We start from the raw sequence: 118814 nt of genomic DNA, 5'->3' as shown, positions 1-118814 counted from the left end.
GCTCTGCCTCCCGAGTGCTGGGATTAAAGGCGTGCACCATCACTGTCCAGCCAATAATTTTTATTCATCAAATATTTATTAACTGCCCATCATGTACTAGCATTATGGTACGATGGTGGGCAAAGTGGCATTATTATATCTAATGTACAGAGCTGAGCATGGAAGGCAGACAAGCAGCTGCAATACAGTGGGGTGGAACTAAGATTCATGAATTATAGAAACATACAGACGGCAAGGTAGCTTAAACTGGTGAGCATGTAAGGAGTTGTATGGCTGCAAGGAGTTGGGGTTGGGCAATAGATGAAAGGCTGAAATGCGGGTGGAGGGCACCGTGTGTCCCAGTGACCTGGAGGTTAGAGAGCAAGCTCCAGGCCTTTGGGAGACTGAAAGTAGTTCAGCCTAGCAGGAAAGGAAAGGGCAAGGCTGAAGGGACGGAGGCAGACAGTCCAGGCTGCAAGAGTTCTTGCAGAAGGGGTCTTGTAGAAAGGTGGCCACCGGAAACTCAGAAACAGACAAGTCATTGAAGTTGGCATTTCAGAAGAGGAATTTTGGCCATGGGGACTGGGGTCTGGAGATAAAAGTCTTGGGTGAAGGAGGATCAGTTCAGGGCTTTTGTAGTCGTTCATTTGGTAGGGGATGTCGGCATGCCTAGAGTGATAGCACTAGAATTGGAAAGTTGTGAAATTCCAGAGATAGAATGAGCAGGACTTGGAATTGACAGGAGGCAAGTGGGAATTGGAGAAGAGGAAGCTGTTAAATTGGACTCTTAGGTTTCTGGTTTGGGCAACGACTGGCTGGGGGTGCTCTTTGCTGTTAAAGGAAACATGAAAGCTATTCCTATAGTGCCAGGTACATAGTTAAGTATGGGGTGAAAGCTAGTCATGAAGACTATGAGTTTAGTTTTAGGTGGGCAGTGCTAAGCAGATAGCCTGTAGGGAATGAGATATATGGGTCTGAAGACAACCATAAGACAAGTCGGTAGAATGCTCATCAGCATTTGGCAGAAATCCCTGAACACAGAAGCCTCAGTAGATAGGAGTCCCCTCCTACTGTGAAGTCTCAGGAACAGAAAGCGTCACCAGGACCCACATGTACCCATATATTACTGATGCCTTTCAGAGAAAAGCTTTTGTTAGGGTTAGTATCTGAAGGGAGGAGGTAAGTGGTCTTTCTGTTTCCCCTGAAATATATTTTCTTGGAAACAGGGGTATTGTCTACATGTATGTGTTTTCATCACAAGCATGCCTAGAGCAGGCTGAAGCCAAAAGAGGGTGTTGGATTCCTGGAACTGGAATTCCAGACGTTTGTGAGCCACCATGTGATTGAACCTGGGTCCTCTGGAACAGCAAATGCTCTTAACCACTGAGCCATCTCTCCAGCCCCTGGCTTTGAGCTCTTGATTGTCCTGCCTGAGCCTCCAGAGCGATGATAACCCAATTTTTGATATTGCACTTTTGTTAGGAAATCTCAAGAGACAATTTGCACAAGGTGATATAGTTCATAATGATCTATGGGTGCCTAGAACTGAGGATTTCCTTATACAGAATCAAAGTCCAGGACCCTTCACCTGTACTACCATAGGTTCTAATTTATATAGTACTTATTGTGTGCCATGCGCAGAACCAGGCTGTTTATTGGCCTTAATTTCTAGCACACAGAAATTATTGCTATTTTACAGAGAACTAGAAATAGATGATGGATCAGGTGTTAACTGACTTGCTCCAAACACTCAAACATTAAGGGCCAAGCTAGTAGCGTCCTAGCTGCTCAATATCTAGAATTTTGCCAACACCACGGGGGGACACTCGCTGCTGACAGTGTTGGTTCATAAACATTCTCTTTGCTGAGTAAACTAAGGGATGCGGGGGGTGGAGGGGGTGGAGTGGAAATGGTGATGAAGGTTGTACGCGCCTGCGCAATAACCATAAGTTTGAGGAGGTCAACGTGAGGGTAAGAGGGCGGAGGTGACAGAAAGGCGTGTCTTTCCGCCAAACACTAACTATCGGTATGGTGCATGTCTGTCTAGCGATTGGCCCATCTAAAGTGATGGACAGAATCCGTGAACCAATCACCGCAAGATTACGTTTGTTGTCAGGGTGAAGCAGGGTCCGCCTTTTCGGGTTTACAGCTGGGAGGAATCGGAAGTGACGCTACAGAGGATGATACGCTCTGGGAATGTTGATATTTTCCAGTGAGTGTGAGTGAGTTCCGGATGGACTCCTTGAGAACACGAGTTGTATTGATCGGGAGGCCGACTACTCTGGTTATTCATAGTACCGATACCTGTGGGTTAGAACCTCGGGGAAAGTAAAGAACAGAACGCGACCGAAGAAAAAAGCTAGGATCACCGCTGCAGACTTTGAAATTTGAGACTGAGGACACGAGAGAGCAAGCGCTCGCCCCTGATTGGCTCGTGGGTGTTGTCAAGGCTTTACGCAGCTTCTTCAATTGGCTGGTGTCTGCAGTTGTGACCGCCGCGACAATTTTGCCCACGTACTTCCGAACAAGAGGCAGGGTTGTGTCCTGCTGCGCGTGCGCACAGCCCGGGAGGCCCCACCCGGTAGTTCAAGAACCTGTGAAGGGGCGGGGCGAAGAGGTGCTTGTTTTGGTTGTGTTTCCTTTGAAGCCGATCCCGGAACAAGGTAGCAATAAGCTTGGCTGGACTTGGAGGGAGAAAAGACTACGACAGACAGATTCGTCTTTGAACCATCCTATTGGACCTCACATCCGGGATCTCCTCCGGGCGTGACCTGCGTACTGCCTACAGTTCTCGAACCGGTGTCCCGAGCTCTTTATCCAGGCCTCGCTGTTCCCATCGTGCTTCGCGCACAACAGTAGCCCCCTCATCCGGGTTCTCTCCCGGCGTTCTCAGCGTCTGGTTTGCTGTGGGGTACTTGGCGGTGCGGCCATGACTATTCTCCCCAAAAAGAAGCCGCCACCTCCCGACGCCGACCCGGCCAACGAACCGCCGCCGCCCGGGCCGCTGCCCCCAGCGCCTCGGCGCGGCGGGGGTGTGGGCGTGGGCGGCGGCGGCACGGGCGTGGGTGGAGGAGAGCGCGACCGTGACTCCGGCGTCGTGGGGGCTCGTCCCCGGGCTTCACCACCACCCCAGGGCCCGCTACCGGGGCCGCCCGGTGCTCTTCATCGTTGGGCACTAGCCGTGCCTCCTGGCGCAGTGGCGGGCCCTCGGCCACAGCAGGCTTCTCCACCTCCTTGTGGGGGCCCTGGTGGCCCCGGCGGCGGTCCTGGCGACACTCTTGGTGCGGCAACTGCGGGGGTGGGCGCGGCAGGGGTGGTGGTGGGCGTGGGTGGTGCCGTGGGCGTGGGCGGCTGCTGCTCGGGGCCGGGGCACAGCAAGCGGCGGCGTCAAGCTCCCGGCGTTGGCGCAGTTGGCGGGGGCAGTCCGGAACGTGAAGAGGTCGGAGCAGGCTACAACAGTGAAGACGAATACGAAGCGGCTGCGGCACGCATCGAGGCCATGGATCCTGCCACTGTCGAGCAGGTAAGGGCTGCAAGGTGAGGGGCTGGCGGATAACAAACAGCACGTGAGTCCACCAGACTGAGAAGGGACCCAAGGAAATGTTGTTTCGGATTGGTCCAAGAGTCCTAGGTCTTGTTGCTGGGCCTGACATGCTTCTCTGGTGGTGACGGCCTGATGAAACCTCATTTCCCCGCAAGGGCTTGATATTAGGGGCCCCAAGTATGCTAAGATACTTCAAGGTGAGGTCTGGGAGCTCTTTTCAGCCCGTACTTGTCAGTCCTGGTCCTGGGGTCTCATCTGCATGATTGATGGTGGGAAGCCCCCAGGAGTGACAGGTAGGTTGGATCCCTTCCTCAGAGGAAGATCTCAGGTCTCGCTGCTAAGGGACTTTGGTTTAGTGACTTAAGATCTCTTTTCTTTAGGAGGAGTCTGAGATTTCCTCTTTAAAGAGCTTAGATAAAGTCGTGTCCTCAGATAGGATCTAAGCATACCCAAGAAACGTAAACCTTTAAAGAATCCGACATTCTTCATGTAGGACGGCCCCTCTTCTCCTTTGCAGAGTTTACAGGTCTGTTCACCAGCCATGCCTGTGACCTCGTCGGGAGTCTTGAGCGTCTATCAAGGACCTAGACCTCCTTGTAGAATTGAGGGTTTAAGAGTAAACGCACACACTTTTAGATAGTGAGTTCCAAAGCATCCCTCCAGCGATGTGAAACTTCTTTCTGGGAGATGAAGTTCTCTAATTCTTGGAGACAAAGGCCACAATCAATGCCTAGGACCAGGGACACATCCTGTCTCATCCTTGCTGAGTGACACTGGTTTGAGTTTTCTATCCGTGGGCTGAGACCTGCATCCTTCTAGTCCAGGATCCTAGGTTTCTTCTCAGAGATGGGCTCTTTGCCTTCACCCTACCATTCAGCCAGGGACCTGAGTCTTTCTTCAAATGAATGAGACTTAGAACTTTGGATCACAGGTGATGTTGATGTAAAGACCTCTTTGCTTATGGACTGGGGTTTTACAGACTAGGCTTGTGGCCTCTTCAGGAGTATGACAGTTACAGATGTTTCAGGCAAGAAGAGTTCTTCCAGATATATTTTCATTCACAGACTGGTGTCTGTGCTCTTGGGTGGTTATATATTCTCCTAAGGATATATGTCTTACTGATTGAAATTCACTTCTGGGATTCAACATCCCATTTTTCCCCTTCTAAAGAATTCTCTGATTCTCCAGGGGCTGAGCTCTTAGTCTCACAGGACAAAAAAAACTTTCAAGTCACTAAAGACAGATTAAGTTTCTAGGAAAAAACCTGAGGCTTCCCTCAGGAAGTGCTCTAGAGCTCCATCTGTCCTGGAGAACTTTCACCTATTGACTTTGCAGATGAGGTCCCAGAATCTAGCATGGAAACTACGGGCCCTGTCCAATCCCTGCCTTGGAAACTCCAGCCTTAGGACATGGACTGTATGGAGACCCAGAGGTGATGTCAAAGGTCTCCTCCTAACCTTGCCTTCCAGGGCCTGAGGCTCTCTTTTCTGGGACATAAGGTATTCTTTAGGAACAGGAGCCCTATGCATGCTCCTGAAGACTGTGTGTAGAGGTAATGTCTGAAGTTCCTCCTCATGGAACTTGGAGTGCTCTCCAGAGACAGGATGCTGTTTCCCACCAGGACTGAGTGCTGTTACTTTTCTTTGGGGGCATGATTATGAGGTCCCTGAGGAACATGGTCTTAATCTCTTTCCAAGGGCTTTCAACATCACATCAGTTGTTTAAGGGATTGCTCTACACCTTAGGATCTGAGACCTGAATCTTTTGGGGCTGTCACCTAAGACAACATAAGTATGCTCTTTATAGGAGTCTTTTATGAACATAAGATTCTTTTTAGGGGGGACTTGAGGCTCAGGGACATGGGCAGGGTATAATTCTGAGGAAAACAGTTTGGGCCTCTTTCATCTGAAACATTTCCTTTAGGGGCAGGAGACTCTTTGCCTTGGGGACTGAGGTCTGAATCCTTGCTTAGGCACGTAGCTCTCCTCCCAAGACACCAGGTGATTCTCTGTCACCAGGGAGAGGACATGAAGTCATCTTCAGTATGGCCAGAGGCTTCTTCCTTTGGACAGAAGACCTGGGTGTTCTTGTCTTAACAGTTCCTTGTCCTCAGGTCAGAGCCAAAAAGGTGGCCAGATCCTGGGAGCAGAAGCCTGAGGTGTCCGTCAAACTGGTAGATTCTGATCCTATTTCAGTTGTTGTTTCCCACTTCCAGGGTCTTGAAAATTGCTCTCACATCCCATTTCCTTTTGTCTCATTTGTTTTCTATTTTACAGGGGGGCAGAGTGTGGTCTCACATCTACTGTTCTTGTTCCTTTCCTATCATTTCTGACAGAACAAATCATCTGGATTCACAGATGTCAGGTCCAGGAGTTACATGAATCCCTGGTTCTTGTAAAGTCTCTTTGCCTCTTACAGAGCTATACATTCCTTGTTCCAGGGACAGAGAGGGTATGTTGTTCATGAAGGTACAAAAGGCCACATTCTTAGACCCCCTTGCAGTTCTGCCCTTACATTCCTCCTCATAAGAACTTGGAAGTAAGATCTGATAAACTCATAAAACCTGCTCTTCCCTATGACAGGGGAGAGGCTTTCTGTTCTGCTGTGGGGACAAAGGGAAGACAGAGCCGTTCCTTTTCTCCCTGCCTCCCCTGGCTCAACTTTGAGCCTTTGGGAGATGAGAAGAAGGGAGATTGGTTCTGCTACCCTGATCTTGGTCCACAGCTGTTGCTGAAGATGTTTGTAACCTAGAGCTGGTTTGACACTGGCAGAAGGGGATGATGATTAGTCTCATGGTGAATCTGGTTTCAGCTCTATGACTTTGTACTTGATTCCTTTAGGATTCTCCAGGTATCTGGGATCAAGGTGCTGAGGAGGGAGATAGATGATATCAGAGAGTTTCTTTTCCAGGCATGGTCACCTGGCTGAGAGCCTGTCGACTGAAAACAGTGACTTACAAGCATCCTGAGCCAGGAGACCTCCCAGAGATCTTGGAGAAAGGGCATCCATGCTGAGATAGCGGAGGATGCTAGGCTTCCGTGTGTCTGCAGCGCAGTCCGTGTGTCTGGGGTCCATGTCTATGTCTGTCGAGTTTTGCAGGACTCTGTCGAGTTTTGCAGGACTAACTACTAGAGCTGCTGCGGCTGCGCTCTGCACTTTCCTTACTCTCTTGCGCACGTGCTGAGGAGTTGTCGGTTAGCTCTGGGGTTTTAGGGTCTCAAAGCCCCTGTACCTGAAGTTGACAGTGAATAGTGGGTGTCTTTTGAAGAGGAGCTGGGCTCCTTCTCTTTCCTCCTTGCTTCCCAGCCATAGAGGTGTGATGGGCAGGCTTTGGTATGAGGCTTAAGGATGATGCGTGGCAGTGTTGTGGCCAGCTATCAAGTTCCACAGTTGTATGTGGAAAGAATTTGGAGTTTGGAGCTGGGCAGGCTTGAGTTCAAACTCTAGTGTTAATTGTTGAACTGGTTTTATGATTATTGTAGAACTCTCATTTTAGGGCAAAAATTCATGAGGGTTATTAGAGTGTAGATATCTAGCCTTGCCCACCTTGGCTGGTTCTTTTTGCTCAGGATGAATAATTTACCCCAGAACCATCTTGTTTTTTTTTTCCCCAAGAGGGCTTATCCATCCATAGTACACATCTCCTTGCATTTAGAAGCTTGCCCATCTGGAATTGGGTGGTTGGCTGGTAGGAAGCAGCATATGGTCCCTGACCTGGCAACATGGATTGTAGTCCTTTTTATTTTTCTTTTTGGTTTCTCTGTGTAGTTTTGGTGGCTGTCCTGGAACTCACTTGGTAGCCCAGTCTGGCCTTGAACTCACAGAGATTCACCTGGCTCTGCCTCCTGAGTGCTGGGATTTAAGGCGGCCGCCGCCGCCGCCGCCTGGCTAGTCCTTTTTCTTTTTCTTTTTTTTTTTTTTTTGTTTTTCGAGACAGGGTTTCTCTGTGTAGCTTTGCGCCTTTCCTGGAACTCACTTGGTAGACCAGGCTGGCCTCGAACAACTCACAGAGATCCACCTGCCTCTGCCTCCCGAGTGCTGGGATTAAAGGCGTGCGCCGACGCCCACGCTGACGCCGACGCCACCACTACCGCCCGGCTTTTTTTCCCGTTTTTTGAGACAGGGTTTCTCTGTGTAGTTTTGGTGCCTGTCCTATAACTCTTTCTGTAGATTAGACTAGACTGGTCTGGAACTCACAGAGATCCGCCTGGCTCTGCCTCCCGAGTGCTGGGATTAAAGATGTGCACCACCACCGCCCGGCTAGTTCTTTTTCCATACTAAACTTTTGTGTAGTCTTTGGGCAGTTCCCTTTTCAGTATCAGTTGCATTCTCTCTCCCTCTCCCTCTCCTCCCTCTCCCTCTCCCTCTCCTCCCTCCTCCCTCCTCCCTCCTCCCTCCTCCCTCCTCCCTCTCCCTCTCCCTCTCCCTCTCCTCCCTCCTCCCTCCTCCCTCTCCCTCTCCCTCAACCTCTCCCTCTCCCTCTCCTCAACCTCTCCCTCTCCCTCTCCCTCAACCTCTCTCCCTCCCTCCCTCTCCCTCTCCCTCTCCCTCTCCCTCTCCCTCCTCCTCTCCCTCTCCTTCTCTCCTAGACAGAGTTTCTCTGTGTAGCCCCGACTGTCCTGGAACTTGGTCTGTAGACCAGGCTGGCCTCAAACTCAGAGCTCTGCCTGCCTCTGCCTCCCAAATACTAGCATTAAAGACTACCACCACACCTGGCTTGGATCTTGATTTCTCTACCTATTAAATAGGTAGTGATGAGGAGGATGCTTGGACTCATTTCTCTGAAGAAAGTTGTATGTAACCTTGTCTTTAATTTCCTGTTTTACACTCTTCTGCCCTTCGTGAATTTTATGTAGGCCCCTTGGCTCTGCGGATGTTACTTTTTAGAAGATGTGCTATGATGTTTCAGCCAGTGTTGGGCTTCTTTCTTCCTGGTACATGCTATAGGTTCTTTGGTGGTTTTGTGTTTGTTTAACAGTTTTGTTGTAATGAACTTATGTGCACAGCTTTTTTTTTAAAGATTTATTTATTTATTATGTACACAGAAGAGGGAGCCAAGATCTCATCACAGATGGTTGTGAGCCACCATGTGGGTGCTAGGAATTGAACTCAGGACCTCTGGAAGAACAGTCGGTGCTCTTAACCTCTGAGCCATCTCTCCAGCCCTGTGTGCCACAGTTTTTGAATGTGATGGCTTACACCTATAATCCCATCACTTCGGAAGCTGAGGCAGGAGGATTGCCAAGAGTTTGACACCAGCCTGAGCTAGTGTTGAGATACTAAGATAAGCCGGGCGGTGGTGGCGCACGCCTTTAATCCCAGCACTCGGGAGGCAGAAGCAGGTGGATCTTTGTGAGTTCGAGGCCAGACTGGGCTACAGAGTGAGTTCCAGGAAAGGCGCAAAGCTACACAGAGAAACCCCGTCTCAAAAAAAAAAAAAAAAAAAAAGAAACAAAAAAAAAGAGTGAGATGCTAAGATAACCAAAATAAAAGTATAATTCAGTAGCTTTCAAGATATCCACAGAATTGTACTTCTGTCATCAATCAATTTTAGAATGTTTTTAACATCATTTTTTATACCTTTTAACCCCCACCCCCATCATTTTTTTAAATACCTTTTAACCCAACCCCCCAAGTCCTTTATCTCTTTCCAGCCCCTGGCAACCCACTAATTTGTCTGGACTGATCAGCTATTCTGAAACAAGTAGATTCATATAATAATGTAGGTCCTTTGTAACTTTGCTTCTTTTGGTTAGCATGTGTTCAGAGCACATCCATGGGGTAGCATATATCAGTAGTTTATTTGTTTTTATCGCCAAATAATAGGATCTTGGGGCTTTGTAATTCCTCGGTGGCCCAGAAACAGGTTGGGGGAGTCCTCCTCTTTCTTCTATTCTGGTGGGCTTGTATGGGTCTTTAGAGAAGCAGTATGTTCGTGTTTCTCATTGGAGAGATGGCCTGTGTTTATTACTCCTGGAGCAGAGCCAGTGTTCCTGGGTGTTTTGGGTGAGGGGGTGGTGTTGGCTCCAAGCTTGCTGGGACAAAGCCGGGAGGCCTAGAATACTAAACACCTCTTGGCCATGGGCTCTGAGAAGACATCTGTCCAATGCTGTTGCCATCCTTCCCTGCACCCTTCCCCCTTTATTGGCAGCTCTTTTACCCACAGGCTCGGTCAGCAACTTCCCAGGCTGAAAGGGAGGATTCCAGGCCCCTACTGCTTTTTCATTTTAACCCCCTCCTTAGGGAGGTGGATCGTACAGAAGGGGAGCCATGCTGTGTTGTCTCACAGCCACAAAGCTCTGGAGCTCACATACCAAAGGAGTACTACGAGGAGGATGTATTAATTTCCTGTGGCTGCTGTGACAAATAACCATGGACTGTGGGGCTAGAACAACAGATATATTCTGTTGCACTTTCGATGGTCAGAAGTCCCAAATGGGTTTCAGTAGGCCCAAATCAAGGTGTTGGTACTTACTGAGCATCATCGGCGGCGGGGGGGGGGGGGGGGGGGGGGGGGGGGGGGGCCTAGGAGAGACTCTAGACCTTTTCGGCTTCTGGTAGCTGTATCACTCCAATCTCTGCCTCTGTCTTCACACTGCTTTCTCTGTGCGTATGTGTGTGGTTTCCCTTTCCGTATTAAATCTTCTCCTCTCTCTGTAAAGACAGTTGTATTAGTTACTTTTCTTATGACAAAAGCATCTGAAGGCGGGAATGGTTTATTGTTACTTACGGTTTGAGGTGATGTAGTCTCTCACGGTGGGTAAGCCTGATGGTGGCAGGAGTGTGAGGCAGAGGTCCCATTGTGTCTGCAGTCAGAGAGCAGAGATGAATGCTGGTGGTATTCACTTCTTTCTCCTTTTCCCCCTTCCCCCTTTTATTCAGCACAGGACCCCAAGCCCATGGAATGATGCTATGTTTAGGGTGGGTCTTCACTCATCGATCAGTTAATGCTCTTGAAAATCCCTCACAGGTACACCAAGATGTGTGTTTCCTAGGTAATTTCAAACCCATTGGAGTTGACAGGATTAACTATCACAAGTCTACTGATTCTCAACTTAGCACCCAAACCTGTTACTTTTCAATGTTAATGTTTTACTCCTTGTCCTCAATGTCACATAGCCATCTCAGGATAGGTAACACATTTAGTTCATTTGTATGAGTATCCAAATTCTTAATAGTTCTAGTGTTGTTCAAAAATCTTAAGTTCAAGGCCAGGTAAGGTGGTATACAACATTAATCCAAGCACTTGAGAGGTAGAGGCAGGTTGATCTCTGAGTTCTAGGCCAACCCCAGTTGAATAGTGAGACCCTGCCTCAAAAAATTTGTTTTCAAAGTCTGTTCTGAGACTCAAAGTAATCTCTTCATTGTGAGTCCCTGTGAAATTAAAAAGCAAAACAAGTTGCATTATCTATTTAATTTTATTTATTTATTTATTTATTGGTTTTTTTCAAGACAGGGTTTGAAAGCTTTGGGGCCTTTTCTGGAACTCACTCTGTAGCCCAGGCTGGCCTCGAACTCACAGCAATCTGCCTGGCTCTGCCTCCCATGTGCTGGGATTAAAAGTTGTATTATCTAATACACAGCAGCACTGAGCAAACACTCTCCCACTCCAGAAGAGAGGAATAGGTACATTGCCAAGGGAAGATTAGATGAAAACGAGACTGAAACTCAGCAGGGAAAACACTACACCCTGAGTTCATGCATTTGATGGCATCCTGTGTCCAACAAGCTCTGTTGCTTTGGCTATATGTAGCCTCTGTCTTGAGTCAATTTTATTCAGTGCCCAAAGCTTTCCTTGGCAGATGTTTCTGGCATATCCAATATCCTTGAGGGCACCATTGCAAGTAGGCATCACCTCCATAGCTTCATAAAATGACCTCTTAGGGTCTTACTGCAGGAAATATGACCCTGCCTCACACTTCCTGGTTTCATTGGCTTTCTGAAACCTTGGTGCAAGGCTGTATGATTATCTCATTGCTGAATTCTGTGCATCTGAAAAAGCAACATGATGTGGAGGATGTTAAGTTAGGCTCCAGCTCCAGATGTAGTCTAGCCGCCTTGGACCACAGGTGCTGTGGCCTCTGTGTGCCGCCTTGACTGAACAGGAAAGTACTTCTCTAGAGTGTTTGCTGCATTTTACTCTAGAGCAGCAGTTCTTAACCTGTGGGTCCCGACCCCTTTAGGGGTCACCTGTCAAATATCCTGCATATCAGATAGTTACATTACGATTCATAATCATAGCAAAATCACACTTAGGAAGTAGCAATGAAAATAATTTTATGGTTGGGGTCACCATAACATGGGGTACAGTATTCAAGGATCGCAGCATCAGGAAGGGTGAGAACCACCAGTCTAGAGACTGCTTTTTAGGCATTGGCCATTCAAGTGAATGTTTTTCAACTGAGTTTTTAGTTTTATATCCTGGAGCCTTTCCTGGTAGGGTCTTGCTCTCAAGGCAATATATATACCATACAGGGTTTAAGGTTTTCCTTAATTGCACAGATTTCATTACACTTCTAGCCAGTTTGTCCAAACCTAACTGTCTTCAACTTTAAGGCAGCCATGTTCTTTTTCTTGTCAAACTGCATATTTACGTCCATAACTTTTTTTAAGGCAGGATCTCATTCATGTAGCCCATTCTGGCCTCGAACTAGCTATGTTGCTGAGGCTGACTTTGCCCTCCTGAGCCTCTTGGCTCTACCTCCCAAGTGTTAGGATTATAAGGATGATACCCAGTTAAAACTTCAACCTAGTTGATGCTCTTTTCTTCACCAAACTGTACATTTTCTATATCTTGTGTGTGTTTTGTGCTTTCTCAATGGATTGATGCAATAATAACCACAGTAAGTTATAACGATACTACAGCCTAGAAGTTATGCTGACTTCAGATTTCCTCCAAGCAACTTAGTCCATTTCTTTTAAATTCAGCATCACTCAAATGATCAGGTGGGCAGAAATGAGCCAGATTATTTTGCCAGAATATAAAACAAACGGCCTCTAGTCCTTGTACTTCGCTGAGATCTCTTTAACCAGGATTGTATTGTTCACATTTCTGTCTGTATTCTGTTACTGCACATTCCCACCAGAATATACTGTAAAGCTCTACTCCCGCACTCGAGGTCTTATCTAGCCAACAGGACCAAAGCCTTCCAAATTCTTCCTGCAAAGCACCTCAAAATGCCTACAGGTTTGTGTGATGAGATAGCATGCAATGACCCCACTTCTGGGTACCACCTTTCTTACTTTTCTCTTGTTGCTGTAACAGAATACCTGCCATGAGGTTTGTGTTGGGGATATAGTCCATCACAGCGGGCAAGGCATGACAGTGGGAATGTGAGGCAGCTGGTCATGAAGCGAAGAACACTGATGCCCAGCTTGCTTTTTCCTTTTGACCTGTGTATTCAGCCTGAGACCCCTGCCTGTATGACGGCGTTACCTACCCATGTTCAGGTGGTGAGGTAAACCTTTCTGGAAACTCCCTGAAGGGAGAGCATTGTCCAGTCCTTTTACAAAGGCTTAGAGATAGGGAGGGGCTTTGCTCCAGGCTTGGTCTTAAACTTGTAAAGTTCAGGGTTGAGACTTGATCTTTTCAGGTCAGGACATCACTACTGACTAAACCTACTGATAGTAAACTATTCTCTAGCACTCCAGCACTTCCTAAACATTTTCTTCCCAAAGTGGGAGAGGGAGGGAAAGAGAGCTCTAGGTTTTTCAACTGGATGCCAAGGCCAGTGGCTGCTTAGTGATTCATCCCCTAGATTCAGGCCTAGGTGCCATTCAGTTACCTTAAGATCCACACCCCACTTACGCAAAAGGTCTGTCTATTCAGGCTTCTTTATTTCTAGGGACAAGCCAGAATTTCCCCAGGACTTGCTGCCAGTCATGTGCCACTGCTCATGGCACATCATGTGTTGCTGCTGTACTACTAGGCTTCGCTAGACCCAAACTGCAGCTCCTTTCTGCCTTTGTACAATGTGGATAATGCTTCCTGCCACTTGGGTTGTGGTAAGGACAATTGAATGAGGTCACCTTTGTATCTGGCACCTGGCATGGGGCAAAGCACTCAGCTAATGTGAGTTCATCTTTCCTGCTTTTCCCTGCCTAGCTGCCCAATCTTGCTCCATCCTTGCTCCACTGTCCACATTGCCAGGCTCTGAGCATCTCTGGTGCTGAGGGGCAGCAATGACTTTCTCATCCACTTAGCAAGCATTTCTGGAGGTCTTGGGGTCTTAATGCTTTGCCCAAGTGCCAGCCTTAGTTGTCAAGGTAAGGTCTCTTTCTGTTTTACAAAGGCCAGGGAGTGTTCATCTGTTTTGCAGTCCCACTCATACTGTGTATGGTCGTGACCTATTTCTCTACCCCTCCCCTAATTTATCACGATAGAGACAAGTCTGATTCATTTCTCTGTCCTCATTGTTCAGCGTAGGGTGACTCATATTTTGGGAGATGATTAACTAGGAGCCCCTTTTCTCTTCTTGCCCTTTCTTCTGTCTTCCTCCCATACCTGGGAGGATGCTCTTTCCCTCTGCACTCTCCCTTTTATCAGTGTGGGGTTATAGTTAAACTTTTCTCTTCTGGACACCCTTGGACAGACTAGGCCTCATGGTTCTGGGAGATGGCTGTCAGTGTGAGCAAGGTTGACCTAGCTAGTGTACTAGTGCACAGCCTCCAGGGTGGGAGGAGCGCCTGGGCTGCTGGAAGGTTGTACACCAACAGGGAAGCACATTAAAGGCTTCCGGTGCCTTTGTCATCTCTGCAAATGAAGTCACACCTTCCCGGTGTGGGGGCCCCGAGGGTGGGGCTGCCCACGTCTTCCCTTGTCCCTCTTCATCTTCTGCCTAGCCACTCACCTAGGGCTTTTTGACGTATCTCCATTGTACATCATCTCTTTATGCTGGCCTCTTCCCCTCTTAGGTTTAGTGGTCACCTCACCATATATGTTATTCCAGAGCCTCTTTAGGTCCTGCCAAAAGTCCTGAGTTCTTGACAGATGTGTCAAGTACACCAAATGCTTCCCATTTTTATAACTGGTATGACAAGTTTAGGCAGCTTCCTACAACCAGGAACCAGTGCAGTAATGGAGCTGGCTGGGTTGAAAACCGGGGCTTTTCTACAGATGGAGGTCCAGGACAGCCAGGACTACACAGAGAAACCCTATCTCCAACAACCAAAACCACAACAAAAAGAAAACCAGGGCTTTAGCCCTCCAGACACTCTGCCCACTCTGCCAGTGATCTCTCTGTGTTTTTAGGGAATGGAGCATACCCATTGCCTGTAGTGGGCTACAAAAATGGCCTTTTGTAGTCATCTTTAGCAGAGATCCTCTAAGTCCCTAGGTAGGGTCATGTCCCCTAGGAATAGACTTCATATTCTGTAGTACAGCCCTGTTGCTGGGTCAAGTTATCTGCTACTGGCAGCCAGCAGAGGGCGTGAGGAGCCTGAGAAAGATCTGCTTCTGCTTCATTTTGAAATGGAAATGTCTTAGGCTGTCAAGGTCATTATTATTTTAATTTGGAAGTATGGGTTTGTATAGGTTCAGTTAACCAACCCTTTGGGATCCAATGTAATTTGGAATTGTGAAAATATGCAGACTTTGGAAAAGTCTCCTGGTGTTTAGACTTTGTGTTATAGAACACTTTAGCAGAGGCTGGAGAAGTACCTTATGGTCAAGTGCCTGAATGTTTCTGCATGAAAATATTTGAATCTTCACCCTCAAGTAGGGTGTCTGGGTATATGTCGGTTCTGTTCAGGTTATGATGGGACATGAATTAGATTAAGACTTTGGGTTTTCTGTATTTTTTCAAGTCTCTTGATGTTCAGAGCATCTAGGAATTTGGAATTTTGGATGAAGAATTGTATATCTTTATTGGGAAAGGGGGTTAAGAAAAATCACCTATAGCACGAATACTTAGAATTATATTTATTGTCTACTTTTTTTCTGTTTTGTACTATATATATGTTTGTATACATATGTATGCAAGAGACTGTGTACCTGTATATATAAATATATTTGGACACACTTGAAATCATACTTGGTTCTCTTTCTGCCTTACACAGTATTTCTTAGAATTTCCCAGATGTTTATAGGCTCAAGATCTCCATTTTAGCTAGTTATTCTCTTCAGCATCTCCCCTGGGTCAAACTTCTTGATAGAGAACCACATTCTGCATCTAGGCACTTACGGAGTGTATGCCTCTGACTGCCTGGGCCAGGTCTTGTAATATCTAGAGCAGGGATCTGAAAGCAGATGAAATTTCCAGGGGATCTGGGGCCTCTCTGGGATTAAGTCTTGATCTTGTCCAGTGACTGAATCTCTTGCTTTGTAGTCAGAGTAGTCAAGAAGGACTGTGAATTTCCCAGTATCCTTTTTGCCAATCATCTGGTCCTCTCAGGAATTGAGGGCAGGACCCTGGGGAGGGGGTACAGCCTTTCCTGGGTAACAGGTTTCCCTGTTGCTGACCTCCGGCTCTTTCCTCTAGCAGGAACACTGGTTTGAAAAGGCCTTACGGGACAAGAAAGGCTTCATCATCAAGCAAATGAAGGAGGATGGTGCCTGTCTATTCCGGGCTGTAGGTGAGTATCTGCCTTGGTCATGCAGGCTGGGGGACTTAAGGATATCTCTGAGCTGTGTCCCAGTTGTCAGTAGTAGCCCCTGAGACAGGATTGAGGCATAGTTAACTAGTTGGTATTTTAGGATATCCAGGCATGAATCCATTGTTAGTGTTTGGCCTCTGGTCTTGGATTGTGTTGAGTGAATAAAATTATAGCAATAGTAATGATAAAGTGACATCACTTAGAGACTGACACTACTACTAACACTACAGGAAACCTGTCTGTCTGTCTATCTTTTTTTGTTTGTTTTTCGAGACAGGGTTTCTCTGTGAGGTCCTGACGGCCTTGTAGATCAGGCTGGCCTTGAACTCAGAGATCTGCCTGCTTCTGCCTCCCAAGTGCTGGGGTTAAAGGGCTGAGCCACCACCACCTGGCATGGAAACCCTTTTATTATCCCACAATTTAGGTGAACGTGGGGACTGATGTTGCACTTCTACTTGTCAGATGAGAAAAGTGTCTCAGAAATGGGGAGTGACTTGCCCAGGGTTACACAAGAAGTATGATAGTCAGGACTTTATATCTGAGTTAGCCACATCACATTGTTGTCACTTTGGTCACCCAGAGTTTTCTGTGCTGTGGTCTGTTGGGGAAGGTCTCTATCTGTGCTTGTGCCTGTGTGTGTGAATTTGGGTGTGGTGAAGCACACCTTTAATCCCAGATTGCCGGAGGCAGAAGCAGGGGGATCTCTGAGTTCAAGGCCAGCCTGGTCTACAGAGCAGGTTCCATGCCAGCCAAGGAAGGATATATTTGTCTTATGACACACCCCCAAAAATCTAGATCTTTAAAAATTTCTGTATTGGGTTTTTTTTTCTTTTAGCTTGCACAAATGTAGAGAAAATAGTGAACCCTTTCAGATGCAATCATCTAGCTTCAAAAGTCATTAACACAGCTGAGTGGTAGTTGTGCAAATTCATTGTTTGTGTTTGTCCTTTTAAGGGGCCTGCCACCCAGCTGCCAAATAAATCACTCACACAGGCTTCTTCTTTATTATGAATGCCCAGCCTTAGCTTGGCTTGTTGCTAGCCTTAAGCTAACTTAAATTATCCTGGTTACCTTTTGCTTCTGGGCCTTTTCCTTTTCTTACTTCTTTATATCTTACTTTTACTCCATGAGTTGCTGTATAGCTGGGTGGCTGTCCCCTGATGTCCTCCTTCTCTGACTGCTGATTCTCCTCCTCCCAGATTTCTCCTTCTCTTTATCTTCTCTGCCTGCCAGCCTGGCCTATCTCTCTTGCTTCACTATTGGCCATTTAGCTCTTTATTAGCCCATCAGGTGTTTTACACAGGCACAGTAAAACAGCTTCACAGAGTTAAACAAATGCAACATAAACAAAAGTAATACACCTTAAAATAATATTCCACAAGCCGGGTGGTGGTAGCACACACCTTTAACCGCAGCACTCAGGAGGCAGAGCCACGCGGATTCCCGAGGCCAGCCTGGGCTACAGAGTGAGTTCCAGGAAAGGCGCAAAACTACACAGAGAAACCCTGTCTCAAAAATAAAAACAAAAACCTTTCCAACACAATCTTTAATCTAGGAGGCAGACGCAGGCTGGTATCTGTGAGTTCAAGGCCAGCATGGTCTACAGAGAGAGTTCTAGGACAGCCAGGACTGCTATACAGAGGAACACTATTTTGAAAAAAACTACACACACACACACACACACACACACACACACACACACACACACACACACACACACACACACACAAGTCATTTAACACATAGATAGCCTTACTTTATAACTACCCTGCCCACTCTTTCTCTCTCCCCTGAAACAGTATTTTTACAGTATAACTTTTGACACAGGATCGTTTTATTCATAAATATTTCTGTATGTTTCATTAACCGATATATCTGTATTGGTTTCTGTCTTTTTAACACAAGCAAAGTACTGCTGTCACAACTAGCAAAATTAAATTTTTTTCCTTTTTTGAGACAGTGTCTCATTCTCTAGCCCAAGCTAGCCTGAAACTTGGAATAATCCTGCTCCAGCCTCCTAACAGCTAAGATTATAAGGGTGATCCACTATGCACAGCTAAGAATTAGTATTTTTTTAAAAAATTCATTTATTTATTATATACAGTGTTCTTCCTGCATGTATGCTTGCAGGCCAGAAGAGGGCACCAGATCCCATTATAGATGGTTGTGAGCCACCATGTGGTTACTGGGAAATTGAACTCAATCTCTCGAAGAGCAGTCAGTGCTCTTAACCTATGAGCCATCTTGTCAGCCCAGAATTAGTTATTTTTTTGAGAGTGTCTGTCTCTGTTAGTCTTGGCTGTTCTAAAACTGTCTATGTAGACCAGGTTGGACTCAAACTTTGAGATCCTCAGTAGCACACATCTTTAATCCTCTGCTGGGATTAAAGTTGTGTGCTAATGTGCCAGGCTGGAATTAGTAACTTCTTTTCTTCTTCTTTTTTTGTTTTTGTTTTGTTTTGTTTTTCTTTTTTCGAGACAGGGTTTTAGTGCCTGTCCTGGATCTGGCTCTGTAGACCAGTCTGGCTTCGAACTCACAGAGATCCGCCTGGCTCTGCCTCCCCGAGTGCTGGGATTAAAGGCATGTGCCACCACCGCCTGGCTAGTCATTTCTTTTTTTTCCCCCCAAGACAGGGTTTCTCTGTGTAGCTTTGCGCCTTTCCTGGAACCCCGCTTTGGAGAACAGGCTGGCCTCGAACTCACAGAGATCCGCCTGGCTCTGCCTCCCCGAGTGCTGGGACTAAAGGCGTGCGCCAACACCGCCCGGCTTAGTAATTTCTTAATACTACTGTCTACTAAGCCTGAGCTAGATCTTTGAGTCCCTTGTGGCTATGAATCTTTGACCAAACAAGTAGTTGTGAAATCCCGTACCACTCAAAGGGAAATAAGAGTGTAGCCTGTTCTCTTCCCACACCAGTGGTTCTGTCTTCCAGGGAAAATGGCTGGGAATCAAAGCTCTGCCTTTTAGTTCTAGCTGCAGTTTATAACTGCTGTGTGGGTCTTAGGCTGTTTCCTCATCTGTGAAATGGTGGTGCTCTCCAGGGCTCCTTGACTTCTTTCTAGGTCTGTTGTTAGTTTCTGGGTGACCCCCATGTCTGGTATAAGCTAAACTGGATCAGATACCACTGCCGGGCAACTGGCTACTCTTCTTTCTGGACCCTCTTTCATTAGCTGAAGAATGGCTTAAAGGATTCTACTTTTGTTTTTTTTTTTTTTTTGTTTTTTTTTTTTGTTTTTTTTTTTGGTTTTTTCAGACAGGGTTTCTCTGTGTAGCTTTGCTCCTTTCCTGGAACTTTGTAGACCAGGCTGGCCTTGAACTCACAGAGATCCGCCTGCCTCTGCCTCCCAGGTGCTGGGATAAAAGGCGTGCACCACCACCGCCCGGCAGGATTCTATTTTTGCTATGGATTGATTTACTTTGATAAGTGTCTCAATGCTTGATACACAGTAGGTCATCCTGGACTAGTACCACTGGTAAAGCCTGGCTGCTGTTCTCAGTTGTGTCTCAGAGCCAGAACTATTTGTGGAATGGCTGGGACAAATGGTTGCTTACCTTCTACCAAGCAGAAACTATTCAGGTAATGGTTTCCGTTGGTTTGGAGAAAAATCCCAACTTTCCTACCTCTCTGGCTGGAAGTCATCTTCTCTCTGGGATATTTACTAGAGAAGGACCTCGGTTTGAAGGTATCTTTGGAATAAAAGGAAGGCAGAAAATGAAAAGGTGAGGACCTGTTAGTTTCTAGGCCCTGTATTAACCTCGGGCTGCATGTCGGATAAGCAAGATTACTGTTGGGCATCTGGCCTCAGATGTTCACTGAGGCAGCTGGGGGCTGTTGACCTGGTATGAATAGTAACCCACATCAAGAGCAATTTTTTTTTTGTATGTGTGTCTATCTAGCTCCCCCCTCCATTGGGGCCTTCCAGTAAGGGGCCCAAAGCATACAGGAAGAGCTGACCACAGCAGGTTGAAGGCCTTTCCTTATCAGCACTATGGCTACACATTTCCCCTGACTGGGCTGCCCTCAGCTTTTCTCTGTAAAACCTCAGGAGTCCTATGGCCTCTCCCCTGAAGTACGCGGCCCCCGGTCTCTAGGCCTCCTAGAGGTTTCCCTGGTGCAATGTACACAATACATGTGCCGGGCAAGGGGACTTTGCCCCCAGGCTTTCCGTTGTCCCCCGGTTTCTAGCCTAGCGTATACAGGGACAGATGGCCATCATCTTCAGCTTTCTGCAAAGGCCTGCAGGCTTTAACTTCCTACCGTGTCGTAAATAGTCGAGGGAACACGAAATGGAGAGTTAGAATTGAGTGGGCTGCACATCTGGTACCTTGTTGTTGTTGCCCGACCCTCCTGTGTGCTGCACACTCTTTCTTCTGTGTGCTCCAGGCCCTCCTGAAAGGGTTCAGTCAGTAGCCCATGGAGTAGATGGCTGGAAGCTCTGAAGAGAAGGCAGGAGGTGGAGCTCAGTAGTGGAGGAGCACTTGCCTAGCATTCAGGAGGCCCTGGATTTGATGGCCAGCACCACCAGGGATGGAGAGGGAAGTGACAGTGGTAGAGTTGGGTGGGAACCTTCAGATGCCCAAAGGATGGCCCTAGCTTGGTGCTTCTCAACCTGTGGGGCATGACCCCAGCGTGAGAAATGACTGTTTCATAGGAGTCACCTAAGACCATCAGAAAACCGATATTTATTTACATTATGGTTCATAACAGTAGCAAAATTTCAGTTAGGGAGCAGCAATGAAAAGAATTGTATGGCTGTGGGTCAACGCGACCTGAGGAACTGTATTAAAGGGTCGCAGCATCAGGAAGGGTGAGAACCACTACTTCCAGCTTCTCAGTTTGTCTGTTCTTTGACCTCTCTGGACCTCCCTTCTTCCGGCTAGAAGAATTTATTCTTCCATTGGTGAGAATTTTGAGCAGGTGCTTTTCTGTCCTTTGTTTGGCCACTGACATCTGAACAGCACTTTTGAACCAGTATCCATTGCTTGTACCCATTTCTCCCTGGCACCTCCTCTAGAGAGTCGTGAGCATCCGTGAAGTCTTGGGTGGAGGTGGGTTCCTGTGGTCCACCTGCCCTGCTGTGCTCAGCTAACCTCCCTCCTAGAAACATGAGCCTCGCTCCTTTTCCTCCATCTGCCTTTGACTCAGCAGAAACATCTAACCCTGGCCATGGCAGGGATGCTGACCTTTGGGCCAAGTAGAAGCTACATAGATGTGTCTGCATGGGCTTCAGGACAGAGTAGCTGGCACTTGGTGCTATGGCCCAGAAATATTAGCCAGATCCACTTCTTTTGTTGTTTTGGTCTTGGACCATGGATCATCAACACTGGGAAGGATGGCTCTTAGATAATTTGTAAGATTTTTTATTATTGTTTGTTTTTTGAGGCAGAGACTTACTCTAGCCCTGTCTAACCTAGAACTTTCTTGGAGACCAGGTAGCCTTGGCCCTTGAACTTGTGACACGCTTCCTGTCTCAGACATATTGCCATCATGCCTTGTTGTTTAGTTTTGACAACTTTTTGGGTTTGTTTTTGTTTCTTGAGACAGGGTTTTTTTTTGTGTGTAGCATAGGCTGTCCAGGAACTCACTCTGTAGACCAGGCTAGCCTTGAACTCAGAGATACGCCTACCTCTAGCCTCCCAAATTCTGGGATTAAAGGCATATGCCAACTCTTTGGCCTTAGATTTGACAGCTTTATAAAATGAGAAACTGAGGCCTCACAAGAAGGCCAGGACCCTGTCTTTATCTAGGTCACTCAGCCAATGTCAGAACAGCCGTGTTTGAGATTGTATCAAGACACAGGAGATTTCTCTGTGCTATTTCCTGTACAACTTTCTCCATTGACCTCTCTGTGCTCAGCATCTTTGTGTTTTCCAGTTTCCCATGGGAATCCTCAAGCAGAAAAGTATAGACCTCAGATTGGGTCTGAGGTCATGTGTCTTGCCCATAGTTTGTACCCAGTGGAACAGTTGGGTGTACATACCATAGTTCTTGTTATGGGGGTGGGGGGGATATTTTCCTGGCTCTTTTCCTTAGTGCGGCCAAGGTTCCCACAGGAGCAGGACAGTAGAGAGCAGACTAGGTTACTGTTGCCCCTTGCTGCTGTGTGTACCCACATTTGTGTGCTTTGTTTTTAGGTTCTTCACAAAAGCTAAGCTTCCTTTATTAAACATAGCATGTGTGTGTGTGTGTGTGTGTGTGTGTGTGTGTGTGTGTGTGTGTGTGTGTGTGTGTATGTACATGTACAGCATAGTATGTTTATATGGAGGTCAGAGAAAAACTTGCGGGAGTCTGTTATCTTCTTCCTTCCTCCAGGTGGGTTCTAGGATCGAACTCTGGTTGTCAGGCTTGGCAGCAGGTGCCTTTACCTCTTGAGCCATCTGCATAGCCTCCAAACTTCCTTTTTGCTCTTTAGCAGAACTTAATGGTAGGGAAGCAATCAGACAACAACCTGAGGAGTACGTGGTTCCCAGGTCCCTCCAACGCAAGGGAGGACCATGTATTTACTGCCCTTTAGAAAGAATCTGAGCCAGGAGGTGGTGGCACACACCTTTAATCCCAGCACTCAGAGGCAGAGGCAGGCGGATCTCTGTGAGTTCGAGGCCAGCCTGGTCTGTAGAGTGAGATCCGGGACAGCCAGGGCTACACAGAGAAACCCTGTCTCAAAACAAACAAACAAATCTGGACTTGAACTGGTAAAGTGAAATGGTTCCGTCAGTAAAGGTGCTTGTTGCTGAGCCTGGCAACTGGAGTTCAATCCATAGGAGTCATGTGATGAGAGGAGAGGACAGACTCCCACAGGTTGTCCTCTAATCTATACATGTGCTTGGGCATGCAAATGTGCAAAATAGATAGTAAATGTAATGATAAAGTCATAAAAGAAAAGTAGGGACGGGGCTCAGTAGTTAAGAGCACTTGCCACTCTTGCAAGTGGGAACCCAGAGTGGCTCGCAACTCTCCTTAACTCTCTAGTTCCAAAGGATCCAGTGCCCTCCTCTCCTGTTTGTGGGCATCAGGTATGCATGTGGCACACATGTAGATGCAGGCAAAACTTATCAACGTACAGTAAGATAATATTTGTTGCAGGTGTGGGGCAGAAGACTCGCTCTCTGTCTTGCTTCTTTCTCCTTGTAAGTGGGGGCAAATGCAGGTTACATTTTAGGGCAGCAGAGAGAAGATGAAAGAAGTTTGTTAGAGGTGTTGGTCATTCCTCTCCTACCTCTCCCTAGCAAAGGCTGGGAAGGAAGTGGCACGGGTTCCTGAATACGCGCAGCCTCACAACTTGTCTAATCTTCAGTCTTTCCTGATTGGTGACAAGGGCAAGGACTCGCTGTATGCCGTGGTTCTGTGTTGTGGAATTGGTCATGTGGGTATTTAGTCTCAAAGGGTTCAGTCTTTTGGAGGCTCTGCAGGCTGCATGTGGGTCCATATGTGCACTTGTATGTGAGTATCTTTGTACGTTCAGAGAAAGCAAAGTCATGTGGTGCCTGGGGAGGAAAGTTGGTGTTGGATCTGGAGAAGTGTGCACTCCCTGGTACTTGTTATCCTCCCCTTATTCCAACTGATTCCTTGTGCTAGCGGGGAGCCTGGAGTAGACAGGATCAAGGCTAGCCCTTGGCGAAGTAAGGTGGCTGCTGGCCATGAGGTGTGTGTGGGGGTGTCACCAGATGTTGGTGCCTTCCCGGGAACCTTGGACAGCACATAGGTGACGACTGTGTGATCCTGAACTCACGGTGCTCTTTCTGTGTCAGCGCTCCTCCGTCCTGGCTGACCTTGCCTTTGGCTTTGGGTGAGGTGCAGAGGAGTTGTCTCAAAGTCTGGAGTAGAACTAATGATAGAGTACTATGCTGCGAATGTGTGGGCCCTGCTTAGAAAGGGACCAGAGGTGGAATAGAGTGGGGGAATCCCCTTCCAGCTGGACCCTGGAAGAGGAAACCAGGTGCATATGGCCAAGTGCAGTGTTAGCAAGAGGAGGACTTTCAGTTTCTGTCAAAACAGTTTCTCTGAATTCCCCCTGCATTTATGGGTCCAGTGGGCCATTCTTTCTCCCACCTTGGGCCCCCCACAGGGAAGTCCATCCTGGCCCCCATATGCTAATCTGGGAGGAGGAGGAGTTTTCCTAAGGACAGAAGTGGTAAGGCTAGGAAAATTAGAAAAGCTAATTCATCTTATGATGTGCTTTGCCTATAACATTGAAGGTTTTTTCCTCTCGATAGGGAGGTACTGTGTGTGTTTCCTTGGTCTAGAAATGCATGTTTTATTCCATGTTAATAATTACAAAATTAAGGTATATGCTGGGTATGGTGTTATATACTTAGAATCCTAGCACTTGGAGGCCAGAGAAGGTGGATTGTTGTGAGGTTGAGGCCAGCCTGGGCTACATAGAGTACTATTCCAGCCAAGTGTCTAAAACTAAAAAAAAAAAAATGAAGGACCATCTTACAGTCAGTGTGAGGTCAGTGTGAGGTTGTGCCTTACAAAAGCTGGGATGAGTCTCTGTACAAGAACTGTGACTTGCCTGGACCTAAGGACCCTCACAGGAAGCCAGCATTACTGTTGGACTGGACTTTGGTTGTCAGAGTTTTGACCAAAGACTGGATTCTGTAGAGAGCTAGCAGTGCTTGTAATTGAAGGGATACCCCTCCTTTCTGCATTGGGGCTTTCCTCTGGCAGAGGAAGTGCAAGAGAAATGAGGAAGGCCTTAATAAGCAGTTCTCGGAGCATTCGGGCTGACTGGTGGGTAGCTTGCAGTGTGATAGGAGTTGCTGTCCTCATGACAAATGGAATGAATGCCTGTGTTTTGTTTGGTTGGTTTGGGTTTTGTTTGGTTGTTTGGTTTGATTTTTTGAGACAGGGTTTCTACATAGCTCTAGTTGTCCTGGAACTCATTTTGTAGCCCAGGCTGGCCTTGAACTCAGAGAGCCTCTTGCCTCTGCCTCCTGAGTGCAGGGATTAAAGGCGTGCATCGCACCCCTGGCCTGAAGTGCCTGTTTCTGATCACTGCTTATGTATGCTTCAGGTACTTGACAAACCTCCCCCTGTAATGCCATCCTCATACTGGAGATGGAACCTAGCTAGCACCCCATGTTCTTTCTCCCAGATACATTCCCAGCCCTCTATAGTCCTTATAATGCCATTTTCAGTGGAAGAAGAGTTACTGTCCCCACTTTATGAATGAAGACATTTCAACCCAGAGATGAAAGGCTAAGAGGTGGCATGAACTTTCTGCCAGAAAAAGGCAAGATAAAGAAAAGAGACCCTGTCACCCCCCCTTCCCCAAATCTAGCCTCTAGCTCTGTACCTTCTGTAGGAGATCCATACTCCCCATTATCTCAGCCCAGCTCACTGAGCCCGGTAGGCCACCCCTATTTAACCCTTTCACCCCTCTCTTAGTTCCTGTTTATGGCAGCTGCAGAGTGCGCTGCCTCCAAGCTTAGCCTACAGAAATAGCTCCTCCAGCAGCCCGGGCAGCCACAGCAGCCTCTGTGGTCCTGGCTTCTAAGAAAGGCAGCAGCGGCCCCCACCCCCCACCCCTAGCTAGTATGCAGGACATGTGACTTGCTGGAAGTGCTTGAAGGGGGAGTGTGGCCACAGAAGCCACATCCTTGTTTACATCAGTGAAGGGGCTACCCCTTCCTGCCTTCACAGCCCCTTCTCCTCCACTCCTCAGATAGCTGCACCTCTGGGATGACTTGAGGCTGTTGTAGCTGCCCACTTTGTAGCTGCGAGCAGCCTTTGTTTCCATACCGTGCAGAACCCTTGTGGAGGGGTCAGAAGGCAGTGAAGACCTCTGGCAGGTCTGCAGAGAAGGACCGGCAGGCCTGGCTGATGGGCATGTTCCCATTCCTAGCATCCCTTTCCCTGTGCGCCAAGGGGAGCCCATCAGAGCCGTGAATCTCCCTCTGGGGAAACACGGGGAAATTCCCTTTTCAAGGCAGCCAGTGAAGTCAGGCTTGCCTAATCTTCAGACCCACATTATGGCAGAAGAGACTCCTGCTTCCATGCCTCAGCCTACATGGCTGCTTAGCAAACTAGACCCAATTTCTTTTGCTATATATATATATATATATATATATCAGGTTCTGAGCTGGCGGTGGGCTTTACACTTCCTGTCCACAAGAGGTCTACAAGGCCATACCTATCTGGTAGCCAGAGAGTCACTTGTCTCTGCTTACCTCACTGGTTACTGTCTGGCAGAACTTAAGTGTTTTTCTTCCTTTTCTTCTGTTTAAAGTTCTAATCATAGCTAGGTGGTTTGAAAAAGCAAAAAAAAAAATTCTCATAATGGTGGGGGCATAGTGGCTTTTTTTATTTTGGTGGTGGTGGTGGTGGTGGTGGTGGTGGTAGGCATTGAATGTAGAGGTTTGGTTTGGTTTGGTATAGAGTCTCGCTATGTGATCTAGGCTGTCTTTGACCTTAGCACTTGTTTTGACTCTCAGTCTTGATTATAGGTGTGTGATACCCTCCTTTTTCACTTTTTTTTTTTTTTGTTTTTTTGAGACAGGGATTCTCTGTGTAGCTTTGTGCCTTTCCTGGAACTCACTTGGTAGCCCAGGCTGGCCTTGAAATCACAGAGATCCGCCTGCCTCTGCCTCCCAAGTTCTGGGATTAAAGGCACCACCACCCGACTTCTTTTTTTACTTTGAATTTACAGAGGCCCTCCTTACTTGTTGAGGAGACATCCAGTTTGACATTGTCACCATAGTTACCTTTAATAAGCCAGACTTGCCCCTTAACTTCAGTGTCCTCAGGTAAACATTGAGAAGGAAGTATGGAATAGGTGGTTCCTGGGGCTGCTTACAGGACTTAGGTTGTTGGTTTGTCTAAGGGACAAATTCATTTGCCAGAAATACCTCTGATGTGGCTGGACTATTCCTTTTAGAGCTTTCTGTTATTACATTTTTATTTATTGGTAGGTGTGGAGATTGTGGTGGCATGCCACAGGGCACAATGTAGAGGTCAGAGGACAACTTGGGGAGTTGGTTCTCTCCTTCAAACATGGGAGTCTCGGGCATCAGGCTTGGAGGAAGAGCCTTCATCCACTGAGCCATCTTGCTGGCCCTTGACTGTACAGAACTTACCTGTACACCTTATATTCCCTCATTCTTCAACATTGTCTGACCTTGTTCCTTTTTTTTTTTTTTTTTGGCGACAGGGTCTCATGTAGCCTAGGTTGGCCTTGAACTTACTTTGTGGCTGCAGATAGATGACTAGAATCTTCTGGACATTCCACTTGCACATCCTTAGGGCTGGGATGAGAGGCATGCACCAGCACACCGGGCTTGTGTGTGCATGTTGAGCACATCTTCAGCCCTTGCTTGCCATTTGTCACACAAAAATGAAAGAACGGTCTGGGGCTTGGTGTAGCAAAGGGAGTTTCCCTAGTTCCTCAGCCCATCCTTCCCTTAGTAAGTGATGCTCTGTGACTCCGACTCTTGTGCTGACAGCTCTGACCCCATCCTCTCCTTTCTTTTGTCCCCGCAACCCTAGCTGACCAGGTGTATGGAGACCAGGACATGCATGAAGTTGTGCGAAAGCATTGTATGGACTATCTGGTGAGATCCTGGGGAGGCCTTGGCACAGGAGGGTAGGAAGAGCTCCTTTGCACACAGTCCTTAATCTTTCAATCTGTTCCACAGATGAAGAATGCTGACTACTTCTCCAACTATGTCACAGAAGACTTCACCACCTATATCAATCGGAAGAGGAAAAACAACTGCCATGGGAACCACATTGAGATGCAGGCTATGGCAGAGATGTACAACCGTCCTGTGGAGGTGTATCAATATAGCACAGGTACTTCTGTAGTGGGTAGGTGAGGGGCTAATGGTGCCTCATCAGAGCCAACCATACTGGGTCCCCTGTGGATGCTCCCTCCTTCTCTTTCTCTGCAGAACCTATCAACACATTCCATGGGATCCATCAAAATGAAGATGAACCCATCCGTGTCAGCTACCACCGGAATATCCACTATAATTCAGTAGTGAATCCTAACAAGGCCACTATTGGTGTGGGGCTGGGCCTACCATCCTTTAAACCAGGGGTAAGTGGGTCCCTGTCCCATGGGTATTTGCTAGATACAGAGTGTTGGTTCTGCCCTTAGCCCACAAAGCGTCCTCTCTCCTCTTTGAGTCTCCCCTGAACTCTGAGCTGTATAAAAATTAGTGAGTTACTGTTGATCAGAAGTCATTCTATGCCAGGCGGTGGTGGCGCACGCCTTTAATGCTCTTCCTCCTGAGTGCTGGCATTAAAGGCGTCCATAAAAGCATCTTATGCTTGTTGAGAGTGGCCTTTTAGGATACCTTGGACTGGATATCCAGGCTTTCACCTGGATCTTCTCCAAGTGCATAGCAGTTAGAGACAGTTGAGGGCACAGACTTGGAATGGCCCTGACCCACACACAGCTTAGTGGAATGGACCCTAGGGGCGGCTTGGATAGATAGGTTGGGCCAATACTGCACAGGCATGGGACCTAGTAAGTATCAAAAGATGGCATTTCATTTTCCCAGCATCTACTGGCAGATAATCATTCATTCTCATAGTTTCTCTCCTCTCATCTTCCCTATTCTTTCCTCCTTCCTTTCATCTTGTCCCCTGACCTTCCCTTTCCCCCTCCTCCTAAGCTGCTTTTCTATTCCTCACCCTCCTCTCCACCCCCTCTCCTCCCGCTTCTCTGTCTTCCCTCTACCCCTCCTGGGGATTTTGAAATCCTCTATTCAGGTTTCACTTCCTACAAACAGAAGGTGGTCCTGCCTCATCTTAAGAAACACTCTAGCATTAACATACCCTCCAACCCTGGGAGGGGTGGGGGGAGGGGGTTGTTTTGCTCTTCAATAAATTTTAGAAAAGGTTTAGATTTACAGAATGATTGTGAGAATATTAGCGTTTCCATATGCCACATTATGATTAGCATTAATAGAGTACATTTGCCATCATAACAAATCAGTATTGATACATTAAGTAAAGACCACATTTTATTCACATTTTCTCAGTTTCTTCCTGATGAACCTTTTCTGTTCCAGGATCCTATCCAGGATGCTATCTCATATTTAATTGTCCCCTTTGACTTTTTGTGGCTTGAACAAATTTTAAAGAATTTCACTGTTTTTGTTCTGATTTGTTGACCCACTCTGTAGTTTTATCTTTTCTAGAATGTCATATATTGGGAATTATGCAATATGTATGTAGCTTTACCAGAATGGCTCCCACACACACACCATTTAATACTATTTAAGTAAGATTCATCACCGGGCAGTGGTGGCACACACCTTTAATCCCAGCACTCGGGAGTCAGAGACGAACAGATCTCTGTGAGTTCGAGGCCAGCCTGGTCTACAGAGCGAGATCCAGGACAGGCACCAAAACTACACGGACAAACCCTGCCTCGAAAAAACAAACAAAAGAGATTCATCTATAACTTTTCCTGACTTGACTGTTTATTTCCTTTTTTTTAAAAATCTAAATGTTTAAAAGTTTCTCTAATTAATAGACTTAATTGTTGAAAAATTTGTTTTACATTTATCTATTTCGGGTAGGGTCTGTGGAGGTCAAAGAACAACTTGTAAGAGTCACTTCTGTCTATAGGCTTTAAACTCAGGTCATCAGGCTTGGCACAAGCACCCTTATTACCTGACCTATCTTGCCAACCTTCAGAATAGTTTTCTGTGTCCAGAGTTTCCATCTAGTCCTTTCCTCCCAAGGCGCAGAGACTCTGGTACATTTGTTAGTGTTTGACCCAGTGTTAATACATTCCTATTAACCTGCCTCATCCTTCCTCTTGTTTTGATGATCTTGGGAAGTTTAAGGAGTACTGTTCAAAAGTATTACAGGGGAATTCTCTTTCTGAATGTCGTTCTCATTATTTAAGCCCAGATGAAGGACTGTTCTCGGCACATATTAGGGATATGTGTATCCAGAGCACATGTTAGGAATAAGATCATGACTGTGGATATTGTCTTTGGTCATCTGGCAGAAGTAGTGTTAAGTTTCCCACCTTTTGAATACTGTACTGTTGAGGAAGGAAATCACACCTAAGGAATGAGGATTATAGCTGTCTCCCTGAAATTATGTTAACCTAAACACAGAGAGTTATTGCTGATGTCTCTAGTTAAGATCCCCCCCACCACATTCCTCATTCTTGCCTCCTTTCCCTTTTCCTGAGTAAATTCCCACTTTAAAGTTGAAAAACTTTCCCCACCACCCACCAGTCATTTACATGACTGTTATTTACGAATTCGTGTATAAGCTGGGGCAGACTCATTAACTGGACCCCCTGGAGTCCAGTGATAAGCACAGTTCTTTTTATGTTTAGTGTTACTGATTCTATTCATTTCCTAAGTGCCCGAGGCCACCACCTGCTTGTCCTTGAATACATTTGTAAGATGGTTTTGTCACTTGGAGCCTCACTTCTTAACCGATCTTTAAAAAGCGATTAGCATACATTAAGGATTAGTCTTTGTTTTGTAAAGTTCCTTGGATTTTGACCGAGGCATAACAACAAAGTGCATCTATCTTGGGCACCTAATCATTCAAACAGTTTTAGCCCCTGAAGGTTCCCCTCTCTTTCTTTCCTCTCCAGCCAACTGATCCTTTATTGACTCTGTTTTTGCCTATTTCAGAAAGTCACGTAATTGGAATCATAGTGAGTAGCCTTTTCAAAATGCTGCTTTCAGGTAGCAGTATGCATTAAGGTTCATCCATGTTTTTTCACGGCTTGTTAGCTATTTTCTTATCACTTACTGGTCCATTTGTGGAGGCACACTGTTTGTTTAATCATTCACCTATTGAAAGATACCCTTGGTTGCTTCCAGGTTTTGATGATTATTAATAAAGCTTCTGTAAACTGCTGAAAGCTTCTGTAAACTGCTGTGTGCAGGTTTTTGTGGGAAGTTAAATTTTATGATTAGTTGTATTGCTATCTGGAAGCAAGATTTCGGGATTACAAAACTATACTGTGATTTGTAAGCAACTGCCAGACTTTGTATGAAGCGGGCTAATGTGTGTGTGTGTGTGTATTCATCACAATAAATGAAAGTTCACTTTCCCAGGAATTGGTCTTCCTACTTTTTTGTATTTTAGCCATTCTTGGGATTTTTAGGTTTACTTGAATTGATAACAATGTGTTGAGCATTGTTTTAGTACTCTACCCCTGAGCTATATCCCCAGCCTGAGGATCTTTGACATATGTCCATTTGCTATCTCTGTATCTTTCTCTGTAGTTAGATTGCTTACCTACTTTCATTTTTGTTATTTTGTAGTGCTGGAAATTAAATTAGGTTTTTGTATATGCACTCTTTATCACTGAGCTGGACCATATCTGCCTAGTTTTAAATTGGCTCAATCTAACATTTTCATACATACATTTCCCCCAGTATGCTTCATGATAGAAAACTATGTTGTACATCATTACTTAGCACACGTGCACTTATGTATGTTTTGTGTGTGTGTGTGTGTGTGTGTGTGTGAAAATGATGTTAATTTGCTGGGGGCATGGTAACACATGCCTGTAATCCTTGTATTCCAGAAGCAGAGAAAGGAGAATTGTGAATTCAAAGCTAACCTGAACTGCATCCCGAGCCATTGTTTTTTGGGGAAACAACATTAACGAAAACTTTATGAAGCAGTGTTTACACTTAATCCCTGAAATATACTTTGATGTTCTCTATTATTTCATTAGTGTCTTATCGCTGGATGTGGTGGCTCACGCCTGTAATCCCAGCACTTGGGAGGCTGAAGCAGGAGGATTGCCATGAATTCCAGGCCAGCTTGGCCTACATAGTGAGTTCAAGATCAGACTGGGCCATGTAGTGAGACCCTGTCTCAAAAAACAAACAAACAAATAATGCTGTAGTATCTTAAAACTTGGCATGAAGTTCTCTCTCATACAGTGTCCTGGCACCCACACCATGACGATACTGACCCTTCATCCCCTCACATAGCCACACCCAGCCTCATATATGCTTGACTCCTGCCTCCACTCCATGTCTGTACAGTCCACTTCTCTGCTCATCTTTTTCCTCTGCCCTGTCTGTGAATATATGAGAAAGGTTGCAGCATTGTGAAATAGAGCCGTTACTAGGGAGGCTTCTTTAAATTAAGGCCTAGAGTGAAGAGCCCTTCTCGTCCCCAGACTTAGTGCTTCGCTCGAGACGTCTTGGGGTTGGGCCAGCATTTCTGACCGTAGGAATTCAGAATGCCAGATCTCAGAATCTAGGCCTGCTTTGCTCCAGTTCCCGATCTATGCAGTCTGCTGAGGAGTACTTTGTAAAAATAACTTTTCCTGTGTTGTCTTTGTTAAGGCCTATAAGCCTACCTTCCTGAGCCCATTCAGGCTCTTGCCCAGGTTCAGAGCATCACCCCTACATCCCTGTTCCTCTCCTCCTGGCAGTTTGCAGAACAGTCCCTGATGAAGAATGCCATAAAGACATCAGAGGAATCATGGATCGAACAACAAATGTTGGAAGACAAGAAACGAGCCACAGACTGGGAGGCCACAAATGAGGCCATAGAGGAGCAAGTGGCTCGAGAATCCTACCTGCAGTGGCTGAGGGATCAGGAGAAACAGGCCCGCCAGGTCCGGGGACCCAGCCAGGTGGGTCATGGACTCTGTCACTGGCCTGACCAAGACCTGTTACTTCTCTTTTGGTCCCTAATGAACAGGGATAAAATGTGGGAGAGAGACGCTCCCAGCCCCATCAGTAACTCTTCTCGTCTTTAGTCTTGGCATCGTACCTTGGAACAGTCAACACTTGCTTTTAAGAAGTAAAGGAGAGCGCCACCACTGCTGGTAGTGCAAAGGAACAATGGGTAGCTACAAAGAGGCCAGCTGGTTTGGAAACCCTTTGCATGTTCCGTTCTGTACCGAGGATGTAAAACCTTTTCCTTCACTGCCTTCAATGATCCTGGCTGTGGAGGGGGACAAGGCACTGGTGGGGCCTGTGGCCCTGGCTGTGGAAGACTAGTAGGGGGGAGGTTTCAATCAGTTGCCTTTTTAGGGTGGGGAGGGGGAAGGCAGGCATCTGAGGAGTCACAAAGGAGTTTGGAATGATTAGATGTTTGCAAGAGCTGAATAATCTGTTCAGCAAATATTTATTGTAGGCCTGTGCCAGGAGCATGAGGTCCTATTCCTAGTGTAGTGGGATACATTTGTGAGCCTATCAGGCCAAGGTCTCTGCCCTAAGGCTACACACAGTTTCTCAAAGTGAAATACAATAATCATAATGAATAAATTAGTTGGAGGTGTGGTAGAGGAAAAAAGGACAGTTGGTCCAGGGCAAGAATGAGACTTCAAACCAAATGGATGGTTGGAAGTCATAGTGTTAAACAGTCATCACGGTAGGTTTCAGCAGATGAGATGAGGAAAGGCTCCCAGAAAGGAAGGAGTCTGTTAGCTGAGTATGTGGACAGAGCAAGGCCTGGGGTGAGTGCGGCATACTTGATAGAACCCAGGCATAGCCTGTAGCTGAACAGAATGTAGTGGGCGAAATCAGGGTGGTGGGACTAGGTTGGATCTAGGGTTGTGAACTCTGGGGGAGGACTTTGGTTTTGCTCTGAATGAGGCAGAAACAATGAGAGGGCTGTGAAGAGATAAAGGATTGGGATGTGAGTCAGGACCTAACAGGATGATCACCCTGACTGCTGAGTAAAACAGTCTAAGCTAGAACGCAAAGGTAGAAGAAGTAGGAGACCAATGAGAAGGTAGTACATGGTGGTACAGGAACTGTGGTCGTGCTGTGGAGTCAGGATCTCTTGAAAGAAGAATAGGACTTTCTCTCAGTAAACTCCCAAGACACGGGAGTGGTTAAAGAGTCTGCCTGTGTTCCATTGTGATACATTAAAGCTGTACTGTAGCCTGGATTCTGGAAAGGGTATAAGCACTCTGGCACAAGAGGATCAAAGCTGGTGTAGGTCCTTATCACTTTTTCCTTCCCTACTGCAGCCCCGGAAAGCCAGTGCCACATGCAGTTCAGCCACAGCAGCCGCCTCCAGTGGCCTGGAGGAATGGACTAGCCGGTCTCCACGGCAACGAAGTTCAGCCTCGTCACCTGAGCACCCCGAACTGCATGCCGAACTAGGCATTAAGCCCCCTTCCCCAGGCACTGTGTTAGCTCTTGCCAAACCTCCTTCACCCTGTGCACCAGGTCAGTGAGTTGCTTTCAGGGTGCCTGCTTGGGCTGAGAGGCGCTGCTTGGTGGGCCCTACCTCTGACTGTTCATCTGCCTCAGGTACAAGCAGTCAGTTCTCGGCAGGGGCTGACCGGGCCACCTCTCCTCTTGTGTCCCTCTACCCTGCTCTGGAGTGCCGGGCCCTCATCCAGCAGATGTCCCCCTCTGCCTTTGGTAAGCTTCCGTAGGGGATGGGCCAGCTGGAAGTTGGGAAAGCCTGGAGGATTTTTGAAACCCCTGGGCATCTTCCCAAATCAGAGGCAAGAGGGAAAATTTCAGGCCTAAAGGCTTTTCTCCACAGAGGTCGAGTAGGGTTTCACAGAGTCGAGGGATCCAGTGAGTGATTGGGACCTGGATGGATTTTTCCAGGAATGAGGGAAATGGGGGGGCTGAGGACCCCCATCACCATTTTCCTCTTCTCTCTCCTGCCCAGCAGGTCTGAATGATTGGGATGATGATGAGATCCTAGCATCGGTGCTGGCAGTGTCCCAACAGGAATACCTAGACAGTATGAAGAAAAACAAAGTGCACAGAGAGCCACCCCCAGACAAGAGTTGATGGAGACCCAGGGACTGGACACCATCCCTCAAGCCCCACTCCTGCCCTTTGATGCCACCCAACCTTCTTTGGCTTTCTTCCCTCTTGGCTTCCTTCCTTGGTTTCCTCTTTTCCACTTCCCTCTGGCTGGCCCACCCGTGCGCTCCGTCCATCTCATCCCTGCCACCACCACACTGGGCTCTGCCAGCTGATGTGCCCTATTGCCCCTTGCACAGCACCATCTCAGCATTCCACCAGGGACTCTGGAAAGGGTGCCGAAGGTAGGCGAGAGGCACACAGAGACAGACCATCTGGCAGCCAGGCAGCCCCAGAAGAGAGAGACACTCACACAAAGGAAGTCTTCTGTTCGCCCTTCCTTACACATCAGATAAACTTGTTACCCCTCCCCAAAAAGAATGGCAGGAAAGGCGCGAGTGGGAAATTCTCCTTCCTAGTACCCCAAGAATCTGAGCCTTCAATCTTAAATTTTTCTTTATTAAAATGTACTTTTATCTTACAAACATCATGAAATGAAAAGCGATGCCCATGGCAACACTGGTTCTGAGGGTGGCATCTCCGGTTTGGAGTCGGGCAAAGCTGGTCGTGGGGCATGGTGGGCAGGCAAAGCGATGGATTTCTGCTGTCTTCTGGCCTCCAGCTCCTCGGAGGGGCCGAAGATGGAGCCAGAGGAAGGCGGCGGGGTTGCAGGTGGCAGACTGGCTTTGGACAATGAGACCCTGACCTTGCTGCATTCCTATTGCTTCCACACCCACTAGTTTGTTTGCAATCTTGAGGTGGGGGTCTCTCTGGAGACCATGGCCACTACCCAAGGTTGGAGTCTAGGGAGTGGAGCAGCCTCTGCACATGGGGCACCCGTGCCCTGCAGGTGTGACAAGATCCACCATCTGTAACGTCCTTGGCACAATAAAACCAAATGTCAGTTTCCCTGAGCAACTCTGTTCTGTGTGGGCCAGGGGTGGATGGGCCTCTGGGAAGGACAGAGTTTGGTTTGACCTGAGGTCGACTTGTTCTCCAGTAGGTGCTGTCTGTAGCTGGGGTTCATCTTTGATCTGTTTATTACGTTAACTTCTTGCCAGGTGCAGTCAGTGTAGGTAGAGCCCAGGCAGTTGAAACTAACCTGGGCCACATAACCAAGATTCTGGTTCTTAACAGAACCAGCAACAACCAAACTCTTGTAGAACCGGATCACACCTTTGATCCCAGCGCTGGGGAGGCAGAGGCAGGTGGATCTGTGAATTTCGGGCCGGCCTGCTCTACAGAGTAGAGTTGCAGGCTTGCTGGGCTGCACAGTGAGACACTTTTCTCAGGAATTAGAAACTTCTTCAGTATCAAGTCTACTTTGTCTGAAGCCCCTACTCCCACGTACCATAGTTCCAAATGGGAGCCTAGGGCTAATTAAGGACTGTTTGAACTAAAGGCCATGACTGAATTATGTCTGCATTTCCACTCTCAACCTTCATATTCATTCTTATGATAATCTGATGGAGAAATAAACAGTTAGCTACGTGAGTTTAGTCAAAGTGACCAGAGGTGACCCCTGCCTGACTGGGTTTTAAGAAGCTGGAGAATGAAATGGCTAAATCCGTTTTTGTTGTTGTTTCCAAATTCTTTTGACACCTCTGTCCATCCCTCCTAAGGTTTGTAAAGCCCAGGTTGAGAAGGCTGGCTGACCCTCAGATTTTCTCAAAACAGTATTCCCCCCCCCCATGCCTCAGTGGGGTCCCTGCAGGAGGCTGTGTGTGGTGGCCCCACAGGTGAGGGTGTGGTTTGCCCAGTGGGTGGCTGCAGGGAATCTGAGGTACATGGTCAAGCATGAGCATGCCAAGAGGGTTGATTGCAAATCTATCTGCACTTTCTAGCTGTGTGGCTTTGGACTGTCTTTGAGTTTAAAGTGCCCCATCTGCAACTACAGGGGTGATTAATGTCTGCTACCTCATGCTCTCTGATTTGTGAGTATTGACAGAGAATGTGTATGGTCAATAATGTACTACTGGGAACAGTACCGGGTACATTTGTAGAGCACAAATGTTGGGGTTATTACCGTATTTTGTAAGTTTGTACCATTTGGCCTCAGCCTGCCTCTTGCTACTTCTTGGCTTTTACTTGCACTTTGCCCGTACCCTGTCTTCAGCTACCATCCTTATTTGTCTTTTAAGACAAAGGGGTCACCTGAGAAAACCCCGTGTGATCTCATTCACGTTCTCACTTCTGTCTACAACTATCCCCAATAACTGTACTAGAAATAAACTTCTGGGCTGGGGCTGTGATGCTTACTTATCTTGTTTGTTCGTCTCTTAAGATCTACCCCTGCACTAAAGCCTGTCAGGCTCAGTAAGACACCTAGTACCGCTGCATGAATGAAGGGCAATTAAATGGAACTGTTAGGCTTTGTGTGTGTATCTGTGCCTGTGACCACAGTGAATCCACCAGGTTCTCTGCATTTCAGTGTCTGGCTGAGTGTGTCTGTGTCTGTGTCCGTGTCCGACGAGGGCTTGTTTCCAGGTGTGTCAGATGGTGAGTGAGTGTGGGCCTCTGCCCATGACAGTTTGTGTCTGGTATCTGAGAGAAGTGCATGTCTGCGTGGGCCCGTCAGTAACAGTGCATCTGTAGTTTGTCTGGATACTTTCAGTGAGAAGGCTGCGTGTCTGATAGTGTGTATGTGATTGGATCTATTTTTGTGACATTGCTTATCTATGTGGTGCTTAGATCACTATATGCCTGCTTTGGTGTGTGTGTGTGTGTGTGTGTGTGTGTGTGTGTGTAAAACTATGTTCTTGTAACGACAGAATCTGGGTCCCTCATTTCTGGGGCAGTACAAATCTTGATGTAAATGTGGGTATCTGGTGGTGGTGCTGCTGTGCTTGTAACAAGTTTGTCAGTTTCTGGTGGGACATACGATGTTAATTGACCCCATGGGACAGTATGAGTAAAGTCATATCACTGAGTGTTTCTGGGATATTGTTTTCTGGGGGTATCTTGGTGTGCATCTAGGTCTAGGACGAGTCTGCCTGAATATATCTGACTGTATCTTTGATGATCCTTCCTCCTTCTGTGTATGTCTGTGTGTTAGTCTGTGACTTCCACAGGCGATTGGAGGTCAAAAAAACAACTTGTGGGGATTGGATACGGGTTGGCAGACTTGGTAGCAAATACCCTTTTCCTGTGAGCCATCTCATCTGCAGTTCTTTTGGTTTTAAGTTACATTCTCATGATGTTGCCCAGTCTGGCCACCGATACATGATGGTCCTCCTGACTCAGCATACAGAGTACGCGGATTTCACGTGTACTCTACAATGCCTAGCTTTCCATGTATATTTAGGGTTGTGGGGCTGTCTTCCTGCACATGGGGCCCTCTGGATATTTCCACAGACGTGGCTGGGGCAGTTGTACCACTTCTTCAGCCTTTCAGTTCCCAACTCTTTTACAAGGAAGTTGTAGTTCACACAAGAACCAAGCCCTTGCCATTACATATTCTAGACCCACTGACTGGGTCCAGGGCTAAGTATAACCAGGTTTGTGTAGGATAATGGCAATTTTAAAAAAAAACCACCCTACAGGTGCCAGACTGCCATTGACCACCTTGCTCCCCTTCCTTGTCATGGTGATGATAAATAAATAAGCTATCCGTCCCTGAAGAATGGACCAGCTCTTCTATAAGGGCCTGGTTACAGTTTTGAGACAAAAGCTGACTGAACTTGGGTGAGAAACACCCTTGCTTGATAGGATCCTGCCTAGCTCCAGGTTCTGGATCTTTTTTTTTCCCCTCTCGAGACAAGGTTTCTCATATAATAATAGTCCTGGCTGTCCTGGGACTCACTTGGTAGCCCAGGCTGGCCTCGAACTCACAGACATCCCCCTGCCTCTGCCTCCTCAGTGCTGGGATTAAAAGCGTGCGCCACCACTCCCCCCCCCCCCCCCCCCCCGTGCCAGCCCAGGTTCTGATTTTTAAAAGCTTGCTTGGCGTAGTATCCGATCCCAAGGCTGGAAGACGGCGGTAACAAACCTGCGCCCTAGGAAAGGAGGCTGCACTTTTTTTAAAAGTGTGTATACACACCCCACCGCACCAACAACCAAAACAAACGGGGTTGTTGCAAAGGGATTCCCAGAACCTGTTCGAGCGTGCGTGAGTGCGTGTGCGCGCGCGCGCGCCTGTCTGTGCGTGTGTGTTTGCGCGCGCGCGACCGCCCCCGCCCCCACATTTGCATACAGTCCCCGCCTCCGCGGAGGAACCTGGCGTGTATTTGCATAAGGGGCGCTTGAAACGTTGATGGTGGCATGCAAATAAGGACTGGCTCCGATTGGCCGGGGTACAGCAGGTGCCGCGTCCGGATTGATCAAAGCCAGGTGGGCGGGGCTGTCGCGCAGGGCGACTCTCCGGGAGGCGCGTGCCCCGGCTCAGTAGCATTGGGGCTGGCGCGCGCGACGAATCTTAACGCTGCGCCGTCTGCGGGCGCTTCCGGGCCACCAGATTCCCTGCCTTCCACCCTGGCGCCCCCCAGCCCTGGCTCTCCGGCCGCTCTGCCCCGGGCATCCACGCCCTGCGGGCTCAGCGGATTCAGCGGCCTCAATCTACGCAGCGCCTCCTCCATGTTGACCAAACCTCTGCAGGGGCTTCCTTCGCCCCCTGTGACCCCCACGCAGCCTCCAGGTGAGCGCAGCCTCCCGTAACACAAGCAGGTTGGGTGGACTGGAATGGTGGGTGCCGGTGTGGGGGCGAGAGTCACGGCTGGGATCAGAGTACACCGCCACCCTGACTTCCTCGCCTCCGCTTGCGTAGGTGGCAAGAATCGGGCAGCTTTCGAGGCCGAATACCGACTTGGCCCCCTCCTGGGTAAGGGAGGCTTTGGCACCGTCTTCGCGGGACACCGCGTCACGGATAGACGTCAGGTATCCCCCTACAGGGGTTCTGGGAGGGTCAGGTGTTTGGGCGAAGGATGGTGGTGGGGTGGCGGGGACGGAGATGCCAGTTGCTCCAGTGGGGAGCCTGCAAATGTGTAGTAGAGTCATAAGGAGCAGGGTTGCTATGTGTGTGAGTGCTCGCGCCTGTCTGCAGTTCAGGTGGGTATGAGGGTGGGCAGAAATTTTGGAAGACGGGGTATTCCTGCTGGGAAGGGGGCATATCTTCAGGACTCGACCCCAAGATCCACGGAATTTACGTGCGTGCGTGCGTGTGTGTCTGTGTCTGTGTTTGTGCGTGTGTGTGTCTGGGAAAGTGGATTTTTTTTTAAGTAGGTGTTAAGTGTGGAGTCGTGAGAACAAGAATCCAGATACAGAGTTGTTGTGTTCAGGAGATGGGTAGGATGATGGAGGAGGGCTTGCGATGTCAAAAAACTTAGAATTTGAATGTGGGGATATGGGTCAATGGTGGATCTTTTTGTCCACCATTCACAAGCACTGAGTTCAATACCAACATCACGGGGTGTGGGGGTGTGGGGAGACAGTGGGAAAGAGAGAAACCAAAAGATAAAAAAAACTCCGTTCTGGATTTCAGGGGGTCTTCATGCTTTCCTGACAAGAGCTCAGGAGTAAAGATGTTAGATGGCTGGAGTGAACTTGCTTCTGGGGACTTCAGAGTGCTGGACAGGCATTCGAGCTCCAGTGGGTGTGATATGTATGAGAACTGGAAATGCCAGCGTGCAGAGATTGGAATTAGGCAGAGGGTCTAGATTGAGTAGAGTCTGGGATCACCGGCTGGCCCCCTTATCGCAGCAATTTTTTCTAGGTGGCCATCAAAGTAATCTCCCGGAACCGTGTGCTAGGCTGGTCCACCGTGGTGAGTGTCTTTGGTGTACGTCATGACCCGTGGACTCCATCACCGAACTCACCTCCTGATTTTTTTCTAGGGGATATGTGATTCCCTGGGCCCTGAAACCGTGAGAACCTTACCAGCCTGTGTTTACTGCCTTTATGTGATAGTACTGATTTCACCTCAATTTCCCCAGAGCTCTGGATTCTCCTCTCAAACTCTCCTTTCGCATCCTTTTTCCAAACACGGCTTCTGGGGCTGTTCACAGGACATGCTGGTGGGGAAGGAGGGGCTTAGGTCACTGGTTGTCATGGTGATGCTGGCTGCTTCTCTCCTGCCACCCGGAGAACGCTAACGGACATCAGGGCGGGTCTGGGCAAATTGTAGGTAAGAGAGCTCCCCCTGGCGTGCATTTCAGACAGTCTATGCCGGCCCTGGGTCGGAGAGGGAGGGTGAGCCTGCGCAGTAACTGAATTTGCGTCTCCGTGAGAAAACCTGTCTGCGACTGTGCAAGTTAGTGGGCCTGTGAAGGGCCTAACCTGAGACAGCAAGACCCTTCGCACTGCCTGTTCACGTTGGGGGTGATGGTGGTGGCGTTATTGAGCTGTGCTAGTTGATTAGTAAGACTGACAAAACATCTTATTCATTAAATGTTTGCTTTGTGCCAGGTCTTTTTGCAATTAATCACTGTGGGCTGTTTTGAACAAATGAAAGCCAGGATTGGCAGTGCACACCTGTAGTCCCAACATTCAAGCAGCTAGGATTTCGGGGAATTTGAGGCCAGCTTGGGCTACATGGCAAGATCCTGTCTCAAAAATGAGACAAAATTTAAAAGCCAGAGAACAGCCATACATACAGTAGCATAATTATAGGCACTTTGCAAAGTACGACATTTATTAGAATTCAATATGTACTCGATCTCTTGTACTAACTGCTCTTCTCTGTCTAGCGTACTGAGTCTTACTCTGTTACTGAGTCTTACTCTGTTACTGGGCACTGCTGGCCCCTCAACACTTATACAATAGTATATTTAACTATTTTTTCAGTGCAGCCCCTCTTTGCTGTAAAGTACTTCCATTTACAAACATTTCTGGAGTGTCTAGTGTGCCTAAAACTTTCCCTGATCTGGATGTTGGCTAACAAGACAGGCAGATATATTTCATGATTGATGGTGCTTATGCGGGGGGACTTAAATTAGAAAACACTTTGCAAGCTGGGCGGTGGTGGTGCACACTTTAATCCCAGCACTCTGGAGGTTAGAGGCAGGTGGATCTCTGTGAGTTCCAGGCCAGCTTGGTCTATGTACAGATCCTGTCTCAAATTCCCTCCCCCCTAAAAAGAAAACACTTCCACTTATTCAAATATTTACTGAGCTGCTACATGCCAGATGTATATGGTCTCTGCTTATTCACTCCAATGGGTTTGAGCCTTTGAGAGGACACGGAGGTCTAGGAGGGGCCAAAATCAGTGCTCTGAAAATAAACTTTGATATATTGGCAACAGGGCTACCGACTTAACATCTGCCTTCTTCTTCTTTTTTTTTTTTTTCTTCTCTTCATTTCCCACCGCAGTCAGACTCAGTCACTTGCCCACTTGAGGTAGCGCTGCTGTGGAAGGTGGGCGAAGGCAATGGGCATCCAGGTGTGATCCGCCTGCTTGACTGGTTTGAGACACCAGAGGGCTTCATGCTGGTCCTTGAGCGGCCCATGCCCGCCCAGGATCTTTTTGACTACATCACAGAGAAGGGCCCACTGGGTGAAAGCCGTAGCCGCAGCTTCTTTACCCAGGTAGTGGCAGCTGTCCAGCACTGCCATGCCCGTGGAGTTGTCCATCGTGATATCAAGGATGAGAACATCCTGATAGACCTGTGCCGTGGTTGTATTAAGCTCATTGATTTTGGTTCTGGTGCCCTGCTGCATGATGAACCGTACACGGACTTTGATGGTAAGGCTTTTCTTCCCTACAATTTATAGTGGGAGGGCTGTTTTTCATCCTTAATTCTGCTGGCCTTTGAGCTTTAGTGTTGGGTTGTCCTTGCAACCTTTGACCTATATCGTCCCCTTTAAGGTTCTTGGTCCTCAAGCCTAGATCTCTGATAAAGTTCATCTTACAGTTCCTTCACCTTCTGGGCTCTTACGTTTTAGTGTGGGGATCTTGTTGGTGTTGGTTTTTGTTTGGGTTTGCTTTTGGTGAGGTGATCGGTTAACCCTTTATATGCTGTTTTGCTGCTGTCAGGACTCTCTGCTATTACATTTGAATCGTGACTGCTCCAGCCAGCAGATGCTCTCCTTTAACTTACAGTTCACACTTGGAGGGGGGACACGGGTTGAGGAGGGGCATCTTTCAGAGAAAGATCTAATCCTTGGCTTGTGTGCAGGGACCAGGGTGTACAGCCCTCCAGAGTGGATCTCTCGACACCAGTACCATGCTCTCCCGGCTACTGTCTGGTCACTAGGTGTTCTCCTCTATGACATGGTCTGTGGGGACATTCCCTTCGAGAGGGACCAGGAGATTCTAGAGGCTGAGCTCCACTTCCCGGCTCATGTCTCCCCAGGTGAGGCCCGCCGCACTGACCCCAGCCCGACAGGCTTCGTTCCCCCCACGACTGGGGACCGTTTGCTGACTGCTAATCTTCCTCTGTGCTTCTCATCCCACAGACTGCTGTGCCCTCATCCGCCGGTGCCTGGCCCCTAAACCCTGTTCCCGACCCTCACTGGAGGAGATTCTGCTGGACCCTTGGATGAAAACACCAGCCGAAGAAGCACCCATCAATCCCTCCAAAGGAAGCCCCAACCCCTTACCCTGGTCCCTGCTTCCCTAGGCCCAGCCAGGCTCTCTGGTTGGAATCCCATGGTCATGCTACAGGGATAGATGGACATCTGTTGACCTGGTTATACAGGTTGTTAAAAATCCAGTATTACTAAGGTCAGGGAATAAGGATCAGGGGTCAGAAGATAGCCAAGTCTGCCCAGTTCCTATCCCAATCCTGTGAAGGAGCTCTCCTCCCTGAACCTGTGGTCCCTTATTTAGGAGGGGGAGTTACTTGTTTCTTGTTCTGTTCAGGATGTTTATTTGGTTGGATTCCTTCCCTTCTGGGCCCTAAGATTCTTGTTCTGACACTGTAGTCCCTACACTGGCATCTCCTGTACTACTACACAACCTTAGACACTTAGTTCAGATGCTCTCACTCGGGCAAGGGTGCTTTCCTTAAAATACCCCAGCAGCTCGTTAGCGAAAGGGCCCTTACCCTGGGATCTCATTCAGCTGCTGCTTGCCTGCCTTAGACCAGAAGATAATTATTCTGGGGAAGGTAATGCCCTATTAAGCCCTATTGATTAGTATCCCAGTGCTTTTTTTTTCCTTTGCTTTTTTTTTTGCTTTTTTTTTTTTTTTTTTTTTTTGGTGAGGGGGCCCTACTGTTATCCCAAGTGCTCTTATTCTGGTGAGAAGAACCTTACTTCCATAATTTGGGAAGGAATGGGAGATGGACATCATCGGACACCACCAGAGACTAGGATGGGATGGATGGTTTTGGGGGGATGGAATGGAGGAAATAAGTCTTACTGTTTGTTCTCCTGGGGTCCCCCCTCTCCAACTTTTGCTGCCTCCTCCTGAGCCAGGATTGTCCAGTGGCAAACTGTAAATATGTGCTGGAGGTAGGAGAGCTGCAGGTGTGCCCTCCTGTCCCTTCTCCCCCCTGCCTGGATTATTTAAAAAGCCATGTGTGGAAACCTATTTAATTAATAAATAATGAAGTCACAAGTGGAGCATATACTGAATGCTGAGTTTAGGAGACGGCTGGAGAAGAATCTCGAAGAAAAGCCCAGTCAGAGAGCTGGGCCAGTTTGACGGTGTTTGTTTTGTTTTTAGATGGGATCTTTTAAAACCTAAGCTAGCCACAAACTTGGAGTGCTGGGATTTGCTTGCACAAAAATAAATCCCAGGCTCCAACTGGAATCTTTCTAGCACTTTCTGAGTAGCTCTTTAAATCTTAATTTTGTCTTTTCTTTCACGCTCCTCCTTTGCATCCTCCTCAGCTCACCTCCCTAGGTCTCTCTAATCCTGGCGTCAATCGTCCTGAACCCTGCTCCTCATTTTCCTCTATTACGGTGACTAGCCCTCCTACTCTAGTTCAACAGTGAATCGAGCCGCAGGCTTGTGGCTCGCTTGTCCCGCCTTCTCGAAAGTCCGGTTCCTCCCAGTTGGCCTACGGCTCTTAGAGGGCGGGACCTGGCTGGGAGATGGGAATAAAACGGAGTTTCTGATGGGAGAAGGGTGGTGCCATCTGAGGGTTCCAATAAAAAGCCGAGATGGCGGAGCAACGGAACCAATGAGAGCACGGGGCGGTTTGGGCAGGTGGTGGGGACAGTCGGGGTCAGCAAGGCGGGCAAACGCGAGGTGTGGGCCGGGTCTGGTGTCGCGAGCGGGCCAATAGAGAGATGTGTAAAAGCTGCGGGAGATGGGGTCGGCGGCACCCTGGCTCTCCAGTTTTGACGAAATTTGGGAAGCCCGAAACCACCATTTTAGAATTAGGCTTGGAACGGGCTAAGTACACCACCTTCCAGCCCCAGCTAATGCCCCGCCCTCCACTCCGGAGGTCCGGAAGCGGACGTGATGGATACGGAAGTAGCCTGCTGTTGCCGAGGGGACGGGACGGGCAGATGCCAACATGGCAGCGGTTGGGGTTGGCGGATCCACCACGGCGGCGGGGCCAGGGGCCGTGTCCGCGGGCGCGCTGGAACCTGGGTCCGCTACAGCGGGTGAGATGACCTGAGGCAGAGCAGTTGGCCGGGCGGAGGTCGGGATCCTTAGGGGTGGAGTGATGCTTGATTGAAGTGACAGCGGCATCTCGTGTGAACGGATCTACGTGTATGTGTGTGTGTGTGTGAGTGTGTGTGTGTGAGAGAGAGAGAGAGAGAATGTTGTGGGATGAAGGGAGGAGAGAACGGACCATTGTAGGTTGCGGGTAGGAATCGGTCGTTTTGTGGGTGTATGTGGCGGGGTCACTGGACTTGGAAATAAAGACTGTTATCAATGTGTAGGGAATTTCCTTTGAGGAGGCTAAGACCACTGAGAATGTTCTGGGGGTGTGCACAATCCTTAGCTGCAGAAGGGAGAGACGATTCTGGGGTGGGAGTTTTTCCTTATAGAAGGGAGAGACGATTCTTAGGGTGGTGGCTTCTTCCTTATAAAGGGACCTTATAAATTGTCAGGGTGGGGCACATCCTTGTATGACTAGTGGATCCATTTTGAGCATGAGACTGTCCTTCATTACATGGAGAGAATGTTCTGGGGATGTCCCATCCAAATGGAGATAGTTCTATTTATGTTGAGTGGGAGGGTTTCTTCCTTATAGGTCAGGGAAAGAACATTGTAAGGGTGCCAAGTCCTATATAGCAGAGAGAGCTCATTGTGAGTGTGGGTAGAACAAAGAATTATTCTTTGGCTGGGAGGAGGGTGTACAGAGAGAGGATGGGCTATATGCAGTAGGGAAGGATTTCCTTATGTGATTGAGGTAATCAGACTATTGGGTAACCATTATATGAAATGGGAAAATAGGACACTCCTTAGGAGGTAGACATCTTAAACAGTTGTCCCCTTCATTATATTGGGATATTATTTCGTTTATGGGACAGTCCTTCAAGTAGAAACAGCACTTCATATAAATCCTCAATTTACTCATCCACAAAATGGGATGTTTCAAAGTACCTTCAGAGACCAAATGATGGGAATCCATGTAAATCCCTTAGTGCAGTGATAGGCATTCAATAAATATGGGGAATGCTGTCTGAGAAAGAGTTGCTTCCTGGGGGAGGGAGAAGAAGTGAATATGTGTGTCCAGGGCCTGCCCAGGTCATTTCCTCATACCTTAGCAAGGATTTCAGAGTAAGAGCTGGCTAGAGTGGTTCCCACGTCTCCCTGTGTGACACATTCGCCAGTAGCTGAGAGTGTGGAATCAGGCAGGGAATCCAACTCTCATTGAGTCAGGAAGGGCAGGCAGAGGAAGTTCCAGTGGCTGAGAGGTCTTTGATCGAGAAAAGAGGGGTGAGGTGGGTGGCCGTACCCCACCCCGACAGCTTCTGACCCCATCCTTCTATGTTCCTTCCACTCCCTACAGCTCACCGGCGCCTCAAGTACATATCCTTAGCTGTGCTGGTGGTCCAGAATGCCTCCCTCATCCTTAGCATCCGATACGCCCGCACACTGCCTGGGGACCGCTTCTTTGCCACCACTGCTGTAGTCATGGCTGAAGTGCTCAAAGGTGTCACCTGTCTCCTGCTGCTCTTTGCACAGAAGAGGGGTATGAGTCAAGGAAGGGGTCGGTTGCTCTGATTCCCTGGGTGTAAGCGCACCTGGGAGGTTTGTGTGCTGGGAGAGTATACTGGTATGTCTGAAACTGCGTGGGGAGCGTGTATGTGCATCTAAGCTTCCTGGCCACTCCAGCTGTGTGAGGTTGCATTGCCACGTGTGTATCCCGTACACCTGAGAACTCCAGTAGTGAGATGGTCTGTCCACAAGGCAACAGAATACTCAGGGTGATTCAAAGATTTCACTTTATCCTATGGAAGCCAAGTGTGGTGACGCATGCCCATAGGAAAAGCTCTTGGAAGGTGGAGGCAGGAAGATCAGGAGCTCAGGATAACATAGGAAGTTCAAGGCTAGCCTGAGCTATATGTGACCCTGTCTCAAAAAAAAAAGAGAAAGAAAGAAAGAAAAAAGAAAAGAAAAACAAACTTTGTAAAATGGAGAATTCCATTACACACACACACACACACACACACACACACACACACACACACTCAGGAAGAATAATAAAATGTGAAAATCCTGCACATTACCCAGGTTGACCATTCTCAACTCTTGGCCAGCCTGTCATGAAGCAGCATCAGTGCCCACTGCCATCTGTCTATTGTTTCCATAGCTGCACCTTTCCAGTACCAGCTGGCTGGAGTGTCATGCACTTGTCACCACAGCCGATCAGCATACCCAGGCAGAGCATCAACTAATTCCATGAATTCAAGGCTACCTTGAGCAAAACAAGAAAGAAACAAGCAAGAAGTAAATGCAAGTGTAATACCTAGAGTTGGAGATATAGCTTAGTTGATAGAGCGCTTGCCCAGCATACATAAAGCTCTGGGTTTGATATCCAGTTGTGATAAGTGCCTATAATCTTTTTATCTTTTTTCTTTTTTTTTTTTTTTTTTTTTTTTTTTTTTTTTTTTTTTTTTTTTGGTTTTTCGAAACAGGGTTTCTCTGCGTAGCTTTGCGCCTTTCCTGGAGCTCACTTGGTAGCCCAGGCTGGCCTCGAACTCACAGAGATCCACCTGGCTCTGCCTCCCGAGTGCTGGGATTAAAGGCGTGCGCCACCACCGCCTGGCTAGTGCCTATAATCTTAAGGATCAGAAGTTCAAGGTCATCTTTGACTACATAGTGAGTTCAGGGACGGCTTGAACTATCTGAAAAATCTATCTAAAAAAGGAAGCGTAATAAAGATCATACATGATATAATAATAAAGCTAGGTATGGTGGTTCATATTGGTAATCCCAGCGCGTAGGAAGCAGGAGGATCATAAATTCCAAGTCTTCCTGGACTGAAGCAAGATCCTGTCTCAAAACAAAACAAACAAACAAAAAACCCCAAACTACCAATGAACAAAGCAAAGCCAAGACCTGATGGTGCAGGCCTGTAATCTCAGCTACTTGAGAAGCTGAGGCAGGAGGATCGTAAGTTTTGGGAATAAAACATAGGACCGGCAAGATAGCTCAGCAGGTGGAAGCTCTTGCCCTGCAAGCCTGACAGCCTGCTCTATCCCCAGGACCCAGGGTGGAAAGAGAGCACTGACTTTTGCCTCTAAGTTGCTCTTTGACCTCCATAATTGCACCATGGACTGTGCATGCCCATACTCACACACATCATACAAATAAAGGACCGGAAATGTAGCTCGGCTGTAGAGCACTTACCTAGCTTGTTCAGGGCCATGGGTTCAATCCCCAGCACCATGCAAGATGGTTTTATGGGTAAAATGCTGTGCATTATATAATGAAGGCTTAGTTTAAGCTCCAGAACCCCTATAAAACCCAGGCATAGTGGCATGCATCTAATCCCAGCTCATCTTTGTGAGTTCAGGGACAGGCAGGGGACAGGCTGGAAGGTGGGGACAGGCAGGTTCTGTGGGCTCCCTGACCAGCCAATCTAGCCGAAATATCCAGCCCTGTCTCAAAAAATAAGGTGGAGAAAACTGGGGAGGTGGCTCCGTATAGTTAAGAGCACAGTCTGCTCTTGCAGAGGCTGAGTTCGGTTCCTAGTACCTATGTTCAAGTGGCTCACAACCTCCTATCACTCCAGTTCCAGGGGATCCAATGCCTTATGGCTTCCACAGGCACCTTCACACATGTATACAGACACAACATATTTGCATACTTTTTAAAAAACCTTAAAAACTAAAATAAGGTGGGGGTTCAGAGATGGTTCACAAGTCAAAAGCATTTGCTCCTCTTCTGGAGGACCCATATTCTATTCCCTGCACCCACACGGTGCCTAAGATTTGTTGATCCAGTCTGCTGGCCTCGTGGGCCATGCCAGCATGGTACACAACTATGCCTGCATACATGTGTACACATGAATATGTGCACAAACACTCCTACACATAAAAGAAACCTTAAGCCAGGCAGTGATGGCACACACCTTTAATCCCAGCACTCAGGAGGCAGAGCCAGACAGATCTTTGAGTTCAAGGCCAGCCTGGTCTACAGAGTGAGTTCCAGGACAGGCATCAAAACTACACAGAGAAACACTGCCTCGAAAAAACAAAAACAAAACAAAACAAACAAACAAACAAAGAAAAATCTTAAAAAAGTAAGGTGGGAATGAGAGAGGAAGACCCCCAATGTCAGCCTCTGTCTTCCACATGTTCATGCATAAAACCAGAGACCCAAAAGATGTAGTTCATCACTGTTCAAATGATTGTGCCTTCTTTTGTTTTAGTTTTTCAAGACAGGGTTTCTCTGTATAGCCCTGGCTGTCCTAGAACTCACTCTGTAGACCAGGCTGGCCTCAGACTCAGAGATCTGCCTGCCTCCCAAGTGCTGAGATTAAAGGCGTGCGCTGCCACCACCTAGCAGCAATAGCTTTTATCCACAAATTATTATTATCATCATCATCATCATTAATTTGTGAGGTGGGCATCCATGTGCTATGCATGCATGTGGAAGTCAGTAGACAACTTAAAAGAATTGAATCTCTCCTTCCTTCATATGGGTCTTAGAGATGGAATTCATGTTTCAGGCTTGGCAGCAAGCACCTCTACTGTGATGAGCCATCTTCCTGGTCCTGTTTTGATTTTTTGAGATAGTCTCGGGTCGCTAAGGCTGTTTTTTTTTTTTTTAACACTGTAGCTGAGCTTGGTTTTGAACTCCTGATCTTCTTGCCTCTGCCTCCCCAAATTTTAGGATTATAGGGATGCACCACCATGATGAGCCACAATTTTATTTTGTTTGCCTACCTGCCCTGCCCTCCCTTTCTCTCTTTGAGACAAGACCTCACTCACTGTGCTGCTACCTAGACCAATCTTACACTCAACCTGTTGGGCTAAAATGGTCCTCCTACCTCAGCCTCCGGGGTGGCTTGTGTTACAGATACAGGCACGTCATTGTGTCTGCTCAATTTGCTTTCCCTTGAATTAGTTGGGGATAACGTAGCCCTCAGTGTTGAACACTTGCTCAGCATGTGCTAAAGCCCTAGGGTCCATCCCCATCTCTACAAAAGGCAACGCTCTTGTGTGCTTGGGATCCTGGCACTGGAATAAGAGGCTTTCCTCAGCTGTACAGTAAAGCGTTGTCTGAAAAACCAAAATAACCCGCAGCCTCACCCTGACCTGATGCAGAGCTCTTGGTAGACCTGGGTTTTGAGTTTTCCACTTTTGTGTAAATAGCCACATAATTCTCCACAGAAATATGAATGAGCTTTTTTAGGGTGTGCAGTTATAGCTATGCAGGACTTGTGATGTGTTTTGAGGCACACACATCACGTTACCTTTTTAACACCTGGAAAGTACAAGGTTAAAATCCATTAATTACTACTGAAATAAGTGCTATGATGTGCAACGGGGAGAATTTTATGGATCAGCATCAGACAGGCATTCCCAGGACCCTGTGCAGTGGTTGTGGAGATCTTCTAGGGGTGACTGTCCTCAGGTAGAACCTAAAAGATGAATTCATCCTTGGATCCATAGCAAGTTCAAGGCCAGTCTGGGTTACATGAAATCTGTCTAAACGAAATAATAATAGTAAGATGTAGGGCTGGGTGTAGAACTCACTTGGTAGAGCATGTGCTTAACACACATGGGGGTCTTGAATTTAATCAAGACCCAAAATAAAAATGTGGTGAGCTTTACATAGGAAATGATGCTCAGTTAATTAATTGGAGAAATTCTTAACCAGACTTCTACTTAATGGTCAAGACTGCAAAGCCTGGTGTGGTGACACACGCCTTTAATCACAGCACTCAGGAGACAGAGGCAGGTGGGTCTCTGTGAGTTCAAGACCAGTCTTGGCTACAAAGTGAGATCATATCTCAACACACACACACACACACACACACACACACACACACACACACACACACACACACACACACCCCGCCAAAAAAAAAGACTGTATTCATATGGGCATGTTGATGCATACTCAGGAGGCTGAGGCAGGAGGATGGAGGAGAATTTGAGGCCAGCCCAGGCTCCATTTGAGAAGAAAGGGGAAAAAAGACTGCATTCATCCATAGGGCAGGGGCAGCTTATTGTGTCTAGGGCTGAGAAAAAGATCTGTTTGGTGGGCAATGGATTCTGTCCTCAAGTGGCTCTGCATGGACCATTAAGGAGCTAGGATGTCTAAAAGCCTTGGGTTGGATGTGTAGCCCAGTGGTGTGTGAGGCCCTGGGTATAACCACAAAACAAACAAAAAAGTCTAAAACCTCCCTTCTGAGAGATAGTGGCATAGCCCTGTCCAGGAACCTAGAAGCTCTATGTTGTCATGCTTCTGGTTACTGATGATCATTTCTTTGTACAGACATGTCAGGTGCTTGTCCTAAATGGGCTTATGCCAGGGAGGTAGCTCTCAGGTGGGTGAAATGTGGTTGATTAGCAGGCATAGTGGGATAGAGAAGAGTTCTGTGGCCATTATTTTTCTTTTCTTACAGTGTTGGGGTAGAACCTGGGGACACATCTGCTAGGCAAACACCCCACCACTGAACTATATCCCCATTACCCTTTGCAGCCATCAAGCTGAGTAGCAAAAAGGCTTTTTTTTGGAGACAAGGTCTCACTCTGTAGACCAGGCTAGCCTCAAACTAACCAGATCCATCTGCCTCTGCCTCTGCCTCCTGAGTGCCAGGATAAAAGGCGTGCGCCACCACGCCAAACTCAGTTCTTACTGGCTCTGTTGTACTACTGTAGGAGAAACTGAGCTGCTAGGAGGGCAAAGAGTAGTTCAGTGGTGAAGGAAGAAAGACTGGGAGGTGCACAGAGGAGCCAAGCCTGGGCCCAATCAATGCTCAGCAGACCCTCCTCCCGCATAGGTAATGTGAAGCACCTAGTTCTCTTCCTCCACGAGGCTGTCCTGGTGCAGTATGTGGACACACTCAAGCTTGCGGTCCCGTCACTCATCTATACCTTGCAGAATAACCTCCAGTACGTGGCCATCTCCAACCTGCCCGCCGCCACTTTCCAGGTGAGCCCCCAGCCCAGCAGAGCTCCGGGGGACCTAGGAGAGGGAGAGATGGATGGGAGGAGGGAGGTGGTCTGCAAAGTGCAGGAACTATGTCACTTTCCGAATGTTCTGGGGACTCCCTCAACTTCGGCTTCCGTATGTGTCAAAATGGGGAATGGGGGGATTTGGGATAACGGAAAATATGCCTGCGGCCAGACATGGTGGTATATACCTGCAAACCCAGCACTCAGGAGGCTGAAGCAGGGGGATTTGGGATTTGAGGACTACATAAAGAAACTCTTTCCTGGGGCCTAAGAGATGCCTCAACAGTTGAGAGCAGCACTAGCTGCTCTTCTGCAGGACCCAGGTTCGATTCCCAGCACCCACATGGCGACTCACAACCATTTGTAGCCCCATTTTCAGAGGATCTGATGCCCTCTTCACCTCCAAAGGCATTAGCCATGCATGGGGTGCAGAGATATTCATGCAGGCAAAACATCTGTACACTCAAAGAAATACCTGGGAAGAATCCTTGAGTGCTTAGTGATAAGTCTGTGGCATCTGTGCATAGTCTTGTATACAAAAGGTTGAGTAAAGGATCTAGATACTACAGCAAGGTTGCCTGGGTTCAAATCACAGTGCTGCTGCTTTCTGGCCATGTGATTTGGGGGGGGGCAATCACTTACCTTTCTCTGCCCATCCTTATTTTATTTTATTATTGCATTTTGTTTTCTTTAGACAAGGTCTTATGTAGCCCAGGCTGCCCGTCATCTTGTTATGTAATATGCTGTGATCCTCCTGCCTCAACCACTCAAGTGTTGGGATTATAGGTTTGTGGCACCAGGCCTGGTTTATGAGGTGCCTGCCAAGCAAAACGACCAGCCAAGCTGTGTCTTCAGCCTTTATTTTCTGTTTGGTTTTTGAGACAGGATCAGTCTAGCCTTGAACTCATGATTCTTACTCCACCTCCTAAGTGTTGTGATTTCAGTCATGGGCCACCAGGTCTAGTTTTCTCATCATTAAATTGCAGATTATAGTGGTGTTCAGTTCCAAGGTAGCTGTGAAGATTAAGTGCACTGTTTCTGTTAGAGTGCCCAGACCCAGGCTGGACACATAGTAACCAAGAAGTATTTCCTGGCTTTTTTGTGCTTGATTCATTTGTCTGAAGACTTGCTTCATCACAAAGCTTTCTGTTTATCACCTACTTGGAGGGGTTTTACATACATGAGCTTTACTTTATAGAGATGATGCCAGGCCTCAGAGAGGACAGGCGATTTATCCCTGTCACATCACAGGGAAAATGGGATCGGGTTGTAGATTTGGGTGTGGCCTGGGACATGGTGACAGAGCTACCTTTTTGTAACTCACTGCGAGGTTCTTTATTGAGATGATTTCCAGCCCAGACTGGCCTCTGACTACACATAACCAAGGGTGACTTTGAATTTCTGATCCTCCTGCCTCCATTCTTCGAGTGCTGGGATTCCAGGTGTGTGCCACTGAACCTGGTGCTGGGGGTGGAACCCAGCAGTCTGTGTGTGCTAGGTGAACTCTTGACCAGTTGACCAGTTGAGCTACGTCCCTAGCTGTCTGGGAGGGTCTTTGGGAATTACTTAGCCACAAATTAGTCAGTAGTCAGTGGTCGGTTAATTTCATTCATTCATTCATTCATCCATTCATTCATTCATTCATTTTTAGTTTTTTGAGACAGGGTTTCTCTGTGTAGTTCTGGATCTCGCTCTGTAGACCAGGCTGGCCTTGAACTCACAGAGATCCACCTGGCTCGGCCTCCCGAGTGCTGGCCGGCTGGTTAATTTTATTGCCACGGACCGCACCTTATCCTTTTCATTGTGCCCACAGTGGGTGCTGTCTCCCAGCCCTGGCACTTTCTGGGGGTTGGGGCCAGCCCTCAGTACCTTTCCTACACCACTTGCAGGTGACGTACCAGCTGAAGATCCTGACCACGGCTCTGTTCTCCGTGCTCATGTTGAACCGCAGCCTCTCCCGCCTGCAGTGGGCCTCTCTGCTGCTGCTCTTCACTGGCGTTGCCATTGTCCAGGCCCAGCAAGCTGGCGGGGGTGGCCCCCGGCCACTGGATCAGAACCCCGGGGCAGGACTAGCAGCTGTTGTGGCCTCCTGTCTCTCCTCGGGCTTCGCAGGGGTATACTTTGAGAAGATCCTCAAAGGCAGCTCGGGTTCTGTGTGGCTGCGCAACCTACAGCTAGGCCTCTTTGGCACAGCGCTGGGCCTGGTAGGGCTCTGGTGGGCTGAGGGCACTGCCGTGGCCCGTCGAGGCTTCTTCTTTGGGTACACGCCTGCTGTCTGGGGTGTGGTACTAAACCAAGCCTTCGGGGGGCTACTGGTGGCTGTGGTTGTCAAGTATGCTGATAACATCCTCAAGGGCTTTGCCACCTCCCTGTCCATCGTGCTGTCCACTGTTGCCTCCATTCGCCTCTTTGGCTTCCACCTGGACCCCTTATTTGCCCTGGGCGCTGGGCTTGTCATTGGTGCCGTCTACCTCTACAGCCTTCCCCGAGGTGCAGTCAAAGCCATAGCTTCCACCTCCGCCTCCGCCTCCGGGCCCTGCATTCACCAGCAGCCTCCTGGGCAGCCACCACCTCCGCAGCTGTCTTCTCGAGGAGACCTCATCACGGAGCCCTTTCTGCCAAAGTCAGTGCTGGTGAAGTGAGAGCTGGTGGTGGTTGGGGGAGCCCGGGGAGGGGGTTGGGCTGGAGGGGGTTGGGCTTCTGCAGGTTCAAAGTTGTTGCCAGGGCCTGACTCCTCCTGTGGGGTTCGAGGGTTGTTTTTCTCCCATCCTTCTAGAGGGATATGGAACTAGGGCCGAATGGCACATGAACCCTTCCTGGTACATGGATTCCCCTCTCCTGAAGGAGCTTTCTAGAGCTGCTTCCTCTGCCCCAGGCTAACCTCTTTGGGAACAGGGTTGGGGTACTGCTATTCCAGGCTTTTCCCCACGACCCTCTCCTGGAGCTGTCCTGTCTCTCATGCCTGGGACGGTTCATCCCAGCCATCCAGCAGACTGGACAAAAGCCCTGCAGTTCTTCAGTAACGACTAACGACTACCCGTGGGGTTCCATTTCCTATTGTGTGAGGCCTTCTCTCCTGCACCATCACCCTGGATCATGTCAACAGCTTGGTCTCTGGGGTGGCTTTGGGGCAGTTTCCCTGCCACAGAGACTTGAAGATCAGCCTGTTGTAAGTGCCTGGAGTGAGGAGAGAGGCACAAGCTGAGGATTTGGCATCAGCTCATCTGGGGGAAGAGTGCAATAAGCACCGTTCGCTTTTCAAAGTTGGGGGCTTTGTGATCGACTCAGATTAATGATCCAGAGTGTTGGGAAAAGAGGGAGGGGAGGTCCTTGAAGTGGCTGAATCTCGTGTAATTGAAGAGACAAAGACGAAGGATTATCTTCTGAAACATCCAGAGAGGAAAAATAAAGCTGCCAATCCCACTCATGCAGCTCCATTGGCTGTTTAAAACACCCTTACTTCATGGCGGGTGTCAGAATGATGAATCATGGAACCTGCACCCCTGCGCTCCCCAAAGCTTATTAACTCCTTAACTGTATCCCAGATGTGAATGTGTGTGTGTGTGTCTGTCTGTCTGTGTGTGTGTATGCGCATAAATACACGCATGGGAGGTGCCTGGGCTGTCTTTGCTATATGTAAATAGGGCCACTGGATCTTTATTTTTGATTAATTTGTTCTGATTTTTTGGGGGGAAGTTGTTTTCTAAGGAACTGTAATGAACATATGTGAGGCCACCCAATGCCAAATAAAGATGTTGTATTTATTTAGTCCATGTGTAGCTTTCTGACCCAGGGGCCTGCTCTCTCCACACAAGCACCATTATTAACCCCAGGTTTCCTAGCTTACTACTACTGCCCGCGCATGCTCGGGACACCCAGCTGCCAGCCCACCCCAGCTTTCTGTTTCTCTTTCCTTCCCGTTCCCACCACAGGTTGCTCACCAAGGTGAAGGGCTCCTAGCTGCTGGAATTGAAGACGCTGGCCTGCCTTCGATCTCCCTTCTTGCCCTGGCCCAGCTGGGACTAAACTCTATATCAGTATTAGGGGTGAGGTAGACATGGGACTCCCTGTCCCCACCAACCCTGCCCCACGTAGGGCTGACCTGACTAACCTCTGTTAATGGGCCCGTCTCAACTCCTGCTACCTTTGCAGTATTTCTTAGGTGAGTTTCTGCAAATAAAGTGTGTTTTGCATCTTGTCAACTTGGGTTGGAAAGCCTGGAACGAATGAAGAAAGGAAGCACTCAAGCCTCATCGATCCGATCCACAAAAAAAAAGCTTTTATTAAAAACAATAAGGGGGTTGGGCGGTGGTGGCGCACGCCTTTAATCCCAGCCCTTGGGAGGCAGAGACAGGCGGATCTTTGTGAGTTCGAGGCCTGCCTGGTCTACAGAGCCAGACCCAGGACAGGTTCCAAAGCTACACAGCTAAACTCTGTGTCGGAAAACCAAAACAAAAAACAAAAAACCAATAAAGGGGCCGGGAGTATAGCTCATTGGTGGAATAATTGCTCAGCATGTGCAAAGCTCTGGGTCCTATCTCTAGAGCGGCAGGGAGGAAAGACAGAAAGACAAAGGGCCAAAGCTCCCAGGGACAAAGGTTCAGTCCTGCTGTTTGGTTCGGGAGGCCTCGGCATTGGCGCGGAGCACGGCCCCTGGGGAAGGGTATGGGCGCTGCTGGAAGAGGGGCCCGGCTGCTGTCGTGTCTGCGCCGGTCTTGGCCTCATTCCTCTTGGGTAGTCCTGTTGACCATGTGCCCCTGGGGACAACAGAGAATTAGAGGAATCACAGGCAAAGGGTGTAGTGGGCACCCCCCACCTTCCCAAGGAAAGAATGGGAAGAAATACAAGAGGAGGCTACTGTTCACAGGTATAGCGACAATCAGGAAATCAGAGGATTGGCAGGGGGGTTCACTTACCGGGGTGCATCTGAGTATGAGCTGGGGTCCATGGGGTCTAATTCTTCATCTTTCCGGCTCACTGCTATACAAATAAGTAGCTGGTCAAATTCTTCCCTTGAGGCCCAAGGAACCCCTGATCATTGAGCCCCTCTGCACAGGAAGCAATGGTACCAGTGGCTACCATGGCCGACAGCACGCTTCTCCAGGAGCCCAGGTCTAGGCATGTGCTCCATTCTGTGCCCTGGTACCTCACTTGACTCATCCAAGTCCCAACCCGATCTGCTTACCCTTCTTACTCTTGGGGTAAGGAGCCAGCTCTTCTCTGCGATGGTGGCGCCGGTCTTTCCCATCTTCTCGCTCTGCCTTGTCGTATCCCCGGTCCCGATCTCGGTCCCTGTCCCGATCTCTCTCTCTCTCCACTTTGTCATAGCTCCGCTCTCGATCCCGGTCAGACTTCTCATGGTTTCGTTCTGCCTTCTCATGGCTCCTTTCTGGCTTCTCATGACTTCGGTCTGGCTTCTCATGATTTCTGTCCAACTTCTCATGATTCCGCTCCAACTTGTCCTCAGCATCTATGGTAACGCAGAAGTCCTGAAAAGCCCCTCTCTGAGACTGCAAGAATCACTAAGACGCCCCTGCATTTGCCAACTCACCTGTATTACTGTTCCTGAGTTTCTTGGCAGATTTGGTAACGACAAAGTTGGGGTCATGTGGTGAGAGCCACGACACGAGGTCTGTCTCCACATTCCAGTAGTAAGGGAGTCCACTGTGGGCAGGGAGAGGGAAGGGCGTTTCAGCACACAAAGATGTCCCTTATACCAACTGTCTCCCCAACCTCTGCTTAGATCTGCCCCATGGCTCCACATGCAGATCTCTTCCTTATGGAGCCCACAATAAGGGATTGACACAGGAGGGAAAAGCCAGCCGTCCCTCCTGCCTCATGGTGGTAGGCTCACCAAGAAGGGTCAAACACTTTGTACCAGCTCGGCGGCAGACCCTCTAACCGGGTGGCCTCATAGTCGACAGGATCATCGTCATAGTCCTCAGCAATAATCTCTTCCTCTGGCTCTGGAAGAACAAGGGAAGAGGAAAGTACTTTAAGAACCTGGGCGTGGGGCTGGAGAGATGGCTCAGTGGTTAAGAGCACCAACTGCTCTTCCAGAGGTCCTGAGTTCAATTCCCAGCATCCACATGGTGGCTCACTACCATCTGTAATGAGATCTGGCGCCCTCTTCTGTACACATAATAAATAAATAAATCTTTAAAAAAAAAAAAAAAAAAGAACCTAGGCGTTCTCTTTCTAATCCCAGGGCCTGAGGCCATAACCACTTACATCTATACCATTGGATGTGGAAGACATAGAGGTGTGTGTTTAGTTGATAGAGAAGCTTCAAAAACTAATTCCTGAGTTCAGATACCACATGGCCATGTATCATCTAAACCTATTTAAACGACATGGGTTTGAAAAGCACTGTGTGTGTGTGTGTGTGTGTGTGTGTGTGTGTGTGTGTGTGTGTGTGTGTGTTTGCCTAAAAATAATGGCTCATCTATTCACCTTCTGAACTGTGATAGGTATAGCAAACAGTGCTCTGAATCTACTTCTAAGGGCTGACATATATTAAGCCTGCAGCAAGAAGTCTGGTGATAATAGAATAAATATTATCAGCCCAATGCCTGGCAATCAGTAGGCCCATAGCAGGTTCCAGCTGTGGGTATAACAACATATACATATGCCATGCTGAGTGGTGGTGGCATATGCCTTTAATTGCAGCGCTCAGGAGGCAGAGGCAGGAGGATCTCTATGAGCTATGTCCACTTCCAGGACAGCCAAGGCTACACACAGAGAAACCCTGTCTTGAAAAACCAAAATAAAATAAAATAAAATGCACATGCCAGCCCAGTGACACCAAAAGAGGTGTCAGGTATGATCATCCATATTGCTATTGCTAATATAAACTATCAGCAGTGGGCTCAGTGCTCAAAAGACTTAAAAGAAACACTAATGATGTGGGGTTTGCCTGAAACTCATACCCTAGCACCACCAATATTATGATGCACTTTCCGGTGCCTAACACACCATATAGGTTAAAACTCATGCCAGAGCCGGGCGGTGGTGGTGCACGCCTTTAATCCCAGCACTCAGGAGGCAGAGCCAGGTGGATCTCTGTGAGTTCGAGGCCAGCCTGGTCTATAGAGCGAGATCCAGGACAGGCTCCAAAACTGCACAGAGAAACACACACAAAATCACAGACACAAAAAAAAAAACCTCATGCCAGATTTTATTATTATTGGCAATAATGTGTAATTAGCATCTAGTAATACAGTAAACCTAATTGATAGATGATCATTTTAGTCTATTAGCATAACATATGTGCCAGGTACTTAGCCCCAAATAAATGTTAATAGGTTATAATGCCCATTACCACTTACATCTGCTGAGTTTAACCATAAAACACCAATACCCTGCCACTGTATTTGAAACATAGACTGCAGGATATATGATTCTTATTACATAAATACTGGCTTAGTGTGGTGGTGTACACCTTTAAACCCAGCATTAGGGAAGCAGAAACAGGCAGATCTCTGTGAATTCAAAGCCAGCCTGATCTACATAATGAGTTCCAGGCCTGCCAGAAATAGAGTGAGACCATGTCTCAAGCATTAATTAATGACCAAGTAGTTCCCCCCTGGCCTGGAATTCACTATGTAAAGCAGGCTGTCATCTGTAATCCTTTTTGCCTGTCTCTGCAGTACTGGGATTAGAGATGCATGCCATTATGCCTAGCTTTTTTTTTTCCAAGACAGGGTTTCTCTGTGTAACAGCCCTGGCTGTCCTGGAACTCTCTATTAGACCAGGCTGGCCTCAAACTCAGAGATCCTCCTGCCTCTGCCTCCCAAGTGCTGGGTTTTAAAGGATTATGACACCACCACCAAGCCTGCTTAGCTTTATTTTTTTGAAGACTGGGTCTCACCAAGTTGCCATGGCTGGCCTTGATCTCCTGGGCTCAAGCCATCTTTATATCTCGGCCTCCTAAGTAGTTGAGACTATTGGTACATGGCACCGTGCCCATTTGATTCATAAATTAAATTAATTCACATAGTACTTACCAGGCAGTAGTAATGGATATCAGGAAATTATATTGACATTGAGATGCCTGCCAGGCCATGCAAGATATCGAGTATCAACAATAAAGCCTGTCAAGGAGATGTACCTCAATAGTTGAGCACATTCAAGAGCTTGGGTTTGATCCCAGCAACGCAAGGGGGGAAAAGGTGTGTGGTATGGGGCTGAGGATGATGATAGAGCGCCTCCTAGGCATGCACCTCGTTCCGATGCGGGGGGGGGGGGAGGGGGGGAGGCGGGGGGGGGGGGAAGGCGGGGGGGGGGGTAAAAGAACAGAATAACAGACATCTGTTAACACTCGCACATGGTAGACGATCATCTGTTTTTAGCTTTCTCACCAGGCTCCAGATGTTTGAGGATGCCCCTCTTTGCCAGGCGGCTCTGCAGCGCCACAGGGAGCGGCATCGTGGGTTGCTGACCAGTCCTAGGAATCAACCGAGAGTATGAAGGGCAGATCCGATAAACATTTCAGTGAGGATATCGAGTAACCATGCACCACACTACAGCGTGGGTGACCCCGACCTACCTAAGTGCACCAGTAGCTGGAAGGACAGAACAAAAATGAGTGCTAAAAGATGAAAGCGAACCGGGTGGCGGTGGCGCACGCCTTTATTCCCAGCACTCGGGAGGCAGAGCCAGGCGGATTTCGGTGAGTTCCAGGCAGATCTACAAAGCGAGATTCAGGACAGGCACCAAAGCTACACAGAGAAACCCTATCTTGAAAATCAAAAGAAAAAAAAAAAGATGAAGGCGATACGTGACAGAATGGTCCGGACTACTACCACCATAACTCACTGACGGGGGCACCGGGGACCGGATACACAGAAGACCAAGTTCCTCTCCAGGCCAAGGCTCCACCAATCACCAGAGGGATCAAGTGTATCACACCCGCAACCCAGAAATGGGATCACCCAACGTTCGTCTAAGTCAGCACAGTGGGAGGAACCAAGGCGCTGGGATAGGGGTGTCCAGATGCCAACACCCTCGGAGGCTTTCAAAAAAAGCCTCCATCCCGGCGTTCCCAGCAGAGCTATACAGACGATCGAAGTCTGTGACCCTGGCCCCCTCTCCCTCTTTGTCACTATGCTTACCAATCTCGAAGGGATCTTCCTTTAAAACACAAAACGCTCCCCACACGCCCCAGACGCAGTTAACTGGTCGACTCCAGGGCTTGAAGTGAACGGATGTGGCCAGCCGGACTAGCCAATAAGAACGCGCCTCTGGCCTTACGTAAGCAAGGGAAACCAATTGTTTCCTTGGCCTGCGTACGACGCCCCCGTGCTTGTGGGCGTTCCCGAGGGGGGGAGTGGCTCGCCCGTACGACTGACTGCTCCAGGCCAGACGCTGGCGCCATGGAGGAGTACGCTCGCGAACCTTGGTACGGCCATGGGCACAGGCTTCGGGACAGTCCCTGCGACGCCCAGGCCAGCGACGGGAGGCGGGCGGGGAAGGCAAGGCTACATTGCCAAGTCCCTGACGCGGGAGGCTTAGAAACTTCTCTGCCTGAGCGCGTCCGCCATGGCTCCTCCCACTCGGACTTCGTTAAAAAGCGCCCCAGTGGAGTTGTCCCTGGAGGTGCGCTGTGGGACGATCCACCCCACTGTTCCCCTGACTGTTCTCCCAGACCCCTTTTGTGAGCCAAGAGAGAAACGCTGGGCAGATCCATTCTTGCAGCGGGGGAGCAGAGGCGTGGAGCCAAAACCCACAGGGTTTCCTCGCGTGCCTTTTCCCAGACTGGTGTTGGACTCCGGATAGGGCATGTATGAACTCACTGTGGGCTGAGAGGTGGGGGCCCGAGCTTCCTCACGGTCTTTTGGGTTTTCCGATTTAGATTTTTAAAATGACACTGTACAGGGCTTCCTTGGACATGCTCCCCCCCCCCCCTTAGTCAGAGAACAGAGTGTCACCCTGCTCTGCTTTACTTAATGCTAGCTAGTTAACACTGTTGAAACCTGACAACTCTTTGTACCGGTGAATCCGTTTGATTTTTCTTTTCTTTCTTTCTTTTTTTTTTTTTCGAGACAGGGTTTCTCTGTGTAGCTTTGCGCCTTTCCTGGAGCTCACTTGGTAGCCCAGGCTGGTCTTGAACTCACAGAGATCCGCCTGCCTCTGCCTCCCGAGTGCTGGGATTAAAGGTGTGCACCACCACCGCCCGGCCCGTTTGATTTTTGATAGCATCAAAACAGTTTGATTGATGCTTGGTTGTAATCAAGAGTACTATTTTGCCAGTAATAAGCCCAGCATTTGGAAGGCTATGTAGTGAGACACCTCCCCTATTCTCAGAAAGAAAAGAAAAAAAAGTACTACTTTCCCACTTTTGCGCCACAGGTAGATTTACAGATGTTTTGGGTATTGTTTATTTGTTTTGAGACAGAATCTTACTATATAGCCCTGGCTAGCCTGGAACCCTGAGTGAACTAGACTGACCTCACACGGATCCACCTGCCTCTGCCTTTGGGGCATAAATTCTCTCTCTCTCTCTCTCTCTCTCTCTCTCTCTCTCTCTCTCTCTCTCTCTCTCTCCCTCTCTCCCTCTCTCCCTCTCTCCCTCTCCCTCTCCCTCTCCCTCTCCCTCTCTCTCTCTCTCTCTCTCTCTCTCTCTCTCTCTCTCTCTATATATATATATATATATATATATATATATATATATATATATACAGGATTTCTCTTGTGTATCCTAGGCTGTCCTGGAACTCGCTTTGTAGACCAGGCTGGCCTTGAACTCAGATCTGTCAGTTTCTGCCTCCCAAGTGCTGGGATAAAAAGTATGCACCGCCACTGCCTGGCTACACAAACTTTCTTTTTGGGTCAGAATCTCCATTTATAGCCCAGGTTGGACTCCAGCTGGTGATTCTCCTGCCTCTGCTTCCCAAGTATTGTGATTATAGATATGTAGGACCATGCCTGGCTTTCCTTTCTGGCTTTATGGATTTATAAAAACTGTCAGAACTAATTTGTTATTATCTTAGATGTTTCTTTTCAGTCATGAACTTCCCATTTTGGCTCTCCAAGTTCCAAAGAGTCCCAGCCTGGCAGGGCAGCGTCTCACATTAACCCAATCTTTTCCTTCCTGCTTGCAGCCCATGGCGAATTGTGGACGATTGCGGTGGAGCCTTCACTATGGGTGTCATTGGTGGTGGAGTCTTCCAGGCTATCAAGGGCTTTCGCAATGCCCCTGTTGTGAGTTGAGCCTTCCCCACTGGTGTGGGAGTCTGCAGTCTTGATGCACTGAACACACTCATTTTATTGCTTGTTCATCTACGGCATGCTGGGCCTATGCCCTGGATCTATGATTTGAGGGACTCTGCTCTTCAACTGTCTAGCTGGAGCTCTGTGGAAATGCTCTGCTGTCAGAAACAGTCTTAGGGGCTAGGAGTATTATATAGGTGGGGTTTTTTTTTGTTGGGACCACAATCAGCTCTGTTCTATCAGCCACTTCCCAAATAACTACTTGGAGACTTATTAATTATAAATGTTTGGCCGATAGCTCAGGCTTGTTACTAACTAGCTCTTACAACTTAAATTAACCCACTTTTATTAATCTATGTGCTGCCCTGCGGCTCTGGGCTTTTACCTCTCCTTTATGTCCTATTTCCTTTTTGTCTGACTTATGATTCCTCTGACTCTGCCCTCCTTCTTCCCAGCATTCTCTCTGCCCCCAAAATCCTACCTAGCCATCAGCCAATCAGCTTTTTATTAACAATGAGAACAATACATATTTACAGTATACAAAGATTGTTCCACAACAAGTATATCGATAGAGTAGTTGGTTAAGCAAGACAGAGAGGTCCTTAGTCTATTCCTCAACCCCAATAGAAAAACAAAAAGGTTAGCATCAAATCTTAAATGTGTATGCAACATAGGTTTTACCTCAAAACAGACTCTGGGTTAAAAGCCTCTATGTAGAATAAGAACAGCCTTTAAGTTAAATGGGGGCGTTTTTAATATATTTCTGCCTCATCCTCTGAGGCCCCCTACCCTTGGCGATCTCATTAGATGTCTCTGGTATAAAAGCAGTTATGGGGAGGGGCTGGAGATAATGCTCAGTGGATAAGAATACTTGGCTTTGCAAGCATGAGGATCCGAGTTTGATTCCCCAACATCTGTGTAAAAAACCGGGCATGAGCCTGGTGGTGGTGGCACACGCCTTTAATCCCAGCGCTCGGGAGGCAGAGCCAGGTGGATCTCTGTGAGTTCGAGGCCAGCCTGGGCTACAGAGCGAGATCCAGGACAGGCACCAAAACTACACAGAGAAACCCTGTCTTGAAAAACCAAAAAAACAAAAAAACAAAAGCCAGGCATGCATGGCTGCCTGTGCCTAGATCCCCAGCGTTGGAGGAGGCGGGGCACAAGACAGGCATATCCCAAGAGCTTGCTGGCCAGTCATCCTAGCTAGAAGTGGAGCTTCTGGTTCAGTGAGACAAAAAGCAATAGAAGAAACCCCCTAATGTTCTGCTATGACCTCCACATGTTCACACACCTGCACATTCATTTGTGTATACCACACAGACACACACACCTTTGGTTTGGTTTGGTTTGAGACAGGGTTTCTCTATGTAGCCCTGGCTGTCCTGGATCTTGCTCTGTAGACCAAGCTGGCTTCAAACTCATAGGGATCCACCTGCCTCTGCTTCTGTGCTGGGATTAAATGTGTGCTCCACCATCACCGGGAGTAACTTTGTTATTTTTAATTTTTGCAAAGCCTCATACCTAAAAGATTGCCTTGAACTGGGGCTAGAGAGATGGCTCAGAGGTCAAGAACACCGGCTGCTCCTCCAGAGGTCCTGAGTTCAATTCCCAGCACCCACATGGTGGCTCACAACCATCTGTAAGGAGATCTGGTGCCCTCTTCTGGTGTACAGGCATACATGCAGACAGAACACTATACATAATAAATAAATACATCTTAGAAAAAAAGATTGCCTTGAACCTCGGAGACAACTGGGCTTAGACTTGTGAGCATCACTGTAAGACTATAGAGACCCTTAAAGATGGGCAGGATGCCTGTTCCTCTATGAAATGGATACGAGCCTTTGGGAATATATTAGTTACTTCTATGTTGTTGTGATAAAACCCACGATGAAGGCAATTATAGAAGGAAGAGTTTATGTGGGCTTAGAGTTCCAGAGGGATAAGAGTCAATCATGATGGGGAGGCGTGGCAACAAGGAGCGTGGCTGCCAGAGCAGGAAGCTGAGAGCTCACATCCTCGACAGCAGGCATGAAAGTGAGAGGATGAACTGAAAATAGGCGAGGCTTTAAGACAGTGCTCTCGGGCATCTGAATGCTGGGACTCTAAATCAGTTCCTCATGTCATGCTCCCCAACCGTACTTCAGAACTTTCACTCTGCTAGTTATGAATCGTATTGAAAATAACTGTTTTCTGATGGTCACAGGGGTTGCAACCCCCAGGTTGAGAGCCTATTGTTCTCTAGTACATTTTGCTGTCCGAAGCTCTCTTGCTTATTTCCTTAGGATCTGTCTCTGCCACTACTGTGTGCACTCACTCTGGGAGGGCAGGGCCCCTCCCCCTCCCCATAACTGCTTTTAAACCAGTGACATCTAATGAGATCTCCAAGGGTAGGTGGCCTCAGAGGATGAGGCAGAAATATATTAAAAGCGCCCCCATTCAATTTAAAGGCTGTTCTCTCTGTCAAACTCCTGTCCTTATTCCATATAGAGGCTTTTAACCCAGCGTCTGTTTTGAGGTAAAACCTACATTTCTTTTTTGTTTGTTTGTTTGTTTGTTTGTTTGTTTGTTTTTCAAGACATAGTTTCTCTGTGTAGCTTTGCGCCTTTCCTGGAGCTCTCTTGGTAGCCCAGGCTGGCCTCGAACTCACAGAGATCCACCTGGCTCTGTCTCCCGAGTGCTGGGATTAAAGGCGTGCGCCACCACCGCCCGGCAAAACCTCCGTTTTTTGATGAGCCCCTACATATAGAATGAAGCCTGGCACACCAGACCTGCTCATGTGTATTGAATGAACGAGGGAACAGATTAACACAACTTAGCAACCCCACTCTGCAGACATCTTGGTTGGACTCACTCCCCGGTCTCCTGGTTCTCTGGTTGCTGCTATGCTTCTGCCAGCCTCCCCATGCCTGCCTCTCTCTCTGATGCAGCGCTCGTAGTCAAAGAACCTCGGGCCTTGCTCAGTCGAGGCAAGGGCTCTATCACTGAGCACCCCAGCACCCACCCCTTCGTATGTAGGCTAGCAACCTTGCCTTGCCAGAGGTCTTGCCCCTACCCTGATTCTTGTGCTTGCTTTCTCCAGGGAATTCGACACCGCTTCAGAGGTAGTGCCAATGCTGTGAGGATTCGAGCACCCCAGATTGGAGGTGAGGAGACTGGGGGAACTTAAAGACCTGGTAGCAACATTGAAGGTAGTTGATTCTTTGAGGCTAAACTCTAAGTTAGAGATCCAAATTCTAACCCAAAGTCTGACTAGAACTTTCTGGGGTGGTGACATTTCCCAGCAGTTTAATATGAAAGGGCGAGATTGTGTATTCTGTAGTTTGTTTTTGAGACCGGGTCTCTCTACATAGCCCAGGCTGGCCTTGAACTCAACACCTGCCTCTGCCTCCCAAGTGCCGGGATTAAAGGTTTCTACTGCCAGGCCTAGGGGATTCTGCAGTTTAAATCTAGGTCCTGGCTCTTCCCTGTTAGCTGACCTTATTCTAGTAGCATACTTCCTCCAAACCTCATCTGATAATGATAGCATTGACAATCCAATAGGGAGTTTTGGTTTTTGCCTTTTTGAGACAGGGTTTCTCTGCGTAGCTTTGGTGCCTGTTCTGGATCTCACTCTGTAGACCAGGCTGGCCCCGAACTCACAGAGATCCGCCTGCCTCTGCCTCCCGAGTGCTGGGATTAAAGGAGTATGCCACCCCAGTCAGCGTTCTCCTGCATTTTTACTGTTTCATGTCACATGAGATCAGCTGTGGAATTTTCTGTTACTGCTATCATGACCATGCTCAAAAAGTTGTAGGTTTTGAAGCATTTTGGATTTCTAGATTGTGAACGTGGTATTTAAAGGGTGGAAGTTGGGGCTGGAGAGATGGCTCAGTGGTTAGGAGCACTGGCTGCTCTTCCCAGAGGACCCAGGTTCAATTCCCAGCACCCACATGGCAGTTCACAACTGTCTCTAACTCCTTTTCCCAGGTATTCAACAGTCTCACACAGACATACATGCAGGCAAAACACCAGTGTACATAAAATACAAATAAATAAATTTAAATTAAAATAAATAAATAAAAGTAAAGGGTGGAAATTGCTTCATTGAAAGCTGTGTGAAATGTTAATCTACTTGTATTCATTTGCCAACTAAAAGTGAAAGATTTTCATGATAACTACAGACCTGATTAAATGGGGGGACTCTTCACAGTGGGAAAGATGGAGGGTTCCGTAGGGGTCTCTACCTGTCTCCATGTCTGGACTCTGTTCCCTTTTGTATTTGGTGCTGACGTGGAACCCATGGCTTTCTACAGACTCTGTGACTCCCCCAACCCACTATTTTTGAGACAGGCCTTCACTCTGGGGGTGTCTAATTCTTTGCAGTCCTCCTGCCTTTTTGAGGCTCCCAGGTGCTGGGACTATACCAGTCATGGTTGGGTGGGGGGCTGGGGCGTGTGTTTGTGGGTGTGTGTATATATTTTGCTGGGAATCACCATAGGCAAGCACTCTCCCTCTGAGCCACATCTTTAGTCCCAGCAGCCCCTTTCTTGACCAGTCCTCAGACCTTGGAAGTTCCCAGACCTTGAGATCTACGGAGTCTCCGAATTCCTGGGCCTCACTGACGAGGACTCTCTCCCCCTCCAGGTAGCTTTGCAGTGTGGGGAGGCCTGTTTTCCACCATTGACTGTGGCCTGGTGCGGCTGAGGGGCAAGGAAGACCCCTGGAACTCCATCACCAGCGGAGCCTTGACTGGGGCAGTACTGGCTGCGCGCAGTGAGTGCCTCCAGCCCCCAGTCCCACTCCCTCCCCTGGTCTGCCTGCCCTGCCTCAGCTCTGTCTCTTTCTGCCTCCCAGGTGGTCCGCTGGCGATGGTGGGCTCTGCCATGATGGGGGGCATCCTGTTGGCCCTCATCGAGGGTGTTGGTATCCTCCTCACTCGGTACACTGCCCAGCAGTTCCGCAATGGTGAGGACCTGGTGGGCAGTGGTCAGGGAGAGTCAGGAAGCGCTGTCAGCCTTCTCCGCTCTTCCTCACCTCATTACCTCATTCTCCCTTCTCCAGCACCCCCATTCTTGGAGGACCCCAGCCAGCTAACCCCTAAAGAGGGAGCTCCGGCCCCAGGTTATCCCAACTACCAGCAGTACCACTGAGGACGCCGCTGCCTGCCCCTGCCGCCGTGGGAGCTGCTCCTCAGTCCCCTCCCGGATGATCTACCTCCAAGGGAGGACTGCCCTCCTACATAGCCCCGAGACCCTCCAGAGAGGGCCTCTGTTCGACTCCCTTGTTCTGTGGTAGGGGTGAGGATACCCCAGCAGCCTTGTCACCTGGGTCCCCTTTTTTTGTCTCTCAGGGCACCCCAGCCTCACACATGTAACAGTCTCTCATCCCAGATCTTCCGTGTGGCCCCCTGAAGAAAGTTTAAAGCCGGTTTTGAAATGTCTGTGTATGCACTCCTTAGTCATCCGGAGGACCCTCTCCTCAGGAGAAGCGGCTTGGAAGGCCAGGACTTGGGGTTCCGCGGTGAAGGGGTTCTAGTAAGGATTTTTACAGGGTGGTGGGGGAAAGAACCAAGATCTCACTATGTTGTCCAGGCTGCACTTGAACTTGTGTGACTCTCCCACACCTAGCCTCTAGTACAGGGTTACAGAATGAATGAGCAAGGGAGGTAAGATTCACAAAGATATGAATTAGGCACGTGAATAAGCATGGTTAGGGGCCAAGTGATACACCTAGCAAACGAGAGCAGGCTTGGGGAAGAAGATCAAGGATTGTTGGGTGTGTCTGTAGGCCATGCATACATACTCGTAACTCCTAAACCCCCTTGTACAAGCTCCCCTTATAGAGACCGGGAAACTAGCCTTAAAAAGGCTTTTCTGAATACCAGTCATTCTATTTTTTTAAAATTCCATTTACAAAACAAAACAAAAAAAAAAATCCAGCCAGGTGATGGTGGTGCACGCCTTTAATCCCAGCACTTCAGAGGCAGAGGAGGCAGGTAGATCTCTGAGTTCAAGGCCAGCCTGCTCTACAAAGCAAGTTCCAGGACAGCCAGGACTACACAGAGAAACCCTGTCTCAAAAACAAAACAAAACAAAAACCAAACAAACGAAAAAGAAATCCATGCGGCTTTATACCAGCTCTGGCTGTCTGGGATGGAGGCCCAGGCATCAGGGAGACTACTTTCTCAAAAAAAGGTGCTCTGTGTTAGTCTCCTGTCGTTTCTTATGCTTGGTGGTGTCTGCATCTTTCACATTTGCTGGCTTTCGTTACTGTTCTTAATTACATCTTAAACTGTTTATTTAAATGTTTTCATACAATCCATTTGGGGAGTATTTTTCCCCTTCTCCAACACTTCCAGATCTTCCCCACCTCCCTATCTATTTAACTATGTTCTTTTGGTTTTTGAGACAGAGTCTCACTTTGTAGACCTGACTGTCCTGGAGTTCGTTCTGTAGACCAGGCTGGCCTTGAATTCACAGATCTGCCTGTCCTCTGCCTCCCGAGTGCTGGGTTAAAGGCTTGTGCTTCTACACCTGGCTTGCTCTTTGTTTTTCAAGACAGGGACTCAGGTAGCCCAGGCTAGCCTCCACCTTGCTATGTAACAGTGGCTTGTCCTGTAAACTGATCCTCCTGCCTCAGCTTCCTAAGTGCTGTGGTCACAGATGTATGCTACCACACCGGTTCTGGTTTGTTTTAGACAGGTTCTTGTTAGTGTAGTCTAGATTCACCTTGAACTCCTAATCCTTCTACCTCCCAAGTGCTGGGATTACAGATTTTTTGAAAGACTAATTTATTGGGGGGTGGGCGGGTACACATGCCATAGTGTACGTACAGGTCAGAGGACAGCTTTCCAGGGTTGGGTCTCCTTTCACCATGTTGGTTTCCAGGATCAAATTCGGGTAGTCAGGCTCTGTGGCAACTCAGTTGTTCGTTTTTTTAAAGGTGACCACAATATATACAGAAATGAGTCTCATTTGGGGAGAGGAGAGCTATGGGAAGGATTATCCTGGATGGCCATCTCCCAAGCTCTGTCATTCTGTGCAAACCTCTTAAGTGGATGGGATAAACATTGTCTCTACTGGGGTCCAAATGCCTTATGGAGGCACAGAAAATTCCAGAGAACTGGGTTTGTTTCCCGCTGAGACTACTACAGTGGAAATGGGTTCGTGGATGATATATAAATACTACAGGTCACTACATGGAGACGGCAACATCCTTCCATATAAAACTGGTGCACCTGGAGACAAAGGTGCAGGCCTTAGGGTCTCTGAAAGTCCAACAAGAGCAAGCCTGGTGGCCCTCAGTAATGGTCCCGCTTGAACAACTCAGTGCCTAGCAATGCATGGTCACTCTATCTAAACTGCCCTGGGAACGATGGGTTGGGGTTTGCAGAGCACCCAATTAGAACCCAGCCATGCAGCCTTTGTGAGCTGGGAACTCCAGATGCAGTGCTCGCTCGTGCTCTCTCTCTGTCTCTCTCTGTCTCTGTCTCTCTGTCTCTGACACACACACACACACACACACACACACACACACACACACACCCTCTAGCCTTTGGGGAACAAACTCCCCAGTGCAGATCTAAGCTTGCCACCTGCTGGGGTTTCACAAGCTGAATTCCACTACTGAATTCCCCTGAGAGGTGGGGTCCACACCCCACCCCCTTCCCATCTTTCTGTGCTCCCTAAGACTGCTCTAGACTCTCACTGAGTATCTGGGCATTGTTACAGCAGGCCCCTTACTAATTGCCTGGCTCTCACTAGCCTGCAGACTTGATCTGGACCGACCTCAAGCCTTGCCCCTCACCCTTTAAGTGTCAGCCCTCTGGGAAACATCCATGCTCCAGGACCTTCTAACCTTGCTCCAGGGCACCTTGCTCCAGGGCATCCATGCTCCAGGAGGTGCACCTTCTCTAACCCTAGGATCCAGTTCCCAGTTTTCACCACCAGGGTGCAGCTCGATCTCTGCAGCTTGGAAGTGGTTCTCTCAGCTCGCTCTGCTGGATGCGTGCCTTAACTGCACTTGGCGACCTTCGACTCTGTCTTCCTGGCCCAGCGAGGCCATTGCCTGGTTTCTGTGCAAAAGAGCTTGGCAGGAGGGGTTACTCTACAAAAGGGATTTTGTGCTGCTACAATCTTAAGTTTGAAATGAAGAAAAAGATGGATGAAAAGAGAAAGACATAGGAGAGAAACTAAACTAAGCCTCAGGTGTGAAGTGTGAGGTAGCTTAGGACCCTAGGGTAATGGGGGGGTGTGCAGAGACCCAGAAAAGGCAAGAGATAGACACAGAGTAAAGAGAGACATTACAAAATAGGAGAAAATCCTTATGGTTACCCCACAGATGATTGATAGCCAGAATATACAAAGAACTAAAGAATTAAGGGCTGGAGAGATGGCTCAGTGGTTAAGAGCACTGCCTGCTCTTCCAGAGGACCTGGGTTCAATTCCCACCACCCACATGGCAGCTCACAACTGTCTGGAACTCCAGTTCCAGGGGATCTGACACCCTCATACAGACATAAATGCAGGTAAACACCAATGTACATGAAATAAAAATAAATTATTTTTAAAAATCAAGCCCCCAAAGAATAAATAATACAATCAGTAAATGGCAAATGAACTAGGCAGAAACTTTTTAAAAGAAGCACAAATGGCTAGTAATTGTGAAAAGTTCAACATCTTGGCAGGCTGATGGTCTTTTATGTACTCTGGAGCCAGAGGCAGTTAGATCTCTGTGAGTTTGAGACAAGCCTGGTCTACGTAATGAGTTCCATGTCTACATAATGAGAGTCTGTCTGAACAAAATGGGGGGAAAAGTACAACATCCTTAGTTATTAGGGGAAAGCAAATCAAAATGACATTGAGAGTCCATCTTTCTGAAATACAAATTGCTGTCATCAGATGGTAAGGGTACAGGGAATGAAGAGAATGCTTTCTACAGTATTGGTGGGAATGTAATGGAAATCAGTAGAAAGTTTTCTCAAAACAACAACCACCACCACCTAACTAAAAATAGACCTACCATACGACCCAGCTCTACTACTCCTGGGTATATTGCTAAAGGAACCAACATACCACAAAGATACGTGAACATCCATATATGTTGCTGCACTAGTCACAGTAAGCCCGTAGGGAATCTGCTTAGATGCCTGTCAGCAGGAGAGGAGAAAAAAATGTGATATGTGTGAGTGTATATATAAAAATGCAAATGGACTACACAGAGAAACCCTGTCTCAAAAAAAAAAAAAACAAAAATGCAAATGGAGTAGTATTCATCTGTAAATGAAACTATGTGCCTTGCAGGAAAATGGATGGGAACTGAAATATTGTTTAAAAAAAAATTAGCCAGGAGAAGTATTCAGTGTTTTCTCTCTTGTGCAGAATCCAAACAAAAAGACAACGTGAACTTGGGGGGCTATTAGGGAAGAGGATGGGGATCAGAGAGCAGGGAGAGTGGTAAAGGAAGGGGTGTGTGATCCAAGCATGTTACCTGCATATTTGCAAGCAAGTCTCAGTAATTCCTATGAGCTTCTATTCTGTGCAATTCATATCCACAGAAAGGGGAAAAGAAAGCCGCGGGAAGGACAATGCAAGAAGGTAGCTGTGAAAACTGAAGGACAAGAGCAAGCTGAGGGAGGTCACAGTGGGAGGCAAGAGGTGCTTGCTTGCCCTCTGGATTCCGGGGCTGGACTCAGTTTGTCAGACCTCTTCTAGCACATGCTTACCAAGAATGGTGGCACACACCTTTTATTAGCACTCAGGAGGCAGAGGCAGGAGGATCTATGTGAGTCTGAGGCCAGCCTGGGCTACACAGCCAGTTTCAGACCAGCCAGAGCTGCAGAGACTCTGTCTCAAAAAAGAAAAAGTTATGAAAACCTAGAGCCTTGCACTAGACAGGTGCTTTCCCGCTGAGCTGTATACCCTAGTCGCTCACCTAATTCCTCAATCTCCTTTATACCTGCCTGTTTCTGTCTAGGATTTCTGAGGCTTTCCTTCCGTTTATTCTTTCCTGAAGCTTCCCCCATTTCCTTTCTGCTTTACCTCTGCCTCCTTCCCCTTTCTCCAGCTTGCTTCTCCCAGTCGCTGTGTGTCCTGCATCTGCTATCTTATGGAAAAGGCTTGTAAAGAGGCTGGCCAGATCACTCAGCAGGTAAAGGTCCTTGCCACCAAGCCTGAAGACTTAGGTTCAATTCCCCAGGACCCATATGGTGGAAAGAGAGAACCAGCTCCCACAAGTTGTCTTCTCATGTCTACATGTGTGTTGTGCGCACGTGCACGCGCACACGCACACACACACACACACACACACACACAAATAAATGTAAAAATGATCTTTGTAATCATTGGAAAGAGAGTGAATCAAGGAAGAGCAATAGGGTCTACCACTTGTCTCTGGAGTGAGAGTCACCCTATCCACATGCTCAGGGAAAAGACACTGAAGGTCTAGACACAAGAAAATAAGACGGTGGGGGAGTGGAGGGCGGGAGGCAGAATGGGGTGTGGGGGGGGAGTAACAGGGAAACTAGATGTAATGAGCACCAGCACCCAGATGCTGGAGAGACTGAGGCAGGTTCCAAGCATTCTAGCAAGTGAGCTATACCCCCAGCTTTTAATAGCTTTTAAAAGTGTTCATTTAAAAATTGTCATAAGATAGACATAAGCTGAAATTTAACATTTTAATCATCCTGAGAATATAGGAGGAAAGCCTGATTCAGATTCTCCTATACTCTCAGTTAACAATTAGAATAGAAAACTTGTGACCAGGTTCTGACATTACGAATAATACTGCTATGAACATAGTTGAGCAAGTGTGGATAAAGAAAATGTGGTACATATACACAATGGAGTACTACAGTTTAAAAACAGCAGAGAAAAACAATGACATCATGAAATCTGCAGGCAAGTGGATGGAACTAGACAATATCCTGAGTGAGGTCACCCAGAATCAGAAGGACAAACATGGTATGTACTCACACATAAGTGGATACTAGATGTAAAGCAAAGCATAACCAGACCACAACCCACAGCTCCAGAGAAGCTAGCAAACAAGGAGGACCCTAAGAGGGACACATGGAATGCCCTGGGAAGGGGAAATAGATGAGATCTCCATGAGTAAACTGGGAGTGGTGTGGGCAATAGAGGGTAGGGGATGGGGGATGAGAACATAAGGGAACAGGATGGTTGAACTGGAACCGGGATGGAGTGGGAGAGCAAGGAAAGAGATATCTTGATAGAGGGAGACATCAAAGGAACAGGGAGAAACAGAGTGCTGGAAAGGTTCCCAGGAATCCACAAGGATGACCCCAGCTTAGACTACTAGCAATAGTGGAGAGGGTGCCTGAACTGGGCTACCCTAACTCATCATAGAGCCTTCATCCAGCAACTGATGGAAGCAGATGCAGAGATCCACAGCCAAGGACCAGGCCAAGCTCCAGGAGTCCAGTTGAAGGAGAGAAGAGGGATTCTATGAGCAAGGGGCATCAAGATCATAATGGGGAAACCTACAGAGACAACCAAACCAAACTAGTGGGAACTCATGAACTGTGGACCAATAGCTGTGGAGCCCCCATGTGCTAGACTAGGCCCTCTGCATAGGTGAGGCAGTTGTGTAGCTTAATCTTCTTAAGGGCCCCCGGCAGTAGGATCAGGATCCATCCCTGGTGTGTGAGCTGGCTTTTTGGAGCCCACTACCTATGGTGGGACACCTTGCACAGCCTTGATGCAGGGGGAGGGGCTTGGACCTGCCTCAACTGAATGTACCAGGCTCCACTGACTCCCCATGGGAGGCCTTGCCTTGTTGGAGGAGGGAATGGGAGGAGGGGGAGGGAAGAGAGAGTGGTCTGTGGTTGGTATGTAAAATGAACTTAAAAATTTCTTAATAAAAAAAATTACCAAAAAAGAAAACAGAAAAACAAAACAAAAAAACTTGTGGCCAGTTACCAGGTAGATAGGTGTCTTCTGCTCAATTCTGTCTTCACACAATGTACATTGCCTTGCCCTGTGACCTCAGTGCCAATAGACTGCCCCTCCCCACTTCCCATGCTAATTACCAAGTCCTGGAGGTTTTACTTGTTTTTCTCTTTGGTTTCCCCACACACACACACACACAACCCCAGGGGGTTGAATGGGGAAGGATAGGCCAGATAGTGCTGGAAATGGGATCCAGGGTCTTGAACAAAACATGCCAGACGGCACTCTACTGTGAACTCCCAGAAGTCCTTATCTGTGTTTGTGATTGACAGGCTATAAACAGGTTCCCCCAAGTCCCTCCCCATTTTAGTTAATGTGCTAGGGCAATCCTTTACTTACCTAGTTATTATAATAGATTCCACAGAGGATACTGATTAAACACCAAAGGAAAAGGCGAAAAGAGCTGGGGATGGGGACAGCGACAGAGATCTCAGGCCCTCTCCAGGGGTGTCAGTCTCAAGGAACTGCTATGTGTCCAGCTAAGCAGAACCCCTCCAAATCTAGTCCTTTCCAGCCTCAGTTTATGAACACAGTTCATTATAACCGTGGTTCATAAACATTACCTTTAGCTAGTTCCTGGAGAAGTTGGGGGTGGGGCCCAAGTCGCAGCTATCTAATTCCATCTGGCATCTGGTCACCCAGCCCCCACCCCGAAGCTACCTAGAGGTGGTCAGTCAACAGCCAATCATTAGCATATAAGAAGATAATCATTTTGAATATTCTAAGGATTTTAGGAATTGCATTCCAGGAAACAGAGACAAAGCCCAAAAATGTATTTTACAAAATCACAACCGTTTTAAAGCATGGAGTTGAGCAAAAGGCATTGAGCAAATTCACATTGTTAAAGCAACCAGCACCATTGCCCATCTCCGGAACTCGGGACCTCTTGTGGTGTTTTGTTCCCGTGTTTTGAAACGAGATTCCTGGAGTACAGGCTGACCTCTGTAGCTATGCCGCTGTGGTGGCCTGGTGTGCTTCTAATCCTCCTGCCTCTACCTCCTGGGTACTGGGATCACAGTGCACCACCGAGACCAACCCTTTGTGGTGCTAGGGATAGAAGGGTTCAAGGGTACTAGGCCAGCACTCTTAGAAACTGAGCTACGTCCCAAGCCCCTGCACCTTAGCTTAAAACTTTTATTGCAGTGTTGGAGATGGGACCCAGGGCCTCAAGAATGCCAAGCAAGTGTTCTACCTCTGAGTTCAATCACCAAACCTTTCCTTTGTCTACTTCAAGTCCGAACCTTAGTTATCTCCTAATGGACACTTGCTGTGCTTCTATTGGTAAGCTATTATTTATAATGCTGGTTTGAATAGGCAAGGGCAACTTTTTTGCAGTAATTCATACATTAAGTATATATATATATATTCCCCTTAAACTATTCAGCTGGAGGTTTAGAGGTATAACTCAGTGGTAGGGTGCTTAGTTTATGTACATGAGACCCTGGCTTTGGATCCCCCAATACAAAAAATATTCAGCTGGAGTTTGAGATTGTATTGCACTCGTAGCCGGTGCTAAGAGCTTGCCTAGTGAGTGTGAGGCCCTAGGTTGGATTGTTAGTCTAGGTCCGCCGGACATGCACAACCGTGGGGGTGTGTTGTGGGGCTATCATGGATCCCCCAGCACCACAAAATAATGTGTATCAGTTTGGAAAGAATGTATATCGTTTGTAAGCAGCATTTGCTCGAGCCCAGGTTGGCCTGGAACGATGTAGCCCTGTCTGCTCTCGTTTCAAGGCACTTTTTCTGCCCCAGCTCCTCAAGTTCCGGGATTACAGGTATGAGCCACTATTCCAGTATTCCAGGCTGAAAATGTAAAAGTGGGGATGCAGCTCAGTCATCAGAGTGCTTGTCTAGTATCCTCAAGGCTCTGAGTCTGTCTGATCCCCAGCAAAACACACACACACACACACACACACACACACACACACACACACACACACACTATAATAGTATGGTGGCCTAACTTGGAGTTCCAAGTATTTAGGCTAGGGAGGAACACTACTTGACTTTGGTGGTTTAGGGTCAGCCTGGGCAGGATAGCAGGAACACTTCCCTTTTTTTTTTTTTTTTTTTTGGTTTTTTGAGACAGGGTTTCTCTGTATAGTTTTAATGCCTTTCCTGGAACTCACTCTGTAGCCCAGCCTGGCCCTAAATCCTAAATCTGCCTGGCTCGGCCTCCCGAGTGCTGGGATTAAAGGCATGCATCACCACTGACCGGCACACTTTTTTTAAAAACTATTTTTTTAAAAAACTATTTTGTTGGGCGGTGGTGGCGCACGCCTTTAATCCCAACACTCAGGAGGCAGAGGCAGGCGGATCTCTGTGAGTTCGGGGCCTGCATGGTCTACAGACTGAGTTCCAGGAAAGGCACAAAGCTACACAGAGAAACCCTGTCTTGAAAAAAAACCAAAAATAAATAAATAAATAAACTATTTTATTTGGGAAAGTAGCTGGAGAGATGGATTAGCATTTAAGAGTACTTGTTGCTCTTGCAGAGAACCTGGGTTCAGTTCCCAGCATCTACTTGTGTAAGATGAATCTTATTAATTAAAAACAAACAAACAAACAAAAAACAAACAAACCCAGAGTCTGGTATAAGGAGTGAAAGCTGAAAGATCAGAGAAGCAGAACAAGCCACAGTCAACCTCACCTCAACTCCTCAGCCGATTGATTCTGTTCCCACGAATCCTCAGACTGAAAGCCTCTGAGTTCTCACTCCTGAGGGTCTCAGTTGAACTGCTTAAAAGCCTCTAGTTCCTGGTCCTCATGCTTTATAGACCTTTCTGCTTCCTGCCATCACTTCCTGGAATTAAAGGCATGTGTCCTTCCCAAGCAAAGGCATGAAATCTCAAGTGTTGGGATTAAAGGTGTGTGCCACCACGCCTGGCTCTGTTCCCAGCATGGCCTTGAACTCACAGAGATTCAGACGGATCTCTGCCTCCAGAGTGATAGTGTTAAAGGTGTGTGCCACCACTGTCTAGCCTCTATGTCTAATTTAGTGACTGTTCTGTTCTCTGACCCTCAGATAAGTTTATTAGGGTACACAATATATCATCCACACACTAGGTTGTTCACAACTATCTGTAACTCCAGTTCTAGAGGGTCTGACCCTCTTCTGACCTTTGTAAAAGCGCCAGGCATGAATGTGGTGCATAAATATACATGAACACTCATGTACATAATTTTAAAATATTTTCTTATTTTTTTATGTCTAAGTGTGTGTGTGTGTGTGTGTGTGTGAGAGAGAGAGAGAGAGAGAGAGAGAGAGAGAGAGAGAGAGAGAGAGATTTACAACAGAGGCCAGAAGAGGATGTTGAGAGAGAGAGAGAGAGAGAGAGAGAGAGAGAGAGAGAGAGAGAGAGAGAGAGAGAGATTTACAGAGGCCAGAAGAGGATGTTGAATCCCTGGAGTTCCCGGCAGTTAGTCGTAAGCTGCCCAACATGAGTAGTGGGAACTGAGCTTGGGTCCTCTGTGAGAGCAGTGCATGTTCTTAATCAACCACTGAACTATGTCTCCAGTCCCTCTGAAGGGATTTTTAAAGCATGAATTAACTGTAAAAAGCGAGGAATGTATTCTGGCACTCCCACACATGTCTGAATGAACTTCATTCACATACACCCCATTCTTCTTTTCACTCTGTCATCTTTTCTCCGTCCACAGCCATAGGAGAATTACTTTTTGTAAGAACGCTTTCAAAACAATTTTTATAATACGTAATTATTTCACCAAAGTTTTATGAAATGTGTCTTCATGTAGTAAATCATCTTTTAAATATTTTAATTATTGGTGCTGGAGAGATGGCTCAGAGGTTAAGAGCACCGACTGTTCTTCCAGAGGTCCTGAGTTCAATTCCCAGCAACCACATGGTGGCTCACAACCATCTGTAATGAGATCTGGCACCCTCTTCTGTGTACATAATAAATAAATAAATCTTAAAAATTATTATTATTATTATTATTATTATTATTATTATTATTATTATTTTGAGACAGGGTTTCTCTATATAACAGTCGTGGCTGTACTGGAACTCGCTTTGTAGACCAGGCTGTACTGGAACTCGCTTTGTAGACCAGGCTGGCCTCGAACTCACAGAGATCCACCTGCCTCTGCTTCCAGAGTGCTAAGATTAAAGGTGAGAAACACCACCACCTGTTTACACTAGTTTTCTGTTAATACAACCTTCAAATTGTAGTCAGGGCACAGAAACTTTGAATCCCATCCCCAGCACTACAAAACAAACAAGTCAATAGTAAATAGTAAATAGCCTGATCTATAGAGTGAGATCCGGGACAGGCACTAAAACTACACAGAGAAAGCCTGTCTCAGCCCTTCCCCCCCCCCGCCCCCCCCCACTAACAATACAGAAAACGTGTAGAAGAATGAAAGGCTTCAGTTTCCTATTGAATGGTCACTGAAGAGTACCCACCCCTTAGCTCCTATAGTCTAGCCAGCCAGCCTCTAACCTTTGCTACTTAACATGCCCCAAGTCAAGAGGCATAGTGGCATACACCTTTAATCCCAGCACCTGGGAGGCAGAGGCAGGTGGATCTCTGTGAGTTCGAGGCCAGCCTGGTCTACGGGGCAAGTTCCAGGACAGCCAGGGCTACATAGAGAAACCCTGTTTGTGGTGGGTGCGGGGTGGGGGTGGGGGTGGGGATGGGCAATGTCTCCAGTGGCTGCTTGCCTTATGAAAAGCAGCAGAGTAGTTAAGAGTGTCCTCAGTAGATGGTTGTTTGATCTTACGATTAATATACACATATGTTACATCTAACCTCTCACTTATACACTCCATAGGAGTGGATTATATTATCAAAGATGTGAACACCAAGAGGCGGGAGAAATGGAAGCCATCTCAAGTGTGTGTCCACTTTATTGGTGTTTAATCCTCAGGTCCAGAAAGGAATGTACTTTTAGCCTGGCAATGGTAGCTCATGCCTTTAATCCCAGCACTCAGGAGGCAGAGCCAGGCGGATCTCTGTGAGTTCCAGGCCAGCCTGGGCTACAGAGGAAGTTCCAGGAAAGGCTCCAAAGCTACAGAGAATCCCTGTCTCAAAAAACCAAAATAAAGGAAGAAAAGAAGAAGAAGAAGAAAAAAAAAACGTACTTTTTTGTGTGTGGTCTGAGGCAGAGTCTCACTATGTAGCCCTGGCCGGCCTTGCACTTACTGGGTAGCCCCAACTGGCCTTAGACTTGCAGCAGGCCTCCTGCTCCAGCCCTTCAGAAGAGGACCCGGGGAAGGATTTGCATTGCGATGTCACCTGAGATCCTGGGAATAGACAGGCATAATCAATGGATTTGATACATCCTAGGCCACACAGATGGATTTTTCTTTTCCCAGCTTTTTTTTTTCTTCTTGTAGGCGGAGTCTTGTAATTGCCCAGGCTAGGCTGAAACTCAGTATCTCAGCTTCCCAAATGCTGGAATTATAAGAGTGTTCCAGTGGGGCGGGCTCTTTTCTTTACTATTTATTTATTTATTTATCTATCTATCTATCTATCTATTTATTTATTTTCAGATAGAGTCTCAGTGTGTAGCCTTGGCTGACCTGAAACTCTCTATGTAGCCCAGGCTGGCTTTGAACTCATAAAGCTCTTCCTGCTTCTGCCTCCTGAATGCTAGGATAAAAGAGGCTCACCACCATGCCTGGCTTTCCCTCACTTTTAATTTATGCCATGTCACCATATTTTGTTTTAATTCTATTTGAATTTTTTCTTTAGTTTCAATTCTAAATGAAAGCAAAAAAGAGAAATCCTTTCTGGAACAACATATGGACAGAAATCTATGTATTTATGGAGAAACAAGTAAATACAGACAGTAAATGAAAACAGGAGACTTTGTGAGCGATTAAAGGAGAGGCTGTTAGAAACTAGGAAGATGGAGAGAGCTGAGGCCACATGAGGACAAAATAAACACAGCCATAGAGAGGTGACGGGAATGACAGAGGACAGAGGATGGAAAGGAGCCCTCAGTGAGCTCCTACCTAACATCAGTCCTAGAGAACTTCGTGTCATTTTGAGGTTGCACTTGCTGGTAATAGCTTTATTTGGGGACGAGGCTAATTCCTAGCAGTAGGAACTGAGCTGTCCATGGCCATCTCACCTGGATTGAACTCATTTCTCTGTGAACATCGTGGTCCACAGCATGCAGCCCGTAATTGTTTATCCATCCATCTAATAGAGTAGAGTCTGTTGTTTCCCCAAGGACAGAGACCAGACCCTTACTTCAGCCCACTGAGTCAATTTTCCTTGTCTGTCTGGTAATTCGACAGCAAGGTCTATTGCCCTAGCAACTGCCCTTCGAGTGCCATGGCAACCGCCAGTGCAGACATCAGTTCTCCACTTTGCCCCTTGGACATCTCCATGGCGATGCGCAGGACGAAGAGAAGGCCAGAGCCCCAATTCTGCGCCTGCGTGGAGTGACAGGAGGGGGTGAACAGGAGGAGACCAGGCTCCTGGATGTGCGCAGCCGCAGAGCGCCGCGGCTGTGCCCACTAGTCCCAGCGCTGCGCACTTGACAGCCAGTCCGCCCGTCCGGAGCCCGGCTCGTTGGGGCAGCATGGCGGGGTCGCCGCTGCTCTGCGGGCCGAGGGCCGGGGGCGTCGGCCTTTTGGTGCTGCTGCTCTTGGGCCTTCTGCGGCTGCCCCCCGCCCTGTCAGCGAGGCCCGTAAAGGTGCGACTCCAGTCCGCAGGGGGTGGGGGTGGGGATGGGGAGGGAGATGGGGGAAAGTGTTGGTGAGGCATTCTTGCTAGTATGTGCATAGAGATGGGCAAGGGTACAACCGACAGTCTCCACATAGGCCAAGCGCATTTTCTGGGTGTGAGGGTGCCGATGCCCAAGGGCTCTTGGCTAGCAGACGCGCCCTGCCCTTCCCTCAGCATCTGGGGCCTGCTCTGACCTCGACCCGCGGGTGGCCTGTGGCGCTGTCCATGGCACTAGGGCATATTTAGAAAAGATGTCCATGTATCAGTATGTGTGCCTGTGATGTGATGACCGAGGTGTATAGGTATTGTGTTCTTTCAGTGCGTCCTTTGCTTTGACTGCCCCTGAACGTCCTGCAATGCTGGATTCTTCTGTTTGACTTTTTTTTTTTTTTTTTGTGGGCTTGATTGCTTTCTCAGTGATACCATGTGTGTATTTGTGAACTCTTATGTGTGATGACGTAGTATATGGGCGTATCTTCCCTGTGTACTTATGTGTTTCTGTTTGGTTTTTTTTTTTTTTTTTTTCATTTTGGAAGGAGTGGTTCTTGTACCTCAGGGTACATATTTCCTGGTGGCTTAGGTAGACTGAATGCTTGGGTTTTTCTGTGTGCATCCACGAGATGGTTTCCTTCTTGTTTCTTTGTGGAGCTGTGTCATTGCTGGGAAAGAAGCCATGATGTCTCTGCTCTGCATGGTGTTTTTAAAAGAGATGCCTATCCTTGCACCTGGGTGGCTCGGAGAGGGTAACAGCAGATCATTTCCCCCGACAAGGAATGTGCACGCAAGCATGAAAAGACCATTTCTGTGCAGTTCCTTGCAGCAGATATGGCAGTGTTGGGTTGCATGTGTGACATTTCAAGGGCTCTCTCTCTCTCTCTGTGTGTGTGTGTGTGTGTGTAGGGGGGATTGCTGGTGAGTAATTCCCCCAAGGGCAGAAGGTGGTGTGGTGGATGCTGACCAAGGGGAGGGACATGGAACAGCTTGCTCTCTGCCTCTTCAAAGCTGTCTGAATCACAGAGAAGGGTTTTTTAAATTATTAAATATTTAGCATGGAACAATCTATTTAACATATATGTAAGTTATAAAGAATAATAGCTACTATTCAGCTTAAGAAATAAAGTACGACCAATACTAAGGCCTCCTTTGCTAGCCTTACCTCCTATTTTTCTGCCCATTGAGTCCATGTATTTGCAGCTTATCTTTAAACAATCTATTGTTTAGTTTCTGCTTTTGGAACATCATAGAAATGGAATCAGGCTAGGCATCTGGTCCCTGGTGTTGGATAGTCTTAGGCTATCTACAGTGGGATTCTAGAATTTGCCTTTGTGTGTGTGTGGGGGGGGGGAGGGTGTGGGGTGTGTGAATGTAGTTTTGAATCGAGGCCTTTCTGCATGCTAGCCCCCAGAACCTTCTATTGGCTTTGCTTTGGTGGAAGATTCATTTATATTGAAGTGTATGGTTGTAGTTCATTTTGATGCACAGCATCATATTCTACGAGTGTATCATGAGTATACTAGTATATCATGGTTTATTTCCAGGGCACTCTTTCCTTTACTCCCCCCTAATTTTATGCTATTAGAACATACTACTATGATGGTTCAAGAATTTATTTATGTCCAGTAGACTTTGAGTGCAACACTCTAAGAGTGGGTCATAAAATCTATTCTTTTGAGACATGGGCAATTTCCCTTTCAAAATGATATCTGTAATTTGTTCTGTTTTCTTTTTCGAGACAGGGATTCTCTGTGGAGCCCTGGCTCTCCTGGAACTCCCTTTGTAGACCAGGCTGGTCTCGAACTCAAAGATATGCCTGCTGGGAGCAAAGGCGTGTGCACCATGCCCGGCTTATTTTTGCACATTTAATTTCCAACAGTATTATAGTTTTTATTCCAAACCTGGTATCCCCCACCTCCCCAAGAAACAAACAAAAACAACCTGGCATCCAGAAGACTCAGGGCAAGTCCTGAGTGATTAAGGCATCACAGTGAGATTGCATGGATCCTAGAGGTGTTTAGTGATCTGAGTGCCCTTGGAGGTAATTGAGTGTCTGCTGGGGCCTTAGAGACGATGGGAATTTTGGAGAGGCCCAGTGAATGTGGTGGTCCGTGGAGCCCCACCCCTCTAGTTGGGCGTCCCTGGCTAGAGGGACGATGACGATGACGATATGTTTTTTTTTTTGCCCACTTCATCTTCTCGCAGGAGCCCCGCAGTCTGAGCGCAGCATCGGCGCCCTTGGCTGAGACAGGCAGTCCCCGCCGCCTGCGTCGGGCCGTGCCCCGCGGAGAGGCGGCGGGTGCGGTGCAGGAGCTGGCGCGGGCGCTGGCGCACCTGCTGGAGGCCGAGAGACAGGAACGCGCGCGCGCCGAGGCGCAGGAGGCGGAGGATCAGCAGGCGCGGGTCCTGGCGCAGCTGCTGCGCGTCTGGGGCTCCCCGCGGGCCTCGGACCCGCCCTTGGCCCCCGACGACGACCCGGACGCTCCTGCCGCACAGCTCGCACGTGCTCTGCTCCGCGCTCGCCTAGACCCCGCCGCCCTCGCGGCCCAGCTCGTTCCCGCGCCTGCCGCTGCGCTGCACCCCCGACCCCCCGTGTACGACGATGGCCCCACCGGCCCGGATGTCGAGGACGCCGGCGACGAGACCCCCGACGTGGACCCGGAGCTGCTGAGGTGCCGGGACGGGGGGAGGGAGGGAGGGAGGGAGGGAGGGAGGGAGGGAGGGAGGGAGGGAGGGAGGGAGGGAGGGAGGGAGGGCGAAGGCAGAGATCACCAAAGCGCTGCACTGGAGCCTGAGGAAGTGAAGTCCTGGACCCCGGGGACAGGGGACAGACGCCCATAGACCCCAGACTGGGTGACACCCTACAGGACTAGGGCTCCCGGAGAGGTCTTCGGGGAAGGCAGTTTCTGGGATGGCAGGCAGGGACCTCTGACTTAATCTGAAAGGAGTGAGTCCCTCAGGCTTGAGTGCAAGCAATATGGTGTTGCGAAGTTGTGTTGGCCGGGCTCGGGACTGCAGAGGTGATGCGGAGCCGCATCCTCACTGCACGCCGCATCCTCACTGCACGCCGCATCCTCACTGCACTCCGCTTCACCATGCAGGTACTTGCTGGGGCGGATCCTCACCGGAAGTTCGGAACCAGAGGCTGCTGCGGCCCCGCGCCGCCTCCGCCGAGCTGCCGACCAGGATTTGGGTCCTGAGGTGCCTCCCGAGAGTGTGCTGGGGGCGCTGCTGCGCGTGAAACGCCTGGAGAACTCCTCGCCCCAGGCGCCCGCTCGCCGCCTCCTGCCTCCCTGAGCGCTGCTGCATCCCGCACGCCCTGGAACCCAGGAGCAGCCCCCCAGCAACCCTGACTTCCTGCCAGCACGTCCACAGGCGCCTACCCGGCAACCCCTGAGACCCCCCCATCTCCTGAACCCTCAATAAAAGCGCTCTACAGCAGCTCTCTGACTGAGTGGCGTGTTCTAGGGGCCGGTGGGGTGGGCTGGGTGAGAGCCGTAGTGGCTGTGCATTGGGGTCCTGGACTGACGTGGAATGTGCCCCTGCCTAGTCTGCTCTCCTCGCTGGCAAAAAAAAAGCACCTACAATAGCAGTGGCATTGGCGTACTCACCAGGTGCCTGGGCTAGCCTTCTAGGCTTCGCTGAGGTGGGGTTCCCTGAGAGGCTGAGGTCACTTTCAGCGTCTGCCAGGGGACCACGGCACTAAAGGTCCAGGGGCTATGGCTGCACTCGTTGCCCACCGGGACCAGGGACTGCTTGTTGTGAGGGCCCTGGGTGGATCACATCTGCAGCTGGTCCAGTCACCCAGCACACCAGCAGCAACATGCCAAGCCCTGAGCACACACAGCTCTGTGAATAGTCGGCCCAACCATGGCCTTTGTGCTGGTGATTTTTTTCTGCCCTCAATATGTGCAAGTTCTTTGTACAAACGTCACTTCACAAGGCATTTTTAAACCTTCCTGTCACTGTGAGCCATTGCCTCTTTTAATATATGGCTTCTATCACTGTCTGGTATTCCTAGTACCCAAAACAAGGTTGGGCAGTTTCTCCTCTCTCTCCCCAAGTGCCGGGATTACAGGTGTGTGCCACTACCATGCTCAGACCCCCCAAATTCCTTGAATGAAAGAAGTCTCATAACTCAAGCAACATTCTCCCACCCACATAACACTTAGTATGAAAGCTGGGTACAGTATACACACCTGTAATATGTAATACCAGCACTTGAGAGGTGGAAACAGGAAGATCACCCAGGAAGGAGCTGAGCGTCAGCCTGGGCTACCCTGTCTCAGAAAACAATCAAAACTCGGCATGGTGGCACATACCTTTTATCGCAGGACTCAGGAAGCAAGGGCAGGCAGCTCTCTGAGTTCCAGTCAGGGCTACCTAGTACATAGTAATACTCCGTCTCAACAAACAAACAAGAGGACTTAGTATGGAGGCAGCTTTGAATCCTGAGAACAACATTTATTTATTTAACTTTGCATAGAACTTCATAGAACACAGCCAATGCTGGACACCCCATGTTACCATCAAAAAGACTCCTCACCAAATGAAAATAAAAGGACTCCTCACCAAATGAAAATAAAAAGGTGTCCACAGTAACTGTTATTTGGTGGGGAAGGGTCATCTTGACTCGACCGGCAAAAGGTCAATTTGCTTGACTAAGATCTTCAGGCTACAGAGCAGCCACAGCTACACACGGCTTTGCGGTGTCGGGCCTCCTTGCTTGGTTCAGCCATAGCTTCCTGGGCCCTCTGAATCTCATGGACAAGCAGATCAAAGGCTTCCTCTACACCCTGCCGTGTCTTGGCTGAGGTCTTCACGAAGGGGGCTCCCCACTTGTGAGCAAGGATGGCCGCAGCAGCGTGAGCATCTCCAGCTCCAGCGGTGGTCACCAGGTCACACTTGTTGCCCACGAGTACCAGAGGTTGTTTCTGGTCAGGGCTCCAGGTAGACCATATCTGCTGCAGCTGCTCCAGAGAGGAGGGGTCGTCAAGAGCAAAGACCCCCAGCACGCCATCACCAGCTGCCAAGCACTGGTCACGAAGGGCCCTGTGGATATCCTGGCCCGCGGTGTCCAGCACATTCAGAACATAGCCTCCGTTGTCCAGGGCCACCTGCTTCCAGTAGGAATCCTGGATAGTGGGGTCGTGGTCTTTCACGAAGCAGTGGTGGGTCATCTGGATCGTGAGAGCACTTTTACCAACACCACTTGCCCCCACCACCACTGCCTTGTACTCGGGAAGCTGCCGACCAGCATTTTTGCATTGTGCCCAGGCCTCGTGGCTTTCCTCTGGGGATCTCGTGCACTGTGCGCTGAGGCTCAGATCCAAGATGCTAGACTTGGTTGACACCGCCATTCCCCAACAGTCGGCTCAAAGAAGCGATGTAAACAGCAGGTGCTGAGAGTGAGCGAGAATGAGAGGTCAGGTGAGGCTGGCTGGAAGAAAGGAGACCCCCCAGGTGTCATTGAATCAACAGAGTTAAGTATACACGGTGCCTTTTCTCCTTATTTGGAAGTGGGGTGAGGTAGGGTCTTAACATGTAGCTCTGGCTAGCTTGGAATTTGTCCTACAGGTCAGGCTGACCTCAGTTTAAGCAATCCTCCTGCCTCTGCCTTCCCAGTGCTAGAATTACAGGTGTGTCCCACCACATCCGGCCTCCTTCTTAAACCCAGAGCCTCTATTCTATTGTTCCGCTGCTCCTTCAACGCCAAGCAGGGATATCTCTTTTCAGTAGTTTTTCATATATATATAATTTACAAATTGTATTTATTTTGCGCACGGGAGGTGCTAGACTGGATTGATGGAAGTGACCCCACCCCCGCAGGGGTGGGATTGTTTTTGAGTGCCATAGCATTTGTGTGGAAGTCAAAGTACAAGCTATGGAGTAGACTCTTTTTCTGCAGGAGTAAGCAAGGTGGGCAGGTTGGGTAGCAAACACCTTTATCTCTGAGCCATCTGGCCTGACTGGGATTTTTCAAGTACTCCTACTACTGATATTAACATGCACCCCATGAAGCTCACCCGGTTAAAATGTGTGACTCTTGTGTAACCATTACTATAGTTGAATTTGAGAATGTTTAAAACATTTCGAACATCTGTACGTTCAGAAAAAGAATTTCTATAGCCCTTAGCAGTCTCTCGCCATTGCACAAGGAGAGGGGGACTTGGTTTGGTTGTCTTGGAACCCCAGCTTGGCAGAGTAGTGCCTGTCTGGGGATTGGCTGCTGGGAACTTTCCCACCCAAGGGGTTTATGCTGTAAAAGAACATCTTACTGCAGAAAGATAATCAACCAAGGCTGCAGATCTATAGCTCAGTTAGTGCTTCCTTAGTATGCACAGAGCCCTGAGTTCAATCCTCGGCACCGCATAAAAACAGCCTGCTGCCTCACATCTATAATATTCCAGTATTCAGGAGGTGGAGAAATGATTAGAAGTTCAAGACCAGCCTCGGTTACATAACACATTGGGAGCCAGACCCTATCTTAAAAAAAAAAAAAAAAAAAAAAAAAAAAAAAAAAGACAAGCCAAATCATATAGTCTAGTACCCACCTATATTGTGAGGCAGGGACAGAGATAGTCACAGAAAGTAAAAGAAAGCCGTGGATGTGGTTCAGTGGGTAGGATGCTTTGCCTAGCCTGCATGCAGTTCTGAATTTGATCCTCAGTACAATGGAAAATCAGGCAGAGGACCAGCAAGCCTGCTCAGCAGGTGCTAATGCTTGCCGGGAAAGCCCTACGAAGCCGAGTTCTTTGACTGGAACCCGTGGTGACTGACACAGGTTTATTCCAGCACTTAGGAAACAGAAGTAGCTGAATCTCTGCGAGTTCCAGACCAGCCAGGGCTACATAGGGAGGGAGACCCTGACTCAAAAAAACAAAACCATCACCACCACCACCACCAAAACCCTCAAGGCAACAGCACCCCCAACAAAAACGACCTTACCTGCTGTGAACTGAACGTTACTTTCTACATTTTATTTTATAATCCACACTGTTGTCTATAATCTCACATTGTTTGGCACCAGATAATTTGTTAATTAATGTTAAGTATTTTATTATTTAATATTGGCTAATTAATTTAAAAAAAAAATCTTCCCGTATGGCAAGCATTGATATGGAACAGAAAAAAACAGACTCAACTCCTGGGGCCTTGAAGAAATTCTAGTGAAAAGAGGGACAATAAATATGATAAATAAGGAAATTATCTTGCATAGTAGAAGAGGTTAGGCACACAGCAGGTGCTCAATTTGTGTTAGCTATTAATAGCAAGTCATTAACTCCCTGAATGCACCTCCATATCCGGTTGGGGAAGGGCCTTCCAAGAGTGCACCATAATGGTGGTTGCCACACTTTCCCCTAGAAACTGGGAGGAGTGGCAGGGGGCAGGTGGTGGGTTCCAGGGGTCCCTCGCAGATTGTGTAGAGTTGGAGGAAGTGAGGGGGGATGGGGTGGGGGGGAGGCCTTAGGTGGAGGGATCCTTCTTTGAAAGGGGCCACTGGAAGTGCCTATCCACAAAGGGAACGCAGGGTGAGGAAAAGTAGGCAGAGGGCAGGGCTTTGGAGCATCCCAGGGTCTGGACCCGGAGGGCAGGGTCTGCGGAGGCGAGGAGAGACAGAAGCAGCAGGGCCTCGGTGCCGAGGCCCGAGTAGTGGCAGAAGCCAGGGAGAGTGGAACAGGTGGAAAGGAGACGTCAGGTTCTGGTAGATTCGGAAGGTGGAACTGAACAGCTTCCTTTCAAGATGAAGACAGGGGATGAGGAAAGAAGGACTCTGAAATTTCGGACGGGAGCAGGGCAGCTGCAAATCTTGAGGGGCTGTGATTAGAGGTGGGGATAAATACGTGAAGGGCGCCCCCCTAAGGGGCCGGCGATTACCTCAGTGACGAATGGAGGTCGGGGGCGGCCGAGTGAGCCCCCAATATGGCCACTCAAACTCATCGTTGTGACCCCCGCAGGAAGGCTGGGGCTATAGTCTCCGTGTCTCTCATTCCCGAGGAACAGAGAAAAGAGTGAGGGGACTGGCCCCGGGCCCCTCGGCAGGAGCGGTAGGGACTCCACAGATGGGCGCTTCAGCTTTCTCCTCAAGTTACACAGAGCCCCACGTAGAAGTGCTGCTGGAGCATCCCCCAAAGCTCTGGGGACCCTCTGGTCACCGGCTCGAGCCGCTTCAACGGGTCTTCTAGACTCGCGTCTCCGACCCAGGAGGGCAGGAGCGGGCCGGGCACACGGGGTCCCGGAGAGAGGGAAGGGTACGGAGTCGCTCCGAGTACGAGCGCTCGCTCGCCGCCCCCTTCCCAGGGTGAGCCCCCACAGCCCGCCTGGGCTCTGCCCTTCTCCGTGTCAGCGGCAGGTGAGGTGTAAACGTCCGGGTTGGGGAAGGGCGACCCTCGTCTATCCCCTGCACCCCTTCACTTGGGACTCAAGTTAGAACCGCGGCGGTTGGTGGCGCCCCGGGTCTCCATTCGCCTCCTCCCACGTCGGGAAACGGCCCCGCTTCCCGCTCAGCGCGGCACTCGACGGAGGGGAAGCGAGTGCGAGGCTTCGCTCCCCCGACGAGGTAGGAACCGAGAAGGGGGCCCCTGGGACCCCCGCGCCCAAAGCTGTCTGGCCCAGGAATGCCAGCGTCCCACTTACCTGTGTGGCCGGAGTGGCGGTCCGCTGAGGGGCGGCGGGCTGCTCTGACCGGACGGACGGACGGTCTGGGGGCTAGGATGCTCCCTACCCCCAGCAGCGGCGGAGGGCGGGGAAGTGGGCTTGCCCCCTCCCACCTGCCCGACCCCTGACCCCCCGCCTTCTCCCCTCGGCCACCGCACAATGTGGAGAGCAAATGTGGGCGGGACCTCCACCTGCCCCTCTCTACACAGCACCCCCCTCTCCGGCCCGCCCCTCCGTCGCCTGGATTGCTTGCTTTAGGCTTCGTTCAGCTTGGGCCATTTGTGTGTATGTGCGTGTAGCGCTGTGTCAGGATTTGACCTGGGACGCCGCATTTTGGAAACCATTTTGTTTTTTGGTCCGTTTGGGTTTTTTTTTTTTTTTTGACGCGGAGAACTTGTACAACTTCAGCTGCGTTTCTCGGTAGCGCTGAGGTAGGTTGTGTCTGTCCTGGAGGGAGACGGTTGTAGAGGAAGGGCTATTTTGTGAGGGCAGAAAGCACCTGATCTGAGGCAGAAGTGCAAGTTATAAATCCCTCAGACTCTCTTGCAGCTATGACAATCATTGGCTAGAATTCTGAGCAAGTAAGGTGGGGCATCCGTAATGCTTCCCCAAAGGGACTGGAATGGGTTGTGACTTAGCTCAGTTGGTAGTGCTTGCTAAGCATGAAGGCACTGCTTAAAATGTACGAAGTGCTGTCATCCCAGCATTAGAGAGGTAAAAGCAGAAGGCTCAAAAGTGCAAGGTTAAGGCTGAAGAGATGGCTCAGTGGTTAAAAACAATTTTTGCTCTTCCAGAGGACACAGGTTCAATTTCCAGCACCCACACAATGGCTCAAAACCATTTGTAACTCTAGTTCCAGGGTATCTGTCACCCTCTTCTGGCCTCTGTGGTACCAGACATGCACATGGTGCAGAGACATACATGCAGACAAAACAAAATAAAATTAAAAAGGATGTACAGGGTCAGAGTTATATGAAGCCAGCCTGTTATATGAGAGCCTATCTAAAAGGGGGTGGGGGGTTCAGAGCTGCCCTTTTCTTCTTGTTGACTAGGTGAGTCTCTGGGATCAGAAGGTGGCAATCAACAAAATTCCTAAGCCATCAGCCAAAGCAATTTTCAGATGTGGAATAAAACTCCAGAAAATCCTCGTTATTCAACTCAGGTTGCCACCCATAACCACTACATCCAAGTTAAAATTGAACCTTATCCTCAATGAGATAGATGGGCAAAAAAGCCCAGTGAGGCTACTTCCTGACACTTTTCATGTCTTCTCACCCTAGAATTCAGCTGGGATAGGCTGAGACCCTTTATTTGTCTTTGTCTTTAGTAATTCTGACTGGCCTAGAACTCTGCTATGTAGACCAGGCTGGCCTTGAACTCAGCTCCACCTGCCTCTGCTTCCCAAGCTTGGGGATAAAAGGCTTGTGCCACCATGCCTAGTGAGACTCTTATTTCTATGGTGGGCAATCCTTTTCTCAGTAATTCTATTAGTTCATTCCCAGTGGAGCCAATCTAGCTGCCTGCTTCAATTTTAGTTAGATTTGGGGGGCATTGGATGGACAGTTGACTTGATGAAGACCCCCCCACACACACTTTCTTCTTCCCTCCCTTCCTCCAGTTGTGCTGGCTGGGAATAAGGGGTTTTTCCAAATTAAGAAAAGCTTTCTTCAGGTTTTGTAACAACTTAAACTTTATTAAATATGCAAGCCTGCTGTAACTGCCAGTTGTGCCCTTCCATGTCATCCTGGTGATTGCAGCTCCTTCTTAGGGCTACTAAGTTGTCCCTCTTTCCTTCTGGGGTAGAACAGTGATGTTCCTCGAGCAGGCAGTGAGCAGGGGCAGATCTACAACCGAACATCATAGTCTTTTGAAAAGGATTTGCACTTAAACAAGCACCTTGCAAAGGATATTCAGGGATGGGTTAAGTGAGGCCACCCTCGTCCAAGGTACAGGTTGCAGTGAACTAAGCTGCTCTAAGGCCTCAGAAGGCAAACAGGCAGCAGCATGTTCTGGGACTTTAGTGTGAGTGGGGTATGTCCTCCCCAAACTTGTTCTGGTGGGCAGCGCTCTTCACTTCTTGGAGATCCTGAGGAAGGAAGCAAGGACAAAGTAGGTGAAACTGAAGGTGGCTTTACTGTAGTCACCAAGAGGCTGTGGCCACTGGAGCCCTGAACTGCCGTATCTCATGGACTAGTCAATACTCCTGCAAACACCCATGGGGCAGCCATGCGAGGAGTCTGTGTTCTCCTCTTACCAACTGACAGAAGGGATATGGGGTGGACAGGGAGAGGGCTCAGTGTGCATGGGTTAACCCCCTGCCCAGGCTCACCTGGTGGTGGACATAAGCCTGACAGTGGTAACACCAGGTGGACAGGTCGACGCAGCTCAGGACGAGTGGGTGTTGCGAAGCTTCATGGTGGTGGACCATATGGGAATTGACGTAACGACTGCAGTACACCTGGGGTTGAAAAGGGAGGGTTTAGCCAGGTGGCGGTGGTGGCACACGCCTTTATTCCCAGCACTTGGGAGGCAGAGGCAGGTGGATCTCTGTGAGTTCAAGGCCAGCCTGGTCTACAGTGTGAGATCCAGGAAAGGCGCAAAGCCACACAGAGAAACCCTGTCTCGAAAACCCAAAAGCCAAAAACCTAAATAAATAAATAAATAAATAAATAAATAAATAAATAAATAAGGAAGGAAGGAAGGAAGGAAGGAAGGAAGGAAGGAAGGAAGGAAGGAAGGAAGGAAGGAAGGAAGGAAGGGAAGAAAGAAGGAAGAGTGAGGGTTGCCTGGCACCAGCTGAAGTTTGCTGCTGGGCCAATCTCTACCCATACCCCTCCTCTTTTGTTCCATACCTGATAGCAAGTCAGACACACCCAGTTCTCCTGGACTGTTCCACAGGTCTCACATGGTTGGGCCACATCTAGGCCTTCTGCAGGAATGGGGCACACTGCCGTCAAATGGGGACACCAGGATAGTGGGGTCACAGCATAAAACACATCCTAGAGTGGGTAGGTAGAAGTGAGTAAGCAAAGGATTCCGCCTCTCCACGAACATCACAGGCTCCTGTCTGGAGGCTGACAGACAGGGCAGCAGCAGCCATAACCCCAGGCTCTCCCTGAACCCACCTGGCCGTTCAAGTTCCCAAATGCCTGTGTCAGCATCAAGCTGTTCATGCTCTGACCTCCAGTGGCTTCTCCTAGTAGGCCCTCCTCAGACTCAGGGGCCTCCTAGACACAGAAGGAAAGATGTAGCTGAGAGTGCCCACTTCTTGCCCTTTCTACCCTCTTCCCGGGTGTGGCAGGCCTTACCTGAGCGCCACTGCTTAGCTCCAAACTGCTCAGACTCCCCGTCGGCTGCTCAGGGGACTGCTGGGCTGCCGCTCCCTGCCCAGGGGAAGCCTCTGTGCTCTCTTTATCTGCTGCACACGAGGCTAGAGAGGTTCCAACTGGCTCAGCTTCGTCTCCCACAGCCTCCTCCGAGGCGGTCTGGTTAGGGACATCTGTGGTTGCTGCTGAGGCATGCTGGTCCACTGTGGCTCCTCCCTCGGTCTCCTTCGAGGTGGCCTGGTCCGGTGGAGCTGCACTAGCAGCCTGTTCTGGGGACGGGCCCTGAGCAAGCACTGCCTTGGCTGACTTTGATTTAGTGTGGCCTAGAGTACATTCTTTTGCAGATAACGCGGATGTAGTCTTCCTTAGGCCTGCTTCTGGAACCTTTCCTTTTGGTGTGGTCGTTCCCTTAGCTGACACAGGATTGGTCATTTTGGGCGGCTTCTTGATGAAAGGCTTAGAACTGGAGCATTCTTCCCCGTCTTCCATCTCTGGAACGATGGAAAAGATACTTGAGTGTGGATACCACCCCCTTTCTGCCTCTAATCCTCCCTCCTTTCTTTGAATTAAATTCCCTTATAGTTTTCAGTTTCTCTCTTCTTATTCTTTTCTTTTCTTTCTCCCCCCCCCCCACTTTTTTAGGTTCTTCGAGACAGGTTTCTCTGTATAGCCTTGGCTATAGACCAGGCTGGCCTTGAACTCACAGAGATCTATCTGCCTGCCTTTACCTCCCAAGTGCTGGGATTAAAGGCCTGTCCCACCACCACCCGGTCACTCACTCATCAGCCGCAAACTGCGCCAGTATTTGCGATGGACTTGGATGGTCTCAGTGATTGAGGCCAGGGCTCCTGGCTGTGGGGGTCGCAGCAAGGTAAGTGGGGGTGGTGGGTCTCCAAGGAGGGAATGGGTGCAGGCAGCCATAGATTCAGAGATGGATGCCAAGTTGTATCCACCCTTTGTAAAGAGAAGGAAGGGTACAATGAGGGTTCATCAGGGGATCTGGAGGGTTAGATATCCTGGCTCTAATTAGTTCTCCTCCTTGTTCTAGGGCACTAAAAGTCTAGAGTGCAGGGTAGAACCAGGAACAAATGAGTGTAACACACATTTGTACGATGGGCAGTACTCACTGTGTGAGGTGGTTGTTGGGGGAATGTAAACTGTGCTGTCAAGTGCAAGATAACAATAACAACACTGGTAATAGTATTAATAAACAATAGCTTACATTTATTATTTGCTGTGGGCTAGACCCTATTTTAAATATTTTATGCATTATGTTAACACAATCCTCACAATGACAGATGCCCAATCTGTACAGAAACATGCCCTCATTCCATACCTGTCTTTACACTGTCCAGGAACCCTTGGCCACACATCATATAAAACACAGATTTGACCCACACAAATGCACATACATGGCAGATCCAAGAGTTCCTGTTGTGACCTGGGACAGGAACAACTAATATTCTCTCTGTATGATCCCCTAACTTGAACTCTTCCCTACTTGATCAAACCCGTTTCTCCTCCCTTTATACATAAGGGAGCCAAGGCCCAGCGCAGTCAGAAGACCTGTTTGAGGTCGCAGCAATTGAAGAAGGAGTGCTGGTATTTGAATGTGGCCTGACGACAAAATAGTCCACATTGTTGCTAATATCACCAAGGAATTGAGCCTGGGCCCTTGGTACATGCCAGACATGTTCTACCACTGAACTACTAGTTCATGTTCCTAACCAATACCCTTAACCTTCCATAAGCAGTCCTGGGCAAACCGTAAGTGGGACATTTGTAAATGTAAGCCAGTTAAATTCTCTGTGACTTACTGTCCTCATCTCTGAAAACAGCACCCAAGTTTGCTGAGAGGGTTAAGTTACTGTCTGAAAGACGTAACAGCAGGAAGACAGAGCATCTTTACAGTACACACTGTATGCCCGGAATGCCTCCATAATTAGCCGGCCCCATTTGTAGATCAGGAAACCCAGGCACAGGGGTGGAGGCAGCAGTCACTTACAAAAGGTCAGTGAATTTACTTTGTCTCTCTAACATGCGAGGAGCAATTCAGATGTGGTGAAAAGCAGACCTCCAGAGCCAAATGTTCAAGTCTCAATTCTGCCATTTTTATTTATTTATTTATTTATTTATTTATTTATTTATTTATTTATTTATTTATTTATTTTTGGTTTTTCGAAACAGGGTTTCTCTGTGTAGCTTTGCGCCTTTCCTGGAACTCACTTGGTAGCCCAGGCTGGCCTCGAACTCACAGAGATCCGCCTGCCTCTGCCTCCCAGAGTGCTGGGATTAAAGGCGTGCGCCACCACCGCCCGGCTGTCTGCCATTATTAAATATATAGCCTCAGACTAGTTACTATTCCAATCCATTCTCTGATGTGTTTTTATGGGGGGGGAGCTTTTGAAACAGGGTTTCATATAGCCCAGGCTGGCCTCAAACTTGATATGTACCCGAGGATGACCCTGATCCTCCTGCCTCCTCCTCTCAAGTGCTGGGGTTATAGGTATGTGCCACCACAACCAGCTAGTTCCTCTGACCTGGAGAGGAAAATGAGCTAACCAGACTCTACCTCACAGTGCTGTTTTGACAACTACACTGGAAAGACTGACAGAGCCAACTCTTCCAAACTGCCCTCCCACCCTGACAAGAGGGATCAAGAGAGTTTTACCTCTAGGACAAGGATAATGCGGCCATTGGCAAGGCCCATCAGCAGGTGAGTAAGGTGGGCATAACCCTCAGGTGTCACTTGGCAGCCACCCAGCGGGTCCCCTTGTGCAGCATCAAAGCCAGCTGAAACCAGCACCAGTTCTGGGTTAAACTGCAGGAAGGAGAGAAGAGAGACACGGGCATCAAGGCTTGGGTGGGCAGCAAGAGATGGAAACCAGGACAAATGAAGGCATGGAAATGTAAGTCAGAAAGCAGAGGATGTGAGAACAGAGATCTGAAAAGAAGGAGCAGAAGCCAGGGAAACCAGGAGAAACAGACATGGGCAGCCTGTCAGAGACAAGGGTATACCCACCAGAAACTCAAGATATTTTGGGAGACAGGGGCTGGAGAGATGGCTCAGCAGTTGAGAGCCGGCTGCTTTTCCAGGACTAGGGTTCAGTTCTCAGCACCCACATGGCAGCTCACAACTGTCTGTAACTCCAGTCCCAGGGGCTCTGATGCCCTTCTCTGGCTTCCATGGGCACCAGGCATGAATGTGGAACATAGATATATATTCAGGCAAAACACCCAAACACATAACATAAATAAAAGCTAAAAAAAGATACTGGAGACCCGCTACAAATTGACAGAACCCCTTTTGAGATAGTCATGAGATGGCTATGGATCACCGAGACAAGGATGCATGGAGACTCAGATGGTAAGAGACAGTGAGAAGAGAAATGGAGACAGAGACATGTCCTCTCTCCCACACACAACAAGGGTCAAACATGGGACACACATGCACATGATGCAGGCTTTCATACACATAATATATACTAATATGAGTGTCATACACCCCCACTCCCAATCTTACAACCCCACACTGGCAGGACTGCAAACCACACCAGTTACACACATATACTTGGTTTTCTCCTGGGGACAAAAATACACAGCCACTCCAGCATAGCCACAATGACACACAGTCACCACAGTTAGACTAGTTAGACACACTCTGTCCTTCCGTGCCCACAGGAGGCAATCGCCTGCACACAGTTGCAGAGACACATAAAGGTAGTGACTGCCACCTGTGTGCAGGTCACATGCATGCAGATCCTAAGGCCAGACTTGCAGAGTTATGTCCTCAGTGAGTCAGTCCCACACACACCACTGGCCTGCCCCCCAGCTCACACACAGCTAGGTTACCCCTGAGCCGGAGCACTTGGAGAGAGCCAACTCAGAGACATGTGGACCCAGTCAAACAGACATGGACAATTATCTCACTACGGCCTCCCACATTCGCAAGGTCTCTCTCGGGTTATCCCAAGAGAGCGGCATCCAGCGTCACATCTATCACATACAGAAAGAAGGTGACAGCCACTGTGCAACATTACATACATGTATCCAATGTCCTGCCTCCCTTGTACACACAGTTCCACAGAGACAGCATCTCTTGCAGACAGTCTCATAACCATGCACTCATGATGGCAGACATATCCAGGAGACACACACACGCGCACACGCGCACACACACACACACGCACACACACACGCACACGCACACATATACATACAGCCAAGACAGTTGTTCCCATGTAAAATGTCACAGAGAGGCCACTCACATGCAGCCATATGTACATGGTCAGACAGATACATAAGGCCATCACTGCCACCCCTGTCCCAACAGCCACCATATGATCGGTTACCTGGCAGTCAGACACACATGCTGCCTGCCACCTACACAGATGTCACATGAGCCTTACCTCATAGGCGATGGGAAGTACCAGACGATACCAAGTCATCAGGTAGTCAGCGTCACCCATGCGGGGCCCATTCCAGGGCACATTGACAGTGAAGCCTAGACCGGCAGCTCGGCCTACTTGGCTACTGGCACCCTCGTCCCCCATGGGGAAGAAAGTACCACGGTCGTACCGGTGCAGGGACACGTATAACACACTGCCAGGGAGAGGACAGGATGAGAAAGGGGCCGTGACAAGTTAGGGGCTACAAACATTCTGGCAAGGATGGCCTACCACCCTCCCCACCCACCCCCTCTTGCTAACAGCCCCATCTCTCACCTGGGGTCATCTTCAAACATGTGCTGAGTTCCATTACCATGATGAACATCCCAATCTACGATCAGGATCCTGGGGGAGGGAAATAGCTCCTTTTAGCAGCCTAAGACACTTAGCTCCAGGAGAAGGAGGGCTATGGCCAGCTGGACTCCGGGGGTCTTCGGAAGCATTTGGTGCTAGGTAGGAGGACCATGGGTATCTTGAGAAAGCATTGGCCATCATTTGAAGACTGAAGGCCCAACCTTGGTTCCCAAGGGCTTTACTATGGGCCTGAACAAGTACCTGAGGCTAGGTCCTCGACTCTTCTGAGGACTGACTAGGGAACAGGGCTCCAGGCCGGGTTGGCTAAAGTCACATGCCAACCCCTAAGTCTTTTGGAGTAAGTACCTGGAGCCTGGGCTTGGGCTTTGTTGGAAAGACCTGTTAAGGATCAGGAATGTTGGTGTTATATCCTGGATCCTCGTTTATTAAGCATCTAGATGACATGATCTGCTGACACCACCACAACCCTTCTGCCTCTTTTGTAGTCAAGTGCTGTCCAGTGGACCCTTGCTGGTGTCTACAAAAGCTCCCGGGGGCTGTACCATGGATCTGCCAAGTGAGACTGAATTGGGGGGAGTAGTGTCCAGGTTCCTTCAAAGATCAGGTTTGGGGGTCTCTGGGGAGCCCTCACCGCAGGGCACGCCCAGCAATGGCTTGGGCATGGCGAGCAGCCACAGCTACAGAGTTGAAAAAGCAGAACCCACAGGCAGCATCTGCTTCTGCATGGTGTCCCGGAGGGCGCACTATGGCAATGCCATTCAAAACCTGCGGAGAGGAGCAGTGGGTAAGACCCTGGCCCGCACTCCTGTCCTTTCCGAGCAGAGACTCTCCCACTGCCTCTGTCCTCCTAAGGAGGGCCAGGGAGTCCTCCCTTTCTATTTCCTTAGGACCTCATCTCTTCAGCCCAACTGCCCTGGCGCCCCGAGAAGGCGTACCTCTCCTGAAAGCACAGCTTCCACCAGGCGGCAGGCGGCGCCTGCAGCAAGCTGCGCACAGCTAAAAGTGCTGGGGCAGATGTAGATGGAGTCAAAGCTGGCGCCTTCGCGGTGCAGCTCCCGGGTTTTCATCTTTTCTGTGGCCCGGATACGCTCGACGTACTCGGCGCTGGAGACACAGAGGAACCATGAGCCACAAGCTCACCCCCAGGTAAGATCTTGGACCTCTCTAGGTGGGCAGTAGCTCCACCCACCATGGGAGTAGAGCCCCAGGCCCTACTCCTAGAACTTCCCTACAGTCCTGCACCTGACCTACCCCTGGCACCGGGTCTGACCTGTGGCAGGTAAGAAGCTCAGCATCCATGGCAGGCCGCACAGGCAGGATGAGGCAGCGGGATGCAAGGCCCAGCTCCTCTAGGTGGCACATGATCCGCAAGATGCGCTGAGGTGTCTCAGGATGATGACTAGTAGTGGGGGAAGACCAGAGCCGGGGTTTAGTGACTGAGGTGAGGGATCCCCCTCACTCGTCCCCGCCCTCGGAGCACATACTTGTCCCACAGGTTGCAGTGGCTCATCATTTTCTCGTCATAGACCAGCCCAGTGCGCTCCTGCAGCGCTGGCCATGCATCCAGTGGCAGTGCAGCACTCTCCCAGCGGCGTTCCTCATCTTCCTCTTCGGCCCTGTCTTCCTCTACTTCATCTTCCTCCTGGGGCTCGACTAAAGAGGGGCTCAGATCATCACCCGACTTCCTGAGTCTGGATCCCATCATATTCTGAGACAAATGTGGCCCAGACAAAAGGCCGAAAACCCAAACAGCCCTCCCCAGCAAGGCATCCCAGGAAAACAAGAGGGGATCGGGAAGAGAACATCCCCAGTAGCTCATGTCACGTCTGAAGCTGATCATGCCCATTCCCCACCTCCTACCTGATCCCGCAAGGATCTCCCAGAAGGGTTCAAGGGCTTCTAGAGTGCAGGAGATAGAAGTCCGGGCACTGGGGGTGGTGGAAGCAGGTATGTGAGAAAATGGACCCCAGGCAGGTAAGAAGGACTCCCCATTCCCCCGTTTCCCCGGGGCTCACCTTGCACACGGTGCACTAGGGAACTCCAGCATGGGGCAAGGGTCTCCAAGAAGACTGTGGAGTGACGCACTGACACCCTTAGCCAGGGCATGGAGGTTATAGCCACCCTGGGGAAGGAGTTGTTGGGGGAGGCAAGCAGAGGGCCAGATATTACCAGGGAATATACTGATGTATACTGATACTGATAACAGCAACATGATTTGGGTGCACACTATATGTCAAGCAACAAGAAATTTGGAGGGTGACTTCATTTAACTCACTGAACAATGATGTAAAGCGATTAGCAGAGGCACAAAGAATTATGAAGTGGTGGGAAAAGATCTTCACCAACCCCACATCTGACAGAGGATTGATCTCCACAATATATAAAGAACTCAAGAAACTAGACATCAAAGCACTGAACAGTCCAATTAAAAAATGGGCTAAAGAGCTAAACAAAGAATTCACAAAACAAGAACTACAAATGGCTGAAAGACATTTAAAGAAATGCTCAACATCCTTAATCATCAGAGAAATGCAAATCAAAACGACTCTGAGATACCACCTTACACCTGTTAGAATGGCTAAGATCAAAAACACCAATGACAACCAATGTTGGAGAGGATGTGGAGCAAAGGGAACACTCCTCCACTGTTGGTGGGAATGTAAACTTGTACAACCACTATGGAAATCAGTATGGCGGTTTCTCAGAAAATTAGGAATCAAACTACCTCAAGACCCAGCCATCCCACTCTTGGGCATATACCCAAAGAATGCTGATACATACCATAAAGATACATGCTCAGCTATGTTCATAGCAGCACTATTTGTAATAGCCAGAACCTGGAAACAACCTAGATGCCCATCAACGGAAGAATGGATGAAAAAAATGTGGTACATATACACAATGGAGTACTACTCAGCAGAGAAAAACAATGAAAGCATGAAATTTGCAGGCAAATGGATGGAACTAGAAAAAATCATCCTGAGTGAGGTAACCCAAACCCAGAAAGACAGTTATGGTATGTACTCACTCATTGGTGGATTCTAGATATAAAATGAACAATCAGACCACAACCCATAGAACCATAGAGGCTATATATATAGCATGGAGGTCCCTAGGACGACTGTGGCATATAATAAATTTCAGTTTTACTCAAAAAAAAAAAAAATAAATAAAAAAAAAATAAATAAAAAAAAAAAAAAAAAAGAATTATGAAGTGGTAAGGCTGAGCAAGGAACAACTTCACAAAAAAAATCCCATGAAAAAATTTCAAGAATCAATTATTTACTTTATGATTATGAATGTTCTGCCTGCATGTGTGTATGTGTACCACGTGTGTGCCTGTTAGATCCCCAAGAACTGGAGTTATGGACAGTTGCAAACAGCAAGCTGGAAATTGAACCCAGGTCCTCTGCAAGAGCAGCAAGTGCTCTAACCACTAGACATCTCTTCAGCCTCCAGGAACAAAACTCTTGTTTTGTTTTCAGTGGTACTGAGAATGGAAGCCCTTGCAAAAATCAGCTAAGCATTCTACCTTTCAACTCCATCCCCAAGGCCCAAAGATCTGTTCTTAAGCCTTCAAGTGGGCCAGTGAGATGGCTCAGAGGATAAGCGGGCTTGCCACCAAGCCTGATAACCTGAGTTCAATCCCCAAAAAGAATCTCCATGGTGAAAGGAGAGAGCCAACTCTCACATGTTGTCTTCTGACCGCCACACACATCATGGTACAGGTGCATAGAGTATGTACACGTCCATACAAACAATAAATAAATATAAACACTCTAAGTCCTTTCGGATCTACAGCGTTAGATAAAAGTAGGTTACTCACCTCCAGAGACAGAATCAACTTGCCTCCTGCCAGACCCATGAGCAAATGCGTTAGGTGGGCAAAGCCTGGTGGAGTGGTGGCCATCTCTCCCTGTGGGAACACGAAGCTCAGTGTACTTCCCTTTGCCTACCTAACACCCGGAGAACTTGCCTTACCTTGGGGTCTCCTTGGAGGGCATCAAATCCAGCAGCCACCAGGACCAGCTGAGGCTGAAACTGAGGAAGGGAACAGACTATGTGAGAAGGCCCGCCTTCATAGGTCATCCCTCAGTGTTGCCCCCACACCCTCAAATTTCCTGGATCTCCAAGACCTCAAAGGCAACTGGCAGCAGGATGTTCAGGAAAGCAGCAATGTAGTCAGCATCCCGCATCCCCACCTACAGACACAGAAATGTGATAGACAGTCAGTCACCTCTCTTGAGCCTGTGGGAGGGCAAGGCTAGGCTCATTTTAGGTGAGAAGACACTGACCTGGTTCCAAGGTACATTGATGGTATAGCCTTGGCCTTGGCCAAAACCTGTAGTGGACCAGTTAGAAGCCTTAAGGTGGGGCCAGAACCGACCCTGCTCATATCGGTGGATGGAGAAATAGAGGACACTAGAGGCAGAGAAAGAAATGTTGAGGGTTGCATAGTATGTGTTAACCCCTAGCATAGAAAAAATAAGGGAACTGAAGAGTCAAACTTAAGGCTCCCAACCTACAGCTGCAGGGATTTATTTATTCAACAAGTTGTTTTTTTACCAACTACTCAATTCATTCTCTTGCTCATAAGTTTTTCCGATTCTCAATCTATACTCTTAATTTTTCCATTAATTTACCCTTCTACTCATTCACCAACTTATTCCTTTTCCCATTCATTACTCCTCGCCCAGTGGTTTACCCCTTTTTTCTACATATTCATTGATCTCCCACAGGAACCCTTCTGTCAGTGTCCACCCAATTTCAGACTCAAGTCTAAGGTCTCAAGAGCTACTGAGTCGACCCAGGAACCTGGGCAATGATGATCCTGTGAGGAACGCTAGTCTTGTCCTCTCACTGCTCCGCGCAGTGTTATTATCCCAAGGTAATAACAACACTGAATACTGGAGGTCCATGGGGGTCTGAGGGGAACTTATCTGCAGAAGCCAGCCAGGGCTGTCAAGAGCCTCATCAAGTCCATGCTGGGGAACTTAGTGATTCCACTGAAGGAAGTGGAGAAATGCAGAGGCCAGGAACGAGGAAAGAGAGGGCTTGGTTTTGTGTGTGGGGCTAAAGTGAAGGACAGTGTCTGAGGCTGCCATAAAGTCAAGTGAGGACAGTCCTTTTTCCTTAATACTTCACAAAGCCATCTCTACTACTTCTATTTCATAGAGGAGAAAGTGCCCACAGGGGTGAGAAAGACCAAGACACAAAACTGATGCTGAAAAGCCACCATGTGCAGGTTCTGACTAAAAAGATAAAATCTGTAGGTTCAGACAGAGAGGACATATGTACATGTTCTGGGTGAAAAGACATGATAAACAGATTCTAGCTAAAAAGGCATGATATTCAGGTTGAGACTAAAAGAACATGATGGACAGATTCCAACAGAAAGCAGAGGGTTTGGGGGGTTAACTCTGCTTGGGGAAAAATGAATAATCTATCATTTATCTGTACATCTGTCTATTCAGTTACCCTCTATCTGATCAACTACACTGTGCCTTGTTCCAGTAGTCTGAGGCAGCATCCTACCCACCTCCTTTTTATGGGAAATGAAAAAATAGTGGTGAACAAAGAATCTAGACTAATTCAAGAAAGACATCTTCATATATGTTGATAATATAGCTGTGAAATTTAAAGGATATAAAAATGATACTTAAAAATGATTAAAAGTATCTTGGAATTGGGGAATGAAATCCCCATAAACAGCTTTAGCCTGCATGGGTCTATGCTAGGTCCTCTGTATATACGCTGTGGTTGTTTAGCTTGGTGTTCTTGTGGGGCTCCTAACAGTGGGAGCAGGGGCTGTCTCTGACTCTTTTGCCTACTCATGGGACCCTTTTCCTCCTACTGGGTTACCTGGTCCAGCCTTGCTATGACGGTTTGTGCCTAGTCTTATTGCATCTTGTTATGCTGTGTTGGGTTGATGTCCCTGGGAGGCCTGCTCTTTTCTGAAGGGAAATAGGAGTGGATCTGGGGGAGAGGGGAAGTGGGGGCAGGATGGAGTGGAGTGGCAGGAGGGGAAACTGCAAGTCAGGATGTAACATATGAGAAAAGAACAACAACATTAAAGCTCTGGTCTTGGGTGGGTAGAGGATGATTCTTTGTTTTGGTTTTGATACAGGGTTTCTATTATGTAGCTCTGGCTGGTCTGCAGCTTGTTATGTAGACTAGGCTGGCCTTGAACTCACAGGAGAACCACCATGCCCAGTCTGAATTATTTAGTTTTGTTTGCTTAATTATATTATTTTAAAATTTCTGACACTGACATGTAAATACTGGCCTTAAACCTTCAGCAAAGTAATGAGTACAGGAAAATAACTACACTGGAGAATAAGAATTTTCCTCAGGGAATAAATAAGCAAAGACTTGAAGAAACCCAGCTCCCCAACAGCTCTCAGTCAGAGAACAGAAAACAGCCCTCATCAAGTGTGGTGGTGCATGTTGTAATCCTAGTACTTGGGAAGCAGAGGCTCTATAAGTTCAAGGCCAGCCTGGTGTACAGAGTGAGTAGCCAAGGCTACACAGTGAGACCCTGTCTCAAAAAACAAACAACTAGCATCCAAGGAAACTAGGTTAATAGAGGAAAAAGAAGAGGGTTTTATTTTTATTGATTGATTTTGTGTGTGTGTGTGTGTGTGTGTGTGTGTGTGTGTGTGTGTGTGTGTGCGCGTGCTGCTATGTATTAAGGGCTTTACATAGCCCAGTAGATGTGTGTGTACGTGTATTCATATGTGTATGTGTCATGTAAAAGACAAAGGACAACCTTGGGTGTTGTTACTCCAGAATCATCCACCTTGTTTTTTTGTCATAGGGTCTTTCATTGGCTTGGAGCTCATCAAGTAGGTTAGGTTTGCTGGTCACTGAGCCCCACGGATCTGCCTGTCTCTGCCACTCCACTACTTGGGATTGTAAGTGTGTACCATCACTCTGGCTTTTTAAAATATGGGTTCTGAGGATCAAAGTCAGGTCCTCATAAGGATTTACTGACTGAGCCATCCCCAGACTCCAAAGGGATATTGCACAGTGTTTTCCACCAACTTCAAGTCTAACGGTGGACTCCTAGAACAGGTTTACTCTTCACCTTTCTGACATCCCATGCAAAGGACAGTAGAGGTGCCAGCTACAGCAATGCATATATATAATCTCAGCACTCAGGAGGTTGAGGCAGGGGGATTGAGACTTTAAGGATAATTTAGGTTACATAATGAGACCATATTTTACCCCACACCCCCCAAAAGCTTATTCAAGTCTTACTCCTTTTCTCAGCCATGATACTGAGGTTTGTGCTTTTTTTTAAAATGCTGGGGAGGGAAGTTAAACCCAAACTGTAAGGAACAGTTCTGCCACTGAGCTATACCTCCAATGAGTAATATGTTTGCTAAAACTTAATCCCTAATTTTAAAAGATACATTCGAGAATTTATGCAGAAATAATCCAGGATTAGAGTAGAGGCTGTAGATATGGATGAAATAAAATGGCCAATGGATTTATTAATGTTGAAGCATTTAACCCAGGTTGCCACAAACAAACAAAATAAAGAACACAAGTGGAAGAAATTTAAAAAGATAAAACAGAAGAATTAGTTAAGTATTAAAACAGTAGAGATGATAGAAAGAGCCAGAGATTAAAGATCAGAAAATTAAGTGAGGAGCTGAAGAGATGTCTCAGTGGTAAAAGAGCACTGGCTGCTCTTCCAGAGGACCCGGGTTCAATTCCCGGCATCCACATGGCAGCTCACACCTGTCTCTAAGTACAGTTCCAGGGAATCTGACACAAACCTTTATCAAGGCTGAGGGATTAAAAAAAGAGATGTTGGGGGCTGCAGAGACGGCTCAGAGGTTAAGAGCACTTACTGCTCTTGCACAGGACCTGGGTTCAGTTCCCAGCACCCACATGGCGCCTTTAGCTCTAGTTCCAGGGGATCTGACTCCCTCTTCTTACATCTGCAGACTCATGCACACCCACGGTATACATCCAGACACTAAGGGATACACGTAAAAATAAAATTAATTAAATAAAAAATGTGCACTCTGTACCCCCTCCCCCAAAGTGGCATTCTTTTTATCCTGGTATTTGCAAAGTCCAACCCAATGCCTGGATCTTTTCCCACTGTCCCTGAACTTGAGATCTCTATCAGCAGACATCCTGTTTCCATTTCTGGGGAAATGCTTTTTAGGAACACAGATCTACAAATAGCACAGCACAGTAATCTCATGATGGCCTCAAGAACAGCCCTTCAATTTGAGGTATAAATAGCCAAAAGGAGACATTTGAGGAAAAGCACCAATATAAAAGAGAAGAACCAATAAGATAATTCATTTGGCCTCAGAATGAAGAGATATAACAACATGGAATGGGAGAAAACTTTAAGGCACTTAATTTGTTTGTTTCTTTCAAGACTGGGTTTCTCTGTGTAGCCCTGGCTGTCCTGGAACTCACTCTGTAGACCAGGCTGGTCTCCAACTCAGAGATCTGCCAGCCTCTGCCTCCCAAGTGCTGGGGGATTAAAGGCATGTGCCACCAAGGCCCAGATCTAATTCTTATTCTATAAAAACAAGCTCAGGACCGAGAGAGTATAAAAACAAGAGAGAAAGAAAATGCTTGTGCCGATCAAAAAACTGTCGAGCTAGAGAGGGTGGCACATGCCTGCAGTCTTAGCATTTGGTAGGCTGAGAGAGGAGGACCTCAGGCTGGAGGCCAGCCTGGCCTGCAGAGAGTAAGATCAAAGCCAGCTTGGGCTACACAGTAAGATCTCATTTCAAAAGAAAAAAAGTCAGAGTACATACTTCAATGGGAGGACTTACAAACAGAATTAAGGCCACCTCTCAGGACACTGAGCCAAGTAAAAAGAGAGAGAAAACATGAAATAAGCCACCTAGGAGAGGAGAGATGTCAGCAGTTAAGGGGATCTTTGCTCTTCCAGAGGACCTGCATTTGAGTTTCAGCATACATGACAGCTCACAACTGTAGATCAAGTTCCAAGGAATCCAATGCCCTTTTTTGGCTTCCAAGGGTACTAGACATGCACATGGTACAGACATACATGCAGGCAAAACAGCCATATACATAAAATTTTTAAAAATAAAGGTTTATTTTTAAAAAGCCGCCCAGGGCTGGGGATGTAGCTCAGTTGGTACAATGCTTGCCTAGCATGCATGAAACCTTAGGTTCGACCTCTAGTGTCTTAGAAACCAGGCCTGGTGGTACAGGGTAGGAGGAAGAAGAGTTCAAACTAAAAAAAAAATCCAGACCATCCCTTAGGATTGAGGGCTTGGAGCAGGAAGTCAAAATGAAAAGGCAAAGAAGGGAAATAAAAATTAGATAAAACTGTAAGAATAAAGTGGACTAGATGAACCTTCATTTGAAAACCTATGTAACAGAGAAACAAAAGAGATCTGTTTAGAGGAGGTGGATGTGGCACAGGTCCTGGCCTCCCTGGCATCCATGTGGGAGAGGCAGAGTTAAGACCCCTGAACTTCATGGGCAGAGGGCAAGGGACTCTCATCCCAGACAGCTACATACTTGCCCTGGCCCTGGAGTGTAAGAGGAAAACACCTCCTGTCCCCACTTAAAAAACAATAGGTCAGCCGGGCGGTGGTGGCGCACGCCTTTAGTCCCAGCACTCGGGAGGCAGAGCCAGGCGGATCTCTGTGAGTTCGAGGCTAGCCTGGGCTACCAAGTGAGCTCCAGGAAAGGCGCAAAGCTACACAGAGAAACCCTGTCTCGAAAAACCAAAAAAAAAAAAAAAAACAATAGGTCATCCTCAGCTATATACAGAAGTAAAGGCCAGCCCGAGCTAGAGACCCTGTCTCAAAAGTCAAAGCAAAACAAAACAAAATCTCATAAAGGATCTCTAATAGGAGTCTGAGAGGACAGAGAAACTATATTATCTAAGATGCAATATAAGAACATGTAGCTGGGCGGCAGTGGCGCACGCTTTTAATCCCAGCACTCGGGAGGCAGAGGCAGGCGGATCTCTGTGAGTTCGAGGCCAGCCTGGGCTACAGAGTGAGATCCAGGGCAGGCAACAAAACAGAGAAAACCCGTTTTGAACCACCCCCCCCCCAAAAAAAAAACCACGTGCAAACATAGAAGGTGTAAGGCTGCAGATGTAAAATGTCAACCCACTGCTAAAGAGACATTAACAGGACCTAGAGTTCATGTGGGATAAGAGATGGCAAAAAGAGGAGACTCCAAAGCCTTTCAGAGAGCAAAACAGATAACTCAGAAAGAAGTGAGAAAGACAACTATCATCAGCACCAAGTGCTGGAAAATAGTAAAGCAATGTTTAAAGAACAAAGCATCAAGATAGGACCAAGGGCCACGAGAGCACAAGTGGATTCTCTATAATGAATTCTCTATAATGAATTCTCTATAATAAATATATTAAATATATAAATTGGATGGAAGGCCAGATAAAACAACTACTCTTTATAATATAATAATCCCTAGTACTAAACACTTAACCATTTTCTTTCTTTTTTTCTTTTCTGAGACAGGATTTCTCTGTGTAGTTTTGGTGCCTGTCCTGGATCTTGCTCTATAGACCAGGCTGGTCTTGAACTCACAGAGATCCACCTGCCTCTGCCTCCCGAGCACTGGGATCAAAGGCATATGCCACCACTGCCTGGCTTCACTTAATCATTTTCCCCAGGAAGGATAAACTAGCACCCTTCTGGGGTAAAGTCTGGCAGCATACACCAGACCTTAAAGCATGTCAATCTGCCTGACTCAGCAACCCACTATTAGAAATTCATTATACAGATATACCTAGAGATGTAAATTCTGTATTTACAATACTATTCACAGTAGAATTGTCTACAATAGCAAAAACTAGGAAGTATCTTAAATTTCCCAGGATTAAATGACCAGAGCTCCAACAATGCAATGAAATACTCTACAGTCTTCACAAAGAATAGGATGCTTTTTGTAGCATCAACATGGTAAATGTGTCCCCAATACAGTTAGATGAAATAAAGCTGCTAGTGAACATATGGAGAATTATCCCATTGGTAGTATATTATTAATAATAGTGAATATCTATATATACATAAAAATCTATGAGGCTAAAACCTGAACTGTCAACTTCTTTTTATTTTCGGTGTATGTGTATGGGTGTTTGCATGCTATGGTATATATATATGGAGGTCAGAGGACAACTTGCAGGAGACTATTTACTCCTTCCACCATGTGGGTCCTGGGGATCAAACTCAGATTGTTAGGCCATCACCTTTACCTGCTGGGCCATCTTGCCAGCCCCCTATTTAATTTTAAAGAATAGTTTGAAGTACAGTTAAAATAAAGTATTGGTGGGAGGGGGGAGAATAGGGGAACCTGTGGCTGATATGTAGAACTGAATGGTATTGTAAAATAAAATAAATAATATTTAAAAAAATAAAGTATTAATTTGAGGTCCGCTCCAGCTCAGGGGTGAATTGTTGAACAAGATCTCCAATTACTTTTAAGTCAAATCCCACCTCTTTCACTTGCCTGCATAACACTAATTTCCTACTCTGCATAAGGTTCAGTTTCCCCATCTGTAAAATGGGAACTCCACAGTTCTTGCTTCAGAATGTAATTAGGAGAGAGCAGACAACCAGGAAGCAGTATATTTGCTCGTCCCAGGCCAACTCAACGAATGTGAATGCCTTTCCCTCCTTCCTAACACCTATGGCTGGGCCTCACAGAAGTAGTTAGGAGTCCAGTACTTAGGGTGGGACTTGGGATATACCTGGGGTCCTGGTCGAAGATGAACTGTGTTCCTTGACCATGGTGCACATCCCAATCCACAATAAGAACCCTGTGGGCAGGAGAGAGGGGAGCTCTGTACAAAGGCATCAAGTGAGGCAATAGGGAGGAAGAACCAGGACCACGGTACCCCTCTTCCATGCTACCCACATTCCACCCGTCATTTGTTGCTGACCTCTGAATGCGGTGCTTCTTTTGAGCGTAGCGGGCAGCCACAGCCACATGGTTGAACATGCAATACCCATCCATAAGACTGCGCTGGGCGTGGTGTCCAGGAGGCCTAAGCACGAAAGGGAAGGCTGCGGATTTGGGAGTCGTCCTCCCACGCTCCCCATTCTTCCAGCATAGATTCTGTCAATCGGCCAGCAACTGAGTAACCGTGGCTTCTGAAGCTTCCCAACCCCCAACCCAATGCTCTCTCATCAAAGGAGATTTAAACACAACCATTAAAACACGTGCCAGGCAGTGGTGGCGCACGACTTTAATCCCAGCACTTGGGAGGCAGAGGCAGGTGATCTCTGTGAGTTCGAGGCCAGCCTGGTCTCCAAAGCGAGTTCCAGGAAAGGCAAAGCTACACAGAGAAACCCTGTCTCGAAAAAACAAAAAATAAAAAAACAAAAAAAAAAACTATACAATACAGTGAAATTCTGTCAAAACAAAACAGAACAAAAAAAATCAAGGAAGAGAGAGAGACAGACAGACAGACAGACAGACAGAAGGAAAATGTACCCATGCATGCATTTGGCATCGTGGCCATGTCTGTAATACTAGCACTCGAGGATGTTGAAGCAGGAGGATCTATACAGTTCAAGGCCAGCCTGGGATATATAGTGAGCTCCTGTCTCAAAAAATAGAACACGAACTTAGTTGTCCATACATACTTTCTCATACCCAGTCATTTTGCTACATGGGCTTAGCTGAAACCTATGTAGTAAACATTGCTATGTTCGGGTTGGGGATTTAGCTCAGTGGTAGAGCACTTGCCTAGCAAGTGCAAGACCCTGGGTTCGGTCCTCAGCTCTGGAAAAAAAAATGTGCTATGTTCATAAATGTGCCACTGTTATTTGCTATGGTATTTGAAGCAGCAAATGACTGAGAAGCAAAATGCCCAACAGCATGAGAGTGACTAACTTAGAAAGTATATTTCACAATGGCATCTCACTCAGGTATAACCCATACACTGTTAAGAGAAAGCTTTCAAAAACATCTAAGTTGCAAGATTGTAAAACATCAGTAGCGAACTTCTGCCCTTCGGGGTTCTCCCATTGTGCTGTAAGCCTGTATTTAAGACCTCTTCCCTCCTTCAGTAAACAGCATTCAGCATTAAAAAACAAAAACAGAAACAAAAAAACATCTAAGTTGTTGTTGTTTTAAATGAACAGAAGCTGGGTGTTAGTGGCCCACGCCTTTAATCCCAGCACTCAGGAAGCAGAGGCAGAGGGATCTCTGTGAATTTGAGGCCAGAGCTAGTTCTCAGACAGCCAAAGAAACCCTGTCTTGAAAAAGCAAGAAAAAAGAAATGCAGTTTGGGAGGGCATCGTGTGCTTACTGCCACTGGAGATTAAAAAGGGAGTGAGGACCAAGGGCTAGCTTCTGCATTTTATCAGCAGTAGGGAGTCAGCGGCGGCAAGATAGGCTATGATTTTCCATGGCAACAAGAAAACAGAAAATGCTATGGGCAAAAATCTGAGATGTCACAGTTTGTTGGCTGCCTCTGGATTTCAAGATGTTCCGATAGAACTGGCTGCCTCTGGATTTCAAGATGTTCCAGATAGGAAAGAAATATGTACCTGTGAATAAGTGGCCTATGATACTTATCACTTACTAATAAGACTATCTGTGAGAGGACACAAGTTACTGATTACAATGGCTACCTTGCAGGAGTGCAGCCACAAGGGGAGGTGAGAGGCGAATTTGTATTAAACTCCCATTTTCGCTCTTCAACCGCATGAACATATAGACCAAGTTAACATCTTTTACATTTGAGGGAAGGACTTTTTTTTTTTTTTTTGAGAAAGTATCTTATGTAGCCCAGGCTGGCCTCAAATTTACTATATAGCTCGAGGTAGCCTTGAACTCCTGATCCTTCAACATTCACCTCCAAAGTACTGGTATTACAGACATGGACCTCCATGCACCACTAGGTAGGAAGATTTCTTTTTAAATCTGCCAGGCAGTGGTGGTACAAACCTTTAATCCCAGCAATCAGGAAGCAAAGGCAGGAGGATCTGTGAGTTCAAGGCCAGCCTGGTCTACAAAGCAAGTTCCAGGACAGCCAGGGCTACACAGAAGAATCCTGTCTCAAAAAAAAAACCAAATAAAATGAAATAAAAATGTAAGAAGCTTGAGTCCTACCTGATGACGGCCATGCCATTCCGAATCTCAGCCGCCAGGACCGCATCTACCAGCCTGAGGACAGAGCCTGTGGCCAGGCAGGCACATGAATAGGAGTTCTGGAGACAGTGCAGAGCCAGAGAGAAAGAATGAGAAAGGACTATCCTATCTATTTAGCCTCTTTTTCCCACAGCGAGGTTGGCATGGATATGGGAGACCCCAGAATGGCTGCCACACCCTAACCTCACAGTTCTCACGCATACCGGATGCAGATAGACTGAATCATAGGTGCCTGCTAGTATGCGAAGTTCTCCTTCATTCATGTACTGGGTTGTTTCCATCAGATCAATGTATTCCAGGCTGGGGACACAAGATAGGGGATAAGATTTAGGGCCCTACCCTCCCTCCCAGCCACACCTTCTACAAACCAGGCCTCTGGCCAAACCAGGCCTCCACAGTCAACGTAGGGGATCAGCTGAGATGGAGGCCACAGTCCCTATTTCTTCTCTAGCCCACTTCGGCTCTACGGCTGGACTCACCCCCGCCCCCCCTCCTCCCGGAGCTCAGCTCAGATACTCTCTGCCAAGCCAGTTTTCTGTGAGCCATACTGTACCAGGCCTATTTCTCTGAGTTCCTACAGCCCCCTAGGAGCCTCCTGATCGCTAACTGATGCCAGACATCCACCATCAGTTAGCAAACCAGATTAGAAGAACTCAAGCCTATCCCAGGCTCAGGATCTATAAGATGCTGTCAGGTACCTGACAGACAAAATGACCGTCCTGAAGAACTAAGATTTTTTTCTTTGGGGGTGGGAGGCTTTTTCAGACAGGGTCTCACATAACCCAGACTGAAGCTGCTATGTAGGTGTGGACTGTCTTGAATTCCTGAATCTCTTGTCTTCCTGTCCCAAGTGATGGGATTACAGGCATGTACCATCACACCTAACTGGAACTTAGGTTTTTTTGAGCAATGACAGATTCAGAGAGGCTCAGGGACTTGTCCAAGGCTGGCCACCGAGTCTATGGGATTCTTTCCTGGTTGGGCCAGAGCATCCTCCTCCCTGCCCTACCACACTCCCAAGTTTTCACCTGTGAACCAACATCAGCTCCTCCTTCTCAGCAAACCGGGCCTGGGGAGACACGAGGGATAAAGGGGCTAGAGCACAGGCCATGCCTAGGTCCTGCCAGTTCCCTGCCCACCACCCGCATGCCGGGGCCGGGAGTTCACCTGAAAAGACACACAACGGTCCAGGAGGCTCTCCAGAATCAGCTGCTCCTTGATGGCATGGAGCCGCTCAGGGCATTCAGGGAAACTAGGGAGGCAGAGATGCAGTGACTGACACACACGCATGTACACATGTACGTACGCACGCCAGTAGGGACCATATCTGCTCTAGCCACATCTCCCATCCACACCCCCTCCCCCACAGCTGCTCATCCCTTCCCTGGGGCTTCAACCTTTCCTCTTGTCATTTCTGAAGTCATACACTTTCCTCCAACAGTCCCTGCTGCACACAGCAGCAGCCAGTGGTGAAAATTCCACTACTCAGAACCCTTCTGTAGCTCCTACTCCATTCATAGTAGAAGCCAAAAATCTGTATCACACCTAGAAGGCTCTAAAAACAGATCTGTCCTATAATGAGGAATCCACTGGAGTCTGCTTAAAGGGTAAAGGAATTTATTAGGAAAGAAAACTCATTAAACAGGATAGGGGAATCGCTGCAGGGTCCTGGAAGGCTGACGTACCGTCCTCTGCTGCTCTGGCTGCCTGAGTCAGTCCACTCCACCCAACCCCACAGGGGAAAGAGACCAGCCTACGTGTGGTCTCAGGTCTTAAAGGTGGCTCCAGGCTACACCCCAGGGGCAGGTAATTCAAGGTCACAGGCATGTAGGACACGTATCCAGCACATCATCATCCAGGGGCTGTGCTTCAGGGTCATAGGTTGAAAACAGCCACTACACTGTGGCCACCATTTGTCTGACCCTATTCCTTACCATAAGCCTCCTCTTTCGCTCTGTTTCGCCTGTAGTGGTCTCCTTGGTCTTCAACTAAACACATACCTTTCAGCCAGGCCCGTGGGCTTCAATGTCTTTTGCCTAGGACACTCTTCCAGAATGACTCCATGGCTCACTCCCTTAAGGCCCCCTTGGATTTTTATTCAAATGTCAGCAATGCCTTCCCGGGGTGTTGCTTTAAAAAATGGAAGCCCCCTTCGACTCCAGCTTCACTCTCCCTTCCACCTCGGCTTCTGAAGGCAGTTTTGGTACTGCTTTATCCCTAGCCCCTCAACCAACGTTGGCCATAAATGAAACCTTTTGCCATCCCGAGTTAGTTTTAGGTCAGGAGAGGGAGAGAGCTACTGTATTTGTAAACACCAGGGTAATGATTAACAGACAATGGCAGAGGCTGGTAAAATATCTAAGACCAGATGGGAGAAAGGCAGCGGCCACTCAAAGACTTTTGTGAGCATCTCAATAGTTGTGAAAGTTGAAAGAGGGATCAGCCAAAGGTGAGGAACCCTCTCGGCTAGGGGGTGCCTGGCATGCTGAAAGAAGAGCAAGGGGACCAGTGTGGGTGAGGGGAACTGAAGCAAATGAGGATTGGCTGACTAGGTCACAAACGGTGGTGTGGAACCAAATCACGTGGAGCCTTGGAGGCCAGGCTAAAGAATTCAGACTTTACCTTAAGAGCAATGCTCTGCCCTTGAAGTATTTTAAGAAAGGGAACTTCATTGCAAACATATTTTTTAGGCTTCAGTGTGGAGGCTGGAAGCAGGGGACCAGTGAGGAGAGGTCAGATAGGGAATATATTTTTTAACATAGAGCCAAAAAGAATAAGCAGATTCTTCTGAAATGTAGAGCAGATACAAAGTATATTTCAGCCTAACGTCTCTTCCTCAAGGAAGGCTCCGGGACTCCGTGTGCTAGCTACTAGTCCAGGGCCATCTAATAAACACTTCTAGCCAAGTGTCGTAGGTCATGCCTGTAATCTCAGCACTCAGGAGGCTAAGACAGGAAGATCATCAAAGGTCTGAGGATGGCTTAGGCTAAAGAGTGAGTTCCAGGACAGCCTAGGCTATGGAGTCAGATTCTGTCTCAAAACAAAAAAACACACGAATTCCTCGTCACTCTGTCTCCGTTCAAAACTTCATCCTGCTGTCAGCTGTTTAATGATCTCCCCTCTTCCTCACCAATCAGCAGAGAAGGGACTTTTCTACTTGTTCACATATATCACCAACTCTCGGCACACAGCAGACACTCAATGTATGTGTTGGCTTAAAACAGAACTCTTTCAAGAATGATCCCTACCTCCCTAAGTCATCTGCTTCCAGACTACAAGCCAGAATAAGAAAAGATTCGTTCTTGCTTGGGGGAAGAGGGGGGCAAATGTGTAAATTTCCTACTTTGGGGACAATCTGGAGGTCATGCCTCACCTGTCATCCCAAAGGCAGTGGAAGTCATTTAGCTGCTCATCAAACACCAATCCAGTACCAACCAATACTCTTGTCTCGGGGTTCAGATCCTGCAGGGGAAAAGAAAAGAAACACAGATTCACTCAGGGCTCCAATCAGAGAGAACAGTGTATACTGTCCAGGATGGGGAAAACCATTGTTTTGTTTGGTAAAGAAGGACAATCTGCAGCCAGGCTTCTCTCACCAGCTCTTGGAGCCCCGCGATCAGGTCTTCTTCAACTGCTTGGCTGAGCTTCTTCATTTTGCCTTTTTTCTTTACCTCTGCTAGATTGGGGCTGGAGTGGGGTGCAGTACCCTTCTTAACACCTCGCTTCTGCCAATCAAAGACAAGGATCAGTCTGGACATGGCTGGCTGCCTTTCCCTCCCCCCTCATCAGGGCCGGTCTGGGGCCTCACCAAGGTGGCGCTGGAGTCTTGAGGGGGCGACTGGGGATTGTGCCTACCCCTTCGCTGCCTGGTAGAAGAATCTTGGCCGGTGGAGGTCATGGCTGAAGAGCCTTCACCCCTGGCACGGCTCTAGCAGGGGTGTAGCTGGCGGTGAGGCCCCTGGAGTATCCAGAGGACCCACATCCCTGGCCCTTTCCAGGCCCCGCCCCTATTCTAGATCGCATCCTTCACGCTGTTCCATTCCCGTGCCTTCTAAACCCCGCCTCTCAAGGCCATCTTCTGCCACCGGGGAAACCTGGTCTCGCCCGTTCCCCTCGACCTCGCTGCTTTTATACGAGTCTCTTTCCTCATCTTGCCTTTTCACTAAGCAAGGTAACCTCAGGCTCAATCCGGCTCTTCTAAAACCTGCCCTTTCCAATCACCGCCCCCCACCCCTCTACTTCCCAAACCCTTTCATACCTCTAATCCTCGCCCAGAACGCTTGGCTTCTGCAACCTGCCCTCTTCAGCCTATCTCCCTGGATAATCACCGACCCTTCTAGTCCGCGAGGCCAGGCTGCGGCAGCCTCGGCACCACCCTTCAAGACTCACTTAATTCCACCTCCTATCGGGCCGAACTCGCACCTTCCACAGCCTCGGATCTGGCTCGGATCCTTTCACCGTGCCCCGCTGCTCAGGGGAAGCCCCTTTCGAGCGGAATCCATTAGACCCACCCCCTTCTCCGATGCCTAACGTTTAACCAAGCTCCCTCCGCCAGTCCCGAGCCTCCGCCCCCTTCAGGCTCCCTCCGCCAGTCCCAAGCCTCCGCCCCCTTCCCGCCCGGCCTTCGACGCTGGCCAATCCTTACCCCTCTACTCATTGAGCGCTGCCCCTTTCTCAAACTCCGCCCTTGGTTAGCACCGCCAAATTCCCGGCGACCTGTGTGGCCCCGGGCACCTGATGCCTTCTTTTCCATTGGGCTGAGCGTTTTAATTTGCCCGCCCACGACCAGCCCACAGCGCGGATCTAGTCCGTCCCCAACGTCTCTGGAGACTACCACACCTCTCGCGAGCTCACCAGACTAGCGGGTCGTATTGCGCCTGCGTAAAGGATGACTCACTGGTTCGAGACCCGGATCTGCCCCTAGCAATACCCCCCCTCCTCCCCCTAGTTCCCACCCCCCCACTCCCATCCACTGCGGCCGTTCTGATTGCTATGGCTGCCATTCTCAATTCCAGGCTAGTCATCTTAGGAGCCCTACGGACCGACATCGGTTGTGCTGTGCAGTGATTCGAGAGCAAATCAAAGAAGCTAGTGCGTTCAGAAGGGACGTCTTCTCGGGGATTCCTGCACTGCGCTTTGTGATGACGTAGCTAGGGCAGGCAGGTGACTAGTCCGATATAAAGGCTAGTGATAGACTGTGGACTAATAAGGACTGTGGCTGCTGGCAGCCAAAATGAGAGTAATGATAAGTGTTGAGAATTTTCTGAGTTAGTAGTCACTGCGATGGTACTCAAGAAGCATCTCCGAATGTTAACTATTAACATTCTGCGGAAATGGGTAGTGCACTGAAAGAGTCGCTAAGTGGCACACCTTGGTTGGCAGTAAGCCACACCTCTGTGATGTCGTTCGCATTGTTATGGCTGCTTTGCAGACAACACACAGAGGGACTTAGACATACGATCTTGGACAAGTCACAGCTCTGTCCTCAGTGTCCTTATCTGTAAAATTGTGATGCTAGTACCAAGGCCAGAATGGACTTGGAAGGGATGTTTCTCCTGGATGGCAGCTCAAGCTACCTGCCCCCTCCACTGAGTAATCAAAATAAGAGCATGTAGTGGACCCGGGGGGGGGGGTTGCGGGGGGGGGGGGGGAAATTGTCCCCGTGACTCTTTGGGACTCCCACTCTGTGTCTAAGTATCAGGCTCACAGGAGTCCAATTTGTCCTCCTGATCTCC

At 48.2% G+C, this 118814-nt stretch overlaps 8 protein-coding genes across 33 annotated transcripts; 5 read left to right on the top strand and 3 right to left on the bottom strand.

Moving 5' to 3' along the window:
- Window positions 1-2753: 2753 nt before the first annotated feature.
- Otud5 (OTU deubiquitinase 5) lies at window positions 2754-35766 on the top strand. Of its 5 annotated transcripts, none has more exons than XM_006997510.4 (10): window positions 2769-3260; window positions 3390-3502; window positions 16006-16096; window positions 27606-27670; window positions 27755-27911; window positions 28010-28158; window positions 32503-32706; window positions 34054-34255; window positions 34340-34453; window positions 34713-35766. In XM_006997510.4, the coding sequence occupies exons 1-10, from the start codon at window positions 2909-2911 to the stop codon at window positions 34835-34837; spliced, it is 1572 nt and encodes a 523-aa protein (XP_006997572.2). In that variant the 5' UTR covers window positions 2769-2908; the 3' UTR covers window positions 34838-35766. The 5 variants fall into 5 exon arrangements, with proteins under 5 accessions (XP_006997570.1, XP_006997572.2, XP_006997574.1 ...); XM_006997512.4 differs by having other exon boundaries at window positions 16003-16096; window positions 34716-35766; XM_006997511.4 differs by having other exon boundaries at window positions 16003-16096.
- A 3387-nt stretch (window positions 35767-39153) lies between these two features.
- On the top strand, window positions 39154-44345 carry Pim2 (Pim-2 proto-oncogene, serine/threonine kinase). The gene is made up of 6 exons (XM_006997513.4): window positions 39154-39485; window positions 39615-39724; window positions 40560-40610; window positions 42155-42527; window positions 42961-43137; window positions 43241-44345. The coding sequence occupies exons 1-6, from the start codon at window positions 39425-39427 to the stop codon at window positions 43402-43404; spliced, it is 936 nt and encodes a 311-aa protein (XP_006997575.1). The 5' UTR covers window positions 39154-39424; the 3' UTR covers window positions 43405-44345.
- Window positions 44346-44946: 601 nt separating this feature from the next.
- Window positions 44947-56529, top strand: Slc35a2 (solute carrier family 35 member A2). Its single transcript, XM_006997514.4, has 5 exons — window positions 44947-45343; window positions 46702-46884; window positions 52153-52304; window positions 54217-54950; window positions 56260-56529. Exons 1-5 carry the CDS (start codon window positions 45253-45255, stop codon window positions 56285-56287), a joined length of 1188 nt encoding a protein of 395 aa, XP_006997576.1. The 5' UTR covers window positions 44947-45252; the 3' UTR covers window positions 56288-56529.
- A 55-nt stretch (window positions 56530-56584) lies between these two features.
- Pqbp1 (polyglutamine binding protein 1) lies at window positions 56585-61568 on the bottom strand. 7 transcript variants are annotated; one of them, XM_076562294.1, is made up of 8 exons: window positions 61441-61547; window positions 60876-61066; window positions 60688-60773; window positions 58182-58293; window positions 57879-57991; window positions 57513-57797; window positions 57244-57307; window positions 56585-57084 (listed from the first exon to the last, which is right to left on the bottom strand). In XM_076562294.1, exons 3-8 carry the CDS (start codon window positions 60752-60754, stop codon window positions 56928-56930), a joined length of 798 nt encoding a protein of 265 aa, XP_076418409.1. In that variant the 5' UTR covers window positions 60755-60773; window positions 60876-61066; window positions 61441-61547; the 3' UTR covers window positions 56585-56927. The 7 variants fall into 7 exon arrangements, with proteins under 7 accessions (XP_076418409.1, XP_042125479.1, XP_042125480.1 ...); XM_042269545.2 differs by having other exon boundaries at window positions 60876-61015; window positions 61441-61543; XM_042269546.2 differs by having other exon boundaries at window positions 60876-60891; window positions 61441-61524.
- Window positions 61569-61596: 28 nt separating this feature from the next.
- Timm17b (translocase of inner mitochondrial membrane 17B) lies at window positions 61597-68960 on the top strand. The gene is made up of 6 exons (XM_006997520.4): window positions 61597-61727; window positions 63430-63529; window positions 66621-66684; window positions 68165-68293; window positions 68375-68485; window positions 68582-68960. Exons 1-6 carry the CDS (start codon window positions 61702-61704, stop codon window positions 68668-68670), a joined length of 519 nt encoding a protein of 172 aa, XP_006997582.1. The 5' UTR covers window positions 61597-61701; the 3' UTR covers window positions 68671-68960.
- Window positions 68961-81928: 12968 nt separating this feature from the next.
- On the top strand, window positions 81929-85625 carry Pcsk1n (proprotein convertase subtilisin/kexin type 1 inhibitor). Its single transcript, XM_006997521.3, has 3 exons — window positions 81929-82158; window positions 84390-84856; window positions 85286-85625. The coding sequence occupies exons 1-3, from the start codon at window positions 82045-82047 to the stop codon at window positions 85479-85481; spliced, it is 777 nt and encodes a 258-aa protein (XP_006997583.1). The 5' UTR covers window positions 81929-82044; the 3' UTR covers window positions 85482-85625.
- Window positions 85626-86627: 1002 nt separating this feature from the next.
- Eras (ES cell expressed Ras) lies at window positions 86628-90931 on the bottom strand. The gene is made up of 2 exons (XM_006997522.4): window positions 90822-90931; window positions 86628-87586 (listed from the first exon to the last, which is right to left on the bottom strand). Exon 2 carries the CDS (start codon window positions 87542-87544, stop codon window positions 86855-86857), a length of 690 nt encoding a protein of 229 aa, XP_006997584.1. The 5' UTR covers window positions 87545-87586; window positions 90822-90931; the 3' UTR covers window positions 86628-86854.
- Window positions 90932-92514: 1583 nt separating this feature from the next.
- On the bottom strand, window positions 92515-117937 carry Hdac6 (histone deacetylase 6). Of its 16 annotated transcripts, none has more exons than XM_015990606.3 (29): window positions 117725-117937; window positions 116888-117007; window positions 116676-116804; window positions 116453-116541; window positions 114247-114331; window positions 114108-114148; window positions 113283-113379; window positions 113041-113138; window positions 110861-110965; window positions 110669-110737; window positions 103227-103353; window positions 103068-103133; window positions 102913-102972; window positions 102758-102847; window positions 100947-101053; window positions 100792-100859; window positions 100416-100584; window positions 100202-100330; window positions 99867-100035; window positions 99563-99696; window positions 98893-98961; window positions 98578-98770; window positions 96840-96989; window positions 94948-95122; window positions 94151-94659; window positions 93968-94069; window positions 93695-93841; window positions 93172-93300; window positions 92515-92928 (listed from the first exon to the last, which is right to left on the bottom strand). In XM_015990606.3, exons 1-29 carry the CDS (start codon window positions 117830-117832, stop codon window positions 92860-92862), a joined length of 3603 nt encoding a protein of 1200 aa, XP_015846092.1. In that variant the 5' UTR covers window positions 117833-117937; the 3' UTR covers window positions 92515-92859. The 16 variants fall into 16 exon arrangements, with proteins under 16 accessions (XP_015846092.1, XP_042124668.1, XP_006997585.1 ...); XM_042268734.2 differs by having other exon boundaries at window positions 116676-116801; window positions 117725-117922; XM_006997523.4 differs by lacking the exon at window positions 117725-117937 and adding an exon at window positions 117338-117675.
- Window positions 117938-118814: the final 877 nt, after the last annotated feature.

Source organism: Peromyscus maniculatus, chromosome X, assembly GCF_049852395.1.
Source record: "Peromyscus maniculatus bairdii isolate BWxNUB_F1_BW_parent chromosome X, HU_Pman_BW_mat_3.1, whole genome shotgun sequence".
Lineage (NCBI taxonomy): Eukaryota > Metazoa > Chordata > Mammalia > Rodentia > Cricetidae > Peromyscus > Peromyscus maniculatus.
This window is presented reverse-complemented; position numbering and strand designations above follow the sequence as displayed.

Excerpts from the sequence above, each read along its gene's own strand:
- Timm17b (XM_006997520.4), top strand. The coding sequence starts at position 61,702 with ATGGAGGAGTACGCTCGCGAACCTTG. Across the intron at positions 61,728-63,429 it reads GAGTACGCTCGCGAACCTTG|CCCATGGCGAATTGTGGACG; the intron begins GTACGGCCATGG and ends TCCTGCTTGCAG. Across the intron at positions 68,294-68,374 it reads GGCAGTACTGGCTGCGCGCA|GTGGTCCGCTGGCGATGGTG; the intron begins GTGAGTGCCTCC and ends TCTGCCTCCCAG.
- Eras (XM_006997522.4), bottom strand. The coding sequence starts at position 87,544 with ATGGCGGTGTCAACCAAGTCTAGCATCTTGGATCTGAGCCTCAGCGCA.
- Pim2 (XM_006997513.4), top strand. The coding sequence starts at position 39,425 with ATGTTGACCAAACCTCTGCAGGGGCTTCCTTCGCCCCCTGTGACCCCC. Across the intron at positions 42,528-42,960 it reads ACCGTACACGGACTTTGATG|GGACCAGGGTGTACAGCCCT; the intron begins GTAAGGCTTTTC and ends GCTTGTGTGCAG. Across the intron at positions 43,138-43,240 it reads CCCGGCTCATGTCTCCCCAG|ACTGCTGTGCCCTCATCCGC; the intron begins GTGAGGCCCGCC and ends CTCATCCCACAG.
- Pcsk1n (XM_006997521.3), top strand. The coding sequence starts at position 82,045 with ATGGCGGGGTCGCCGCTGCTCTGCGGGCCGAGGGCCGGGGGCGTCGGC. Across the intron at positions 82,159-84,389 it reads TGTCAGCGAGGCCCGTAAAG|GAGCCCCGCAGTCTGAGCGC; the intron begins GTGCGACTCCAG and ends ATCTTCTCGCAG. Across the intron at positions 84,857-85,285 it reads GTGGACCCGGAGCTGCTGAG|GTACTTGCTGGGGCGGATCC; the intron begins GTGCCGGGACGG and ends TTCACCATGCAG.
- Hdac6 (XM_076562181.1), bottom strand. The coding sequence starts at position 117,832 with ATGGAAAAGAAGGCATCAGGTGCCCGGGGCCACACAGGTCGCCGGGAA. Across the intron at positions 110,738-110,860 it reads AAGAAGCACCGCATTCAGAG|GGTTCTTATTGTGGATTGGG; the intron begins GTCAGCAACAAA and ends TCCTGCCCACAG. Across the intron at positions 92,929-93,167 it reads TTATGTCCACCACCAGGTGA|GATCTCCAAGAAGTGAAGAG; the intron begins GCCTGGGCAGGG and ends TTCCTTCCTCAG.
- Pqbp1 (XM_006997515.4), bottom strand. The coding sequence starts at position 60,754 with ATGCCGCTCCCTGTGGCGCTGCAGAGCCGCCTGGCAAAGAGGGGCATC. Across the intron at positions 57,992-58,181 it reads AAAGTGTTTGACCCTTCTTG|TGGACTCCCTTACTACTGGA; the intron begins GTGAGCCTACCA and ends CCCTGCCCACAG. Across the intron at positions 57,308-57,512 it reads TTACCCCAAGAGTAAGAAGG|CAGTGAGCCGGAAAGATGAA; the intron begins GTAAGCAGATCG and ends TTATTTGTATAG.
- Otud5 (XM_006997508.4), top strand. The coding sequence starts at position 2,909 with ATGACTATTCTCCCCAAAAAGAAGCCGCCACCTCCCGACGCCGACCCG. Across the intron at positions 27,671-27,754 it reads AGCATTGTATGGACTATCTG|ATGAAGAATGCTGACTACTT; the intron begins GTGAGATCCTGG and ends TCTGTTCCACAG. Across the intron at positions 28,159-32,502 it reads TACCATCCTTTAAACCAGGG|TTTGCAGAACAGTCCCTGAT; the intron begins GTAAGTGGGTCC and ends TCCTCCTGGCAG.
- Slc35a2 (XM_006997514.4), top strand. The coding sequence starts at position 45,253 with ATGGCAGCGGTTGGGGTTGGCGGATCCACCACGGCGGCGGGGCCAGGG. Across the intron at positions 52,305-54,216 it reads TGCCCGCCGCCACTTTCCAG|GTGACGTACCAGCTGAAGAT; the intron begins GTGAGCCCCCAG and ends CACCACTTGCAG. Across the intron at positions 54,951-56,259 it reads ACGGAGCCCTTTCTGCCAAA|GTTGCTCACCAAGGTGAAGG; the intron begins GTCAGTGCTGGT and ends TTCCCACCACAG.